At 35.4% G+C, this 144179-nt stretch overlaps 1 protein-coding gene, 2 long non-coding RNA genes, 7 other non-coding genes and 2 pseudogenes across 11 annotated transcripts; all 12 read left to right on the top strand.

Annotated features, from left to right (window-relative positions):
- The first annotated feature begins 21678 nt into the window (after window positions 1-21678).
- LOC114280621 (vacuolar fusion protein CCZ1 homolog B-like) lies at window positions 21679-41134 on the top strand. 2 transcript variants are annotated; one of them, XM_082893848.1, is made up of 11 exons: window positions 21703-21872; window positions 22844-23045; window positions 23729-23822; window positions 24589-24772; window positions 24874-24912; window positions 25023-25132; window positions 26813-26908; window positions 31241-31699; window positions 34683-34838; window positions 37534-37763; window positions 40803-41134. In XM_082893848.1, the coding sequence occupies exons 2-11, from the start codon at window positions 22864-22866 to the stop codon at window positions 40831-40833; spliced, it is 1581 nt and encodes a 526-aa protein (XP_082749974.1). In that variant the 5' UTR covers window positions 21703-21872; window positions 22844-22863; the 3' UTR covers window positions 40834-41134. The 2 variants fall into 2 exon arrangements, with proteins under 2 accessions (XP_082749975.1, XP_082749974.1); XM_082893849.1 differs by lacking the exon at window positions 24874-24912 and having other exon boundaries at window positions 21679-21872.
- A 3838-nt stretch (window positions 41135-44972) lies between these two features.
- LOC114280622 (uncharacterized) lies at window positions 44973-55237 on the top strand. The gene is made up of 3 exons (XR_003635631.2): window positions 44973-45133; window positions 48741-48830; window positions 54955-55237. It is a non-coding gene; the product is annotated as an uncharacterized LOC114280622 (long non-coding RNA).
- On the top strand, window positions 45275-45361 carry LOC114280628 (small nucleolar RNA Z159/U59). The gene has a single exon (XR_003635634.1). It is a non-coding gene; the product is annotated as a small nucleolar RNA Z159/U59 (small nucleolar RNA).
- LOC145803376 (small nucleolar RNA Z159/U59) lies at window positions 46067-46149 on the top strand. Its single transcript, XR_014345475.1, has one exon. It is a non-coding gene; the product is annotated as a small nucleolar RNA Z159/U59 (small nucleolar RNA).
- Window positions 46380-46461, top strand: LOC114280632 (small nucleolar RNA Z159/U59; annotated as a pseudogene).
- A 4482-nt stretch (window positions 55238-59719) lies between the features above and the next one.
- On the top strand, window positions 59720-62313 carry LOC114280635 (uncharacterized). The gene is made up of 2 exons (XR_014343829.1): window positions 59720-59981; window positions 61952-62313. It is a non-coding gene; the product is annotated as an uncharacterized LOC114280635 (long non-coding RNA).
- On the top strand, window positions 60154-60239 carry LOC114280637 (small nucleolar RNA Z159/U59). Its single transcript, XR_003635639.1, has one exon. It is a non-coding gene; the product is annotated as a small nucleolar RNA Z159/U59 (small nucleolar RNA).
- LOC114272067 (small nucleolar RNA Z159/U59) lies at window positions 60942-61024 on the top strand. Its single transcript, XR_003632526.2, has one exon. It is a non-coding gene; the product is annotated as a small nucleolar RNA Z159/U59 (small nucleolar RNA).
- LOC145803380 (small nucleolar RNA Z159/U59) lies at window positions 61255-61336 on the top strand (annotated as a pseudogene).
- An 11082-nt stretch (window positions 62314-73395) lies between the features above and the next one.
- Window positions 73396-73482, top strand: LOC145803377 (small nucleolar RNA Z159/U59). Its single transcript, XR_014345476.1, has one exon. It is a non-coding gene; the product is annotated as a small nucleolar RNA Z159/U59 (small nucleolar RNA).
- A 686-nt stretch (window positions 73483-74168) lies between these two features.
- Window positions 74169-74251, top strand: LOC145803375 (small nucleolar RNA Z159/U59). Its single transcript, XR_014345474.1, has one exon. It is a non-coding gene; the product is annotated as a small nucleolar RNA Z159/U59 (small nucleolar RNA).
- Window positions 74252-118565: 44314 nt separating this feature from the next.
- Window positions 118566-118648, top strand: LOC114304273 (small nucleolar RNA Z159/U59). Its single transcript, XR_003644005.2, has one exon. It is a non-coding gene; the product is annotated as a small nucleolar RNA Z159/U59 (small nucleolar RNA).
- Window positions 118649-144179: the final 25531 nt, after the last annotated feature.

Genomic DNA, 144179 nt, shown 5'->3' on the forward strand with positions numbered 1-144179 from the left:
GTGAATTGGGCCCAAGGTCGTCTGAGGTATAATGTTCCAATGTATTTTCTTTATTTGATATTATTCACTGAGCTTTCGCTCACGCTTATTCATGTCTTTGTAGGTGAGCCAAAAAAGGTCCAGACCCAGCCCCAGTGAAGCCTGTATGGAACAACTAGATTTTGGAGAGTCAGCCCATGTGTCTCACGTACGAGACTCGCCTTCGTTTTTTTGTCATTTTTGTCCTATGTTGTTATGTTCGCGAAGTCTTTGTATATGTCGGTATACAGTTTTCATGGGATAACTTAGTTTTGGATGATCCTATCTGTGCAGAACTTTACGGTACTGTATATTTGTTGTGAGTTATTAATGTATGTACGTATAGTTTGTTTTGGCGTGCCATGTAAGCACAGCTCTATGGACAAAGTTTTAAAAATTGCTTCCGTTTGGCCCCCGTTAACTCTGTTAAAATACGTCTGGTTTGGTTTGAGGCCGTAGGTAGTCTCATGATTACTGGCCGGTTATGTCCTTAACCCACGGGGGCGGGTTCGGGTCATGACAAATACGATATGTTTCCAAAAATGAGATTTTGATAAGAATGAATAAGATCCCCTTTTTGATTATCAAATGTGACATCCATGAACACATGCTTGAATGTTCGGAAATCTCTGTTATGATTATGTCGATCCATAATGGTCGTTATGTCTACGTCGACCCATTATGGTTGTTTTGTCTAAGTCGATCGTTTATGGTCGTTATGTCTATGTCGATCCATTGTGATCATTCTGTATATGTCGATCCGCTGTGATCGCTCTGCCTATGTTCTCAATCCATGGTGGTCGTTTTGCTAATTATGTTCAGTACTATTGGTTATATCACGAAATATAAGTAACTTTGAATGGTTTGATGACCATATATGACAAATACTTCGTTTCGTCGTGAACGGTTCGTGTGGTATTTTGCCAAGGTTTAAAAATGCTTTTGGAACTGTACCGCGCCAAGTATCCGAAAAATACTATGATCATGTTAAGAACATTGTTTGATTTTCTAAGTTATGGATCTTGTTCATTTAATCTCTTTACATTGAGATTATTCACTGGGTTCTAGCTCATAGATTATATATGTATGTAGGTGATCAAGCACAAGACAGGACTTAGTAGCGTCAATCTGAACCCTATTTTATCAAGCCAGCTTCCATGCCTCATTGTGAGGTTTCAAACTGTCAAGCGTCTAGGCTTTTGGGTGATATCGAATTCACCCTTTTGCAATTGTGATCTAATGTCATGAAGTCTCAGTTTAAGATCTTTTGTTTTGTTTAATTTTGTTAATGGGATTTAATTCCCGATGGTATGTAAATGTTTTGTTGTGAATATTTGTATTTAGTATAGAAAGTTTTTTGTCCCATGTAAGTCCAACAGCTCATTGGACGTTATTATTTTATTATTATTGGCTTTCGCTAGCCCCATTACTGTTTACTGTTAGGAAGGCCTTTGGTAATCCTAGACTATTAGTCTGTTACAATGCTAAACCTACAGAGGCGTGTTTGAGTCGTGACAAATTTGAATAAGTAAAAGAAAATTAACAAATAGATATAAATTTGAACAGATAGTCAATGAAAAGTCAACAGATAAATTAAGGGATAAAATTGAAAACAAAATGTCTTTCAAAACAATAAAAGGATTTTTAACCAAACTATTTCACAAAATGTAGACCATTCACCAACAAAAAATATGCACTGCACATAATGCCTTATACTCTCCTTACCTTAGACTTTTCAACAATTTTCTCTTTTTTTATGGTTCGGTAATTTTTTTAAAAAGTTATCAGTGGGTTCTAACCATGCTTGGTTTGAGTTTTTAGAAAACTCTTTTCAGAAAATTCTACTTTCTTATTTTTCATATTTTTTTGTTTTACTGAATTTTTTTAATATTTTAAGTAATTTTTTTACTTTTTAGACACACCTAACATAAATACACCTAAAAAATAAAAAATTTGTAAAAAAAACTTTTAAAAATTCACTAAATACCAAAAATACAAAAAAAAAATACAAGAATTTAGTACATTTTTTTATATTTTTATGTATTTATTATTTTTTTTAAAATATTTTTTCACAAATTTTTTACTTTTTAGATACATGTAACTAAGGCGCATCTAAAAAAGTAAAAAAAAATGTTTAAAATTTAAAAAATATTCACTAAAAACAAAAGAATACGAAAACCAAAAAACTCAATTTTCAAAAAACTTAATTCAGAAAACTCAAACCAAACACACTGAATATTTTTCTAAGTAATTCTTAGTCATCAGGTATTGTTTAAGTAAGAATGACAACGACGTGAGTTGTGTTAGGATGGCTTCTCTACGTGTCATTGTTGTTTATATTTTTATATTTTATTTTATGAGTTTTATTCTAGGTTCATAATAATGATTTGAACTGTTCATCTCATAAATCTTTATAGTGAAAATTGATTATGAAAAAATTAATTTCATTAGATATCGATGAATAAATGAACAAATCACATTTTATTTTGTAAAATAGATAATTTAAGTTTAAATGTATATTTGCCATCCATTTTTAAAAAATATTATTAGATTTACGAGATAGACTGTTTGGATCATCATTGTAGACTCGAGATGAGACTTACAAAATAAAGTATGAACAAATATGAAGGATAGTAACATGGAGAGGATTCATTCCCAAATGGCGTGGAGTGTGTTTGTATTCCTCCGTTGTAATGCCCGAAATAATTGATCACAATGACAATGAATGATTATCTTTTATTGATTGACAATTAAGCTTTACAAATGAGTGACATAATAAAGAGACAGGATGAAAGTTAAGCAAATAAGAAATGCCATAAAGGCTTACATCTTTCCAAGACTATACTTGGTTACAACAAAAGCGGACTTAAGTCCAATACAATTAAAGCCCTCGGCTTGTACAAAAATAAATAAGTCAATACACAAAAGAAGCTCTCGCTCCAAGTCCTTCCAAGCTATTGCCTTGGCGGAGGCATATCATCAGCACCTAAAATATTTTTCCCACACAGGGTGAGCCAAAATCCTGTAGAAATAATCCAACACAGTGTATGAATATTAACAAAGCTATAAGGTGAATGCATATGCAATGCTCGTGCCAAAATATTTTACATCTTTTTCCAAAATCATACAATGCCAAGTTAATATCATGGTTCAAAAATCATTTCCTTTACAATAAAAAATAGGGCAATGAATCACACTCTAGGAATCTTAGAAACAATACAACCTTTCACGGAAATTTCGTCCGCGGGAAACTATAAACCGGCACTCATGTAAACGTAGGCTATACAAGCACTACTATTGCCATTTTACGAATATTTTGTCCGCGAGATCGACACCCATGTATATACGCGGTTTTTAGGACTTTCACCATAAACACTCAGGCTAACTTATTTCAACAAGACAATACATGTTTCCCAGATGCACCCGTTTTCTCAAACACAATAACATTTCCAATGTATAAATGTGAGACAATGCTCAATGTAAATGAATGAGAAAATAGTTTTAATTCTCCTATTTCTCATGTAATTTCTACAACAATCGTAACTATTCTCCACCGATAGCCCAAAACAAATATTTCTAAACAGATACACAATTCTCAATAAAGATAAACTTTCCAAATTTGAAGAGGCAGATGATAATACATATCCAACTCCATCATTCTCATCAATATCAATCCAATTTCACAATTTCAACATCAATTTTATTATTTATACAAAATCAATATTTGAGGCATTTAGGGCAATTGATTTTTCTTTCAAAAATCAACCCCAAGTATCAAAATCAACCATTTCTTGCCAACTTAACATTATTTCCAACATCACAGTCATTTTCAAAGATCCATCTGAAAAACCCCTTTTTTTATTTTTACCGAAAACCTTAGGTTTGTTCTAAAATTTTCAAAATAGCAATATCGATTAGAAATGACAAATAGCTAAGTTAAAACTCATAAAAAGAGTGGAGATATCCCTACCTCAAGCTTAGGAGACGAGAGAGAGACTGTACGAAACGTAAAGACGCCAAGAATCAACTTTGCTCCGATTAGAACGAAGCACTCACCAAGCTCTATCCTTTTAACAAAGGGACAAGGGTGAAAAGATCAACGGATCTAGGTGAATTTGAGTGAAAATAAAGAGTTTTAGAGAGAGAGTGAGAGAAAATAGGGTTTTGAAATGTATAGAGAGAGAGATATGAAAAATGACTCAAAAAAATAACTTTACGAACTGATATATGTGCAGCTCGCTCAAGCGCAAGATATGTTGCTCGAGCAACCAGACACATTAAGTTTTATCGCTCAAACAATACAAACTTTAAGTAGTTTTACAGATATTAGACCGTTGCTTGAGCGAAGAATACAAAATCCCAGTATTTTTGCAAACCTATAAAAGTACTGGAGGTTCACAAAGACTGCACAAGCGAAGGAACAAAATTTTAAAGTTTGAAAAACAAGCTACCAACCTGTTCCAAACGCAATCAACACATCCCAAGAGCCAAACTCAAAGAGAGATAAAGGGAAACAAGACATAAATAACTTATATGAAAATGAAACTGGGATCCAAAACATCAAATGGGTCGGGTCCAAACCAGAATCGCTATATCTATCTTGTCCCCTATTTAATTAGGATGAAGAAAATCGAGGAGATGACGAGAGCGAAAAATTTTATGAGTAATTTGCCATTTTTAAGTATGGATATTAACGAGAAATAGATGATACTTCGTTATATTTCATTTTTTATCTTTTAATTTTTATTATTTATTAATATATGTTGATATGTATAAATGAATATTGATTGATGTTATACCATATGCAAGTCATGATATTTGTAAGTTTGATTACTACAAATGTCATAACTCAATCCCACAAGAGTAATAACTAAAAAAAAAAATAGTTATAATCAAATACCTTATAAGATATAATCAAAGAGCTCTTGGATTATAATCAAAATAATAGCATAACCAACAGTCACAACTAACACCACAATAGGTAATAACCAAAGATAACAAATGTTGTAACTAGGGTGCATATAGAATTTCCCATGAATGTTTAGGTGTTTTATACTTATTATATAAAACTTATTATATTTAACAAATTAAATTCTATATATATATACATATAAAAGTTATGGGAATCGCTTCTTTCCATATTCCATACTTCATTTTGTGAGTCTTGATTTAGGCCCACAATGATAACTGAACCGTTCATCTCATAAATTTCGTAATGAAGATCATCTATGAAAAAAGTTAGCTTTATCAAATATCGATATATAGATGAACAAATTAAATTTTATTTTATACAATGGACAGTTTAAGTTTAAATTTATAATTGGTGACCATTTAAAAAAAATAATATGTAATTTGTTTTATGTCTGTAGTGATATCCAATTAAACCGACTGTTCACATAACTTTATTTTTAGCATTAAGTCTATGAGGTGAATGGTTTGGTTTATGGAGATTTTTTTTTATATATATAAAAATTAAATTATTTATGTAAATAATTAAATTTTCAAACTATTTATCAAACTAACTCACTTTTTAAAATCGCAGGTTCAAAATACGATTTTGTGGTGATATCGCATCTGAAACGTGTAATTTCATATTGATATGGCCCACATCTATACATCAATAAATCAAGTCAATATGAAATTGCATTTTCAAGATGTGATTTCATAATGAACTCGCATTTTGAACTTACGTTTTTAAAAAAGTAGATTAGTTTGATAAATAGTTAGAAAAATTGGTTACTTTGATAAATAGTTTGATTTCTTAGAATATTTATAAATAATAAAAAAAAAAAAACTCTTGGTTTATGGTTGTAAGTTCGAGATAAGGCCTACAAAATAAAATATGGAGAGGCATAGTGTATAGTATAGTGAAAAGTCATTCATAAAAGGTTTTATTTAATATAATCGGGACAAGAACGAAAAAAGAGGATAGGGGAGGCAAATGGGAAATTCTATTTCAACACACGTAATTACCTCAATGCACATATTCTCTCAGTACACACACTTATTAATTTGATTATTAATTAATTTTCTCAATCCACACACTGAAACTTACAATTGTACACATTCACTCATAATCATTGTAAACACACCACTCAACTCTCATTTTCACACACTTGTTGAGTAACCCTGCGTCCAGATTTGTAGACCCACATGAAAACCATTCAAAACCACAGTGTGAAGTGAAGACAAAGTCCTCCATTGAAGATCTCCATTAAAAACCCTATTGAACCTCCATTAAAAACACCATTGAAAACTCTCCAAAATATTGTTGAAGATGAGGCTTCTTTCCATTTTGTTATTGCATTTATCATTTCCAAATCTTTGTCCTCTCCATTGCCATAAAACCATCATTTTTTTTTTAAAAAAAAAAAAATTGCTTTTTGGTTTGGGGATTTCAGCACTGGTTTTCCAAAATTATACATTTAATTCGAAACTTAACTTCCGAATAAAAGTGATTAGTTCAAAAAATTTGTTCCGAAAAAAATAAAAAAAAAACTTTCGGCAGTTGATATCCGAATATAATGAAAAAATTTGCCAGTTGATGTCCGAATATAATGAAATAATTTTGCATTGGTTATCCGACTGAAAACCGCGAAAGGAAAAAAAAAAAGTTCTGCACAAAAAATTATCTTTTTCATCACTCATAGAGTATAAATTTAGAGATTAAAGCAATATGAGAGTTGTTATGAGAGTATTGATTTGCAAGCAATAGAGAAGTATAAAATGTGTAACAAGCAAAGTGACAAAAAAGGAAAAACTAAGGTTTAGTTTTTTTTACTCAAAAGGTGTATATTGAGATTTTTTTTGTACAATAAATACAATAATACGACACAAGCAGGATAGATAACCAACACAAGCAGAGTTAATATACATATATAACTAGAGTTTGGAAAGAGTACCCATAAGTATAATAATACAACACAAGCAGGGTAGATAACCAAAACATCTTAATATACATATATAACCAGAGTTAATATCACAAATAATTTGTTTGTGTTCCATTACAGGATTACAAAACATTGCCAAACTAAAAGTCAAAAGAAAAAAAAGACCAACTAGTCTAAGTCTTCAAATGAATCACGACTCTAACACTTCATCTTGTTTTCCTTCGAAATAACCTTCACCATTGTAAACTACTTCATCACCTGGCATAACACGACATGAGCTTGAAATGCCCAGTAAAAATGCACACACCATCCTGCCTTCTATCAACCAATCAACTATATACAAAACAAATCGAGTATCGCATAATACAATACTACAATAAGGTTCTCTAAATTAGTAGTTAGACTAGACATATCGAATCCCCCAAAGAGATCCTTCCTTCCAACCACAAGGATTGGACACCGGACTATTTAGAACTCTCTCTTTTACTGCTTTGCAAACCTTACAACCTATGCCCACACCGATTATATACTAAGTATGGATACCGATGGACCTTAAAAGGGACGACCAAACAAATGGGCTCACTTACACCCAAATCATACCTAGGGCTCGCTTACACCCTACACATACCATACCCAAGGGTTCACTTACACCTTGAAACCACCGCATAGAGTCTAAATACATCTGTGCCATCCTAGGGGTTCACTTAGACCGTTTGCGCAAGACTTAACTCGTTTAGTATTAATTCCATCACAATTCATCTCATTCATATGTATATTACATAAATCATTCCGAAACACTAGTGTAAACGTCACCTCTTACCAACCCCTTTTCATTTCCCATTTATTAGATATTTTTATAAGCGAGTTAGTCACATTCGGTAATATAAACGAGCATGAGGCAAACATAAGAGAGGAAATATAGCTCATGATAATCATACATAAGTATGGTAAGGCACGCAAACAACATTAGGCATGCTTTGAAAAACTTAGAAACAAATAACCCAATAAGGCACAATTTTCAGCACTTTTCAGAACTACAGAATTAAAAAGAATGCTTTGGTAAAGATACTTCCAGGTCATATTAGGGCCTAACATTGCATAGAAACAATAAACAACATGTCTATTTTCAGTTCCAATTTTCAAAATTTGCACAACACATCTACAAGCTATGCTCAAAAACTTGTCCAGATTTGTCACCTTTTGGGAAAACTAGTCTTCTTCTCAATCTACCTGATGATTTTCACCCAAATAAATTACGTTGGAAAGAGGACTCAAAATTCTAAATTTTGACAGAAGAACCAACATGAGATGATTTTTTTGAAATTTTATAAATTGCAAGAAGTGGACTATTTTCAGAGACTCAGGACCAGATTTTTTAAACAAAACATCCATGCCCTAAAAACACACAATGATGGGCTAATAAAATTATCATAAGCTCTAAACACACCAAATATCCTATATTAAATTCAGATTTAATAAATAAATAAATTTGATATTTCTTTTAAACTAGAGTTGCAGTAATGCATATTTTGAACAAAATTGCAAGTAAAGTCACCAATTCATATCCACACTTGCATACACACCAAAAACCCTGTTTACCATTAATATATAACACAAGAGAGCATACTCGACAATAGGATGAGATGGGCGAAAGAATTGGAGAAGACAAGAGAGAAATGTGGTTCTTACCTTAACACAAGAAAACAACTTTTCTTTTTCTTTTTCTTTTTTTCTTTTTTTTTTCCTCTTCTTCTTCACTTTCCTCTAGTCACAATCTCCTCCTCACACCCTCTCATTGGTTGCTGAAAATGTGAGTAAGGAATTGGGGAAAAGATCTCAATTTATAGGCAAGGAGTTTGGGTTAAAAAGACAATTTTACCCTCTATCTTAATGACTAAGGAAAGTAGAAGACTAGTAAAACTCTAGATATTTTTCTCAAGTCTTCTAGGTGGTTCCACACCCAATTTTCCCCAAAATAATATTTATAAATTCCTATGTAAATATTCATGTTCAAATAAATAATAAATGAAAGAAAAAGGATAAAATATATGAATTAATTTAGAAATTAGGAGGTAAAATAAATAAAAACCAAGTGTTAGTGTATTTCCAATTATAAAGTGGTGTTCTAGGATTTAATTATAATAATATACGGGAAAATTATTCTTTATTGGACCATTTTGTAGACTTTTACGAAACTAGACTTAAAATGCTATTAACCTAAGGCTTAGGGTTCCGAGTGTAATTACCAAAAGTTATGGTCTTTACAACCTATCCCCCTTAAATAAATTTCGTCCTCGAAATTAAATCATACCTCACGTCTCAAATAGTTGTGGATAATTTTTCCACATCACATCATCATGTTCCCAGGTGGACTCTGCAATGCCATGGTGACGCTAGAGTATTTTAAGAAGTTGAATTGTCTTTTCTCACAAGTTCTTTTCTTGTATGTCTATAATTACGACTAGTCCCTCCTCAAAGGTAGTGTTTTCGTTGAGTTAGATTTCTTCCCAGTTGACGATGTAAGAAGGGTGCATTATGTACTTCTGCAACATCAATGCGTGGAAAAACATCATGTACTCCAGCCAATTGCAGGGGTAAAGCCAATTTGTACGCAACCTCTCCAATTTTCTAAAGTATCTTGAAGGGTTTGATATATCGAAGTGATAATTTTCCTTTCTTTCCAAAGCGAATGATAGCTCGGCAGGGCCGAATTTTCAAGAAAACATGATCACCGACGGTGAAAGTTAGAGGTTTTCTTCTTTTATTTGCATAACTCTTCTGATGATCTTGACTTGCCACTAATCTTTGTCGAATAAGTTTCACATTTTCTGTAGTTTCTTGCACCAATCTCTTGTTTGAGATTTTATATGGCAAAAAGTGCGCAGTTTTCGTCAAACGATCGACTATGACCCATATAGCATTGTGTCCCCTAGGTGGCCTGAGTAATCCAGTGACAAAGTCCATTATTACATGCTCCCATTTCCATTCTGATATCGGCAAAGGCTGAAGCATCCCTCCAGGTTGATGGTGTTCTATCTTTACTTGCTAACACGTAAAGCATTTGGCTACGAATTGAGCCACATCTTTCTTTATTTTGTTCCACCAATATTGGCGTTTTAAGTCTTGATACATTTTCGCCACTCCTAGGTGTATTGCGAACACCGAATGATGGAACTCTTTCAGAACTTTTTCTCTAAGCGACTCATCTTATGGCACAAACACTCTGCACTGATGTCTCAAACTTCCATCCAAGTGAATCATCCAATCAAGTATAGGATCACCAGATGTTATTTGCGATTTTATGAACGCCATCTCCTAATCATTCTTCTGTGACTCCATTACCTCGTTCAGTAATTTGGACGAGCGGCTTTAACACTAGAGTATACCTTCTCGTCCTAAGCTTTCATCTATACTCTGAACTCATTAAGTGTTCCGACCATGTTCTATTCCTTGAGTGCCAATGTAGCAATAATTCCCTAGTTCTCGCGACTTAAGGCATTTGCTACCACATTAGCTTTGCCAGGATGATAAGATAGAGTAAAATGGTAATCTTCAAGATATTCCAGCCACTGTCTTTGTCTCATATTCAAGTCTTTCTATGTGAACAAATACTTCAAGCTTTTATGGTCTATGAAAATCTCAAATTTTTCACCATACAAGTAATGAAGTCATTGCTTTAGCGCAAAAACCATCGCTGCCAGGTCCAGATCATATGTCAGATAATTCCTTTCATGTGGTTTTAGTTGCCTAGAGCAGCAAGCCACCACCTTCCCATTTTGTATTAATACACAACCTAGCCCATCCTTAGACACGTCGCAATGCACTGTATATTCTATGTCTCGCTCCGGAATGATGAGTATTGGGGCACTAGTCAATCTCCTCTTGAGTTCTTGAAAGAGTTGTTTACATGCTTCATCCTAATCATATTTTACCATTTTTTGCGTTAGACGAGTCATCGGCTTGGCTAGTTTGGAAAAGTCTTGAATAAACCGTCAATAATAACCGACCAACCCTAAGAAACTACGAAGTTCTAATACTACTTCTACCTTGGTCGGGTCCACTGTGATCTCGTGCTCAAATACAATGTGTCCCAAAAATTTGACTTTCTTTTAACCAGAACTCGTATTTACTTGCTTTTGCATACAGCTGGTTGTCTCTTAAAACCAGGAGAACCACTCTCAAGTGTTGCTTATATTCTTCTTCAGAATAGACTAGAACGTCATCGATAAAAACCACCACGAACTGGTCCAAGTACGGAGTAAAAATCTTATTCATTAAGCTCATGAACATGGCCGGTGCATTGGTTAATCCAAAGGGCATTACCATAAATTCATATTGGCCATATCAGGTTCGAAAAACAGTCTTTGGTATATCAACATCTGTGACCCACAATTGGTGATAGCCAGATCTAAGATCAATCTTTGAATAACACTTTGAACCTCGAAGCTAGTTAAATAGGTCATTAATCCGTGGAAGTGGATATCGGTTCTTGATTGTCACCCGATTGAGTTGTCGATAATCTATTTACAATCTTAGTGTTCCGTTCTTTTTCTTTGCAAAGAGAACTGGTGCTCCCCATGGCGAGGTACTTGGTTGGATAAATCTTTTTTCTAGCAATTCTTACAGTTGTGTCTTCAATTCCCAAAGTTTGGCAACAGCCATCCGGTGGGCCATCATGGATAGTGGGGCAGTACTTGCTTGTAACTTGATACTAAAATCTACATCACAATGTGGCAATAATCCTGGCAATTCCTTGAGAAAAACATCAGTGTATTCACAAACTACATACGAAAGATATAATTCTGATCGGGCTTCTTCGTCAAAGATCAAACTTGCTAACCACCCAGCAAATTGATTATGCCACTGCACCTTACAATTTGTCGTGCACAGAGACTCCTCTCCATCCCTCTTAATTGGAAACACCTCCAATGTGTAAGTCATCACCCTCTTCTGGTAGCAATCAATCACCGCTCGATTAGTCGATAACCAATCCATACCCAAGATTATGTTAAAATCGGACATGTCCATGACCCGAAGGTCGAAAATCAAGTGTAAACCCAACACTTCTAATTCGCACCCTTGATAGATTAATCCTACCTTGAAATTTCCTCCTAAGGGTGATGTGATACTTAAAGTAGTTTCTATAGGTTCACATTCAAAACCTAACGATTTAACATATGATGTTGATATTAAAAAAAAAATGTGGTGCGCCAGAATCGAATAGAACGTGAACCTAAGAATTATAGAGTACAATGTTACCTTTAATTACTAACGGGTCTTCGTCCTCTTCCTCTGATTGTAGAGTCTAGCCCCCATTGGAACTTTCTTGCATTTTCTCTCTCAATTGACCCAATTGTTCCAGAATCTAGTTCCCAATGTGGCTCAAGATTTCGGCCACGGGTATTGGTCCATTCTCAGGGTTTTGATTACATGGTACTTCATTTTTATTGCGTTATTGCTCGCGAGCTCATATGTTATCGCTTGTCTCGATGTAGCCATCGGCTTGAGTGTGGTTCACTATTTTTTTCTCTCTGTTCATAGTACGAGGTGAGGCATAAGTTGGAGTCTATTTATGAAGGCAATTTTTCAAGGATAATCAACTAATCGTAAAGTTATGGTTTAATTATCCTACGGTGTTTAAAGCAATAAGATCAAGTAGTAAATAACAAATATAGGGAAGCACACAACACAACTTTACATATATATATATAGGTAAAATAATAACTACAAGACCTTTAAAACTGGATTAATAAAAGGAATATGAAGTGGAGATGGAAGAATATGAAGCGGTTATAGTAATTGCATCAATTAACACAAGGATCATCTGAAATACGAATGGACAATATAATGGAATCGATGACATTATGGTTTCAGACTTTTATGTGGTCAACGTTATAGAGGTAGTGACTAAGTTAGGTATTTAACTTGAAACTGTGTCGACCATCCGTGTTTCAAACTGAATATCCAAGATTCGTCACAGAGTAAAGAAATTGCAAATTTTAGAAAAATTCTCGTACAAAATGTAATAATCAAGGCTCAAGGTTGCCAATCTAGCAAATGGTAGAATTGAAAAATATAAAGTAAGACCAGATGATAACGACTTAATCTTGAAGGTAAATGACATCAAACAAAGGTTACAAATATGAGATGAGGGTATGACGATCAATAGAAGACTCGCGGAAATAACAGTACCCCTACTTCTATATTGTATCTAATACGCAACACGTTGCCCTATTCAAAGTTAAAACCACTTTCCTTCATAGGTGATCGTCAAATTGTTTGAAATTAAAACACACGATGATTTAAATAGGAAACATGTTCTCAGGAGTCAATGTTGTTATGTCCGGAACCTGAAGCAAAGTCCTAGGATAGCTCAAGAAAATTTCATTTTTTGATGTCTTTCAATTCATAATATAGATAGTGCTATCATAATATAATAAGGTTGCCTCTAACCGCATGCCGAAATGCGCGGGTAAGGGTTGAACCTAGTCTTTGATTCTAAGTTGTGATGCCCCAAAATCCGAGACCATCAAATAAGTACAATAATACAATACAAGCAGGATAGATAACCAAAACATCGTAATATACATATAACAAGAGTTAATATCACAAATAATTCGTCTGTGTTCCATTATAGGATTACAAAACATTGCCAAACCAAAAGTCAAAAGAAAAAAAAAGACCAACTAGTCTAAGTCTTCAAATGAACCACGGCTCCAACACTTCATCTTGTTTGCCTTCGAAATAACCTTTACTATTGTAAACTGCTTCATCACCTGGCATGACACACTATGAGCTTGGAATGCCTAGTAAAAACGCACACACCCTCCTACCTTCTATCAACCAATTAACCATATATAGAACAAATCGGGTAACACATAATACAATACTACAATAAAGTTCTCTAAATTAGTAGTTAGACTAGACATCTAGCATCCCCCAAAAAGATCCTTCATTCCAACCACAAGGATTGGACACTGGACTATTCTGAACTCTCCCTTTTACTGCTTTGCAGACCGTACCACCTATGCCCACATCGGTCATATACTGAGTAGGGATACCGGTGGACCTCAAAAGGGACAACCAAACAAGTGGGCTCGCTTACACCCAAATCGTGCCTAAGGCTTGCTTACATCCTGCACATACCATATCATATCGTGCCTAGGGCTCGCTTACACCTTGCATATACAAATACTAAAGGACTTGCTTACACCCTGAAACCACCACATAGAGTTTGAATACATCCGTACTATTCTAGGGGTTCGCTTAGACCGTTTGCACAAGACTTAACTCATTTGGTATTAATTCCATCACAATTCATCTCATTCATATGTATATTACATAAATCATTCTGAAACACTAGTGTGAACATCACCACTTACCAACCCCTTTTCATTTCCCATTTATTAGGACCTTGTTTGGTTTAACTCTCAAAACACAATTTTTGAAAAAAAATTCAAAATTTAGTTTGGTTGGAAATTTTTTGAAATTTTTTTTCAAAATCACTTTCCCTCTCCTACACATCAATCAATCACTTTTTATATCTCCTCTCTCATTCTCAATCACTTTTTCTCTCACACACATCTACTCAACTACAACAAAATATCAAATCATTCCAAACTCCCATACTCCAAAACTATTTCCAAAATATACAACCAAACAAACCAAAAAAATTTCTAAACTCTCTCTCCAAATTTTTTTTTTGAAAATTTATCTTCCAAAATCAAACCAAACACACCCTAGATATTTTGATAAGCGAGTTAGTCACATTCGATAATATAAACGAGCATGAGGCAAACATAAAAGAGGAAATATTGCTCATGATAATCATACATAAGTATGGTAAGGCAAACAAACAACATTAAGCATGCTTCAAAATACTTAGAAACAAATAATCCAATAAGGCACAATTTTCAGCACTTTTCAGAACTACAGAGTTAAAAAGAATGCTTTGGTAAAGATACTTCCAGGTCATATTAGGGGCTGACATTGCACAAAAACAATAAACAACATGTCTATTTTCAGTTTCGATTTTCAGAATTTGCACAGCACATCCAAAAATTCATCTACAAGCTATGTTCAAAAACCTGTCCAAATTTGTTACCTTTTGAGAAAACTAGCTTTCCTCTCAATCTACTTGATGATTTTCACCCAAATAAAGAATTCTAAATTTTGACAGAAGAACCAACATGAGATGATTTTTTTGAAATTTTATAAAATTCGAAGAAGTGGACTGTTTTCAGAGACTCAGGACCAGCTTTTTTAAACAAAGCATCCATGCCCTAAAAACACACAATGATGGGCTAATAAAATTATCATAAGTGCTAAACACACCAAATATCCTATATTAAATTCATATTTGATAAATAAATAAATTTGATATTATTTTTTAAAATAGAGAAGTTGCAGCAATGCATATTTTGAACAAAATTGCAAGACAAAGTCACCAATTCATACCCACACTTGCATACATACCAAAAACCCTATTTACCATTAATATATAACACAAGAGAGCATACTCGACAATAAGATGAGATGGGTGAAAGAATTTGAGAAGACAAGAGAGAGATATGGTTCTTACCTTAACACAAGAAAGCAACTTTTCTTCATTTCTTTTTTTTTTTTTTATCCTCTTCTTCTCCACTTCCCTGTAGTCATAATCTCCTCTTCTCACCCTCTCATTGGCTATTGAAAATGTGAGTAAGGAATTGGGGAAAAGGTCTCAATTTATAGGTAAGGAGTTTGGATTGAAAAGACAATTTTACCCTCTATCTTTATGATCAAGGAAAGTAGAAGACTAGTAAAAATCTAGATATTTTTCTCAAGTTTTCTAGGTGGTTCCACACCCAATTTTCCTCAAAATAATATTTATAAATACCTATGTAAATATTCATGTTCAAATAAATCATAAATGAAAGAAAAAGGATAAAATGTATGAATTAATTTAGAAACTATGAGGTAAAATAAATAAAAACCAAGTGTTAGGGTATTTCCAATTATAAAGTGGTGTTTTAGGATTTAATTATAATAATATACGGGAAAATTATTTTTTATCGGACCATTTTGTAGACTTTTACGAAATTGGGGGCTAAAATGCTATTAGCCTAAGGCTCAGGGTTTCAAGTGTAATTACCAAAAGTTAGGGTCTTTATAGCCTCAATGTGGTTTTAGACTGAAGTGCAATCGTTAATTTTTCTATCCAAACTAATCGAAGATGTATTACACACACTACTTTTTAATATGAGTTTTGTCTTTTTAAAAATTAGAATGAATTAATACAATAGAAAGACAATTTTATCCTAATTTACTCCAAACCTAAAATTAGATTAATATGGTAATTAAATTAAAATATAATAAAGAATTAATTTAAAATAGAATTAAATAAAATATAAAATAAACAATAATTAAGAATTGATCTAAAATCTAATTAAATTAAAATTAGATTAACATGTTTGAAATTATAATAAATAATTAAGAATTTAAGATTAATTATGATTTAATTTAATTAACATTAAACATTATAAATTATGTGTATGAGAGATAAGAAAGAAAGAAAATAACAAACGATATAGAATATCTATAGTTAACGGTGTTAACGGTTTGCATTTTAGTTCAAAACCACATGAGAGACATGACTATTTTTAAAAGACAGTGGGTAAAGTGTTATCAAGCCATACTATAAGGAGGTAAAATGGATTTTGCCCTAGTTTAAATTTTATTTCATTGAGAGTGCCTTCAGGTACGGCATATTCGCTAGTTATTATATATGTCACAAAGACCACGTGACTGTTTTGGGAAGATGGTTAAAAGTTGACTTTTTGATTTTTTTTGATTTTTTTTAATAAACGTGTACAAAATGTGAAAGATGATATGATTCAAAATGGGTTAAAAGCTGGAAAATGACTTTTACAATCTTCCCAAAATAACCCTATATTATGGGTATCCTCTTATTTCTCTATTATTTTTTTTGTTCGTTGAGCCATGTATTCTTTAGGTCCTTGTTATTGATTAGACACATCATCAGTATGAAATTTCCAAAACACATGATAATTACTCGAAACAAGCATTATAAGCTAGCTTTTTTTTTTTACTTATATGAAAAGACGTGTACAAAAAAATAGACAGGTGATGTAATCCAAATAAGCTAATAAATTAATAAGTTGACCTTTTTAGATGTTGTCAAAAGAGGCCCAAGTCACTTCACTCACGCTTTTTGTAAGTAATGTGAGCGAGGGTTTTATACCATAGTTTCTTAGAGCATCCACACCAAACTCTTTAATTTTTTAGTTAAATTAAAGCTATTTCATTATTTTAGCTACTCATCTTTTAACACCTAATCCATCAAACTCTTTATTCTAACTTATTCTTATTAAATATTATTTTCTTATTGTGTTTGTTAGTCTTTCTTTTTTTATTAAATTGATAAGTTACCAGCCAAACAATTTTTAAAAAAAGTAAAAAAATAAAAATAAAAATTTTTTGTTGACCGATTGACCGGCCAGACGTTCGGCTGGACTTCCGGGCAAACATCCAGTAACACACAAATATCGATGAATAGTGTCTTGCTTGTTATAACGAGTTACTGTACTGATCGCAAATTTTAACGAGCTGCACGCAAGTTTGATGCAAATGATTTTTTGAAGTTTTTAGCTAAAAAATAAAGTTTGAAAAGCTTGATGAGGATACTCTTAGGTTTGACTTTTATATGTTAAAATCTAAATTTGACTGCTATGTATAGATAGATTCGTATGACTTATTATAGGTCTTGTTTTGATAATTTGAAACATTAATTTTATAGGGTTCTTGCGTATATGATTCATGAAAAAAAATAAAATCCATTCGATAATTGTAATATTTTATTTTATTTTATCGAATTTATCTTTTAAAAAATAAATAACAAATATATATATTTTTAAAAAAATTGATTATTTTATCACATTTATTTCTAATTTTGAATCTACCATATACTTTATAAATTTATGATTCTGTTTATTTTTTGATTAAATAAATATCATTAATTTAGTTTTTCAAGAATAATTTTAATATAGTTAAGTTATATCTTTTATATAAATGTTCGTACTGTTTTTCTAATAATATGCACCGTTTTATATTAAGGGCTTGTGGATTGAGTTGAACGGGGTAATCTCATATCTGCTATTTGTCTGAACTTAGACAAATTATAAAAAATCAATTCACATCTCGCTTAGTTAGCGAATGTGAATTGAGTAAACCATTCGAGTTGGCAAATGGATGAGTATCGGCTTGACGGTTGAGTTTTATTGTTTTGGATTTTTTTTCCAAACTATTTTTCGATAATATTTTTATAATTTTTGACCTTATTTGAGCCAAAAAATTTAATTCTTTATTTTTTATAATAAAAATAAATGCCAAACTTTCATAATTGATAAATAGTAAATATAACTATTAAATAAAAAGTCATTTTTTTAATACATAATATATAAAACATAAAAGTATAATATCATTTTCTTAAAAGGTATTGGCCGATCGAGTTGGATTGGGTAATGTCCCATTTGCCAACCGTCTAAACTTAAACAAATTAGAAAAATATATCTGTATTTATCTGCTCTGACCATTAAAGGCCTATTTGGGAAAGGAAAAAAGCCAACTCTTAAAAAAAAAATTTGGACTTTTTAAAAAAAATATATAAAAAAGTAGAGAGGTAATATAACCTAAATAAGTAAATAAATTGATTTTTTTCCTAATTGCCAAAATAAGCCAAAACCGTACATTTTTATACCAGATTGATTTGGATCATTCAATTTTGATGGATCGAATAGATGCTTGTCAGTTTCACATTTATATATTGTTGTTGTTTTGAATAGGAGTATGTGTGGTGCGATTTGGACGGTTTAAGAGAAAAATTATAAATCGAATGATAGATTAGTGAATTGGCAAATTGCAGTTTAAGCGGTTTTGGGCGGATTGAAGAATATTCTAATCAATTATCAAACATTTACATAATATATGACACTAATTTACATAATATTTTTCATATATAACACAAACTAATTTTACATAATATTTCTCATATATATAACACAGACTAATTTTACATAATATTTTTCATATATATAACTACTAATTTATAATAAATTTCACATATTAAATATTTTTCACACTCATTTTTACCTTGATATTTTATTATAAATTAAAAAATATATTATTAACTATAATAGAGCGGAGCAATTTCAAAGACGGATTATAAATTTTAGGGGCATTTACATACAAGTCCCATTTTGTGAACTTATAATTCATTAGGGGGTGCCTCTATTTACACACCAGTAATTTACTCATCCCACACCATTTTTTTAATTACTATTCTGTCCATAAAGAGAATTATCAAAATATCCTCTTCTTCTCTATCTCTCTTTTCTCTCTCCTCCGAAGTCCTAACCAGCAGCTCCTTCTTCCGCCGCTGCCAGTGACTTCCCCATCTCCTGCCGCTGTCAACCTCTCTTCCGCATCCTCCTGCAGCCGCCAGCGTCTCTCTCGCCTTCTTCATCCGTCGCAAGCACTCCTCCACAACTTAGATTTCGCGATCTTCTCTTCCGGTAAATCGCACATCTCTCGCTCGCTCTCTCTCTCTCTCTCTCTCATGCTTTTGTGGAAGGGGGTTTTGGTGGCGATGGGGAGGGGGTGGAAGATCTATGGTGCCACTGCAAACCCTAGCCGATGCCAGTGATGACGCCGTCACTCCACTAGCTTCGTGCCATCCTCTCCACCCCTCTGCGCCACCCTTGCAGTACCTCTCCCGTCAGCTTCCCTTTCCAGCCCCCCTCCGATACCATTTTCCCACTATTCTTTCCCTTCTTCTTCTTCTTCATTTTCCCTTCGCCTCTGAAACCTTAGATCCGAAGTGGGGGAGGTTGAAGGGCAGATCGCAATGGTGGCTTGAAGAAGAGAGGGCAAGAGGGAGGGGCTAACACCAGCGCCGGCGACAGAGCTGGGTTGCAGGTGGTGGCGGTGGCGGGGTGTGTAATTAAGGGTAAAAATGGAACATTGTGTGTGTACTGAACAAATTTATTATTTATTAAATTACTGAAGGTGTGAATTAAGTATTGGTGTGTCTTGAGATGATATGTGGTGTGTAAATAGAGACACTCTCCATTAGGTCCTAGATAAAATTATTTACTCCTTCAAGTCCCATTAATTTTTAATAGACCAATTTACCCTTCCAAACTTGAATTTGGGAATCAGATGGTCGTCTTCCAACCATCGCTACACTAGCACTGGAATTCCATCATTTATATTTCTTCCGGTAACACCAATGATGTCTGTAACTCTCTCTCTCTCTCTCTTTTTCTCTGTGAATTTGGATGTAGATCTTGTTTGATCAATAGGAGGAGTCTAGGGTTTAATTACATACATGTTTGTGATTGGGTGTGTGTTTTCAATTCAGGATGGTGATAGATGTTGGACCACCGAGCCCTTTTCGCTACATAATCGGAGCAGCGATCATGATGATCGTCGTTATATTACTTATCATTCTCTTCTCCACAGACCCAATCTTTGGTCTCATCCGTACGGCTCTTCATTTGCCTCAATCCCTTTCCTCTCACCTCCGATCGCTTCCCCTTCGTCCAGTGCGTCGTCGGCTCCAGATTTAGATTCTAAAATCATAACGCAAAGCAAGCCACGACCCTCAATTGCAAACTCTTTGTTAAACTCAAGTCATTGTGTAGCTGAGTCTCTTTTTTGAAATTGAGAATATTCTCAGTTTACAACATTCTCAATTTTAATCATGAAAAAAAACTCAATTCAGCAATCTAATGTGTTAGGTTTGCAGAATTATCTTTATTTTCAATCCCATACTTTTCTCAGAAGCCAAACAAAAATTTATTAGCTTTGATAATTATATACTGAAATCATTCTTTGTTTTGAAAATTGAGAACATTCTCAGTTTTGAAACGACCCCGCTACGTAGCTCGAAATTCTTTGGCGCGAATTTGGCTCGATACCAAAACGACGTCGTTTTGGTGTCGTTTTTTTTTTTTTTTCCCTGTGTTGTTTGCAGAGAAAGAGAACGGAGAAGAAGAAGAAAAGGAAGAAGAAAAAGAAAGGAGAAGAAGAAGGGTGGAGAAGAAGATCGGGAGGAGGAGGAAGGAGGGAGGGGAGGGGGCCATAAAAATCGGGCTAGAGGAGGAGGCGGGGCTGCGCTAGGCTAGCTGCTGCGACGAACTGGACAGGAGGGGGTTGCGACTGTGACTGTGACTGCGACTGCGACGATCGGCGAGGCGGTGGTGCGACGATCAGCGATGAGGTGAGGAGGTGGTGATGCGATGACGGCGGCGAGGCGACTGCGACGGCGGTGGTGCTGTCTCCTCCTCTTTCTCTTCTCCTCTCTTCTTCCTCTCTTCTCTCCCTCTTTCTCCTCTCCTCTTCCCTCTGTTTGTGCAGAGCTCCTTTGCTTGAAAAAGGAAAAAAAAATTCAAGCCGTTTCGAGCCGTAGAGTTTCGAGCTCTGGATCATTTTTGGTTTTGAAAATTGAGAACATTCTTAGTTTTGGGATTAAAGGGCAAAACATCTTTTTACCTATAAATCAGACTTATTGGTTCAAAAACTTTTTGACAGGACCTAAGTTACCACCAAATATATGTAGACAGGACTTTTTGATAATTAATTCTAAATTTTAAAATTTAAATGGCAGTTAATAGATAGAGTGGTATGATTGATGCGAATCAATATAATTTTAGCAGATTGGAGGGTATTTTGCATAGTCATCGAGTACCGATTCGATATGGCAGGGTGAAAAAATATATTTTGAAAAATTGAAGGGTAGCAGAGCAATTAGGTTTAACATATTACAGACAGAGATCAGATCACACTCAGTTCCTCTCTCCGCTTCCTCCTTCTTATCCTACTCCGATTTTCATCGTCTTTTTTGTTTCTTTTTTTTCGCAGCCACCATTCGCAGCCGTTCGACGAGTCCGACACCTGATTCAGGTAAGATTCTTCATCATTTCCTCTTCTCTCTCTCTCTCTCTCTCTCTCTCTCTCTCTTCTTGCTTCGATTCTCCCCTCTTTTCGATATGTTTTTTTTTTCAAAGAAACAATTCATTTGCTTCCTGTTATTATACGCAATCAAAATTACATGAAATAAAAACTAATAAATTTAAAATCTAAGAAAAAGAAAAAGAAAGAAACAATTAGATTTTATCTTAGAGTTCATATGCTGATGTATAATTTGTTGTTACTTTCAGACTGTTTGATGTTTTTTTTGAGTTGTTATTTGATTGTTACAAATCATACTTTGTTTTGTAATTCTTCTATTTCTTTTGTAGTTTGGATCCTTTAACTATAAATTATAAAAATAAAAAAAATTATCGGCCTAGCCGTATCCATATTGTAGTTTTTTTTTTAAGGCTTTTCCACAATACCCCTCATGTTTCATAGCCCACAGGGCAATGAAGCAAAAGATGGTTTTCCGAATCAGCATATCGGTTTTTAATGCAAGAAAAATCAAGAATAAACCGGCTCCTAATAATTTATCAAAGATCAAGATTTCATCAAGCACCTTCCACACAAACAATGCCACCTTGGAGTCGACTATGGAACGGGACACCGTTTGCCAAGTTAAACTAGAGTTCCTCCCGCCCGTCCTATAATAGGAGTAGGCTGCAGGCTTCACACTTTCCACTATTAGACGCCTCCTACCGGACCGAAGTAGAGGATTACTTTCGTGTAAGTAGGGAGAAATGAGTATGAATAAAGCAGCAGCCAGCATTACAACCATCCACCTAAATGCTTTTTGTTAGTTAAGGCCTTTCATTTTGGTTTACTCTGACATTACAATTGGATGATATAGGATCTATGGGTTATTTTATTTTATTTTTATTTTTCCCTTTTGAATATCATCTCACTATGTACTATTATCTGTTTGTTATATTATTTTCTATCTTATTTTTGGCATCAAGGTGTATGATTGGAAAGTACAATGGGGTTGTCATCTGTTGCAACTGTCAATGAAATGATAAAGTTTAGCATATTTGATTTGAGAAGAGGACAACATGAAGGGCAGGAGCTGGACAAGATTTTGTTTTTCTTTCCTGCTGATTTGCCCTTTGCAACACAACTTTCTGTGATTGGACTCAGTGAAGGACTTATCACTTTTACAAGGTGAGTAGCTACATGGTTACTTGTCGTACATATTTCTATAGAAGTGATAAAATCAGACAAAGGATTGTCTTTGTAGTGATGATGATGGCAAAGGAGGCTTTAAATGATACACCGAATTGCTTATTTTTTTCTTGTCGAAGATTATATAGCTGGGATAGTGAGATTTCATTTCTTTTGTTTCTTTTTGGTAATCATGGCTCTTAAATTCCATATACGTACAACACACTTGCAGATATTTGTATGTACTTCTGAAACTTCTTGTTGAAATGTTTAGGAATCATATGCACCATGGACCAAGTCCTATTGCATCTAAAGAGGTAGTAGAAGTTTTCAAGGTGCATGCATATTGAAAATTCGAAAAATAATTGTGTATTTGAGGTACTGACAAAAGAAATAATTATTAAAAGACAATCTGAATAAACTTTTGAATTAGAGAAATATGAAAAAACTGTTCTAGCTGCTGAAATTCTGTTTGTGAAGGTTTCTTGGTAGGCTGAAGTGGTAATTTTGTTTGTTCTTTTTGTAATGGCATGATTCCATAGGTTATAATTCTTTCCTTAAAATGCCGGGGAAAACGAAATGGATTGTTTCAGTTTGTATTTAGCATTAAAGAAAATTATTGTAAAATTGTTTGCACTTTCTATTATTGTTATTGTCAAAAACATAATGTTATCTTCCTACAGAATTTTCTCTCCAGAGGCTGCTTGTGAGGTCATAGAAGCAGAGGGGCATTCTCATGTTTTTTACGAGCCAGAGCCAGATATCTGGATGGTGATGGTGCGGTATCTGTTCATTTTAAACAATATGGCTAATGAATAATGACCTTGGCTAGTATGATTAAATATTTATTTAATATTGTCATTGGTATATGCTTGTCAACAGTAATTGTGTAGCTGACCTATCTTGCTGTATTAAATCTCCTAGTTTTCTACATCAAGAGCTGGTCCTTGTACTAGCATAATCATTCATATTCTTCAAGTATTCACCCAATGCACTCAGTTTCTTTATCTTCTTACTAGTTAATCTTGCTCACTCAATAAATACCCAACACTTGCCCAATGCTTGTCAATATAACTGTGTACAAAGACTTGCAAATGCCACGGTATCAGAGTCCACAATTTTTTGTTTTTTTTTTTTAAACTTTATTTTCAAATAATTAATGTAGTATGTCTACCAGTTATTGTAACTTGCAAGGATCCAAAGGAACATAGTCCTGGTTATCAAATGCTTAAACCATCATGCTTCCCCAAGAAGGTTCTTTGCTGCATGTACGAGGGTATACAGTTTTCCTTCTGTCCATCTATGTGCTATAACCACTTGAAAGATTCTCTTGTAGCTGTGGACCTTTGAAGTTGTTGACTGGTCTCTCTGGAAAATGTCTTTGTTAATTCCCCCTGGAAGATGTAACATGTGAATTTCTTATATATGTTTTTCTCATATGGTTTGATCCTCACATTTTTTTAATAGGAAAATGTATATGAATGTTGTTGCTTCATACTCTTCTTCATCCTTAGTAGTTTAATTAGTTTCTGAACTGTTTTAGATAGTGGAGAAAAGTAAGGAGTCAGAAGCCATATGGCGGGTTGATGCATTGCGTAGGGTTCTTAAGGAAGTACACTCCCTGTTCGTGATGTTTCATGGAGCTATAAGAGCGTTGCTTGATAAAGAGCCTGGTGGCGGTCTTATCCGTTCTCATTTGTATTCTTTCATCATGGATTATTTAGGTGGTAAGGCATTAATTTATGCTATTTAAGATTCTAGAAATCTATTATTCTGTATTCTGTATTCTGTAGTTCAAAATATTTTACTGTTAGTCACTAATTGTCAGCATTTCAAAAGCGGTCTCCATTGGATTTCTGCTGCTGGGGTAATGCTGAAGTTGCTGTATCAGATGATTTCCATTGGATTTATGCTACTGGAGCAATGCTGAAATTGATGTTTCTCATTCCTTACATATGATTCTTCTCTTTGAGGCAGATTTTCTTATTGGGAAGAAACTTCAGTTACCTAATTTTCGTGACTCTTTAAAGGAACGTGGAACTGTACAGATGTTGACTGTTGGACGTGAAGCTGCAATTGAAGTTCAGGTTTGTATTTAGGAGTTTTCATTTATTTCTGTACCAAAGTGTGTAAATGCCTTCGCCTCTCCGAATTTGCCATGGGATACATACACCTGAATAAATACATACACCTGAATAAAACTTACAAAGCTGCTTAGGTTTGCTAGTGATTGAGATGCTTTTTTGCTTGGATTTCAATGGAAAGCTTACACTGGTCATTTTCCAGGGTAGAATTCCATCAATGCATCCCACTGTCTTTTATGTTTACACATGGCGTTTATAGAGGACTGTGTGCTGATGTACCTTATGACAATTATTGGTTCTCTGGTCAATTTAGATTTTTGTTCATTTGTGTGGATGCTATTATGTTCCTTTGAGCACAGGGGCACTGAACAGGTTCATTTATGTGTATAGGTTTGGTTTTTTTCGGTCACTGCCACTAACCCCACAGATTCTCAACTATTGTGAACCATCCCATCAGTTCATTTCATCTAGGGTGAGGTGATATATAAAACTAAGTGTTAATGTTTAGTTTAGCATAAGAGAAAGTTTAGCATGTCCACCACCACCGCCGCCGCCGCCGCCACTAATGAGGTGTCCAGACTCCAGGTGCCTTTGGCTCACCTGAATTGTCCTCAAGCACAAGTTCCCTGTCCCACAAGCACCAGACAATTCATATTGCTACTTTTTCCCCAATAAATTAATATTAAAACAGTAAGTCATAAGGGGGTGAACCCTGTTCAAATAAAAGCCCAAATAAAAAGCTAAATATTTATGGGCATGGCCAAATCTCAATAAATTGGACAGAAGACAACACATAAAATGGACCATAGTTGCATGAAGTGGGGGTGGGGGCAAGGGCGAGAGGACGGGGGTGCGAGGGCCTTATAGAAGAGTTTAAGATTGGGAGCAAGAGTGGGGGTAGGAGCAAGGCTTGGGATCAAGGAGCAAGGCCCCTGCTGCTACTAAGAGATGGACAGTCCTCTCTTACCCAAAGAAATAGAGAAAGTAGCATAGATCCTATCAAATCTGAAACTTGGTAACTCAATACCCTCAAAGGTCCTTCAGTTCATTTGTAGCCACTATATAATTATCGCTGGTTAATTCTGAAGCTATAGAGCTTCAAATGCTTTGTAAGAATCAAAGTGCCGTACTATTGTTTGCAATTTTACTTATTCCTTATGAGATTTTGTAGCCACTATTTAATTATTGCGGGTTTGTTCTGAAGCTATAAGGCTTCAAATGCTTTGTAAGAATCAAAGTGCCATACTATCGTTTGCAATTTTACTTATTTCTTATGAGATTTAAATTTGCTTTGTGTTTGGCTTTTACGGAAGAGCACAAGAAAAAATTCAGTAATAATATCTCCATCTTTTGATGTGGTTTCTTGCTTTTATGACAATCAAATGCAGTTTTTACTGTAAAACTTTATTCAAATAATGATGCCACTATAAACTGAATACTTTTGTTTTGACTAATTCAAAAGATCATTTGGTGCAGTGGAAATGATTCTTCTTGTGTGTCAAGTAAAAGATATTCCATTGACACTACCATATTCTTTTTAATCACATGCTTTGTCTGATTGGAACTCACACAAGTACTAAAAAAAGTAAAAATAGCGGGAATATATAATTTGTTCGGGTACTCCAAAATTTGGTCAAAATGTTCTTCATGCATATTTTGATTGATTATGTCTGCTTTTGGCAGTCACTGGTCAGAGTATTGGAATCATGTGCTGGGAATACACCGTGCTACTCACTGATCTTGTTTCAGGACCTGCTAGTGTCCACAACTCTTTCCCCTGTATGGTTTCATCTCGATTGCCTCTTTCTTTCATTTTTGTGTGTGTGTGTGTGTGTGTGTGTGTGTAATATTATATCTTTACTACCAGGCCATCTTGAGCCAGCTGATTTTCCTTAAAGCTGAGAAAATGGCTAGCTATGAAGCATGAACACTTCTAAGGTGTTGTGTCCTTGTTAGACACCGCCTTTCATTGGACACTTTTATGTACATGTTGGACACATGTGCAAACCTATTATATCAGTTTTTATATTTTTATAGAACTGAACACACTTTGGGCAGTTGAAAACATGTATGTCCATCGCTTAGATGTACTTGAAAAACATCACAAATTTCAAGAATAAAAATTGGAGGCAAATGATTAAAATATCTGTAAAAATTGATGTATTATTGATTGATATATATTGTATATATTACAATGATTCCTATATATAGAAGAGAGTATGTGGGAAGAGAATAGGTGAGTGTGTAGTAGGTATGGAGTAGGTGAGGAGTAGGTGGAGAGTAGGTGAAGTAGGTGAGTGTGTAGTAGGTGGTAGTGGTAGGTGTGTAGTAGGTGAGGAGTAGGTGGTAGTGGTAGGTGTGTAGTAGGTGAATTTTAACAGCCCCCGCCAAACTCAAGGAGGATAGGAACTAACCAACTTGAGTTTGGAGAGAGTAACAAAACAAGAAAATACATAAAAATAAAAAAGGATAGGAGACACTGTATGGTCGTGTCAGACCATTGGTGAAGACACTGGATGGTGGTGTCATAACGTTGTAGAGGACACTGGATGGCGGTGTCAGACCGATGTAGAAGACAGTTTATGGGGTCATGTCGGACCGTTGTAGCAGACAATGTTGTGACAGTTGTTGTGACAGTTTACGGAGTCTTGCTGGACCCTTGTAGAAACTAACCGGAATCAATGTCGGGACAGTTTACAGAGTCTTGTCGGACCCCTAAAAAGTCGCACCCTCAAAAGGTGTTATGACAGTTGTTGTGACAGTTTACGGAGTCTTGCTGGACCCTTGTAGAAACTAACCGGAATCAATGTCGGGACAGTTTACAGAGTCTTGTCGGACCCCTAAAAAGTCACACCCTCAAAAGGTGTGCCCAATCTTTCAAAAGGCGTGCCATCAAAAGGCGTGCCCAATCCATAAAAAGGCGTGCCATCAAAAGTTGCGCCCTCAAAAGGCGCGCCCACTTCATCAAAAGTCGTGCCCGACAGAAAGCGTCATCAAAAGGTGAGCCGGAGACGCGGCGAGGCACGTGAGCGACAGAGCGGCGTGTCGGCCGCGTCGTCAGTGTCAATATAAACCAATGCAGAGGCGGTGGAAACCAAACCAGACTGAAACCTCTGAACTTGTCATTCTGAAACAATCTGTAAATACTCTGTATCCAACCCTTCTCGGAAACACTCTGCAACCCAAAAAACATGGCCTCTTCTTCCCGTTCAGCTACCCAGAACATGGCCTCATCTTCCCGTGGTCTGCTCACTCTCTTTCCCGACCTCAACGAGTCAACAGGAGAGATAACTGGTGCGGTGGCCCGTGAACCTCAACCAAACACCTCTGGTTTTGCTCCGTTGAACTTTCCGATGCGGTCGGTGGAGCAAAAAATGGCAGTGCAAACGGATATTGAAGCCAATCAGTATACTTTGAAGTCATGTGTGGAAACCATGACTGCGGTCACAAACTTGTCGCATCGGCTGCAGAGTAGGACAAATGAGGTGCAGCATTTAAACGCCCAACTGGCTCTGCTCCAGCGCATGTATAAGGATGCGCGAGCAGAGATAAGTGTGCTAAAGGCGGAAAATAAGGAGCTGAAGCGGAAGGCCACCGTTATGTTCCGATTTGGAGGTCCGCCATATGCTGCAGTGGAGGAGCAGGGAGTAGTGATCGTGCCCAGTGGAGTGGGAAACACGGAGGCAACAACGTCAAGGGCCGCTCAGGATGGAGGCAAAAAGAAGAGACCTGCAGTAGAGTAGAGAAGGGTAAAGAAAAATCCCTCCTGGGGAGGGAGGGTGTTGTGTGTGTGGTTGTTGTTGGTTTTGTTGTTGTTGTTGTTGTTGTTGTTTTTTTTTTTTTTTTTTTTTTTTTTTTTTTTTTTTTGTGTAAAATTGGGATTGGGGTTGATCCCGGCAAGAAGAAATGACAAGTTTGTGGGAAGGAAAACGAGTGGGGTGTGAATGGATTGTTGGTGTTTTTTTTTTTTTTTTTTTTTTTGGTGGAATGAAATAAAAGAAAATGGTGAAAAATCAAAAGTGGTTGGAATGGACATAGATATAGATAGAGATAGAAAAGAAAAGAAAAAAAATATATATAATAATAATAATAATAATAATAATAATAATAATAAAATAAAAATAAAAATAAATAAATAAATAAAAAGAAAAGAAAAAGAAAGAAAAGAAGAGATGATGGATATTTACGTGAAAGATGTTTTGGTGGAAGAGATGATTATAGTTTCAAAAAAGGAGATAAAAAAAATAAATAAATAAATAAAAGGAAAAAGAAAAGAAGATTGTTGTCTGGGCAGCAAAAGTGGAGCATCTCTGTGCGTCTTTGAAACTATATGCTGGTTTTGAGCAAAACCGTGGGCCAAATTACCACCCACGTGAGTCCACTTCCCCATGTACCAACATCAAACTTGTTTCGTTGAACCAGCAGAGGAGGGAAGGTTTCGTTGAACCCATTGTTGGAGAGGTTCAGGTTGAGGAGGCCGGAGATGAGAGAGAGAGAGAGATTGAGAGATCTGTAATGGGTGCTTTGGTTAAGCTTGTAGACCCAATACTCTTCCTCGTATTCACTGTGATCGCTCTTGCTGCGCCACTCATTGACGGACAGACTTGCCTTTCTGTAGATCTCTTCCCTAAGGTTCTCGTCGATCTCAAGCTCTGGTACACCAGCGAATATGGCGATTACTTGTTCACCGATAAGCCCAATTTTTTTTTTTTTTGTGGGTCTTGTTTGGCTCGAGCTGCTTTTCCAGTGGCCCCTCTGTCTCGCCAATCTTTACGCCATTTTGGCTGGCAAGTCTTGGTTTCCCACCACTTGCTTGATCTATGGCGCCTCCGCTTTTACTTCCATGGCTGCGATATTATCAGAATTGATGAGGTCCAACAAGGCATCAGATAAGCTGCTGGTGATGTACTCCCCTTTCATGGGTTTTGCTGTTTTAGCAATTTTGCAAGAGCTCCACCCTCACTCCTCCATCTATAAACAGATTGCGAATGCTGTGAACCAAGGGAAGCTTGTTCCAGAAGATATAATTTTTTGGTCTGTGGTCAAAGAGGTTGGAAGAAGGTTACTCCAGGGCAAGAAATTCTCATGGGCAAGTCCGGCGGCAGCGGAGGAGCACTGAATTTTCAGTCCTCACCTAAAAAGCGGCGACCCGGGACACCATCGATGAATTCAGAAGAATCTGTGACGACTACTTGTGTCCAAAGCGGTGGTTTTCGAGACGCTTTTGCACAACGAGGAGGAGGGAGACGAGATCGCTGATGATGTGGAGGACGGTGTAGCTGGTGGCGGAAGGAGGAGCATCGGTGTAGAAAAAATTGAAAGTGGTGGACTCGAAGAAATTTCAAGGTATGTGTAGACAATTTTAGCGGACTAGGTTGAGTCCCGGCGGGCGGCTAAGGTGAGGTTGCCGCCCGCCGGGGAAGCGAAAATATTAGGTTCTAAACCTGCTCTGATACCATGTAAAAATTGATGTATTATTGATTGATATATATTGTATATATTACAATGATTCCTATATATAGAAGAGAGTATGTGGGAAGAGAATAGGTGAGTGTGTAGTAGGTATGGAGTAGGTGAGGAGTAGGTGAAGTAGGTGAGTGTGTAGTAGGTGGTAGTGGTAGGTGTGTAGTAGGTGAATTTTAACAATATCTAAACAATTTGGATTTATCCCTATTATTCCCCCATTATTTATTTTTATTTTTTATTGTAGGATTTCTGAGGCCTAAAACTTTCAATTTATTTATGAGTAGATCTTTCTACAATAGATATTAGGATTTTTAGTTCACACTTGTTTTTCAAAATATAGAATGTGAAAACTGTTTTGATATAATAAAATAAAGATGTATTTGTAACATAAAATAAGAAGTTCTTATTATTTTCATTATATATAAAATATATTTATTTATTATCATGTCCCTGCCATATCCTGTCCTAATTATTTTTTTCTTTTAAATTGCCATGTCAATATGCCTGTATAGCATGGCATCTGTTTGTATATGTGCTTCTTAGGTGGTTAGGGATTATATAATATTCTTGTTTCAGAGTTCTGATAGGGTCCAATGCAGGGTACTTTCATTGTGATTGCTAATCATCATCACAAATTTTTGTCAGGAGGACACTATAAACGTATTTACATATGCTGTCCTAAGGTTGACGCCACGTGCTCTATCCTCTGGGGTGAGTTCTTGGTCCTATTTACGCAAAGGAAGTGTCTCATCTCATGCCGCCCCTGGATCTATCTCAGCAAACACTGGTGCAGTTTTGGAGCAATTTTATCATTCACCTGATACCTCCTCTGGTGGAGATCGCAATTATCGTGTTGCAAGGCCCTTGCAGCATGACAAGTGGACCAAAGGGAATGATGGTTTTCTTGTCACTGATATTTGGAATGCAGAGGCTGGTAGTGTGGTTCCTACCACTCCAACAATTTGGCTTCAGCAAACGGAGGAGAGAATGTATCTCTGTGCTTTTCAGCATAGAAACCTTACCTTGATCCTTCTAATTCCTACCACTTCCATTCTTAACAGGGAGCAAGGCATCTCCATGGTGAAGCAGCAAGTTCTTGAAAATGTGAGTCTCCTATTTTGTAGCTATTAAAATGTCTGGTATTGAACTCTTCGACAGTGGTATATCTTGCCATGTCATATCAATTTTAAGAATTATACTAGTCTTTCTACAATTCATCTGCAATTAGGTCACATTTTTTTAGTAAGTCTAGTGAATGCATAATTAAGTTTTCTTACTAAGTCATATCCTTTTAAAACCTTTCTTTTGCCATCTAAAAGATTTAAGCCTCTAGGTTTTTTTTGTCTACAGTGTTTCTCTGTGGATCTATATATTACTCTGGATAAAAAAAAAAGTTATATGCACACATTTCATACCACACATAGCATCTTATTGACATTTTCTTCATCTCTTGAGATTGTTTATTTACTTGTCACTTGCCAGAGAAATTCTGTTCATTATTATTGCTGAATATATGGTTACTATGCATTCTTTGGGTTGCAATCTTTGTTATTTGGTTTTCATTCATTGCATGGATGCTGTCATTTCTACTCATTCAAAGAACAAAAAAGAAAAAAAAAGAGGAAAAATGCATTCATTTCTATTAGCAATGTAATCAGGAATGATGCCACATTCATTTTAGGTTGTGTTTGAACGTTGGATTTATAGAGAGATTTGTGAAGGGAAAAGAAATGAGAAAGGATTTGTGAATTTTTTTTTTACCTTCTATTTCATTCACAATTCCCTTCCCATTCATTTTTATGGTTGTATACATTTGAAGCAACTTGGGTGAACAAGCTCACATTTGGAAATTAAATACTTGGAGGTCAAATGGATTATATTCCTTCAAGTTCTAGAGGCTATAATGTGCAAGAGACCTGTCCAGATATGATCTGGACCTTAGTAGCAGGAATCGTGGAAGGGACTCACGCTTCTGAGGAAGAAGCGCGATTTTGCGCTTCCAAGGAAGAATCGCACAAGAATCGCGCTTCTAATGCGAAAGAATCGCGATTAGGGCTGAGACCTCTCACGGTCGATCTCGACTGTCTTTGTCGCTCTCTCTTCTCTCAGTCTCGATCTCCTCTTCGTCTCTCTTCGCCTTTGTTTGCTTCGTCTCTCTTCGCCTTTGTTTGCTTCGTCTCTCTCTTCGTCTCCCTCTCTCGTCTCTGTTTGCTTCGTCTCTCTGTTCGTCTCCCTCTCTCGTCTCTGTTCTCCCTCTCTCTCTCTCTCGATCTCTATTCTCCCTCCCTCTCCCTCTCCGTTTTATATTATATAACATAAATATAATTTATCATATATATATAATATAATATAATTTATTATATTTAATATATATAATATTTATCATATATAATATAATTTGTCATAGATAATATAATTCTTCTGTCTAAAATAAAAAACTATTTATTAAAATTTATTATTCCTAACTTTTTAACATAAAATAAATAAAATAAATCATCTAATTATTTAAAAGAAATCTATTTAAATCATATATAATAAAAAAAAAAGTTAAAAAATTTATAAAATAAAAGATCTAATTTTTATTTTTTATTTATTTGAACATAATTTATTATTCATTATTTATTATAATAAATAAAATATAATTAATAAAAATAATATATAAGCGCTCCTAATTTACGACTCCTCTAAATGGCTACGTTTCCCCGCTCCCGCCCCCGCTCCCGCCCCCGCTCCCGCTCCCGCTTCGTGCAACTAAGATCTGGACACATAAGTAAAGAATTGGAAAAAGTAAAGGCACAGTTAGGTGTGAAAATCTGTAAGAGGCATGTCAATTAAAAGCACACATGAAGTCCATTAAAACACACTTTTATTAGTTAAAAAAGAAAGGAAGACAGAGGAGTTAGAAGAATTTTGGCCTTTCATGGTCAACTCTTTTTAAATGCTTCTTCTTCCATTTTTCCTTCTTTTTTTTTTTTTTTGCCAAACTGTCTTCAAGTAAAAATTGGTCAAAGCCCAGATGGCCCCATGTGGACAGTAGCCGCTCAACCCCTCAACCATGGCTAGTCTACTCATGTTGTCTGGGAATTGGCCTTTCTAGTGGTTTTTTACAAAAAGATGTGCAGAAAAGTAGAGAGAGTGATTTGACAACTTGTAGTGGCTTTTTGGCTAAAAAACTAAGTTTCTAAACGGGGCCATAGTCTAGTATGCATACTTTTGATACGTTTGAAATTATTTTTGACATTACTATTGGATAGCCTGATATACAATGTTGGATCCATTTCTTAATAGTTTAAGCTTTTGAGACTAGTAGTGATCTAACATGGCATCAAAGTTTAGGTTGGGTGAGGTTTTGAGTTCAAGTCTTTACGCTTGCATTTGTTCTCGATTTGCATTATGGTTCAACTTAAGCTTTTAGTACTAGTGGTGATCTAACAATTATGAATGTCAATCTAATATAATCAGATGACAACTGAAATCAATGCAATCAAAAGCTATATCACAGTTACTTAGGGTTGACTCGAAATTTGTTGCCATATGCTATAAATATTTGATTCTTTAGCATTATGCACTTATTTGAACTTCATCATTTTTATGCAGCATGCCAATTTACAACAAATCCCTTTTTGGTTTTTCTCATTGAAATCTCTCTCTCTCTCTCTCTCTCTCTCTCTCTCTCTCTCTCCATATATCTATATCTATATTTATATATCATTTGATAAATGCAACCATAAATGGTTGTTTTGAAAGCTTGTCTGATTGAACTCTTTTATGCTTCAGCAAATTCGCCGGCTTCTAGTTTTTGATCCAATAGAGTAATATGATTATATGACAATGAAAGGGAAGCGACAGGAAAAGAAAAGTTAAATGAAAGAGGCTATATTTCTTATTTTGTTTGGTTGTGTTGACAAAGTGAGATGAAAATGAGTAGGCATTTTCCAAAAGAATTATTATTTTGTTTAGCTAGTCATAGAAAATTAAGTAATTTCATTTCCCTTTCTTTGGCAAATCATAGATTTTATAACATAGTGTTTAACGATTAGCATTTCTTTGTGCTAATATTTTTTTCTTTAATTTCTAAATCTGGCAGGCATCACTAAAGATTTTCAAAGTTGAGGAAAAATTATCAAAAGGATGGGGTGGGGAGAATGCGTATCATGTGAGTGGGTACCGTTATTTACTAGTGGATGGTGACAGAAATGTAACTAGGGCTTCTCCACCTGCAAAAGTGACAACACTAACGAAGGTCAGCAATTGTCGTCTGCTAGCTCAGTAATATCATTTTTGTGTGGTTTAACATGCCTTTGCAGAAGTTGGTCCATGCTTCCATGTATTACTGCAACTGTAAACTAGTTAATGCCCGAAACTTATGGTAGTTGGGCACAGGAATTTGGTTCAATTCCAATGAGTTACTATTCTTGTTGGGCCATGAAAGTTCTGTGTCTATTTAGAGCAGGTAGGTTTAAGCATTAGAGATCTTCAAGTTTAAACAACTCCTTCCTTTCTTCTCACATCATGAAAAGAGATTGCTGTTTTTACATTCATAGTGGATGTGTTTTGGACATGTTGCTATTTACTGTTCCAAGAGGCAGCTAGACTGAATTGCATAGGTGCCAATTTTCCATTCTGAGCTGTAGTCTACGTTTGATACATTGTAAATGTAGTAATCACATTTGCAAGGTATAAGAAGTGCTAGGCTGAAGGGCTGGTGAAGTAATTCCAGATGCCCTCAGCTCTTGAAGTAGATAAAGAGAAATTGATAGTGTACAGTGAAAAAAAAGTATTAATTAAGTGAATATAGCTTTACGTAAATGATTGAAATGCCACAACCTGTAGGCTTGCGCTTTGCTTAAAATCCAATTTATATTAGGGGAAATAGCATTTCAGTGGTAATTTTAAAAAATATTATCACTTCATGGAAAAGTTTATACATTTATTTTTTAATGATGCAAAGTTCATCATTAATTTGAAAATATTTTTCTTAGTTTCCACTTTAATGATATTTGTCAGAAGGCCTGTGGCTTCTGCAGTGGCTGACAAGCAACCAGCTTATTCCCACCTTTCATTTGTGTTCCAAAGCTGTTCTTTTGTTGACCCTGTTGGGATGGGTTATGAGTTAAGAGAAATAAACCTATGCGAGATCAGCAAATTGGTTGTTGCATAGGCATCATTCTGGCGTCTTGCTTGTCGTGTGAACTTCTCTAGTGTGAATTCTGTTACTTACACTGTCTACTCGGTATTGGCTGCAAAGATGCATTTACTATATATCACACTGTTATCTGTTGCAATTGTATCAGTTATTTGCAGGACTTAATTGTATATAGGGTAGTCATGAATTAAAGAGTGGTTTTCATTTTATTGATTGAATATAATATGTACTTTTCACATCTACACTGGAAGAAATTGAGGAGCCAGATAGAACTAGTGGAGTGGATACAGGAATTTTGAATTTTGAACTTATCAATTCTTAGAAATATATCACTTTACGCTGTGTTTGGTTGGAGGATTTGAAGAGGGATTTGGAAAGGGAAAAGGAAAAGTGAGGTGAAATGTGAATAAAATGTACCTACATTTCACCTAGTTTCACACACCTTTTCCCTTTCTCTTTCCAAATCCCTCCCCAAATCTCCCAACCAAACACAGCATTAAATTTTTGTTTTTTCTATGCTGCTTAACCTGTATCCTTGCCAAAGCCATTATGGTAATTAGCACAGTGGTTTTGGAATGGCACGGAATTGAAATGAAAACACCATTTGGGCTTACAAACATGAGCTTGTAGTGGCTATAACTTATTTGTATAATGGTTATTTATCATGTGGCTTTGGATTTTTGGCATCATCTCTTTCATTTGATTGATGCCCAATGGATGACTCCGGTTCTGGGGCTTGGAGGTAAGGACAAAGCAAAAGTGTTGTGGCATTGTGTTGTCTTCTCAATCTTTTGGGTTATTTGGTTGGAAAGGAATGCAAGAATCTTTGAGGACAAGTTTGATGACATGGCATTGTTGTGGGAAAGAGTATGCCATTTGGCATCATTTTGGGCTTCTATTTCGATTCCGTTTAAAGGGATTCTGTTGTTTTTGGTTTCTGGAGATTGGATAGCAATTTGTGATCTGTAAATTGTCTCTTTATTTTGATTGGTGATGTCCTTTCTTCTTTTGTAGAGGACTTCTTGTCCGCTTGTTGTAATCTTTCTTACTTAAATAAATTTTTCTTCCGTTGCCAATAAAAAAAAAATTAGTCTTACTTAAAAGATAGAAATTAATTTTTGCACATATTTGTCTATATCTACTTTAAACTGTTTGTCACATGGTGGACTTTGTCCTTAAGCTTTTTTTACTCTCTCATGCACACCTGCCTGCAATAGTCTTTCATGGTTTCACTGACATAATTGAGTTGAGCCTGGCTTGTCAGCTTGTGAAACAATTATGAGCCAAGTGTGCAATGTGTGGCTGGGTTTGTCATGATTGGGAACCGAGCCTAGGCCCTTGAGGGACTGAACTGAGCTTGAACACACTGTCTGGCTTGGCTCGGCTCGGCTCGGCTCGGCTCATTTGCACCCCCAACTGTGATTACTTAGAAGCATTTTTCACGTAAAAAAATTAAGAATGAGCGCTCTGGTGTAGAGATATTAACTGTGTAACTGTATGAGAATTTGATGAAGTGTTTTTGATGTATAATTAGTGGGTTCTTTCTTGGGGTTGTCTCTGCTATAATATTCAGGCTCTGGAAAGCTTCAATTATTTTGCTTAGTCATTGATTTCTACCCTTGGTTACTTGGTTACATCCTTGGAAAATTAAAAAAGAACACCCTATTGTAGTTTAATGTTGAGCATGCTAATAAGAAAATAAGCAAATTGGGAATTTCTTGTTTTCATTTTTTCGATGGAAAATGAGCAAATTGCGATGTAGGGTATGCTAACAAGAAAGTAAATGTTGCAGGAATCTTTGGTTGCCTTAAGTAAGCTTCGAGAGGAGGTTGATTTGGAAAAGAGTCGGGCAAAATTGGATGGCCCAAACTGTGAGAAGGATTTGGAAATATGCATAAGGGCAAAAAACAATGCTTGGGTGATTGCTCGGGTTACAAGAGGGAAGGAACTTTATATGGTTTTAGAGAAAGCGAACGAGACACTTCTCTATGCCTCTGATGCTATTGAGAAGTTTAGTGACAGGTAAATCTTTCTTCTTATGCTTCAACAAAGTAGTACTTTCTTCCTAAGTTGCACAAACATTGACATGACAAAGGACACATTGACATGGAAAATTTCAAAAATTGTGGGACATGACATGTTGACATGCAAAATATCTTGTTTTATATATTTTTTATATGTCATATATAAGGATAAACAAATATTATGTGTCATATATATGAATATTTAATTTAAAGATAATAACAAAATGTAATGTAACACTAAAATTAAAGTCTAAAGGAGGAGAATAGATGAAGCAAAGTACAAGAGGCTCAAGAAAGAGTAAATTCAAAGAAGAAGCTCAAGAAAGAGTAAATTCAAAGAATAAGCTCAAAAAAGAGTAAATTCAGAGAAGTAGCGATATTTGGAAATTTGCATGATTTCAAAGAAAAACTAATAGGAACAAAATCATGTTTCTAATATTATTAGAGTCTTATTTTATGATTACTTTATATTTTATAGGATTTTTAGGTTAGGAGTATTTTGGTAATTTTCATATTTGGTAACATAGGCTATATGGGTCGTCCATGGGTAAATTGATTTTGGAAGTATTGTATTAGTTTCCTTCTTTTGTTCTGGTTTGTTTAGGAAGTCTTCTAATTCTATATAAAGTTATGTAATGTTTATAATTTAATATAGTTGATATTTTAGAGAATTTTCAGAACTTTTAAAGCTTCTTTATAGATTGTGATGAATCGAACCCTAGGTGTGATACGTAAGGGATTCTAGGAGTGATTCTTAGACATATCTTCTTCTTTTTGTTCTTCTTTGCCCACATACCCTAGTTACTATTCTCAAGTTATTATTCACAACCCTCTAAGAGTGCACTTTTCAACCTTAAAACTTTATCCAATCACCCTCAAATCAACCCTAATCCCTTTCCCTACCTATTAGCCTTCAATTTAACCATTAAAACCTTCAAAATACTCACTGTTTAGGCCATCAAAGAACCTTTGTTTTCAAAATCCAGCCCTATCCTACATCAATAGATATACATGTACAATGTTTTTCTTTTATCATTGGATTATTCAAATTTGTAATTTTTTTTTAAAAATTTTTGTCTAGCAATGATAGACACATATTCCTCAAATGTTTGAAGTGCGTCCGACTTTAGATTTTTTGTTGTCGTCGTCATGGTGTCCGCAACATCACGCCACGCCACCCCACCTTGTCCATGCTGCTTAGCTTTCTTATGGCTTGGTGATATAATTTCTCTGCTATGCTTTTTGACATCCACAACTTTTGGTTCTCTTTTGAAGTTAAAGGGAGCATCCTTCAGCTTGTTAAAATGCCGAAGCAATTGTTATGATTTGATTGCATCGCAGAAGTGGAAAACTATGAAATGCCAAAACAGATCCTAGACTGTTTGACTTGTTTATTATGACTCTCATTAGTGGAACAGAATTAAGCAATTTGTCTAAAACTAGCTTAACAACCTTTGTTATGTTGAGTCACTGACTTTGTACTAAGGCTTAAGAGTTTTTTGTTTCAACCTGAGCTTATGCAAAGATGCACACCACACAAGGAATAGGGGAAAAACAGGAAAAGAAACAACTAACAGTAAATCTTAATTTAATTAAATCACTTCCACAATGATAAAAAAAGAGTTGGTTGTGCATTAGTTCCAGGTGTTGAGGTAAAAAAAATCTTCTTGTAAACTGGAATAAAGTGATAACTGTTCAACCAGTTCTGCTTATCAAGTAAACCTTATATTGGAGTGCTGAAAAAGTTTAATATATATCTGCATTTAGTCATATGCATATACTAATACTGACCTATTATCTGAAGTAACCACTTTAGCCTTTTTGTTTCTGTTTTTGTTTCGTGAGTTTGTTTTTTTTTGGAAACTGCCGATGTTCTTAATGAGAAATAATTATTGTCGAAGGAAGAAATCTGAAAAACTGTACCACTCATTTAAAAAAAGAAAAGAAAAGAAAAGAAAGAAAAGAAGTGAGAAATGTATGAAGATTGTTGAATTTTTTTTTATACCATGATTATTTTAAAATTTTGACTTTTTTTGAACATATTTCATTTTAACAATTAGACTGGCGACTGGTTGATAGTGTGATAGAATGAAGTGGCCACAGAAGCACTGTTATGTGAGTATTGAAGACACCAATTTTCTTGCTTGGACAGTATGTATGATCAGATCAACTGGAGGAAAACTGTGTTGGTTTAGTATCTTATTATTGACACAGAATAAAAGATAGCAATCAACCTAATTGATTGGATGGCACACCAAAAAAGTTACAATGAATGATTGCTGCTTCCATTTTACCATGATTAAAATAATTGGAGAATGCTAATTGCCTTTAATAATATACAAGCAGAGTTGTTGGTTTGATATAATTATGGGTAGATGGTAAAACATGTGACCTTTGTCATGGCGTGGATAGAGTGTAAATGGTAAAACATTAAAACCAAGCATGATGGAAGCAGGAGGATATGTCTTTGTATGTGTGTAGAGATAGAGATTGCATGTGGACTCAAAACACAGTAGGGTATACATCGCACTTGTCAATGAAGAAACATTAACAGAAGCAAAGATCATGGAGTTGGAAAGATGCCTGATAGGTTTTATTACCAAGAACAAAAGAAAAACTAGTGGCTAGTGTTTCGTCCATATGGGAAAAGATAGTAGTGTTGAACCAAATGCTTTTCCATTCTAGGAAGCAATTACTGGAATTCCTAGCTTTTCTTCACTGAGTGAATGTGTTCAGATTCTTTTAAAATTGGATTGCACTGGATACTAGCTATATTCTTTTTTGGTTATAGTATTAGAGGGTTCTTGAATTATTTATTGAATTCCCTATTATTGCTGAAAATTTGAATTAAACACGTCTCTCTCTCTCTCTCTCTCTCTCTCTCTCTCTCTCATGTTCTGCGACTTGTTCTTGATTGCCATCAGCAGTTTATTCCCAAAATTTGAATTTGTTGTTTCCTTCATGGTTCTGGATGTACTTTGGAGTTACACACATCCTGATAAAGCATATTTGTCAACTTGTTTTGTTGCTTATTCAGGTATTGCAATGGAGCTTTTTCGTTGGATTAGGAAAAAATGGTAAGCTTCGAATACTTGCACTCGGTGGGATAATAGAAAAGGTTTTGTGTTTATACACTCGACACATGTTTTTGATTTCATGTCCTTGATTGCAATCATTATTGGCACACTGTATTTGTCACACTAAAAGCCAAAACACATGCAGTCAATGTTGTGCCAACTTGTATCGATATTTTTATTTCCTCTTATGATTTTGCTCTGCACATATTTTAGTATGAAAAGGAAACTGTGTATTTGAAAAGCCAACTCCCTTTTAACATTTCTCACAGTTAACCCATTGAGATCGGTTAAATGTCTGTCTTCTTGAAGTTTATGGTAAGAATGTATCACAAGTTGAATTGCATTTTTTTTTTACTGAATCTCGATGAATTTGGCCATTGAATTGGAGGGACTTGCAAGGAATTGTTTTAAATTGATCTTTTTCAAGTTTAGCAAATATTGAAGGAAAATGTTATACAAACGGGACAATTTTTTACACTTTATTATTACTAAAGTGTCATGTAATGATTGAAATTTTGAAACTTCAACAATAGTCGCTTGAATAATATGATAGGTTAGGTATCATATCAATAAGGAAAGTTTGCACAACATGTAATTACTCAATATTGAATATTTAAGAAAGATGATTTCTACAAATTCGGTATGGTATTTTGAGTGAATAGAAGTTACATACCTGTTGGTAGCATAGACCTGGAGCTTGATTATAGCAAAGATTTTATGCCAGTGAAGTTTTTTTATTGTAAGCAAAACTTTGCCAGCGTGGTTTTGGACCTTTTTTTTTTGAAAAAAAAAAGAGAAAATTACTGGCTTTGGGCTATTTATGGTACAATATTAGAACATGCCCAGGCACAATAATGTTGCACCATTAAAATGTAATACAAAGGAAATATTTGCTTGAGCAGACACAGCATATGTTTTTTGAACAGTATTTGAAACACTATTGTTTCTATCCTTTTTTTAGTGATCAAAAAATAATAATTCAAATGCTCTCACAAATTTGAAATGTAACAAGAGGGAATTTTTTTGATTCATCAGGCAAGTTTTTTGTGCTGTTTTAAAGTAAGGAATGTTTGGTGGAAGGTTCCCTCAGTATTTGTTCTTTTCTTGCAAAAAGAACAAATTAAAAGGTTTTCATTCATTTAGGACAAATATAATTAACACATGACAAAAATACTTCAAGTTTTACTAGCCTTTTCTCCCACTATCTCAGACTACCACCACCTTGCACCACTAGCTACTGGCCACTATCTCCGTCTGTCACCGGTCATTTTTGATGATTGCTTTCTAACCATCGATCATTGATAAATATTTTTTTAACGAACACTTTTTGACATGAATCTCTAGCTTTCAATGACAACTACTACCACTACCACACTATCACCACCATTTGGGAAAAAAAGATCTATTCAAAATTTACTATTTTATAGGTAGTAAAAGTTTAATATATGTATGATAGTAAAATTTTACTCTATCAATTTAATATTTAAACAATAAATTTTCACAATATCAACCACTACCACACTTGCAATAAATTTTCACAATATTAACAACTACCACACTTACTGTGATTTTACCATTACTATTAGAAATATTAAACAAAAAAATTATCAAAACATTAAATAAACAATATTGCTAGAGTAGAATTTACTTTGTTGACAGTAAAATTTTCTTGTTCGCTACAGAGACTGAATGGACATACTCTGGTGGCCATTTGTAACAGATCTGAAGCCATCAGTCTTAGATCTGAGTTTGTCAATATTGGATCTAAGATGGTAGAGGTTGACGATGAGGATTGTGGTCACTAGTGGTAGATTTGAGACAGCGACTGATAGTGGAGACGATGTGTGGTGTTGACGAATGATGAAGATGGTATTCGCTAGCGGTAGATCTTAGATGGTAATGAATGGTGGTGACAATGAGTGATGCCGACAAACAGTGGAGGTAATGAGATACAATCGATGAGTGAAGGAGATGGTGAAGTTTTGAGCAAGCAAGCAAGAGAGAGGGAGAAAGAGTTGTAGAATATAGTGAGACACAGATACAGATGATAGTTTAATTGGTTCTTTAATGAAGGACAAAGTTGTCCATTATTTTAATTTACAATATTTTTGTATCCTTTAAATTAAAAAAAAAATTAAATCATGGACTTTTTTCATTAAAATTAGTTGTCATTTTTCCTGATACAAGTGAGTAGTGAGAGTTTTGACAAAAAAAACTGTAAAATGACACCACAAATTGGAAGGTAATAATAATGAAAACATCTGACCCGAAGCTCTATATTTTGTTTTATTTATTATTATTATTAATTATTTTTTTAATTAGGTGAAATTTTTTTGGAGCAATTACGGGTAGATCTTGTGCATAAGACTTACTTATTAAAACGTTTTTTTTTTTTTTTTTTTGATTCAACAAAATGGATATGTAGATAGGCTACTCCAACATATCCGTCAGGGAGTATTGCCCCTTAGTACCTACAGCATATCTGTAGGGAACCCTACCGCACCTATGTCGAGGCCGAAGCTTAGGCCCCCGCGTGCTCCAAGCGCTAAGGAGTATGTTTAACCCCAACAAGGGGCTATGGAGACTCGAACTCAAGCCTTGAGCGAGGGATTCGAAGGTCTTATCCACTGAACCAACTCCCTGTTGGTTACTAAAAAGTTTTACTCTAAGGTTCTGTCTTTTTGACCTAAAATAGTTTTGCCAAAAATATTTTACTCATTTTTTGTTATTTGGTTGATCAAAAAAACAAGTAAAATAATTTTTAAGAAAAATATTTTTAGTAATAAATTTATCCCTATAATTTTTTATATAAAAAAAAATACATTTCAATTACTTATACTCTCCCCATCATATTTCGATAAAATAAAATAAAAAACACAAATAAACTAAAAATAAATCAATCATAAAACAAAAACTAAAATGTCTCAAAATAAATTTCCCGTAGCATTATCAAATAATCTTTCCACAAACACAAAACACATCTAAAGTCTCAAAAAATTTCATTATCAAAACAATGAACAAGTATATATATATATATATAATTAAAAAAAAAAAAAATTAGTTCAAGACATTTATAAGTAAATGTGTCTGAATACACCTAGTGCTGAAGTAGCTCACTTGTGCCATCCTCCTCTTTATTGAGTCAAACTTAGCATGGATGGTTCAGTTCAAGGTCCTGGAAACAATGCTGGTACTGGGGGTATCATTCGAACAGATGTTGGTGAGTGGGTACTAGATTTCCAACCCTTCATTGGTTGTGCCACTATTGTTGTGGTAGAATTGTGGGCCTTATGGATTGGCCTCCAACTAGCATGGGATGAAGGTTTCCGAAAAGTTATAGTAGAAACGGACTCTTTGGAAGCTATCAAAGGTATTGGGGTAATGGATAAATTGGATCCCAATTTTAATATTTGTCAAAAACATTAGGGATCTCATGTCAAGGGATTGGCAGTGCCATCTTCAAGTTAGTGTATGAATTCTTTGACCAAAAATGCCATACATCAGGCTGCCTCAAGGCATGTTCGGCAGAATCCTCCATCTTTCGTCTAGTCTCTGTTAGCTAAGGTTGTTTAGGGCACTAGCTCCCCTCGCCTTTTTTCTTTGTAGTTTTTTAGGGTTTTGACACCTCCTGTGATTAAAAAAAAAAGAATAACTTACAAATACACCTATGAGATTTGATTAAAATATGAATCGTTCTCTGTAATTTTGGAAATTACATTACACCCTTGAGATTTTTAATTTCAAAACAAATCGCCCATTTCATTAATAAATCATGAAGTCAATTAATAGCTTTTTAATGATATTAGAAATATGTTTCAATTAATAGCTTTTTAATGATATTAGAAATATGTTTCAATTAATAATTTAGGTAATTTTATTATTGTATAGGAGAACAATTACGAATTTTATTTTTATAATTAATTCTATTAAATAAAAAATTCTAACAATGAGATATTTAAAATTTTTCAAACTATAAAGATAATATATTTATAATTTACACACACAAAACAAAAAAATTTGCCGGTAATTTTCTCAATTTCGTTTTCTCATACCTGTTTTCGGCATAATGGGCCTAGAGGAACGACGACCATATTCAATGAAAAAATGGATAAAAATCCTACCTTGAACATGGCCCAACCCAATCCAACTTTGAAATACTGAGGCTAGCCCTAATTACCCAACCCATGCATACAAAAAGCCCTAGTTAACTATGGCTAGGGTTTTGAAACGAGAAGCGAAGAAGACTCTATAAATTACTAGCAATCTTCGTTTCATTCGTCTCCTGCACAAGGTTTGAATTATCTTTTTCTGCTTCTTTTCTTTTATTTTGTTGTTGTTTGTTCCGTCTTCAACTAGTTTTGGGATTTTTGGTTTTTTAACTTTGTTATTTTGATTGAATCGGTTTTATTGAATATATGTTTGGTCAATCTTTGTCTCTTATGATGATCAATTGAAAAACTTTCGTTCTTCTGAGAAAAATTCCATGCGGAAATATTATGGAGACCTGAACTGAAGAGACAGTTTTCTATATATAAATGCTAAATATATTTTATATTTATTTATTTTTTTTCTATGGTAAGGTTATTGTTAATGTTACCATCGCATATTTAAACATATAGTGATTCATGATTTGATTTTATTTATGTGGATATGTATTGTATGCCTTTAAGTTTTAATTTGATAACAGAAATTTGAAATTTGGATCTCATTCTTGGTGTTGTTATAAAATAAACTGCTTGCAAAATGATTACTTGCTAGTGCATTAAGAACTGTGTCCTGGGCACAATTGTTCATGAATTTGTAATTAGTTTATTCTTTTTTCATTTTATTTGGAAATCTCCTTTTGACATTTATACTATGTTTGGTTCATTGGAATGAAAGTGCAATGCTCATTTCTTAGTATCCTGTGAAATGATCAATGATAATTTGATTTATAATGTATTTTTCATGATATTTTAGTTAACCAAATGTGAGAACTGATATTTTGGTGGAATGATCATTTTATTTCACTTCTAATGAACCAAACACTACTTCAAAGCTTGATTTTGGTTTAATTCCTTACAAATTTTTAGCAATAAGATTTGTTGAAGTTGTTGATGGATTTTCATTGGTTATTTAAATTTTAGCTGACAATTTTTGTGAATATTTTTGTTTAATGTTGAGAATCTAATTGCATGACTTTTTTGTTTTTTAATGCTTTTTGGTCTGTTGATTAATTGCTTGTGCTTCTGATGATGATGAAAAGAAACTTTCGTTCTGCTGAGAAATTTCATGCTGAAAATTTATGGAGACCTGAACTGAAGAGGCTTGAGAAAGATCTTTTAATGCATCATTTTGATTGTTTTAAAATTTTCGAACTAACCCTCTGCTTGTTTGCTAATAAGTTTTAGTAAAGTTAAGAAATTGAAAAATTTCCTCATTGAATCTTCATGGTTTTATTAAAGTTTATCAATATGTTTTCATATGATTTTGGGTTTTTGGATACGATAGACTTTGGTTGTTCTCTTTATTATTAAGTAGACTTTCAAGATCTTGGTATCTCTTATGATGATCACTACAAACATTTGTTTTCCTGAGAACAATCATGCTGATATACATGGAGACCTGAGCTGAAGAGTATTTCATAAGATCTTTGTACAAACTACCTTCAATAAGTCTGTAATGTTACTGTTGAATTAAGTTTCTTCATTGTGCTTTCTCTCCCATTTTCATGCAAATTCATTTTTACTTGATTAGGGTTTCAGAATAAGGATAATGTTTTTGTCTCAGCAGTACTTGATTAGGGTTTGGTTAGTTTTATTTTTTAAAATTTGTTATTTGGCTGTTATTTAGTGTTATTTGATTTTCAATAAACTTGTTTTTAATGTTTTAATTTTTGTTCTTCACATTTTAGAGATTCAATTAGATGTATTGGTAAAGAAAAAAAATTGATTAAAATATGTTAATAGTTCGCTAAAGATAACTGGTGTATGGTGGTCACTCTTTTCATCTGCTGATCCTCTGCCCTTGTTCTGCCCTGTCTGGGATTTGAAACGGGTCTATGAGGGTTAAACTGTCCAGCGCTTGTACATATACTAGTCATAGGTGCAGACATTGACTAGGGCTTTTTGTATGCATTGGTTGGGTAATTAGGGCTATCCTCACCACTTCAAAGTTGGATTGGGTTGGGCCAAGTTCAAGGTTGGACTTTTACCCATCTTTTAATTGAAATATGAGGGTTGCTGTTGTTCCTTTAGGCCTAACATGCTTTAAAAGGTATGAGAAAACAAATTTGAGATAATTACCGGGAGATTCTATTTGCACCCAATAAATTATTCAGTACGTTTAACTTCTTAGTACTCTCTATCAAATTATTTAGAATCATAGTTTGCTTTCAATACACAATATTTTTTTCACAAATTAACTCAAGATAAAATTAAAATTTGTCAATGATAGGAAAAAAAATAATAAATGAAGGTTTAATGTTATGAATTTCATCAAGTCTTCCATGGAAGGCAAATGGAAGAGGCCAAACTGAACCGAACGAATCTATTTTAAATGGGACAAATTTTCTGCAAAATCTTTGTAATGGTGGATGGTTCAGAACAGGTTAAAACTGCGACATTGAATTGTTGATTCGTCAATAATTATTTTAATATGTAGTTGTAATAACAGCTTAAACTTTGTGGTTTTCGGTTCTTTTTAAGCAGTTTATACACTATTCAAAATTTATTTATTTGGATAAACAAATGTATTATCTTTAAGTACTGTCTCAAAGTTTGTGCTTTCCAGGATGATTCAGTCCTTGAGGAGTGATAATGGTGAAATTTGATGAGGTGGATTAAAGTTTTTGAATGAGAAAGAAGATGAAAACAAATAATTGAAATTTGGATAAGAAGATGAAAAGATTTGAATATGAAAAATAGACATAAGTGATTAGGGTGTATTACAAGAAAAAAATAATATTTTATTTTAGAATTTAATGTGTCTTGTTTACCTGAGTCGTATTTACCACTTCATTGTCTAAATTTTGAATTCATGAAGAAAATGAACATTTGAACCGGACATTGCATGTATTTTCAAAAGAAACGGAAAACTTTGATATTTGAACATGGCATGACATTGCATTCACATATATGAGACTGCTTAAAATATATATATACTTCGGTAAGATATCTTTGTTAGGCTTTGTGCTCGCTCCTATTGGATTTGTGCAGGAAAGGATATGATGATCCCGCCTAGTTGAAGGTGTGGATTGTTTTGAAAAGGGCAAGAGGCTCTTCTTTTGTGTATCTTTGGCAAGCAAGTGCTTATTACGTTTGGTTTTGCCAACTTTTTGTGTAACCGAGCTTAAGCTTTGGAAGTTGTAGCCTTTGGACATATGTTTTGCAGTTATTTCTTTACTTGTTATTGTTGCACATGGTATAGATACACCCTTTTAGGAGATTAAATATATATTGCATGTGAACACTTTTGTATATCTTTCATCTATACTATTATATAAAGTGAGCCTTTAACGTAGTTTTTTGAAACTTTTGCCATGTGGCATTTAGATAGGGACTCAATAAACCAATTATAATCAATCACTTCCACATTCTACTTTCCCACCTTTGTCTCTTAAACTGCTGTACAATTTCAAAAAATAAAAGTGATGGGTCTTCAACTTTTTAGAGAGCGAAAATGGGTCTGACATTGGTTGGTAGAGCATTTAAAAATAAAAAAATTCAAGCATTGATTTTTTTGAGTGAGCAAATTAAAGGCGCAGTTTTGAATTTTGAAACTCAAACTTATAGGTTCACTCTCCTTTTATTGTTTCACAAACTTCTTATTTTGTGTATTGGTGGAAGTGAAATTTCTGTTTGTGTATGTGGGAGTAAAATTTTTGTTTGTAAAGATTTGCTGGGAATGTTTCTATGCAGTGTTTGAAGATGAGATCCACAGTGCAATTGTGGATAATAAGCTTTTCAAACATGGTGAACGCATTGCCATTGGCGCTTCTGGTGGCAAAGGTTATTGTTTCTTCTTCCTATTCCATCTTTAATCTTTTAATATTAATAAATATTCTAATATGATGGTACTGATTCTAGATTTCCAAGTATTTCATGTATTTGAATTGCAATTTCTTTTATATATAATATAGTCTATTATTTTTAATTTCAATTTTTTTTATTTTACTTTTTTATTTTATTTCTTTATTATGATATATATATATATATATATCAATTGTGATGAATCAATTCTCCTTCTCTAAACTCTTTATTTATTTGTTTCGAACTGGTGGATTAATGTAGAGTTATTTAATTGAAGCTATTTTATTTTTATTTTTTAAATTTTCTAACCTAGGGTTAATTACTATTTCTTTTCACCAATTTTAAAATTAATAATGGAAAAGAGATAGAATACCTATAAGATTATGTATGAGTAATAGAAAATTTTTAATTTGTTTGTTATAGCTGATAAAGTTCAATTTATTTGTTTATTTTTTATATTTATTGATTAGCAGTTTATTTGTAGATAATAAAAAGATTCCAAAAATATTTAAATAAAAAGAATGAAAGATATAGGACATCTTGAGAAATTATGTACGAATATAATTTTAAATTTGGTTAAGCAAATAAAAAATTAAAAAAATTATAGGTAATAAGGAGGATACCAAAATATATTAAAATTAAAAATAAACATTTAATTTTTTTCATGATCATTATAACAAAACTATTTGGATTGTTCCTAAAAAAAAAAAAAATTAAAAAATGAAACTTAGAAAAATAATTGAAGATAAATCAAAATTTTAAATTTATTTGTTATAGCTGATAAGGTTCAATTTATTTGTTTATTTTTTATATTTATTGATTAGTAGTTTATTGTTTGTAGATAATAATAAGATTGGAAAAAAATATTAAATTAAAAAAATAAATAAAGAGATAGGATACCTTGAAAAATTATGTACGAATATAATTTTAAATTTAGTTAAACAAATAAAAAAATAAAAAATATTGATAGATAATAAAGAGGATACCAAAAGATATTAAAATTAAAAACAATTATTTAATTTTTTTTATAATACAATATTATTCGGATTGAATAATTAAAGAGAAACCATTATTCTTATATTATAATTTTTTTTGAATTGCACACCCATTATAGCTAGTACGAAATGAAATGCTATTTGAGGGAAACTAATAAGTGGAAATCGAGTATTGGTTGGAAATCATCATGTTTAATTTATGTCTTTTATTTAGGGCGTTACATTTTCAGCCATTTAAGTGTTTGATTTGTCTCTATCTGTTGAAAACGTCGATCTTAATAATCTTCATCAAAATTGTTCACTCACTCAAAGAGCAATCTGAGGAAAAAAAATTACAAATCCCCATTTTCAGCACCAAGCAGCAAATTTTAAAATAATAGACATCTGAAAGTAATAAATATATGAAACAAAAAATTAACAGATTGAAAAGACTGAATCAAACCTAAGTGAGTGAGAAAACAGAGGAGAAAGATCGATGAGTGAGAAACCAATCTTCCACGTGATGATGATGAACAGAACCAGAGACCGCACCGAAGTCCTCATGGAGGTGAGAATCTTCATCTTTGATCCTCAAGATCTGGCTATGCACGTAAACAACATTCTTCGAAGTCTATTGCCCAAACTTCGCCACTGACCTTGGCGATTCAATCTCGTTCGATGATCCAACACTCTGTTGATCCGTCTCGATCTCCATACCGCACACATTCGGCTTCAGTTTTGCATACAGACTCCGATCAAATTCTCGACTCCGATGATGGTTAGCAGCGGCGAAATCGATGTTTAAGATCTAATATGAGATCTAATCGTCATTCAAGAAGCCTCCTTTCAGGTTTTGAAATCGTTACCTCAAGAGAGATAAAACAAGTGAAAAGAAAGAGACCCTAGTATTGACACACCACGCGACTACTGCGTCGACGATCTCTCCTATCGATCTAGAGAAAAGATGAAGAAAGAGAGAAAAGGAGAGAGAGGGAGAGGACGGTGGTGTCAGAGGTGTTTCGTTAGTGGTGATATAAGAGAGAGAAGATGAGGAGAAAAAGAGGAAAAAGAGGAAAAAGGGGGGAGAGAGAGAGGAGGAGGATGACAGGCGTTAAGATCCTCTAGACTGATCCTCTAGTGATCCTACAGTGAATTTATGAGGGCGCGACACTTGTCCCATTAATGGAATCAAGGGTTGAGATCAATCCCTCACCAAAACGACGTCGTTTTAATGGGAGAAATTAAAAAAAAAAAAAAGTGTGAAAAGAGAAACGAAGAGAGACAGAAAACACCAGCCATCGAAGTTCTTCTCCATATCTGCCGCACTCTCCTTCCTCCCGGCGACCCCACCCCACCCCTCTCCTTCTCCTCCTACTATGTTGGAGTTCTTCTCCTCTCTCGCTTCTTCTCTCATCTACATTCTTTCTAGGTAAAAACCTGTTGAACCAAATAAATCGCTGGCAATAAATGGCGAAAAAGGTTGAAGGTGTTTCAATCTGGACTATGAGAATTTCTTTAAGACCAAAATCAACAAAAAAAAATAAAAAATAAAAAATAAATTCAAGATTGTGCCTTCAATAAAAGAATTTTGGCTTTGGGGATTTTACCTTGCTGCTTTCACTTTATCTCCTTGATTGTATAATTTATATGTATATATATATATATATATATATTTGTATATATGTGCAAATATTGATTTGTTGCAGTAGCAGAAAAAGTGAAACCAGATTTGCATATTAGAGAAGAGATAATGGAATAGAAAAAAAGAGCAGAGAGGCGTTAACGGAAGAGAGTTACTGAGTTTTTTTTTTTTTTTTTTTTTTTTAAAATAATAGACGCATGGAAAAATTAGAGTTATAGGGAGAGAGAGAAATATATGTTGTATATGCAATGCGAAGAAAATGAAATCAATGAACGGAGAGATTGTCGACGCAGTAGCGCTGTAAGGATGGCGGCGCGTGGTGTGTCAGTGCCAAGGTCTTTTTATTTTCTCTCGTTTTCTCTCTCTTGAGGTAATGATTTCAGAACCTGGAAAGAGGGCTTCTTAAATGACAATTAGATCTCAAACATTGATCTCGCTGTCGCCACCATCATTGAAGTCGAGAATTTGATCGAAGACTGTATGCAAAATCGAAGCCGAAGGTATGTGGTATGGAGATTAAGACGGATCAACAAAGTGTTGGATCATCGGACGAGATTGAATCGCCAAGGTCGGTAGCGAAGTTTGGGCAGTGGACTCCGAAGAATGTTGTTTACGTGCATAGCCAAATCTTGAGGATCAAAGATGAAGATTCTCACCTCAGTGAGGACTTCAGTGAAGTCTCTGGTTTTCTTCATCATCATCATGATCACCAGGAAGATTGGTTTCTCACTCATTAATCTTTCTTCTCTGTTTTCTCACTCACTCAGGTTTCAGTTTTTTCAATCTGTTAATTTTTCGTTTCATATATTTTTTACTTTCAGATGTCTATTATTTTACAATTTGCTACTTGGTGCTGAAAATGGGAATCTGTTTTCTCACTCACTCATGTTTCTAATATTATTAGAGTCTTATTTTATGATTAATTTATATTTTATAGGATTTTTAGGTTAGGAGTATTTTGGTAATTTTCATATTTGCTGACATAGGCTATATGGGTTGCCCATGGGTAAATTGATTTTGGAAGTCAAAGATATTGTATTAATTTCCCTATTTTGTTCTGATTGGTTTAGAAAGTCTTCTAATTCTATATAAAGCTATGTAATGTTTATAACTTAATATAATTGATATTTTAGAGAATTTTTTGAGCTTTTGAAGCTTCTTTATAAATTGTGATGAATCGAATCCTAGGTGTGATGCGTGAGGGATTCTAGGAGTAATTCTTAGACATATCTTCTTCTTTTTGTTCTTCTTTGCCCTCATACCCTAGTTACTATTCTCGAGTTACTATTCACAACCCTCTAAGAGTGCACTTTTCAACCTTAAAACTTTATCCAATCACCCTCAAATCAACTCTAATCCCTTTCTCTACCTATTAGCCTTCAATTTAACCATTAAAACCTTAAAATACTCACTGTTTAGGCTGTCAAATAACCTTTGTTTTCAAAATCCAGCCCTGTCCTACATCAATAGATATACATGTACAATGTTTTGCTTTTATCATTGGATTATTCAAATTTGTAAAATTTTTTTTTTTTTTTTTTTTTTTTTTTTTTTTTTTTTTGTGTCTAGCAATGATAGACACATATTCCTCATATGTTTGAAGTGTGTCCGACTTTAGATTTTTTTTTGTCATCGTCATGGTGTCCGCAACGCAACACCACGCCACCTTGTCCATGCTTCTTAGCTTTCTTATGGCTTGGTGATTTAATTTCTCTGTTATGCTTTTTGACATCCACAACTTTTGGTTCTCTTTTGAAGTTAAAGGGAGCATCCTTCAGCTTGTTAAAATGCCGAAGCAATTGTTATGATTTGATTGCATCGCAGAAGTGGAAAACTATGAAATGCCAAAACAGATCCTAGACTGTTTGACTTGTTTATTATGAATCTCATTAGTGGAACAGAATTAAGCAATTTGTCTAAAACTAGCTTAACAACCTTTGTTATGTTGAGTCACTGACTTTGTACTAAGGCTTAAGAGTTTTTTGTTTCAACCTGAGTTTATGCAAAGATGCACACCACACAAGGAATAGGGGAAAAACAGGAAAAGAAACAACTAACAGTAAATCTTAATTTAATTAAATCACTTCCACAATGATAAAAAAAAGAGTTGGTTGTGCATTAGTTCCAGGTGTTGAGGGAAAAAAAAAAATCTTCTTGTAAACAGGAAAAAATTGATAAATGTTTGACCAGTTCTTATCAAGTAAACCTTATGTTGGAGTGCTGAAAAAATTTATTATATATCTGCGTTTAGTCATATGCATATACTAATACTGACCTATTTTCTGAAGTAACCACTTCAGCCTTTTTGTTCCGTGTTTTTGTTTTTTTTTGGAAACTGCCGATGTTCTTAATGAGAAATAATTATTGTCGAAGGAAGAAATCTGAAAAACTGAACCACTCATTTAAAAAAAGAAAAGAAAAGAAAGAAAAGAAGTGAGAAATGCATGAAGATTGTTGAATTTTTTTTTATACCATTATAATTTTAAAAGTTTTTTTTGAACATATTTCATTTTAACAATTAGACTGGCGACTGGTTGATAGTGACAGAATGAAGTGGCCACAGAAGCACTGTTATGTGAGTATTGAAGACACCGATTTTCTTGCTTGGACAGTATGGATGATCAGATCAACTGGAGGAAAACTGTGTTGGTTTAGTATCTTCTTATTGACACAGAATAAAAGATAGCAATCAACCTAATTGATTGGATGGCACACCAAAAAAGTTACAATGAATGATTGCTGCTTCCATTTTACCATGATTAAAATAATTGGAGAATGCTAATTGCCTTTAATAATATACAAGCAGAGTTGTTGGTTTGATATAATTATGGGTAGATGGTAAAACATGTGACCTTTGTCATGGCGTGGATAGAGTGTAAATGGTAAAACATTAAAACCAAGCATGATGGAAGCAGGAGGATATGTCTTTGTATGTGTGTAGAGATAGAGATTGCATGTGGACTTGAAACACAGTAGGGTATACATCGCACTTGTCAATGAAGAAACATTAACAGAGGCAAAGATCATGGAGTTGGAAAGATGCCTGGTAGGTTTTATTACCAAGAACAAAAGAAAAACTAGTGGCTAGTGTTTCGGACATAGAATGGGAAAAGATAGTAGTGTTGAAGCAAAGGGCTTTTCCATTCTAGGAAGCAATTACTGGAATTCCTAGCTTTTCTTCACTGAGTGAATGTGTTCAGATTCTTTTAAAATTGGATTGCACTGGATACTAGCCATATTCTTTTTTGGTTGTAGTATTAGAGGGTTCTTGAATTATTTATTGAATTCCCTATTATTGCTGAAAATTTGAATTAAACACATCTCTCTCTCTCTCTCTCTCTCATGTTCTGCGACTTGTTCTTGATTGCCATCAGCAGTTTATTCCCAAAATTTGAATTTGTCGTTTCCTTCATGGTTCTGGATGTACTTTGGAGTTACACACATCCTGATAAAGCATATTTGTCAACTTGTTTTGTTACTTATTCAGGTATTGCAATGGAGCTTTTTCGTTGGATTAGGAAAAAATGGTAAGCTTCGAATACTTGCACTCGGTGGGATAATACAAAAGGTTTTGTGTTTATACACTCGACACATGTTTTTGGTTTCATGTCCTTGATTGCAATCATTATTGGCACACTGTATTTGTCACACCAAAAGCCAAAACACATGCAGTCAATGTCGTCATGCCAACTTGTATCGGAATTTGTATTTCCTCTATGATTTTGCTCTGCACATATTTTAGTATGAAAAGGAAACTGTGTATTTGAAAAGCCAACTCCCTTTTAACATTTCTCACAGTTAACCCATTGAGATCGGTTAAATGTCTGTCTTCTTGAAGTTTATGGTAAGAATGTATCACAAGTTGAATTGCATTTTTTTTTTTTTTACTGAATCTCGATGAATTTGGCCATTGAATTGGAGGGACTTGCAAGGAATTGTTTTAAATTGATCTTTTTCAAGTTTAGCAAATATTGAAGGAAAATGTTATACAAATGGGACAATTTTTTACACTTTATTATTACTGAAGTGTCATGTAATGATTGAGATTTTGAAACTTCAACAATAGTCGCTTGAATAATATGATAGGTTAGGTATCATATCAATAAGGAAAGTTTGCACAACGTGTAATTACTCAATATTGAATATTTATGAAAGATGATTTCTACAAATTCGGTATGGTATTTTGAGTGAATAGAAGTTGTATACCTGTTGGTAGCATAGACCTGGAGCTTGATTATAGCAAAGATTTTATGCCAGTGAAGTTTTTTGATTGTAAGCAGAACTTTGCCAGCATGGTTTTGGACCTTTTTTTTTTGAAAAAAAAAGAGGAAGTTACTGGCTTTGGGCTATTTATGGTACAATATCAGAACATGCCTAGGCACAATAATGTTGCACCATTAAAATGTAATACAAGGGAAATATTTGCTTGAGCAGACACAGCATATGTTTTTTGAACATTATTTGAAACACTATTGTTTCTATCCTTTCTTTAGTGATCAAAAAATAATAATTCAAATGCTCTCACAAATTTGAAATGTAACAAGAGGGAATTTTTTTGATTCATCAGGCAAGTTTTTTGTGCTGTTTTAAAATAAGGAATGTTTGGTGGAAGGTTCCCTCAGTCTTTGTTCTTTTCTTGCAAAAAGAACAAATTAAAAGGTTTTCATTCATTAAGGACAAATATAATTAACACATGACAAAAATACTTCAAGTTTTACTAGCCTTTTCTCCCACTATCTCAGACTACCACCACCTTGCCCCACTAGCTACTGGCCACTATCTCCGTCTGTCGCCGGTCATTTTTGATGATTGCTTTCTAACCATCGATCTTTCATTTTCGATGATTGCTTTCTAACCTTCGATCATTGATAAATATTTTTTTAACGAACACTTTGTGACATGAATCTCTAGCTTTCAATGACAATTACCACCACTACCATACTATCACCACCATTTGGGAAAAAAAGATCTATTCAAAATTTATTATTTTATGGGTAGTAAAATTTTACTCTATGTATGATAGTAAAATTTTACTGTCTCAATTTAATATTTAAACAATAAATTTTCACAATATCAACAACTACCACACTTACTATAAATTTTCACAATATTAACAACTACCACACTTACTGTGATTTTACCATTACTATTAGAAATATTACACAAAAAAATTATCAAAACATTAAGTAAACAATATTGCTAGAGTAAAATTTACTCTGTTGACAATAAAATTTTCTTGTTCACTACAGCGACTGAATGGACAAACTCTGGTGGCCATTTGTAACAAATCTGAAGTCATCAGTCTTAGATTTGAGTTCGTCAATATTGGATCTAAGATGGTGGAGGTTGAAGATGAGGATTGTGGTCACTGGTGGTAGATTTGAGACAACGATTGATAGTGGAGGCGATCTGTGGTGTTGGCAAATGATGAAGACGGTATTCACTAGCGGTAGATCTAAGATGGTGATGAATGGTGGTGACAATGAGCGAAGCCGACAAACAGTGGAGGCAATGAGATATGATTGATGAGTGAAAGAGATGGTGAAGTTTTGAGCAAGCAAGAGAGAGGGAGAAAGAGTTGTAGAATATAGTGAGACACGGATACAGATAATAGTTAAATTGGTTCTTTAATGAAGGACAAAGTTGTCCGTTAATTTAATTTATAATATTTTTGTATCCTTTAAATTGACAAAAAAATTAAATCACGGACTTTTTTCATTAAAATTACTTGTCATTTTTCCTAATACAAGTGAGTAGTGAGAGTTTTGACAAAAAAAGCTGTTAAAATGACACCACAAATTGGAAGGTAATATTAATGAAAACATCTGATCCGAAGCTCCATATTTTGTTTTATTTATTATGATTATTATTAATTATTTTTTTAATTAAGTGAAATTCTTTTGGAGCAATTACGAGCAGATCTTGTGGATCGGAGTTACTTACTAAAAAGTTTTTCTCTAAGGTTCTGTTTGTTTTGAAGTAAAATAGTTTTGTCAAAAATATTTTACTCATTTTTCGTTGTTTGGTTGAACAAAAAAACAAGTAAAATAATTTTTAAGAAAAATATTTTTGCATTATTTTTTCAAAAATGACTTACCTTTAAAAATTTCCTAAGTTAATTTTTACAAAATTGATTCTCACCCACTACATTTTCAATACATTTAGTTTTTTCAAATAAATATCTTAGCTTACTAAAAAAATCATAAATGATAGTTTATTGAATCAAAATTTATCTTTTAAGTAATAAAATGTTTTTGTTTCAAGAATCAACCGACCGTCGAAAAATAAAAACAAAAACATTTTTTTTTGTGTAAAATCAATTGATAAGAAAAATATTTTTTTAGTAAAATATTTTACGTCGAAACAAATAGAATCTAACTTTTAGTAATAAATTTATCCCTATAATTTTTTATTAAAAAAAAAATACATTTCAATTACTTGTACTTTCCCCATCATATTTCAATTAAAAAAAAACAAAAAACTAACACAAATAAACTAAAAATAAATCAATCATAAAACAAAAACTAAAATGTCTCAAAATAAATTTCCCCTAGCATTATCAAATAATCTTTCCACAAACACAAAACACATCTAAAAGTCTGAAAAAAATTTCAATAGCATAACAATAAACAACTATATATATATAATTAAAAAAAAGGACAAATTACACAAATAGTTCTTATAGTTTGAGACTTGTGTCACTTTGATCCCTGACTTTTCAATTGTGACACATTTGATCCTGAATTTTGAATCTTGTACCAAATAAAGACAATTAAAGATACCATTGTTTAATTTCAAGGGCAAAATAGTCAATTTAATAAAATATAAACTAATTTGACAAAAATAAATGTCAAAAAAATATTTTTAATCTTTTAAAAAATATTTTTATCCACCAATGATAAAATTATGTAAAATTGATAAAAATTAATAAAAATTACATGATTAATTTTTTAAAATTAATTTTACATGATCATCATCCAAACACATAATAAAAATTAATTTGGTAAAAAAAAAATAAATGTCTAAAAGATTTATCAATTTTACATAATTTTATTTTTAGTGGGTAGAAATAATTTTTAAAAATTCAAAAATATTTGTTTGACATTTATTTTTGTCAAATTAGTTTATATTTTATCAAATTGATGATTTTACCCTTGAAAAATCTAATGATATCTTTAATTGTCCTTATTTGGAACAAGATTCAAAATTCAAAATTAAATATGTCACAATTAAAAAGTTAGGGACTAAAGTGATACAAATTCTAAACTATAGATATTATTAGTGTAATTCATCCTTCAAAAAAAACTTAGTTCAAGACATATAAGTAAATAAGTCCACGGGTAAAGAAAGAATGGTGGCCTGAATACACAGGTAGCTCACTTGTGCCATCCTCCTCTTTATTGAGTCAAACTTAATATGGATGGTTCATTCAGTTCGAGGCCATGGAAACATTGCTGGTACTGGGGGTATCGTTCGAACAGATGTTGGTGAGTGGGTACTAGGCTTCAAACACTTCATTGCTTGTGCCACTATTGTTGTGGTTGAATTGTGGGCCTTATGGATTGGCCTCGAAAAGTTATAGACTTCTAGTAGAAACGGACTCATTGGAAGCTATCAAAGCTATTGGGGTAATGGATAAATTGGATCCCAATTTTAATATTTGTCAAAAACATTAGGGATCTCATGTCAAGGGACTGGCAGTGCCATCAAAAATGCTATACATCAGGCTGCCTCAAGGCTTGTTCTGTAAGACCTTCCATCTTTCATCCAGCCTCTGTTAGCCAAGGATGTTTAGGGGATTAGCTCCTCTCCTTTTTTTTTCTTTGTAGTTCTTGGGGGCTTTAACATCCCCTGTAACAAAAAAAAAAAGAAAAGAAAAAAAAAGGAGTAAATTACAAATACACTCTTAAGGTTTTATTAAAATACAAATCGCTCTCTGTGGTTTTAAAAATTATATTTTACCCCTTAAGGTTTATAATTTAATAACAAATCACCAATTTTATTAATAAATTATCAAGTCAATTAACAATTTTTAATGATATTAGAAATATGTTTCAATTAATAATTCGGGTAATTTATTATCGTATGGGAGGGCAATTATGAATTTTATTTTTTTAATTAATTCTATAAAATAAAAAATTCTAACAAGGGGTATTTGTAATGTTTCAAACCACAGGGAGTAATATGTACCTTAAACAAATCTCAAGGGTGTATTTGTAATTTACCAAAAAAAAAAAATATGCTGGTAATTATCTCAATTTTGTTTCCTCATACCTCTTTTAGGCATAATGGGCCTGCAGAAACAACAGCCATATTCAATTAAAAAATGGGTAAAAATCAAGCCTTGAACTTGGCCCCAACCCAATCTAACTTTGAAGTACCGAGGCTAGCCCTAATTACCCAACACATGCACATAAACTGCCCTAGTTAACTACGACTAGGGTTTTGAAACGAGAAGCGAAGAGTCCTCTATAAATCACCAGCAATCTTCCATTCAATTGTCGCTTGCACAAGGTTCGTACCTACCTTTGATATTATCTTTTGCTGCTTCTCTTATTTTATTGCTATATATGTTTGTTCTATCTTCAACTGTGTGCAAAGTTTTGGGATTTTTTTTGTTTGTTTTTTGATTTGTTAAGTATTTTGATTCAATTGGTTTTATTGAATATATGTTTGGTCAATCTTTGTCTTTGATGATGATCAATTGAAAAACTTTCGTTCTTCCGAGAAAATTCCATGCGGAAATATTATGGAGACCTGAACTGAAGAGACAGTTTTCTATATATAAATGCTAAATATATTTTATATTTATTTATTTATTTCTATGGTAAGGTTATTATTTATGTTACCCTGGCATATTCAAACATATAATAATTCATGATTTGATTTTATTTATGTGGATATGTATTGCATGCTTTTAAGTTTTAATTTGATAACAAGAAATTTGAAATTTGGATCTCATTCTTGGGGTTGTTATAAAATAAAAAGCTTGCAAAATGAGTACTTTTGTGCATTAAGAACTGTGTCCTGGGCACAATTGTTCATGAATTTGTAATTAGTTTATTCTTTTTTCATTTTATTTGGAAATCTCCTTTTGACGTTTATACTATGTTTGGTTCATTGGAATAAAAGTGCAATGCTCATTTCTTAGTATCCTGTGAAATGATCAATGATAATTTCATTTATAATGTATTTTTCATGATATTTTAGTTAACCAAATGGGAGAACTGATATTTTGGTGGAATGATCGTTTTATTTCACTTCTAATGAACCAAACACTACTTCAAACCTTGATTTTGGTTTAATTCCTTACAAATCTTTAGCAATAAGACTTGTTGAAGTTGTTGATGGATTTTCATTGGTTATTTAAATTTTAGCTGACAATTTTTGTGAATATTTTTGTTTAATGTTGAGAATCTAATTGCGGGACTTTTTTTTTTTTAATGTTTTTTGGTCTGTTAATTAATTGCTTGTGCCTCTGATGATGATGAAAAGAAACTTTCGTTCTGCTGAGAAATTTCATGCTGAAAATTTATGGAGACCTGAACTGAAGAGGCTTGAGAAAGATCTTTTAATGCATCATTTTGATTGTTTTAAAATTTTCGAACTAACCCTCTGCTTGTTTGCTAATAAGTTTTGGTAAAGTTAAGAAATTCAAAAATTTCCTCATTGAATCTTCATGGTTTTATTAAAGTTTATCAATATGTTTTCATATGATTTTGGGTTTTTGGATACGATAGACTTTAGTTGTTCTCTTTATTATTAAGTAGACTTTCAAGATCTTGGTATCTCTTATGATGATCACTACAAACATTTGTTTTCCTGAGAACAATCTTGCTGATATACATGGAGACCTGAGCTGAAGAGTATTTCATAAGATCTTTGTGCAAACTACCTTCAATAAGTCAGTAATGTTACTGTTGAATTAAGTTTCTTCATGTTGCTTTCTCTACCGTTTTCATGTAAATTTATTTTTACTTGATTCGGGTTTCAGAATAAGGATAATGTTTTTGTCTCAGTAGTACTTGATTAGGGTTTGTTTAGTTTGATTTTTAAAAATTTGTTATTTGGCTGTTATTTTAGCGTTATTTGATTTTCAATGAACTTTTTCTAATTTTTTAATTTTTGTTCTTCACATTTTAGAGATTCAATTAGATGTATTGATAAAGTAAAAAAATTGATTAAAATGTGTTAATAGTTCGCTAAAGATAACTGGTGCATGGTGGTCACTCTTTTCATCTGCCGATCCTCTGCCCTTGTTCTGCCTTGTGTGAGATTTGAAACGGGTCTGTGAGGGTTAAACTGTCCAGCTTTTGTACATATACTAGTCATAGGTGCAAACATTAAGCTGGCTCATACAATTACATTTTCTATACCTTTTGATTTACCCTCTTCTTCTTTTTCTTGTTTTATGTTTATTCATTGTTAAATATCTATCCCTTTTAATCTAACTTCTTTGTGGTCAATATTGTTATTGACATAAGGTGAAAGCCAATGAGGATTATTATCGTTTTAAGTTGGAATTACCGACTGAATCACTTCTGTGTTGACACATCAATTATCTGAGGCTTAGACCCATTATGCATTGTAATATTTTAAATATTTTATGGATTTTTGCTAATATTTAAAAGCTGTATCAACACACCCTAAAATGTTATGAATCATAATAAAATGCTTGCGTTGATGTAATTGTTTTCTATACTGTGCTTTTCATCAGCATGGGATTCCGGGCAATTAGTAATTTCCATTCCATTAGAACTCTCACATTGATGTTTTAGAGTTTGGATTCTCGTATGCTCCATTTGGTTCATTGGAATATAATTGAATGGTGATTTCTTGGGATTTATTAGGGAATAATAATTCTCTTAACATAGTGAAAAATGATTTTATTTATATTTTTAGTTTAACCAAATTTAGGAATAGATATTTTGATGGAATAATTATTTGATTTAAGTTAATTTCAATGAACCAAACAACCAAACATTTCCTTAGAGCCTTCCACGGGATTGATCGTAACCTGGGAGCAGACTTCTAAGATTAGGCCTGTAGGAGGACTTCTAAAATTGGCGACCTTTTATATTCACATACAAAACAAAAATTGAATGAAATGTTGAATATTCATAATTTTGTTTTATTTGTTTGTACTTTTCTGGCTGATATAATTATTATGAAAATTATATATTAAAATTTACTTAAATTAAAATATGAATAAATTTATCACAAGAACTATAAAGAAAAAAATTGGTCACAAAATTTAAAATTTTAATATCAAAGACTGAATTAAATAAAAATTTATTGAAATTAATTCACGAAGTTTTAAATAAATTTTCTTTACTGGTGGCACATTATTGGCCTTGTGCTATATACGAAGTTACCAAAGAGAAAGCGAATAGAAAGGAATTTAGGGTGCTGCTGTGCAGCGAAATGGGTCCATTTCGGAGTCCATTTCAATAATTCGAGCTGTTTATATTTTAAAATATAAACGGATATTGTAAAACATCAAGTTAAGCGGATATTGTTTATCTATTCATCAATTCACATTTGTATTCATTTTAAATTTTAAATCACAATTATTATTTATTTTTGTGGATATAAATGTGAGTGGATAAATTCGATTAATTTGATTTTTGACCGACATGTTTTACATTTGTTTTCATTTTAAATTTTAAATCACAATTATTATTTATTGTTGTGGATGTAAATGTGAGTGGTTGAATCGGTAAATCATATCCGATTAATTTGATTTTTTACAGACATGTTCTACTTGATGTATATGAACAGTTCAGATTATGAATCGGTAAATCATATCCGATTAATTCGCTTTTTTCTCTCTCTCTCTTCCATCACTATTGTGGAAACCCCTCCGGCGCCACTGTTGAAATCCTTTAGGTAGTGTTTGGTAGAGTTTTCTAAATATGATTTGAGAATAAGAGTCAATTTGCTTGGTTTCACTTTTTCAAAAATATTTTTCAGAAAATTCTATTTTCTTATTTTTCGTATTTTTTTTTTGTTTTTATTGAATTTTTTAAATATTTTAAGCAATTTTTTTATTTTTATTTTTAAGACATACTTAACATAAACATACCTAAAAAAGTAAAAAAATTGTGAATTTTTTTTTAAAATTCACTAAATATAAAAAAAAGAAAAACAAGAATTCAGTACATTTTTTTATATTTTTATGTATTTATTAATTTTTTAAAATATTTTTTCACAAATTTTTTATTTTTTGGATACATCTAAGTAAGGTGCATCTAAAAAAGTAAAAAAATAAATGTTTAAAATTTTTAAAATATTTACTAAAAACAAAAAAATATGAAAACTAAAATTCAGTTTTCAAAAAATTTAATCCAAAAAACTTAAACCAAACACACCTGAGTTGTATTTTGAGTTTGTGAGTTTTAGAATTATGATTTGAGTGTGGAAAATTTGTTTGGTGAATGAGTTTTCAAAAGAGTTTGAATTAAGTGGGGAATTTTTAATGTGACACATATTTGATAAAAAAATTTACAACTTATAATCAAACACACAACTCAAAATTCTATTAAAATTTATAAAAAAATTTGAAAAATTCGAAAAATATTTTTTATTGAATATATAAAAATTAACGTGTGTCAATTACAAAAAAATAAATAAAAAATTACACTATTTCGGTTAACTGACTGGACAACTGGACGTCTGGTGAGACAACCGGTTTGTTCAAATTTTCTCGCCTTCAACCGCGTTTTCAAAAGTAACTGAAATTAAATTTTAAAAATCGTAAACAAACATTATGTTCAAATCAAACTCTGAAACTAAGGCCTCATTTGGGAATAGGTTATTTTAGTAATTTTTTGATTTTTTGGCTAAAATATGAGGTAAAAAAATCTAGTATATTTGAGATTTTTGGCTTTTTATGAAAAGATGTGCAAAAGATAGAGAGAAAAGAGAATCTTTGACTTTTTGATATATGTTATAAATTTTTTGATTTTTTTAGTAGCTTTTTAATTTTTAAGCTAAAACAACTATTTGCCAAACGAGGCCTAACTCTTCTAGAGCTCCACCATTAGTTACCACTGCCATCCTCTCTCTTTCTCTCTCTCCCTCTCTCCTTTTCCTCTTTCTCCTTTCACTTCTCTCTCTCTCTCTCTCTTATATCACTACTGATGAAACACCTCTGACACCATCGTCCTCTCTCTCTCTCTTTCTTTCTCTCCCCCATTCTCTCTTTCTTCATCTTTTCTCTAGATCGATAGGAGAGATCGTCAACGCAGTAGTCGCGTAGTGTGTCAGTGTCGGGGTCTCTTTCTTTTCTCTCGTTTGGTCTCTCTTGAGGTAACAATTTTAGAACCTGGAAGGGGGGCTTCTTGAACGACGATTAGATCTCAAATTAGAGTTGAAACATCGATCTCACTGCTGACACCATCATCGGAGTTGAGAATTTGATTACAGATTGTATGCAAAACCGAAGCCGAAGGTTAGTGGTATAGAGATCGAGACAGATCAACCGAGTGTTGGATCATGGAACGAGATTGAATCGCCAAGGTCAGTGGCGAAGTTTGGGCAGTAGACTTCGAAGAATGTTGTTTACGTGCATAGCCAGATATTGAGGATCAAAGATGAAGATTCTCACCTCCGTGAGGACTTTAGTGAGGTCTCTGGCTCTGTTCATCATCATCGTCGTCATCACCTGAAAGATTGGTTTCTTACTCATCAATCTTTCTCCTTTGTTTTCTCACTTACTCAGGTTTGATTCAATCTTTTTAATCTATTAATTTTTTGTTTCATATATTTATTACTTTCAGATGTCTATTATTTTACAATTTGCTGCTTGGTGCTAAAAATGGGGATCTGTAATTTTTTCTTCTTAGATTGGTCTTTGAATGAGTGAACAATTTTGATGAATATTAAAGTTCGAAGTTTTCAACAGATAGAGACAAATCAAACACTTAAATGGCTGAAAATGTAACACCTCAAATAAAGGACATAAATTAAATATGATGATTTTCAACCGATACTCGATTTCCACTAAATCAGTTTTTTCAAATAGCATTTCATTTCGTACTAGCGGAAGCGGTAATACGTGTGCAATTCAAAAAGAATTATAATATAAGAATAATGGTTTATCTTTAATTATTGAATCCGAATAATATTGTAATAAAGATTATAAAAAAATAAAAAAATAATTTTTAATTTTAATATCTTTTGGTATCCTCCTTATTATCTATATTTTTTTTATTTTTTATTTGTTTAACTAAATTTAAAATTATATTCGTACATAATTTTTCAAGGTATCCTATCTCTTTTTTATTATTATTATTTATTTTTAAGTTAATATTTTTTGAGAATCTTATTATTATCTACAAATAATAAACTACTAATCAATAAATACAAAAAATAAACAAATAAATTGAACCTTATCAGTTATAACAAATAAATTAAAATTTTTGATTTATCTTCAATTATTTTTCTAAGTTTCATTTTTTTAATTTTTTTTTTAAGGAACAATCCAAATAGTTTTGATATAATGATCATGAAAAAACTTAAATATTTATTTTTAATTTTAATATATTTTGGTGTCCTCCTTATTATCTATAATTTTTTATATTTTTTTATTTGCTTAAACAAATTTAAAATTATATTCGTACATAATTTCTGAAGATATCTTATATCTTCTTTTTATTTTTTAATTTAAATATTTTTGTAATCTTTTTATTATCTACAAATAAACAGCTAATTGATAAATATAAAAAATAAACAAATAAATTGAACATTTTCAGCTATAACAAACAAATTTAAATTTTTCTGTTACTCATACATAATCTTATAGGTATCCTATCTTTGTTCTCTTGTTAATTTTAAAATGGATGAAAAGAAATAGTAACTAACCCTAGGTTAGAAAATTTTAAAAATAAAAATAAAATAGCTTCAATTAAATAACTCTACATTAATCCACCAGTTGGAAACAAATAAATAAAGAGTTTAGAGAAGGAGAATTGATTCATCACAATTGATATATATATCATAATAAAGAAATAAAATAAAAAAGTAAAATAAAAAGAAATTGAAATGAAAAATAATAGACTATATATATATATAAAAGAAATTGCAATTCAAATACATGAAATACTTGGAAATCAAGAATCAGTACCAAAGTATTAGAATATTTATTAATATGAAAAGATCAAAGATGGAATACGAAGAAGAAGCAATAACCTTTGCCACCAGAAGCACCAATAGCAATGTGTTCACCATGTTTGAAAAGCTTATTATCCACAATTGCACTGTGGATCTCATCCTCAAATACCACGTAGAAACATTCCCAGCAAATCTTTACAAACAAAAATTTCACTTCCACAATTACACAAAATAAGAAGTTTGTGAAACAATAAAAAGAAAAGTGAACTTGTAAGTTTGAGTTTCAAAATTTGAAATTGCGCCTCTAATTTGCTTCCTCAAAAAAATCAGTGCTTGAATTTATTTATTTTTAAATGCTCTACCAACCAATGTCAAGACCCATTTTCTCTCTCTAAAAAGTTGAAGACCTATCACTTTTATTTTTTGAAACTGTACATTAGTTTGGTAGACAAACGTGAGAAAGTGGAATGTTGAAGTGATTGGTTATAATTGGTTTTCCCCATCTAAATGCCACATGGCAAAAGCTTCAAGAAACTAAGTTAAAGGCTCGCTTTATATAATAGTATAGATGAAAGATATACAAAAGTGTTCACATGCAATCTATATTCAATCCCCTAAAAGGGTGAATCTATATCATTTGCAACAATAATAAGTAAAGAAATAACTACAAAACATATGCCTAAGGGTTACAACTTCCAAGGCTTAAACTCGGTTATACAAAAGGTTGTTAAACCCAAACATATTAAGCTCTTAGCTTGCCAAAGATACACAAAAAAAGAGCCCTTTGCCCTTTTCAAAACACTCCACACCTTTAACTAGGTGGGATCACCATCTCATTTCCTACACAAATCCACTAGGGGCAAACACAAAGCCCAATAGAGATATCTTAACAAAGTATATATGTTTTAAGCAGTCTCATGTACGTGAATGCAATGGCATGCCATGTTCAAATATCAAAGTTTTCTATTTCTTTTGAAAATACATGCGATGTCTCATTCAAATGTTCATTTTCTTCATGAATTCAAAATTTAGACAATGGGGTGGTAAATACGACTTAAGTAAATAATACACATTAAATTCTAAAATAAAATATTATTTTTTTCTTATAATATACCCTTATCAGTTATACCTATTCTTCATATTCAAATCTTTTCATCTTCTTCCCCAAGTTTCAATTATTTGTTTTCATTTTCTTCCTCATTCCAAAACCCTAATCCACCCCATCAAAATTCACCATTATCACTTCTTAAAGACTGAATCATCCTGGAAAGCACAAACTTTGAGACAGTACTTAAAGAAACTAGATTTGTGTGTCCAAATAAATAAATTTTGAATAGTGTATAAACTGCTTAAAAGGAACCAAAAACCACAAAGTTTAAGCTGTTACTAAGACTAGATATTAAAATAATTATTGATGAATCAACAATTCAATTTCGCAGTTTTGACCTGTTCCGAGCCACCCACCATTACAAAGATTTTGCAGAAAATTTGTCCCATTTAAAACAGATTGGTTCAATTCAGTTTGGCCTATTCCATATGCCTTCCATGAAAGACTGATTCATAACATTAAACCATCATTTATTTTTTTTTTTTCTATCATTGACAAATTTTAATTTTGTCTTGAAAGGTATGTTGTGAAAAAATAGAGTGTATTGAGAGCAAATTATAACTCTAAATAATTTGATAGAGAGTACTAAGAAATTGGACATACTTAATAATTTATTGTGTGCAAATAGAATCCCCCGGTAATTATTTCAAATTTGTTTTCTCATACCTTTTTAAAGCATAATGGGCCTGAAGGAACAACATCAAGCCTCATATTTCAATTAAAAGATGGGTAAAAGTCCAACCTTGAACTTGGCCCAACCCAATCCAACTTCGAAGTGCTGAGGCTAGCCCTAATTACCCAACCCATGCATACAGAAAGCCCTAGTTAACTATGGCTAGGGTTTTGAAACGAGAAGCGAAGAAAACTATAAATCACTAGCAATCTTCGATTCATTCGTCTCTGTAGACACCCCATTTTTGACCGACCTTAAGACTCAGACGTCACCAATTGGGCGCTTGGTGATGTTGCATAATGTGCTCGTTCAGAAGTCTCAGAGTCGCAGCCGTGAGCCCTGTCTCCGAATTTCCGAACCCTCTTCTGTGCCTTGCCTTGTTTTGCGAACCAGACTCGGTTTTCTTTGTTTCTTTTCCTAAGGGGAGGGAGAGGTCCCGTAGACCATCTCTCAGTGGCCGTGGGCTACATTTTGTGGCTATAGGCCATTTTGCCCATTTCGGAGTCCGGTTTTCGGTTTTTCGGGACCGTTGGCCGTGTGCCTCGGTTCGGGACCGCTTAACCATCTTCGTTTGCTCTGATTTTTGGCATACTTCCTTTTTATTCCCTTTTGAGGGACACTGAGGTCTGAGAGACTCACTTCATGGTCGAACACCACTCCCGGTGCCTAACAGCCAGTTTTCGGGGCCTCGGGCTGCGCGTTTTGGCCCCCGAACCTTCATTTTGCATCGATTTGGGCTCATTTTTGGTGGAGACCTTATTTTCACTGTTAGAAAGCTTGTAGGAGGGTGGGAGGCCAGAAATTTTGCTGAAAAGCCAACTTCTTTTTGGTCAAAAGTGGTTCAGCATGAATCCGGGAAGGAGAAAAATTTGCGCGGCTTCACCGAAACGGGCGTAACTCTTTGCACAAGAGGAATTAAGATATGAGGCCACCACCATTGGAAATCTTACTTCCGGGGCTTCATTTTGCACTTAAGAATCTCCCAAGTCCAAGTCCGGGGGGGGGGGGAGATGTGGTTGGTTGAAGTCTGGTTGGACCGAATCTGCGCGACTTCACGGAAAAGGGCATAACTTTTTTTGCAGGAGGAATTTTAATGCAAGGTTTGCGCCATTGGAAAGCTAACTTCTGGGGCTTCATCCTAGGGGGTGGACGGTCACTTTTTTCCCTTTGACCTAGCCGGCCGGCTAGGGGAAGTGGCCGGCCGGCCACCTGCAGCCAAAATGTCAGGCCGGCCTGCTTTTTCAGGTTGAGTACATTCCAGCTGTGCCTTGGTTTTCCCCCGAAAATATCTATATCCGGGGGACCCTTTTGGAGGGAAAGGAGGCCTCATTTCCCTCCACTTTTGCCTAGACCCTTCTCTCCCTCTCTTGCCTATATAGTTGGCCTCCCAACTCAAGAGAAAGGGTTACAAGAATTGGCTTGAGGATATACATACATATCACTGCATTTCCTTCAAGTTTTGGCTCCATTTTCTTCATCATCTTCAAGCTCTACCATCACCACTCCATTCCAGCAGCAAAGGAAGGGATTCCAGCAGCTTAGAGTCATCAAATCTGGTCTAAGAAGCAACAAAAGTGTTGGTCTTCAAGGGTAAGTAGACTTTCCCTCTTTTCTAGCTCATTTTTGCACCATTTCTTAGCCATATATGCCTACTGTTTTGAGCTCCGGCCCTAATTGAAAGTGGCCTTCTTTTGAGCTCTTTTTCACTTTTGCTTAAGGGCTCAACACTGTTTGAGGCCCCCATATTGCACTTGCTTCAATATCTCCTTGTATGTCAATATTCTTGCATGCTTCACTAGCCTATCATTTTTCTATTTTTGGACCATGATCAGAACTGAAAGTGGCCTTATTTTGACCTTATTAACATGTTTTATTAAGGGTCTTTGCTCGTTTGGTGAATTCTTTGTATACCTCATGTTATAGCCACTTTTGAGCCTCATTTTGCATTGCATTTCTAGCATGTTTGTGTACTGATTTTGGGGATTCCATAAACTGTAAATGTGCATATTTTTGGTCCCTCTTCAGTGTTGTAGAAGGGCATTTTTCAGTTTGGGCTTTGCATATACCACTTGCTCCTTTGTCCATTTTTCGGCCCAATTCTTGCATAAGAGCTTAGCCATACCTATGTTTGTTTTTGGGGTTTTTACAGTTCTGTAAAGTGGCTTATTTTGGGCCCCTCTTCAATGTTGTTGAAGGGCCCTAACCTGTTTGAGGTCAGCAGCTGTGAGTTGCTTCATAACCTCACATTTAGGGCCATTTTTGCATGCTAGTTTTGCCCTGTTTCGGTTAGCTGTTTGGCCATGCTTTGAACTGTAAAAATGCTTATTTTGAGGCTGCCTTGCTTCTGTCTTTTCATTCCATGTATCAATTATGCATTCTTTGTATAGCTGTAAGCCATTTCACGTACTTAATCTTGCATTTCGGGAGAAATTCCATGCATTGGGTGTACTTTCGCCTCGTTTCGGGGCTGTTTTACCCCTCATTTTGCTACTGAGAATTTCATGTTTGCATATCATTTTCCATGTCTTTGCCATGTCTCATTAGAGTGGCATTTCGGTGCCTGAGGGTCGGTCCTCGGTTTGCGTGCACGCGTGCACGCATTTCGAGTTGTCTTATTTTCATCTGATGGCCTCCTATGTGAGTGTGGCTGAGGCTCTCTCATGTTGGTGTAAGCCCATTATTGCATTGCATATGCCATTGCCTCGATTTGCGTGCCCGTGTGCACGCGTTTCGAGGCACTTCATTTTCATCCATCGGCCTCTTATGTGAGTGTGGTTGAGGCTCTCTCATGTTAGTGTAAGTCCATGTTGCATTCTATATGCCATTTTAGCCCATTATTGCATTGCATATGCCATTGCCTCAATTTGCGTGCCCGTGTGCACGCGTTTCGAGGCACTTTATTTTCATCAATCGGCCTCTTATGTGAGTGTGGCTGAGGCTCTCTCATGTTAGTGTAAGCCCATATCATATTTCCATGTCATTTGCATTGCGTATGTTATTTCCTCGGTTTATGTGCCCGTGTGCACGCATTTCGAGGCATCTCATTTTCACAGCATAGTGCATACTAGGTTGTATCTTAGATCGCATTTATGCATTTCCTCAATTTGCGTGCCCGTGTGCACGCATTTCGAGACATCTCATTTTCATAGCATTGTGCATACTAGGCTGTATCTTAGTTGCATTCATGCATATCATGCATATTGCATCGTGTTCGGGATAGGAGTTAGCCCGGGCATGGGAAACGAGGTGCGTTTCGTACTCCGAGTGACGGAACGTGTCTCCATCCCCAGTCACCGACACTCCGGATTATCCGTGATGGAGTTAGGTTCTTGTTGTGTTTACACGTGCATTCATTCTATATTAAGTTGCACATTTCGACTCCTCTGCCATCATGCATCGATATGCGTGATTGGTGGCACGAGGATCGAGGCATGCATATATCTGTGAAAATACATTGCCATGCCCCTTTCCTGCTCTCTGTTGCAGCAAAATGAAGAATCAGCAACTTTTTGGAGTTTGGCGCGCATTTCAAGAAAAGGTGTAAACAGAGGCTAATTGGGGCATCCCAGTGGATTTCCGCGCAAGGCAGCCCAAACATACATCATTCATCAGAAGCAAGGCAGTCCCTGGCTTGCACGCCAGTTTTACAGCTTTCTTAGTTAATTTGATTAATTAATTAGGAATTTGTACATTATTTGGACTGTAACATTTGGACTGTAATATTCTTTTATTCGGGACTGTATATTTATTCGGACCCTCTGCGCGAGGGCACAACTGTAATAAGTGTGTGTGAGTATGATGTATGTTTTCCAACCCCACGTCTTTCTCCCTTTTATTTATCCGCTTATGATGGTTAGATTAGGGCATATTTCAATTAGCATACAGTATGACAGCATGTTTGCATCATTCATCTGTTTTGCATGCACCGGGCTCGGCGCATCATACTAACTGCATTGTACTTTCAATTCCAAATTGAATACATGATAGTTGTAGCATTTCACATGCCATGTTTAGAATAGCCGAGCCTGCTATAGTTGCATTTTGCATGTGCTGCATTAGGCATTTCTGTATACTTAGGATCATGCATGATTTCTAATGTGGTTTCCATTTTGGCTTGGAGTACTCAGTGAGTTTTATGCTTTAGCATCCTTGCATGCGTGTGAGTGACTGCCATGAATAGCATGCTTACCATGAGGCTATATGCTTATGTGATATAATTGCCTGAATGCCTGTGGGTGAAGGTTGGGTCACTTAGATTGGAATAAATCATCAATTGTTTGTTTTAAGCCCACTAGATAGTGGCAAAACCATTGTTTTCTAAGCTCACCTGCGGGTGGCAAAATCTGCATTTTAAGCCTACTTGCGAGTAGCAAACCATCTTTCAAATAAACAAACATGAAATGTTTTGTTCCAATTCGGGCGACCCAGTCTATACTTATATGCTGTGTGCATCACATAGTAACCTAGGCTAATAACCGGAATAAGGACATACAAAGTTTTCAAAAATAGATATCATGGTTAGTAGAGGCCGATCTTTGATCGGGCGAGCGGGGGTGCTCACGAAGTGACCTTCCCCAATCGTACCCAAGTTCCCGAGCCGAGGCAACTTTGGTGATGACGGACACGTGGCCTTTGGTACCGAGTCAGGGTTTCCTAAATTTTCCATTAAAAAATATTTAGGTGGCGACTCTGTATCTGGCAAAACAGTCCATGTTTGGCACTTCTTTCAAAAATCAGTTTTCTCAAAACGATTTGCTGGATTTGGACTCTTTGGTTCAGACTTAGAACTGTGACAAATTTGAGAGTCCTGAGCTGCAGTGACCCCAAAATGAACAGAACGGGAGCTCGTTCCTCCCGGGGCGTTCGGGGACGTCTACAGTCTCCTGCACAAGGTTTGAATGATCTTTTTCTGTTTCTCTTCTTTTATTTTGTTGTTGTTTGTTCTGTCTTCAACTAGTTTTGGGATTTTTGGTTTTTCAACTTTGTTATTTTGATTGAATCGGGTTTATTGAATATATGTTTGGTCAATCTTTGTCTCTTATGATGATCAGTTGAAAAACTTTGGTTCTTCTGAGAAAAATTCCATGTGGAAATATTATGGAGACCTAAACTGAAGAGACAGTTTTCCATATATAAATGCTAAATATATTTTTTATTTATTTATGTTTTTCTATGGTAAGGTTATTATTAATGTTACCATCGCATATTCAAACACATAGTAATTCATGATTTGATTTTATTTATTTGGATATGTATTGTATGCTTTTAAGTTTTAATTTGATAACATAAATTTGAAATTTGGATCTCATTCTTAGGGTTGTTATAAAATAAACAGCTTGCAAAATGATTACTTGCTAGTGCATTAAGAACTGTGTCCTGGGCACAATTGTTCTTGAATTTGTAATTAGTTTATTCTTTTTTCATTTTATTTGGAAATTCTCTTTTATACAATGTTTGGTTCAAGAGAAATGCTCATTTCTTAGTATCCTGTGAAATGATCAATGATAATTTCATTTATAATGTATTTTTCATGATATTTTAGTTAACCAAATGTGAGAACTGATATTTTGGTGGAATGATCATTTTATTTCACTTCTAATGAACCAAACACTACTTCAAAGCTTGATTTTGGTTTAATTCATTACAAATTTTTAACAATAAGATTTGTTGAAGTTGTTGATGGATTTTCATTGGTTTTTTAAATTTTAGTTGACAATTTTTGTGAATATTTTTGTTTAATTTTGAGAATCTAATTGCACGACTTTTTTTTTTTTAATGCCTTTTGGTCTGTTAATTAATTGCTTGTGCCTCTGATGATGATGAAAAGAAACTTTCATTCTGCTGAGAAATTCCATGCTGAAAATTTATGGAGACTTGAACTGAAGAGGCTTGAGAAAGATCTTTTAATGCATCATTTTGATTGTTTTAAAATTTTCGAACTAACCCTCTGCTTGTTTGCTAATAAGTTTTAGTAAAGTTAAGAAATTCAAAAATTTCCTCATTGAATCTTCATGGTTTTATTAAAGTTTATCAATATGTTTTCATATGATTTTGGGTTTTTGGATACGATAGACTTTGGTTGTTCTTTTTATTATTAAGTAGACTTTCGAGATCTTGATATCTCTTATGATGATCACTACAAACATTTGTTTTCCTAAGAACAATCATGCCGATATACACGGAGACCTGAGCTGAAGAGTATTTCATAAGATCTTTGTAGAAGCTACATTCAATAAGTCAGTAATGTTATTGTTGAATTAAGTTTCTTCATTGTGCTTTCTCTACCATTTTCATGCAAATTCATTTTTACTTGATTAGGGTTTCAGAATAAGGGTAATGTTTTTGTCTCGGCAGTACTTGAATAGGGTTTGTTTAGTTTTATTTTTTAAAATTTGTTATTTGGCTGTTATTCAGTGTTATTTGATTTTCAATAAACTTGTTTTTAATGTTTTAATTTTTGTTCTTCACATTTTAGAGATTCAATTAGATGTATTGATAAAGTAAAAAAATTGATTAAAATATGTTAATAGTTCGCTAAAGATAACTGGTGCATGGTGGTCACTCTTTTCATCTGCTGATCCTCTGCCCTTGTTTTGCCCTGTCTGGGATTTGAAACGGGTCTATGAGGGTTAAACTGTCAGCGGTTGTACATATACTTGTCATAGGTGCAGACATTAACTAGGGCTTTTTGTATGCATGGGTTGGGTGATTAGGGCTAGCCTCAACACTTCAAAGTTGGATTGGGTTGGGCCAAGTTCAAGGTTGAACTTTTTCCCATCTTTTAATTGAAATATGAGGGTTGCTGTTGTTCCTTTAGGCCCAGTATGCTTCAAAAGGTATGAGAAAACAAATTTGACATAATTACCGGGGGATTTTATTTGCACCCAATAAATTATTCAGTACGTTCAATTTCTTAGTACTCTCTATCAAATTATTTAGAGTCATAGTTTGCTTTCAATACACACTATTTTTTTTCACAAATTACCTTTCAAGATAAAATTATAATTTGTCAATGATAGGAAAAAAAATAAATAAATGAAGGTTTAATGTTACGAATTTCATCAAGTCTTCCATGGAAGGCATATGGAAGAGGCCAAACTGAACTGAACGAATCTATTTTAAATGGGACAAATTTTCTGCAAAATCTTTGTAATGGTGGATGGTTCGGAACAGGTCAAAACTGCGACATTGAATTGTTAATTCGTCAATAATTATTTTAATATGTAGTCGTAATAACAGCTTAAACTTTGTGATTTTTGGTTCTTTTTAAGCAGTTTATACACTATTCAAAATTTATTTATTTGGATAAACAAATCTAGTATCTTTAAGTATTGTCTCAAAGTTTGTGCTTTCCAGGATGATTCAGTCTTTGAGGAGTGATAATGGTGAATTTTGATGAGGTGGGTTAGAGTTTTTGAATGAGAAAGAAGATGAAAACAAATAATTGAAATTTGGAGAAGAAGATGAAAAGATTTGAATATTGAAAATAGACATAAGTGATTAGGGTGTATTACAAGAAAAAAATAATATTTTATTTTAGAATTTAATGTGTCTTGTTTACCTGAGTTGTATTTACCACTCCATTGTTTAAATTTTGAATTCATGAAGAAAATGAACATTTGAACCGGACATTGCATGTATTTTCAAAAGAAACGGAAAACTTTGATATTTGAACATGGCATGGCATTGCATTCACATATATGAGACTGTTTAAAATATATATACTTTGTTAAGATATCTCTGCTAGGCTTTGTGCTCGCCCCTAGGAAATGATGTGGTGATCCGACCTAGTTGAAGGTGTGGATTGTTTTGAAAAGGGCAAGAGGCTCTTCTTTTGTGTATCTTTGGCAAGCAAGAGCTTATTATGTTTGGTTTTGACAACTTTTTGTGTAACCGAGCTTCAGCTTTGGAAGTTGTAGCCTTTGAGCATATGTTTTGTAGTTATTTCTTTACTTGTTATTGTTGCACATGGTATAGATACACCCTTTTAGGAGATTAAATATATATTGCATGTGAACACTTTTGTATATCTTTTATCTATACTATTATATAAAGTGAGCCTTTAACTTAGTTTCTTGAAACTTTTGCCATGTGGCATTTAGATAGGGACTCAACAAACCAATTATAATCAATCACTTCCACATTCTACTTTCCCACGTTTGTCTCTTAAACTGCTGTACAATTTCAAAAAATGAAAGTGATGGGTCTTCAACTTTTTAGAGAGAGAAAATGGGTCTAACATTGGTTGGTAGAGCATTTAAAAATAAAAAAATTCAAGCATTGATTTTTTTGAGGAAGCAAATTAAAGGCGCAGTTTTAAATTTTGAAACTCAAACGTATAGGTTCACTCTCCTTTTATTGTTTCACAAACTTCTTATTTTGTGTATTGATGGAAGTGAAATTTCTATTTGTGTATGTGGGAGTAAAATTTTTGTTTGTAAAGATTTGCTGGGAATGTTTCTCGGCAGTGTTTGAGGATGAGATCCACAGTGCAATTGTGGATAATAAGCTTTTCAAACATGGTGAACGCATTGCTATTGGTGCTTCTGGTGGCAAAGGTTATTGTTTCTTCTTCCTATTCCATCGTTGATCTTTTAATATTAATAAATATTCTAATATGATGGTACTGATTCTAGTTTTCCAAGTATTCCATGTATTTGAATTGCAATTTCTTTTATATATATATATAATCTATTATTTTTAATTTCAATTTTTTATTGTATTTTACTTTTTTATTTTATTTCTTTATTATGATATATATATATATATATATATCAATTGTGATGAATCAATTCTCCTTCTCTAAACTCTTTATTTATTTGTTTCCAACTGGTGGATTAATGTAGAGTTATTTAATTGAAGCTATTTTATTTTTATTTTTTTAAAATTTCTAACCTAGGGTTAATTACTATTTCTTTTCACCCATTTTAAAATTAATAATGGAAAAGAGATAGAATACCTATAAGATTATGTATGAGTAATAGAAAATTTTTAATTTGTTTGTTATAATTGATAAGGTTCAATTTATTTGTTTATTTTTTTATATTTATCGATTAGCAGTTTATTTGTAGATAATAAAAAGATTCCAAAAATATTTAAATAAAAAGAAAGAAAGATATAGGATATCTTGAGAAATTATGTACGAATATAATTTTAAATTTGGTTAAGCAAATAAAAAATAAAAAAAAATTATATATAATAAGGAGGACACCAAAATATATTAAAATTAAAAATAAACATTTAATTTTTTTCATGATCATTATAACAAAACTAATTGGATTGTTCCCGAAAAAAAAAATTAAAAAATGAAACTTAGAAAAATAATTGAAGATAAATCAAAATTTTAAATTTATTTGTTATAGCTGATAAGGTTCAATTTATTTGTTTGTTTTTTATATTTATTGATTAGTAGTTTATTATTTATAGATAATAATAAGATTGGAAAAAAATATTAAATTAAAAAAAAAAAGATATAGGATACCTTGAAAAATTATGTACGAATATAATTTTAAATTTAGTTAAACAAATAAAAAAATAAAAAATATTGATAGATAATAAAGAGGATACCAAAAGATATTAAAATTAAAAACAATTATTTAATTTTTTTTATAATGTTTATCACAATATTATTTGGATTGAATAATTAAAGAGAAACAATTATTCTTATATTATAATTTTTTTTGAATTGCACATCCATTATAGCTAGTACGAAATGAAATGCTATTTGAGGGAAACTGATAAGTGGAAATTGAGTATCGGTCGGAAATCATCATGTTTAATTTATGTCTTTTATTTAGGGCGTTACATTTTTAGCCATTTAAGTGTTTGATTTGTCTCTATCTGTTGAAAACTTCGATCTTAATAATCTTCATCAAAATTGTTCACTCATTCAAAGACCAATCTGAGGAAAAAAAATTACAGGTCCCCATTTTTAGCACCAAGCAGTAAATTTTAAAATAATAGACATCTGAAAGTAATAAATATATGAAACAAAAATTAACAGATTGAAAAGACTGAATCAAACCTAAGTGAGTGAGAAAACAAAGGAGAAAGATTGATGAGTGAGAAACCAATCTTCCACGTGATGATGATGAACAGAGCCAGAGACCTCACCGAAGTCCTCACGGAGGTAAGAATCTTCATCTTTGATCCTCAAGATCTGGTTATGCACGTAAACAACATTCTTCGAAGTCTACTGCCCAAACTTCGCCACCGACCTTGGCGATTCAATCTCGTCCGATGATCCAACACTCTGTTGATCTGTCTCGATCTCCATACCGCACACCTTCGGCTTCAGTTTTGCATACAGACTCTGATCAAATTCTTGACTTCGATGATGGTAGAGGCGGCGAAATCGATGTTTAAGATCTAATATGAGATCTAATTGTCATTCAAGAAGCCTCCTTCCAGGTTCTGAAATCGTTACCTCAAGAGAGATAAAATGAGAGAAAAGAAAGAGACCCTAGTATTGACGCACCCCGCGACGACAATCTCTCCTATCGATCTAGAGAAAAGATGGAGAAAAAGAGAAGGAGAGAGAGAGAGAGAGAGAGGACGGTGGTGTCAGAGGTGTTTCGTTAGTGGTGATATAAGAAAGAGAAGAGGATGACAAAAAGAGGAAGAAGAGGGGAGAGAGAGAGAGGGAGGATGACAGGCGTTAAGATCCTCTAGAGTGATCCTCTAGTGATCCTACAGTGAATTTATGAGGGCACGACACCTGTCTCATTAATGGAATCAAGGGTTGAGATCAATCCCTCACCAAAACGACGTCGTTTTAATGGGAGAAATTAAAAAAAAAAAAAAAAGAGTGTGAAAAGAGAAACGAAGAGAGACAGAAGACACTAGCCATCGAAGTTCTTCTCCATCTTCGGCGCACTCTCCTTCCTCTTGGCGACCCCACTCCACCCCACCCCTCTTCGTCTCCTCTCTTCTTCTTCTCCTTCTATGCTGGAGTTCTTCTCCTCTCTCGCTTCTCTTATCTACATTCTTTCTAGTAAAAACCTGTTGAACCAAATAAATCGCTGGCAATAAACGGCGAAAAAGGTTGAAGGTGTTTCAATCTGGACTATGAGAATTTCTTTAAGACCAAAATCAACCAAAATAAATAAATAAAAAATAAAAAATAAATTTAAGATTGTGCCTTCAATAAAAGAATTTTGGCTTTGGGGATTTTACCTTGCTGCTTTCACTTTGTCTCCTTGATTGTATAATTTATATGTATATATATATATATATATATATTTGTATATATGTGCAAATGATTTGTTGCAGTAGTAGAAAAAGTGAAACCAGATTTGCATATTGGAGAAGAGATAATGGAATAGAAAAAGAGAGCAGAGAGGCGTTAACGGAGGAGAGTTACCGAGATTTTTTTTTAAAAATAATAGACGCATGGAAAAATCAGAGTTATTGGGAGAGAGAGAAATATATGTTGTATATACAGTGCGAAGAAAATGAAATCAATGAACGGAGAGATCGTCGACGCAGTAGAGCCATATGGATGGCGGAGCGTGGTGTGTCAGTGCCAAGGTCTTTTTATTTTCTCTCGTTTTCTCTCTCTTGAGGTAATGATTTCAGAACCTGGAAAGAGGGCTTCTTAAATGACGATTAGATCTCAAACATCAATCTCGCTGCCTCCACCATCATTGGAGTCGAGAATTTGATCGAAGACTGTATGCAAAATCGAAGCCGAAGGTATGTGGTATGGAGATTAAGACGGATCAACAAAGTGTTGGATCATAAAATGAGATTGAATCACCAAGGTCGGTAGCGAAGTTTGGGCAGTGGACTCCGAAGAATGTTGTTTACGTGCATAGCCAAATCTTGAGAATCAAAGATGAAGATTCTACCTCTGTGAGGTCTTCAGTGAAGTCTCTGGTTTTCTTCATCATCATCATGATCCCCAGGAAGATTGGTTTCTCACTCATTGATCTTTCTTCTCTGTTTTCTCACTCACTCAGGTTTCAGTCTTTTCAATCTGTTAATTTTTTGTTTCATATATTTTTTACTTTCAGATGTCTATTATTTTACAATTTGCTACTTGGTGCTGAAAATGGGAATCTGTATTTTTTTTCCTCTCAGATTGGTCTTTGAATGATTGAACAATTTTGATGAAGATTATTAAGATTGAAGTTTTCAGTTCGAAGTTTTCAACAGATAGAGACAAATTAAACACTTAAATGGCTGAAAATGTAATGCCCCAAAATAAAAGACATAGATTAAACATGATGATTTCCAACCGATACTCGATTTCCACCTTGATTAATCAGTTTCCCTCAAATAGCATTTCATTTCGTATGCGTGATATACAAAAGTGTTCACATGCAATATATATTCAATTTCCTAAAAGGGTGAATCTATAGCATGTGCAACAATAGCAAGTAAAGAAATAACTATAAGACATATGCCCACAACTTCCAAGACTTAAACCTGGTTACACAAAAAGTTGTCAAACCCAAACATATTAAGCTCTTGGTTTGCCAAAGATACACAAAAGAAAAGCCTCTTGCCCTTTTCAAAACATTTCACACCTGTAGATGCGCCCGCGTGGGCCCCGCTACAGTTCGGACTCGATTTGATGTCACAGTTCTTAATCTGAACCAAAGAGTCCAAATCTGGCAAATCATTTTGAGAAAACAGATTTTTATAAAAGAAGTGCCAAACATGGACTGCTTTGCCAGATACAGAGTCGCCACCTAAATATTTTAAAATGGGGGAATTTAGGAAACCCTGACTCGGTGCCAAAGGCCACGTGTCCGTCATCACCAAAGTTGCCTCGGCTCGGGAGCTAGGGTACGATTGGGGAAGGTCAGCTATGAGCACCCCCTCTCGGCCGATCCGAAGATCGGCCTTTACTAACCGTGATATCCGTTTTTGAAAACGTTATGTGTTCTTATCCTGATTATTAGCCTAGAATTACTATGTTATGCGCACAGCAAACAAGTATAGACTAGATTGCCTAATTTGGGAATAAGCATTGTATATCCATTTGTTTTGGAAAAATATTTTGGAACTTGCTACTCGCAAGTAGGCTAAATACATGGATTTCAATGAGCTATTCCAACTCAGGCAACCCAACCTTCACCCACAGGCATTCAAACAGTTTATCACATAAGCATCTAGCCGCATGGTAATCATGCTATCATGGCAACACTCACACGCATGCAAGGATGCTAAAGCATAAATACTTACATCGTACGCCGTGCCAAAACAAAGAACTCGTTAGCAATCAATGCATGATCCAAGTCCATGTTTTAATGTCTAATGCGACGCATACGGAATGTCACTAGAGTAGGCTCGGCTATTCTATGACTGACATGTGAAAATGCACAAGTAGCATGTATTCAAGTTAGATTTGAAATACTAATGCAGTTAGCATGATGCGCCGAGCCCGGTGCATGTAATACTGATGAATGATGCACGCATGCATAGCATAAGGTATGCTAAATTAAACATGTCCTATTACTAACCATCAAAGCAGGTAAATAAAAGGGAAGAAAGACGTGGGGTTGGAAGACATACACACACTCACGTACACTTATTACATAATTGCCCTCACTCGGAGGGTCCAAATAAATATTACAGTCCGAATAATAAACGCATAAATTATTACAGAATTTCTAATTAATTAACAGAAGGAATGCAAAAAGAAAAGGTGGCCACAGCCCCCGCCTTGGGATGCGCGAATGATGCATGCTCGGACCTGTCTCGCCCGAAAAGTCCGTACCATACCACTGCCGCCTCTGTTTACACTGCTCTGCTTCTCTGAAAATTGCCAAAGTTCTGGGACAGGTCCCCTGAACACTGTGGAACACCATCGGCTGAAGGAAATGTCCACCGGCCATTGAAAAATACCCATCGGCTGTTTATGAAGCTATCGGCCCGGGAAGGATTGCCGGTCGGCACTAAACACTGCCGGTCGGCAGAAACTTCCTGCAGAAGACAGTTTTGACAGCAACAGAGGACAGACAGTATATGGCATGAGATTTCAGGCACATGTGAGCATGGTCATGTTCCTCATCATGTATTGAACTTAGGGAAGCATGGCCCTCGATCCTCGAGCCATCAATTGCGCATGATAGCCTAAGAAATCAAGCTTGCCATTTGATGTAAAAATGCATGCAACACACAAATGAGGATCAAGACCCTATCATGTCGAAGTCAAGGGCCCCGGTGACCAAGAGTTAAGACGCGTTACATCACTTATAGTATGAACGCTCCTTAACTCTCACACTTGGTTTGACACCCCAAACCAAGTAATGCAATGCATGTTATGCAAACATGACTCAAAGATGCAACGCGAGATTTAAGATGCAAGGCATGCCGAATGCCATGCAACTATCATGGCAAGTATGCAATGCTAGGCATGCAAAATGCAAATGCAATGCAAACATGGACGATTTAAGCAATAGGATCATCATGTTACAAAACCTAATGAAGCAATCATGCAACAAACATGAGACAAGCATGTAATGGTGGACTTAAACCATAAAGGGGCAGACCTCAATCCACCCCAAAACAGTGGCCAAAAGTGCCCAAAATGGTGGACAAACACTCATGCCAACACACAAGCCAATGGACCTAAAGCTAAGGCACAAAAAGGGGACACTTTACTTCCACTAACATGACCATTCATGGCATGAATTAGACAAACAAAACAGAATCTTAGCATGCAAAAATGGACTCCAAAACCCACTGATATGGCAACTTAAGTGGCTCCAATGAGATGCATGCACCAAAACTCATTTCTAGGCATAAAAGGGCACATCCTCAAAGCATGAAAGAGGTCACATATGCGAACATACAAACATGATTTATGGACTGAAATACGATCTTAAATGATGCCAAATCATGAGGATGGTCTAAGCTACGCATGCTAGAGGCCAATATACTCAAGGCTTACAAGCCAAAACACAAAAAGATCACACCAAACATGGCAAGCATGACTGAAACAGATGGCCAACAGGCTTTAAACATGGTAAAGTAATGCCAATACCTTCATGAAATTAGGCTAACACATGCAAGAATCATGACCTAAAAACAAGATACATTTCTAGGCCAAATAGAGAAATGTAAAGCAAGTATGTTAAGCATGCAAAAAGGCACAAATCCGACCAAAGACAGAGACAACATGTGACCTAGAGACACCCAAAAACCTCTGAAAAAGGGCCAAAATCAGTCAAGCATGCATGTTGCCCTTTTAGCCAAAAAGCAAGGAAATGAGGCAATGAAGGGAGAGGGGTGTCCCTCCCCTATACAAGACTTCAAACCACCTTCCTCACCACTGAAAATCCACTGGTTTTCAGTGGTGAGAAGACTAAGACACTCAAGCAAACAAAGCCTCACAAAGGAAGCACCAAAAAGGCCAAATAAGGCCTAAGAGGGTGAGTTTGAACTCAAACCACAAAACACCCTTAATGAAAGTTCTTAAGCATGAAAATATAAGCTTTTTTTATGTTATGCACAAAGCCTAAATCAGCAAGCAAGACAGGTAAAAAACTAGTGCAAGTTTGGGAAAACTAAAGCAAAGTGATTACCCTTGAAGAAACTTTGAAGAACAGATGATCCAGCCACCTTCTACTGATCAAAATCAGTCCAAAACCTCAACAAACAACCCTCAATGCCTCTCAATCTCGGAGCAAGGTGTAATGGTGTGTGTTTTAGTGCAAAAGTAAGGCCAAAATGCACTTTTAGGCTTCCAAACACACCCTAAGGATGAGAGAGAGAGAGAGATATAGAGAGAGAGAGAGAGGGTGATATACCAGATATATAGATATAGAAGCTTTGGTTTTTTTGGTTCAAAAGCTCTAACCCTTGGCAAAGGGAGAGGGTAAGTGTTTATATAGGCAAAGGGCCAAGGCTAAAGCTTCTTAAGGAAGCTAAAGGAAAGGGGCAAAGGGTGCAAAGGAGTCTTGGCTTCTTGGAGAAGCCAAAACAGCTGGCCAAGCTTCTCCAAGAAGCTTGGCCAAAGGGTTCAAGCTTCTAGAAGGAAATGGGGTTCAAAGGCTCACACCAGCCAAAAACTGCACGGGGAGGAGTGATGGTGCATTCCAGTTGGCACAGCTGGCATGCACCATGCCTCAAGCGTGCAAAGGAGTCACACCGGCCAGCAAAAGGGGTCGCCGGCAAAATAAAGTGCCGGCCGGCCAAATACAGTGCCGACCGGCCATTGAGTTTAAGAAATCATGGCCGGTGGCACTCACAAACAGCCGGTGATGCTAGGGGAAGGCCGGTGGAATGTGGGGATGGCCAACAAGCCATTCCCCGTCCTTCAAGACAAAAACACAAGTGTTTGGTGCCAAAGCCAAACACGGAACAGTCAGGTCGAGAGATCCTGAGGCGAGGCACGCAGCCAAGACTTCCGGGAACTCAAGACGAACACAAACATGGATAATCACCGAGTGTTCAAATGGTGACGTCCAAGTCTTGAGGACGGTCAAAAATGGGGTGTCTACAGTTGCCCCTCTTTGACAGAACTCGAAAGTCATAAAGATGACGGGAGTGAGTGTCAAAGCCCAGAGACGACCCATTTTTGACAAGGCCCAAGACTTAGACAAAAGCATACAAGCTACAAATAAAGGTATGCGCCCGAGGGTAGGGGCAAAATGCTAGACAATGCACAAAGCCGAGCATAACTTATGATCATGCAAGAAACATAGGGACGTATCCCGGTGTTTCGGAAAGGTATAAGCATTGGAACGTATTCCAAATGCTCTTAACCAAAGGGGGAGAAACATAGGGACATATCCCGGTGTTTCGAAACGAATGAGAAACATAGAGACGTATCCCGGTGTTTCAGAAGGAAAGAGAAACATGGGGACGTATCCCGGAGTTTCGGAAGGAATGAGAAACATAGGGACGTATCCCGGAGTTTCGCAAGGAACGAGAAACATAGGGACGTATCCCGGTGTTTCGGAAGGAGAGAGAAACATAGGGACGTATCTCGGTGTTTCGGAAAAAGAGAAAGAAACATAGGGACGTATCCCGGAGTTTCGGAAGGAGAGAGAAACATAGGGACGTATCCCGGTGTTTCGAAAAAAGAGAAAGAAACATAGGGATGTATCCCAGAGTTTCAGAAGAAGAGAGAAACATAGGGACGTATCCCGGTGTTTCGGAAAAAGAGAAAGAAACATAGGGACGTATCCCGGTGTTTCGAAATGGTGTGAGCATTGGAACGTATTCCAAACGCTTTTAACCGAAGAGGGAGAAACAAAGGGACGTATCTCAAAGGTTAGGGACGTATCCCAAGGGTTAGGGACGTATCCCAAGGATTAGGGACGTATCCCAAAGATTAAGGACGTATCCCAAGGATTAGGGACGTATCCCAAAGATTAGGGACGTATCCCAAGGATTAGGGACGTATCCCAAGGATTACAAACAAGGAGGAGAAACATAGGGACGTATCCCGGTGTTTCGGAGAGGAGGAGAAACATAGGGACATATCCCGTTGTTTCGGAATGGAAAGAGAAACATAGGGACGTATCCCGTTGTTTCGGAATGGAAAGAGAAACATAGGGACGTATCCCAGTGTTTCGGAGAGAAGAGAGAAACATAGGGATGTATCCCGTTGTTTCGGAATGGAAGAAGAAACATAGGGACGCATCCCGGTGCTTCGGAAAGGTAGGAGAAACATAGGGACGTATCCCGGTGTTTCGGAAAATAAGGAGAAAGGGAAACGTAGGGACGTATCCCGGTGTTTCGAAAAAGGGATAGAAACATAGGGACGTATCCCGGGGTTTCGGAAAGAGAGCGAAACGTAGGGACGTATCCCGGGGTTTCGAAAAGAGAGCGAAACGTAGGGACGTATCCCGGGGTTTCGAAAAGAAGGAAAACGTAGGGACGTATCCCGGTGTTTCAGAAAGGTATAAGAAACAAAAGGACGTATCCCAGTGTTTCCAAACAAAGGAGCGCGCAAAACAATGTAATGCAGGTGCACAAGACAGTGCGATAAAATGCATTTTCTATGCAAGTATGGGGGCATTTTCTATGTAACATTGAAAGCATATTCTATGCAGAAACATGACGATGCGCGGCACGCATGCAACCGAAGTGTATATGAAAGCTCACATTCTATGCAATGGAAAGGCATCAAACATGTACTCTGGTGCCTCCGATTTACCTTTCGGAGGACTTGGCAACACAACTCTGCTCGAAAAAGGGACACCCTGTTTACATTGGCAAGAGATAACATCTGCTGCTGCTTTAATTGCCATTCTGACTTGAAGCAGGCTTAAGCTTGGAGTAGAGGCACACTCATTCTTCGGAGCACTGACAAGGCCTGAAGAGGTACATCCGGAGCACAATCACGGAGTTTTTCGAAGTTGAAGCACACTCAGATACCCGATATTTTCCTCTTTTGCTTTTGTTTTGTAGTCTGAAACCCATATAGCTTCAAATAGGTCCTGGTTTTACTGTTCTGACATGACTTGGGTTGAACCCTGCAGTTTTATGAAAGAACGAATCTTGTTTTGCATAAACGTGAAGAATGACACAGCACTCTAAGCACAAAGCGATTTTATTTTTGAAGTTAAGAAATGAGTTCTTAACCGGGTATTGAGCCTACGACTGAATACAACGCACTACGACTCAACAATGGAAAACAAAAGGTAAACAACCTAAACACATCGAGACACGCTCGGAACGACTCAAAGCAAGAATCGAGACAAACAAAACAAAAGACATGACACACAGACGTGCACAGGGAGCCTGTTTCACCAGGTATTGTTTCCCACCCTTTCTCATTTGTGATCCTCACATCACTCGGCCCTCAAGCTCTATTTTTCTGAAAAAGCCCTTTTCTCACTTTTTCTCTCATCGTACATCTCTCTATTCTTCAATCTCTCGTTTTTTTCAATCCCTCCCCTGGGTGGTTGATGGATAAACAGGAGGTCATGGGCCCTTGCCCGTGGTATTCTACCAGCTTTTGATTCTTGTTCACAACAGTGAATTCCTCCCACAGAGGGGTTGCGCTACAATTGGGTATGTAGCAAATCTGTAGCTGACATCAGTTGATGATGCTCTGCTGGGAAGTTCGGACATGATCAGATCTGTCCAGATGAGGGAGTGGAATATCTTGCCCCATTCCAGTTCGTGCTTCGCACTTGTCTTGATACCTCGTTGCTTGGAGGATGAGAGAGCTTTCAGCCCTTTTGCGGTCAGCTTCAGTGGTGCCCTTTTCTGGCAAGTAGAGTGCCCTTTCTGGCAAATGCATTGACAACAGGGAAAAGACAGGAAGCCTGACTCAACTGTGCCCCTAGTTCATTATTTTGACCATTTTTTGTTTTGGTTTTCTACTAAAACAATTTTGACCAACATGAGAGTTAGATTAACACACTTGTTCGATTTTTGATTTGAAATCATGCAAGTCAGGCTATGAGCATTGAAAATTTTCCTTTTTTGGGTCCAAGAAATGGTCCAGTTTTTGGAAAAGATGAAACAATTTTCGAGAAAATTAGTCAACCTCAGTAAAAATTCTCAAAGACTATTTTTGCAAACGGCCGATGCTTAACAAGCACGGAACTTACTCTTGAGACGTACAACCTTGGATCTGGACGAAAATTGCCCCCTTGCTCGAAGAGAGCTGCATGGCAATGGAAAGTTGCCCCTTGTTTGAACGGCACCGCAGTGCATTGAATGGCAACGGAAAGTTGCCCCTTGTGTGAATGGCACCGCAGCGCATTATAATCAGTCCTCGAAGCGATGATTGCAACCGAACTCTCGAATACAGAGAAGACAAAGATTATCAGAACCATTACATGGACATGATCGAATTTGAAGTGTTTTAGGGCTGGACTTTAGAATGAAGTTGCCTACGTATCCCAAGGATGGGAATCAAGGCTTACGTAGTTCGGGGTTAAGGTACACTCAGGTATTATCCTCTCCTTTTTAGGCTCTAACTTTTGCCAAGGTGCCCGTTGCGGGTTTTCGACCTTGCGAGCATTGTTCTTCTTTTCTTTTCAATTTTTTTCATTTCTTTTTCTCTTCTTTTTTTTTGCATTTTTTTTTCTTCTTTTTTTTCTTTTCTTTTGCAATTTTTTTTTTGCTTTTTTTTTGTATTTTTCTCTTGCTCTAACTTTTGCCTGGGTCGCCCTTCCGGGTTTTCGGCCCAGCGAGCCTCTCAAAGGGTAAAAGTGTGACAAGTCCATGCCAAATGGTTTTAGGGTTTTGAAGCCATCCGTATCCAGGAGAGTGGCTGTTGTATTGATTTACTGAAGGATCCATCTTCGGCTCTTCGAGTATATCTGACATTTTTGCCCCTAGTTTGAGGGGGGGCGGGCTTCTGATCTAGCTTTACAAGCTTCCTTTGATCTGATCTTCTTGATCTGACTTTGGTGCCTCTTGTTCGAGGGCTGCTTCAAAATGGCCACACAGGCCTCACGTTGTGGTTGACCGTTGAACATTCTGAACTCAGGTTCAAGGTTTGAAAACAAATGGATTGAATCTTGAGGCTGAGAGTGATCCTAGGCTGCACAATCTCAAGAGCGATTCCACACAAGTCTTCACAGAACCGCGCAAAACAGTTTTTGAAATCTTTTAAGAAAGCGACAAATCGCTCGCACTGAAGACAGTGTAGGACCAATCTGGATCAAGCCAGGATCCTTCTCAGTACTCATACTAACAAGCATGATCTTGATCATTAAGGGCTTAGCATGCCTCTCTTTCTCTCAATTGATCAAATTTTGTAAAACCCGAGGAATTCCTTCATCTTTGTTTTTATCACAATGTTTCGAAAAAAGTTTTGGAAAACTTAGGTCATTACAATGACTTCAAAGGCACAGAAAAGGCAGGTGAAGAGCACTGTCATTTCATTCAAACTTCTGGCACAACTGGCACACGGCAGAAGCAAACACAAAAGTGTGAAAATCACTGCTGTTCCATTCAAATCTGTTGGCATAACTGGCTCCAAGGCAGAAACAGACTCAAAAGAAAGCAAAAAGACAAACACAAAACAAGATAGTGATGTCCGAGGTAACACCCCTGGAATCACCCGACTCCTACACAACAGGACTGACTCGATACGACAAGACAGACCTCGAAACAAAAGGACTGACTCAAAATAGACTCAAAACAACACAACAAGACTGACCCAATACCCAAGTCAGAATGTACAAAACTAGCATTCACAAATGCTCAAAATAGAGCGTGCCATACACCACATCTGGAGTAAACTGAGTGCCGCCCGTAGGTAGTTCATCCCTCGATCACATCACATTATCCCCCACAAGTTCACCGATCAAGTGCCGATAGACTTTGCAGGACCTGGTACGGGGATGACCTTGTTGTCAATCAAATTTTGTATCTCGTGGCGGAGATGGACGCAACTGTCGGTGTCATGACCGGTTTGTTGATGAAAAGCACAGTACTTAGTCAGGTCATGCTTTGGAGGGAGAGGATCGGGTAGAGGCCGTTGTTCCAACGGTTTCAGATGTCCTTTCCTGAGTAGGACCCCCAGGGCTTTAGACAAAGGCATAAAGAGTGGGGTGAAAACCCTCTTGCCTCAGGGTAGATAGTCCGAAGTTCGGGGGTTTGGATTGGATGCACCAACAAAAGGGGTGGCTGTTCTTAGTGTGGTGGTGGCGACCATGCCCACTTCAGAAGATCTTGCAGCTACGTCACCGTTGGTGGTCGTATTCGAACTGCGGGTAAACGCCCTCCTGGGTTGCTCCTTCTCCTGATTAATAAGGCCTTGCTTCATAGCATCCTCGATCTATGCCCCCATCTCATGCAGATCCGAAAAGGTAGGGAAGGGGAGCACGATCATTTTCTACATTAGTTTGGGTTGGAGGTTGCGCACAACCATCCTTATCTGGTCTTTGTCGGAAGGCCTTGTAGCCATCATCGAGGCCTTTGCTCTCCACCTCGCCACAAACTCTGAAAAACCCTCCTTTGGATTTTGGCGGGTGACTTCAAGATCACGAGTTGTGACCTCAATCTGTGTGTTGTAGGAGTATTGATCACTGAAGGCCTCAGCCATCTCTTCCCAATTCTGTTTCACAGAGTTCTCCAATTTCGCATACCAGATTGCGGCTATCCCAGACAGGGTCCGGCCAAACAATGATAGCTTCTGTAATCTGGTGAGGCCCATCGGCCTTAGAATGTCTGATACAGTCGCAAGTGCACCATAGGATCCCCGGACCCATCGAAACGGTCAATATGTGGCATCTTGAATCTGTCTGGCAGCGTCACAGTTGCATCGGTATACCCATCCTCGATGTCCGGGACAGATTTCATGCCTTGAGCCTTCTTGAACAACCTTTCAAGCTTGCTTATCTTTAGCGCCGTTGGATCCGTTTCTAACTCAAAAGGGGAGTCCGGTAGGTTGGTGGGTGTCTTGGATAGCTGGGGTAGAACCGGGAGCGGAGCTGGCCCAACTGGAATGTCCGTATCATCCTGGACGTGGGTTGCCTCTCCGAGAATGGGAACTCTTGGTGGGGGAGGAGCCTGGTGCGAAGTAGATACTCCAGTTTGCTGCTCCAATCTGGCAATTGTCTCTGCCTGTTGGGCTATGACCACAGCCTGTTGCTCGGCGAATTCTGCTTGACGGACAGTGTCTTGCTGCATGGCTTTCATACTATCCTGGAGTTGGCGCACCATCTCTTCCAGACTCGACATACTGTTCTAATCTAATTGAGCAACCGGTATATCTGTGTCGGCAATAGGCTCGGAAATCTCAGCCCGACTGCTCAAAGATCACTGATCTGGTAGCTGTTGTACTGGTGGTTTGTGCCTGACTAGCCTTCTCTGGCCCTGATTACCCTTGAACTGAGTCTATGACCTGACAAAGTCTATCAGTACAAGTCCAATGAACCTCGGGAGATATTGGAGCCTTCTGAAGCTATGGTTCCAGGACTACCTAGCAAAAGAGAAAACAGGCAGCATCTCAGCCCAATTTCATCAGAACGGGCATAGGCATAACTGAATAACTGTATTCTACTACTGATCACTGTTCCCCAAAATCACTGCCCAAATCTGAATCTGATATCCGCAGATATAACTGATTCTCAAAACACTGATGCCCGCAGGCCTGATACCCAGACTTACAAACTGATATATGCATTCCTGTAGAGGCCAACTCCAAAAAGCACATAGCAAGTAAATGAGAGCCAAAACACCCCTATGTTGGGGTAGGGCTTCCCTGTCCTATTTTGTCAGGAGCTAGGGTTTCACTAAGCACGCAGCAGTTTCAAACAACCTATAAACAGGTAAGCAACCTGTCCTAGTTTGGAATGGTCACTATGGATTCCGAATATGCACTAGGTCGAATGGTCAAAAAGGGTGCCCCGGTAAAACCGGGGTTTGTGTTCCCATACTGTCAGAGCCCATAACCGGTTAGCCTTATGGTCATGCCTTGACAAGACAAGCCTCCGGCAAACTTTTCAGGAATGGCAGATGGCAAACACGGTGTCCTAGGCGCACCAATGCAAATGCAATGCAAAGAGACGCATAAATGAAATCAAAACAGGATATCACGAGTTCGAGTCAAGCTCTCTAACTCCCCAGCAGAGTCGCCAAAAACTGTAGATGCGCTCGCGTGGGGCCCCGCTACAGTTCGGACTCGATTTGATGTCACGGTTCTTAATCTGAACCAAAGAGTCCAAATTTGGCAAATCGTTTTGAGAAAACAGATTTTTATAAAAGAAGTGCCAAACATGGACTGCTTTGCCAGATACAGAGTCGCCACCTAAATATTTTAAAATGGGGGAATTTAGGAAACCCTGACTCTGTGCCAAAGGCCACGTGTCCGTCATCACCAAAGTTGCCTCGGCTCGGGAGCTAGGGTACGATTGGGGAAGGTCAGCTATGAGCACTCCCTCTCGCCCGATCCGAAGATCGGCCTCTACTAACCGTGATATCCGTTTTTAAAAACGTTATGTGTTATTATCCTGATTATTAGCCTAGAATTACTATGTTATGCGCACAGCAAACAAGTATAGACTAGATTGCCTAATTTGGGAAAAAGCATTGCATATCCATTTGTTTTGGAAAAATGTTTTGGAACTTGCTACTCGCAAGTAGGCTAAATACATGGATTTCAATGAGCTATTCCAACTCAAGCAACCCAACCTTCACCTACAGGTATTCAAACAGTTTATCACATAAGCATCTAGCCACATGGTAATCATGCTATCATGGCAACACTCACACGCATGCAAGGATGCTAAAGCATAAATACTTACATCGTACTCCGTGCCAAAACAAAGAACTCGTTAGCAATCAATGCATGACCCAAGTCCATGTTTTAATGTCTAATGCGACGCATACGGAATGTCACTAGAGTAGGCTCGGCTATTCTATGAATGACATGTGAAAATGCACAAGTAGCATGTATTCAAGTTAGATTTGAAATACTAATGCAGTTAGCATGATGCGCCGAGCCTGGTGCATGTGATACTGATGAATGATGCACGCATGCATAGCATAAGGTATGCTAAATTAAACATGTCCTATTACTAACCATCAAAGCAGGTAAATAAAAGGGAAGAAAGACGTGGGGTTGGAAGACATACACACACTCACGCACACTTATTACATAATTGCCCTCACTCGGAGGGTCCAAATAAATATTACAGTCCGAATAATAAACGCATAAATTATTACAGAATTTCTAATTAATTAACAGAAGGAATGCAAAAAGAAAAGGTGGCCACAGCCCCCGCCTTGGGATGCGCGAATGATGCATGCTCGGACCCGTCTCGCCCGGAAAGTCCGTACCATACCACTGCCGCCTCTGTTTACACTGCCCTGCTTCTCTGAAAATTGCCAAAGTTCTGGGACAGGTCCCTTGAACATTGTGGAACACCATCGGCTGAAGGAAATGTCCACCGGCCATTGAAAAATACCCATCGGCTGTTTATGAAGCTATCGGCCCGGGAAGGATTGCCGGTCGGCACTAAACACTGCCGGTCGGCAGAAACTTCCTGCAGAAGACAGTTTTGACAGCAACAGAGGACAGACAGTATATGGCATGAGATTTCAGGCATATGTGAGCATGGTCATGTTCCTCATCATGTATTGAACTTAGGGAAGCATGGCCCTCGATCCTCGAGCCATCAATTGCGCATGATAGCCTAAGAGATCAAGCTTGCCATTTGATGTAAAAATGCATGCAACACACAAATGAGGACCAAGACCCTGTCATGTCGAAGTCAAGGGCCCCGGTGACCAAGAGTTAAGACGCGTTACATCACTTATAGTATGAACGCTCCTTAACTCTCACTCTTGGTTTGACACCCCAAACCAAGTAATGCAATGCATGTTATGCAAACATGACTCAAAGATGCAACGTGAGATTTAAGATGCAAGGCATGCCGAATGCCATGCAACTATCATGGCAAGTATGCAATGCTAGGCATGCAAGATGCAAATGCAATGCAAACATGGACGATTTAAGCAATAGGATCATCATGTTACAAAACCTAATGAAGCAATCATGCAACAAACATGAGACAAGCTTGTAATGGTGGACTTAAACCATAAAGGGGCAGACCTCAATCCACCCCAAAATAGTGGCCAAAAGTGCCCAAAATGGTGGACAAACACTCATGCCAACACACAAGCCAATGGACCTAAAGCTAAGGCACAAAAAGGGGACACTTTACTTCCACTAACATGACCATTCATGGCATGAATTAGACAAACAAAACAGAATCTTAGCATGCAAAAATGGACTCCAAAACCCACTGATATGGCAACTTAAGTGGCTCCAATGAGATGCATGCACCAAAACTCATTTCTAGGCATAAAAGGGCACATCCTCAAAGCATGAAAGAGGTCACATATGCGAACATACAAACATGATTTATGGACTGAAATACGATCTTAAATGATGCCAAATCATGAGGATGGTCTAAGCTACGCATGCTAGAGGCCAATATACTCAAGGCTTACAAGCCAAAACACAAAAAGATGACACCAAACATGGCAAACATGACTAAAACAGATGGCCAACAGGCTTTAAACATGGTAAAGTAATGCCAATACCTTCATGAAATTAGGCTAACACATGCAAGAATCATGACCTAAACACAAGATACATATCTAGGCCAAATAGAGGAATGTAAAGCAAGTATGTTAAGCATGCAAAAAGGCACAAATCCGACCAAAGACAGAGACAACATGTGACCTAGAGACACCCAAAAACCTCTGAAAAAGGGCCAAAATCAGTCAAGCATGCATGTTGCCCTTTTAGCCAAAAGGCAAGGAAATGAGGCAATGAAGGGAGAGGGGTGTCCCTCCCCTATACAAGACTTCAAACCACCTTCCTCACCACTGAAAATCCACTGGTTTTTAGTGGTGAGAAGACTAAGACACTCAAGCAAACAAAGCCTCACAAAGGAAGCACCAAAAAGGCCAAATAAGGCCTAAGAGGGTGAGCTTGAACTCAAACCACAAAACACCCTTAATGAAAGTTCTTAAGCATGAAAATATAAGCTTTTTTTATGTTATGCACAAAGCCTAAATCAGCAAGCAAGACAGGTAAAAAACTAGTGCAAGTTTGGGGAAACTAAAGCAAAGTGATTACCCTTGAAGAAACTTTGAAGAACAGATGATCCAGCCACCTTCTACTGATCAAAATCAGTCCAAAACCTCAATAAACAACCCTCAATGCCTCTCAATCTCGGAGCAAGGTGTAATGGTGTGTGTTTTAGTGCAAAAGTAAGGCCAAAATGCACTTTTAGGCTTCCAAACACACCCTAAGGATGAGAGAGAGAGATATATATATAGAGAGATATATAGAGAGAGAGGGTGATATACCAGATATATAGATATAAAAGCTCTGGTTTTTTTGGTTCAAAAGCTCTAACCCTTGGCAAAGGGAGAGGGTAAGTGTTTATATAGGCAAAGGGCCAAGGTTAAAGCTTCTTAAGGAAGCTAAAGGAAAGGGGCAAAGGGTGCAAAGGAGTCTTGGCTTCTTGGAAAGCCAAAACAGCTGGCCAAGCTTCGCCAAAGGGTTCAAGCTTCTAGAAGGAAATGGGGTTCAAAGGCTCACACCAGCCAAAAACTGCACGGGAAGGAGTGATAGTGCATTCCAGCTGGCACAGCTGGCATGCACCATGCCTCAAGGGTGCAAAGGAGTCACATCGGCCAGCAAAAGGGGTCGCCGGCAAAATAAAGTGCCGGCCGGCCAAATACAGTGCCGACCGGCCATTGAGTTTAAGAAATCATGGCCGGTGGCACTCACAAACAGCCGGTGATGCTAGGGGAAGGCCGGTGGAATGTGGGGATGGCCAACAAGCCATTCCCCGCCCTTCAAGACAAAAACACAAGTGTTTGGTGCCAAAGCCAAACACGGAACAGTCAGGTCGAGAGATCCTGAGGCGAGGCACGCAGCCAAGACTTCCGGGAACTCAAGACGAACACAAGCATGGATAATCACCGAGTGTTCAAACGGTGACATCCAAGTCTTGAGGACGGTCAAAAATGGGGTGTCTACAACACCTTCAACTAGGCGAGATCACCACCTTATTTTCTGCACAAATCCACTAGGGGTGAGCATAAAGCCCAATAGAGATATCTTAACAAAGTATATATATTTTAAGCAGTCTGATATACGTGAATGCAATGCCATGCCATGTTCAAATATCAAAGTTTTCCGTTTCTTTTGAAAATACATGTAATGTCCCGTTCAAATGTTCCTTTTCTGCACAAATTCACGAGATGATCATAAAGCCCAATAGAGATATCTTAACAAAGTATATATATTTTAAGCAGCCTGATATTCATGAATGCAATGCCATGTCATGTTCAAATATCAAAGTTTTTCGTTTCTTTTGAAAATACATGTAATGTCCCGTTCAAATGTTCATTTTCTTCATCAATTCAAAATTTAGACAATGGGGTGGTAAATACGTCTCAGGTAATCCGTAGACTGGTGTCTGTAAGTAGGCATAAAAAGCATTATCAATCCCTCACTTCACCAGCTCCGAACTGGAAGACACGTGGTATCTTTTCCTTGCGTGTTTTCGATCTTTCAGCCTGAACATTCAGGCCAACTTAAACAATACTAATTACACCCCCTATCCGGCCAAAACGTTTCCATAACAATAATTGTTTTCTCAAAACAATGAATTTGTTTCCAAGGCATAACCATAATTGAACAATATTCAAAATGATGCAAATGCATGAAATGAGAGGTGATTATTCATGAGTATCTCATTTGTATAATATCTCCATAAATCTCCACATTTATTCAAAGTAAACTTTCCATTGTTCAATGATTCTCAAAAACCATAACAAAATATAATCCATGAGACATTTATACCTTTTTATGTTCACAATCACTATTCCATTCATATTCCAACGTATACCATTTCAAGGCCAATAACATTTTCCAATGACAACAATTATTCAACACATGAATATCTCAATTACACAATCAATATAAGGAATTTCTATTGATTTCAAGAGAAATTTAACACTAATTTCATAGATATTTTATAAAATCCACTTTTCTCCAATTTCTTCAAAACCAGGGTTTGAACCAAAAGGTTTTTTTTTTTCCCCCTTTTATTCTTTCATAGATTCCTTTCACAAAATGTTCTCAAAAGTTTCATAAAACATTTCTAATTTGGACATCTTCACAAGGAAAGTCATTTTCATCAACATTTACAACCCACATTACAAAATCCACACCACACTTCCAAGATCATAAAAGGCGGAAATAGACATGCTAAAATCATATATATTACTCAAAGAACTCCCTACGTCAAGACTTTGAAAAGAAAAGATAGAAAGCTACGAAATCAACGGCGTTAAAATCTGATTTCCATTGCATACAACATAGCCTTTGATGAGCTCTCCAAGATTAAAGAAGGCACTATGGTCAAAATCTCAATGGATAATGAGAGATCAATGAAGTAAATGAAGTGGGTGAAGGGTTTCTAGAGAGAGATGAGAGAAAGAAAAGTAAAAAGTAAAGGAAAAGTGTGTAAGGCTAAACTTTTGAGTGATTGGACACATTTTTCGGAGCAAACTGAGAATAGACCACTTGAGTGACCAATCCTGCACTCGAGCGAACAATTCAAATTTGAGGACTGCTCGAGCAAATAAATTATGAACTCAAGTAAAGAATACCAACTCTCAAAATCTCCCTACCCCCTGTAAAAGACCACTCAAGCGATAAAAAACTTTGCTCAAGTGAAGAATACATGCTTCTAGAAGTTCAGACTGCAAAACGAGATATTGGAAGATTGATGTCACCGCTCAAGTGACCAAATGATTGCTCGAGCGATCTTAACCTGAAAGTAAGATAGAACAACCTCAAAACATTCCCATATTCCCGGTTTCATTCCAACTCTCAAAAGTACAAGATGACATCTCAGAACACACTAAAATATATATGCAAGAATGATCACATAGAAGAATAAATAACCACACAAAACTCAAAAGGCTCAACTGTGATGAAGACAATTAAAGGAGATAAAAATACAAGTGAACACACTTAATTTGCTTTAAACGGACTCGGGACATCACAAAAAAAGTTATTTGTTACTTTCAGTGTGCATGGGGAATTTTGAAATGGCCGTTTGTTTAATGCAGGAATATTGGCAACTGTTCAATATTGATTTTGGATCTGAGATCTAGTTTTTTTATTTTGATTATGCGGAAAGAGAGATAGAGAGAGAAACAAAAATTGTTTGAAGAAACAGAAATTGTTTGAACAAATTACAAACACAGATCTATTTGAAGTGAATAGATAGGGTTCAAATCTTTTTCTTTGGTTAGACATATAAAGCACTAGACAGATAAATGGAGAGAAGAATGGAGAAAAACTAGATCTGGGAGTAAAAATTAAATAGATAGAGGATTTTATCTATTCAATTTAATGAATATAATGTGAAATTTTATTGTTGACTGATTCAATCTAGGTTCATATTCAACAGATACGAAAAAGATTATAGAATTTCATGAAATAATTTGTACAAATTGAATTTTTAAATAGATAAATTTCAGCAGATAGATTTTATTTGGATATATATTTGAACAGATAAGGGAAACAAATTGAACAGATAAAAAAATATTTGAACAAATAGTCAAAAAATTAAATAGATAGGTAAAAAAATTGAACAGATAGGAAAAAATTAACAGATAGGGAGAAAAATTTGAACAGATAGAGATTTTTTGAATAGATAATGAATTTTTTTGAACAGATAGTCAACGAAAGTCGACAAATAAAATAAGTAATAAAATTGGAAGTAAAATGTTTTTTAAAACAAATAAAAGGATTTCTTACCAAATTATTTCACAAATGGTAGACCTCTCACTAAAAAAAAAAAAAAATCTACTGGATCTAATGCCTTATACCCTCCTTAGCTTAGACTTTTCAACAATTATCTCTTTGATTTAATGAATACAATCAAAATTTGTCAAATAATGAATACAAAATTTCACTATGTTTACATTATCTAGAGAGTGAAATTTTATTGAAAAGTTGGTGAAATTTCACTTTCTTCAAAAATTGTGTAAAATTAGTGAAATTTCCAATTTTAAAGGTAAATTTAGAAAATAGTGTCAATTGTATTTGTAGCTAATTTGAAATTTTGGACAAAATTTCAAATTTAGTGCTTCGAAAATTAAAAAGAATCACACTCCAATTTGAAGAGCAAACTATTAAATTTCAAGAAGCGGAAGAGTATACCAGAGTTCTTAGAAACTGCAAAAAACTTGTGAATATTGACATCACCAATGACAAAATTCATATGAAAAAGCTTTCAAATCTACAAGTTTAAGCTATTTAATTTATGGCTAGATAGTTCCGAAAACCAACATAAGACTTTGAATATCAAAAAAACACTATGAGTATAAAACCATTTGAATAAGCCAATGAATGAGGTAAGAAAGCTTTTGTATGCATCCCTTTTCTATATCATTTGGAGAAGAAATATCCTTCATATACTATTTTGTGCTCTTTTGAGAAGTTGTTAAAAAGCCAGCTTCCAGCTTTTTACCAATTTTGGGTCACATCACCTTTCACATAACTTACTCACAAATAGACAAAATAAGTTTAAAAAGCTAAAAAATCAACTTTTTACCAACTTCTCAAGGGTCGCCGTCCTCCATTGGTGTTGTTAGATCTTGATTTGTCGAACTCAATTTTGTTTTGGTAGTGAGATTTTGATCTTATAAGTGCAAAATAGACGTAAAATACTAAAAAAATAAAAATGAAAGAGGATTGACTTGGAAGATTTAAAAACTTAAAAGAACCTTAAGAAGCACTTTTACCTAGTATTCCAACTCATATAGAGTTATACTCAAGAATGTATTTGTTAATTGTCTCAAAAAATTTTAAGACCTAGTTGAAAAGATTTAAGAGTAAACATTTTAATAAAAAGAAAGTTCAAAAAATAAAAAAATTACCAAACAGAGAATAATTCCAAAACAATATGAAAAATTCTCCACACTCCGTATGCAATTCTATTATAAAATTACATAAGTTTTCACAAATTTACATGAGGAAAATGACTTGGACCCCCACAATGGGGCACCCTCACAACCTCCTCTCTCTCTGATTTGCCAGTTTTTTTTTTTTTTTCTCTCCAATCACAGCCCCCACTATGGGGGTGGTGGGAGTGGTGATTAGAGAGGGTCTCAATCACTTCCTTTTGCATAAATGATCTCATAAAAATATGTAAGTTGAATATAAATTTACATAAGTCTTAAGTTTTTACAAATTGATGCGAATTTGTATTTAATTTATCCGTTTTTGTGACATCATTACATAATTTTATAATAGGGTTGTATATGTTGTGTATTACACACTGAAATATTTCCTAGAGAGTATATATAAAATGTTGATCAAAGTCCACAAGTAGATTTGTGTATAAAATAAAGAATGATGTTAAAAATCTACACATTTATACTCATAAATTTACACATAAAATTAAGTATGTAACAAATTAAAAATTAACGCATATCCTATTATATTATTATAAGTAAAATTATGAGTACTTTTTGAATACTTTAAATATTTTTTTAAAAATAAAATCCATGTCCTTACAGGACTAAAAGTGACTTTGAGGAATATCAAAAAAAGGTAAAAGCAAAATCTAAATTAGACCAACCCCAACTCCAACTCTAACATGACTTTTGTGTGTTATTCATTGTTGACAAGAGGTGGACAGGACCGACCACGCGTGCCAGACACACTCCCTCTGTTCTTTCTTCATTCTGCCCACATTTTTTAAAGTTAGAAAAAAATGATGTCAAATGCTCAAGCATCCAAGTCCCCGCAATTTTCAGCCAGCCTCTTCTTGGGTTTTTTTTTTTTTTTTTTTTTATTTATGATTACTTGTTTGGGTAAATTTACGTATATTTTGATTAATTTTAAAATTTCAGTAAAGTGTCTCTTTTATATAGATCGAATAATATCAGACACAATTTATAAACGTGGTCTCAAAAAATTAATAATACCTAATGAGAGTTGAACTTGAGATTCAGAGACATCACACCCTTATGCCCTAAATTGTACTCATTAAGCCAATCCCTTGGAATTCACCCAACTACTTCTTGTATCTAGCGCGGTTAAATAAACCAAATTACTTGAGTTGAATTCGTATTCGATTTATTAAAATTTTGTTTAAGATTAAGTTATTATATAAATATCTTAGACTTGAATATAATTTTAAACTCGTTAAGTTTTTAAACTTTATTTAAACAACTTGCTACTTAATTTAATAAGCTTATATGTACTATAAAAATTCAAGTTACTCGAGCTCAACTCGTGTTTGACTAGTTAAAAACTTGTCCAAGATCAACTCGTTACGTAACAAGTCAAGTTCGAACACATTTTGAAACTCGTTAAATTTTTAAATCAAATTTAAACAGCTTTCTACTTAACTCAACTTGACTCATTTATAATTCCACATGTGTCTTTGATAATCCAATACATCACACTTCTATTAACTTTGATTATGGTTTTGTTTTTAAAAATAGTTAGAACAATTTGAATCATTTTGATTTGTAATTATAGGGTTTCAGTTTACAATGAACCAAATTGAATCCTAATATATTTGTTTGTTATTTTTTAGGAAAATCTTTTGGTACACAACCTTTACACACATTTGTTACATATTTTTTTAGTACATGTTACGTATTTTTGTGACATGTTATATAATTTTTTTGGTAGAATTACAATAATTTAAATTCAAAAATGAAATTACATATTTTTATGATAAAATTACACATTTTGTGATTTAAAAATATGTGAAATGATCACAACATAGGTAAATTTTATTTTTGAAACACAAATTATCGTAACACTATTAGAAGATTCACATAATATTGGCTACAATTTAAACACAAATTATTCTAATTTTATTAAAAAATTTACATAATATTTGTCATAAAAATTAATAATAAGATGCATATTAGTTCTTAGCTTTTACAACTCCAAGAGGTAGATAAATGGTTTTGGGCTTTTCTTTCTAAGCAGTAGGTCCTGGGGCTTCATCATCCACTACTCTTTATGACTATCCACCCATCTAGGACTTGTGTCCTGATAATTGTCCTGTGTCTTTGTTCGGACCGACAGACATGCGTTTAGAAATAGATTAATAATTTAATAAAATATATAATCATTGGAAAATTCTATGATATATACCCCACGATGTTTGTGATTTTTGGATATGATTTATTGTGATATTAATTATGATTTAGTTATAATTTGATTATACATATTGTGATATTATTTATGATTTATTGTGATGTTGATTATGACATTATTTTAGTTATGATTTAAAATGTCTTTAGTTATACTCCATCCGTTCCAAAATAATGGTTCCTTTTAGGGAATTTAACTTTTTTTGGTAGTACAATTATTGCACTTTAAAAAAGTTGATTTTCCAAAATTACTCTTTTGATAGTACATTTTTTGAGAATATCAATGTCATAATTGTACTTTTTATATTGTTTATTAATTTAAAAGAAGGGCAAAATAGGAAATTTATATTATTTTTGTACTTGATTTTTGAAGAGGGACTAATATTTTGGGACAATGAAAAATAGAATAAGGGACTAATATTTTGGGACGGAGGGAGTATCTTTTATAGGATTTGGTTATGATTTGGGATTTATTAGGGAATAATAATTCCCTTAACATAGTGAAAGATGATTTTATTTATATTTTTAGTTTAACCAAATTTAGGAATACATATTTTGAAGGAATAATTATTTGGTTTAAGTTAATTTCAATGAACCAAACAACCAAACATTTCCTTAGACCCTTCCACATAGAGCCGTCCACGGGATTGATCGTAACCTGGGAGCAGACTTCTAAGATTGGGCCTGTAGGAGGACTTCTAAAATTGGTGACCTTTTATATTCACATACAAAACAAAAATTGAATGAAATGTTGAATATTCATAATTTTGTTTTATTTGTTTGTGCTTTTCTGGCTGATATAATTATTATGAAAATTATATATTAAAATTTACTTAAATTAAAATATGAATAAATTTATCACAAGAACTATAAAGAAAAAAATTGGTCACAAAATTTAAAATTTTAATATCAAAGACTATGAATTAAATAAAAATTAGCAATTTTATACTGAAATAGTTAAATTAAAAATCAAAAAAATTATTGAAATTAATTCAAATTAATTCACGAAGTTTTAAATAAATTTTCTTTACTGGTGGCACATTATCGGCCTTGTGCTTTATACGAAGTTACCAAATGGAAAGGGAATAGAAAGGAATTTAGGGTGCTGGTTAATTTCGGAGCCCATTTCGATAATTCGTGCCGTTTACATTTTAGAATATATCAATTAGAATATGATTGTAAAATATCAAGTTAAGCAGATATCGTTTATTTATTCATCCACTCACATTTGTATTCATTTTAAACTTTAAATCACAATTATTATTTATTTTTGTAGATATAAATGTGAGTGGATAAATAGGTAATTAATTTGATTTTTTACAGACATGTTTTACATTTGTATTTATTTTAAACTTTAAATCACAATTATTATTTATTTTTGTGGATATAAATATGAGTGGATGAATGGGTAAACGATATTCGATTAATTTGATTTTTTACAGACATGTTCTATTTGATGTACATGAACAGTTCATATTATCGAAATGTGTTTATTTTATTGCACAATAGTGACTGCTGTGCCGGCAGCAGCCAACCCAAATCCAAAAAGGAAGTAGGGCAAAAATCAAAAGCTAAAATTAAGGTAAGAAACTATTATACTATTAGGGGCTGGAATATTTGTTTGCGTCCTTTAATTTCACTTTTGGTCTTGGGGTCTTTATCTTTGGGCTTGAATTATACTATAAGGTCTGTAACATTTGGGCGCCCAAGTAAGAGGCTATGCTGGCCTTTGCTCAGGGCCAGGCCTGATTGTAACTCGCATTTTTGTGGATTTTGGTTAGAGGGCTTTTATTATAAGTTTATAATAGTATTAGGGCACAAAAAATGCTTGTTATGATATTAGGCAGATCAAATTTTGATCAAAACAATTTAGAATATTCAACCCTTTTTATTTTTTTTTTAAATTTTTAAATTTTAAAAATTCAATAATTTTTGATTTAGGATGCTTGGGCAAAAAAGTCACTCTTGCATTTTTTTTTGCCTGCATTAAAACATTATGCCCCATAAAGAAATGTTTGTCCAAAATAACTGATGTAGCGTTTGGTTTAATTTTTAAAACTCATTTTTTTTTTTAAATCATGATTTGAATTAAAATTTATAATTAAATAAATTTTTAAAATATAATTTAAAATTACTTTTAAAACATTTTTTTTCTCTTTTTTTTATTTATTATTAATCAATCCATTAATCATTTTCTCTCTCTCATCTCGCCTCTCTTCTCACATTTTCTCATATTTTATATATCAATAAATAAAAAAAATTATAAACTATTTCAAAATTATTTTCAAAATTCATAATTAAATAAATTCTCTCTTTTTAAATATGATTCAAAAATTCAAAACTTAAAATACAATTCAATACTTAAATTATAATTCTAAATTATTAAATCAAGCGGATTCGAAATTATTAAATCATACGGACTTTAAATTATCTATCTACATATTTACATATATAGGTAATTGTCTGTGATTTCAAAACCCTTTTGCCCAAACCATCGCTTTTCTCTCTCTCTCTCTCTCTCTCTCTCTCTCTTCCATCACTACTGTCGAAACCCCTCCGGCGCAACTGCCGAAATCCTTTAGGTAGTGTTTGGTAGAGTTTTATAAATATGATTTGAGAATAAGAGTCAATTTGCTTGGTTACACTTTTCTAAAAATATTTTTCAGAAAATTCTATTTTCTTATTTTTCATTTTTTTTGGTTTTTATTGAATTTTTTAAATATTTTAAGCAATTTTTTATTTTTATTTTTTAGACATACCTAACATAAACATACCTAAAAAGTAAAAAAATTGTAAAATTTTTTTTTAAAAAATTCACTAAATACAAAAAAAAAAAAAAAAAAAAAACGAGAATTCAGTACATTTTTTTAATATTTTTATGTATTTATTAATTTTCTAAAATATTTTTTCACAATTTTTTTAGTTTTTAGATATATCTAAGTAAGGTGCAGCTAAAAAAGTAAAAAACAAATGTTTAAAAATTTAAAAATATTTACTAAAAACAAAAAAACATGAAAACTAAAAAATTCAGTTTTCAAAAAATTTAATCAAAAAAACTTAAACCAAACACACTGAGTTGTATTTTGAGTTTGTGAGTTTTAGAATTATGATTTGAGTGTGGAAAATTTGTTTTGGTGAATGACTTTTCAAAAGAGTTTTGAATTGAATGGAGAATTTTTGATGTGACATATGATATTTGATTAAAAAATTTACAACTGATAATCAAACACATAACTCAAACTTCTATTAAAATTCATAAAAAAATTTTAAAAATTCGAAAAATATTTTTTATTGAATATATAAAAATTAACATGTGTTAATTACAAAAAAATAAATAAAAAATTATACTATTCCGGTTAACTGACTGGATGACCGGACGTCCGGTGAGACAATCGGTTAGTCCAAATTTTCTCGCCTTCAATCGCGTTTTCAAAAGTAACTGAAATTAAATTTTAAAAATCGTAAACAAACTTTATGTTTAAATCAAACTCTGAAACTAAGGCCTCATTTGGAAACATGCTATTTTAGTAACTTTTTGACTTTTTTGCTAAAATATGAGATAAAAAAAACTAGTACGTTTGGGGTGACTTTTTGGCTTTTTACGAGAAGATGTGCAAAAGGTAGAGAGAAAAGAGAATCTTTGACTTTTTGGTATATGTTATAGATTTTTTGATTTTTTTAGTAACTTTTTGACTTTTAAACTAAAACAACTATTTGCCAAATGAGGCCTAACTCTTCTAGAGCTCCACCATTAGTTACCACTGCCATCCTCTCTCTCTCTCTCTCTCTCTCTCTCTCTCTCTCTCATTTTCCTCTTTCTCCTTTCACTTCTCTCTTTTTCTTATATCACTACTAACGAAACATCTCGACACCACTGTCCTCTCTCTCTCTCTCTCTCTCCTTCTCTCTTTCTTCATCTTTTCTCTACATCGATAGGAGAGATCGTTGACACAGTAGCCGCGTGGTGTGTCAGTGTCAGGGTCTCTTTCTTTTCTCTCGTTTGGTCTCTCTTGAGGTAACGATTTTAGAACCTGGAAGGAGGGCTTTTTGAACGACGATTAGATCTCAAATTAGATCTGAAACATCGATCTCGTCGCTGCCACCATTATCGGAGTCGAGAATTTGATTGCAGATTGTATGCAAAACCGAAGCCGAAGGTGAGTGGTATAGAGATCGAGACGGATCAACCGAGTATTAGATCATCGGACGAGATTGAATCGTCAAGGTCAGTGGTGAAGTTCGGGCAGTGGACTTCGAAGAATGTTGTTTACGTACATAGCCAGATCTTGAGAATCAAAGATGAAGATTCTTACCTCCGTGAGGGCTTTAGTGAGGTCTCTAGCTCTGTTCATCATCGTTGTCGTCATCACTTGGAAGATTGGTTTCTCACTTATCAATCTTTCTCTTCTGTTTTCTCACTCACTCACGTTTGATTCAGTCTTCTTAATCTATTAATTTTTTGTTTCGTATATTTATTACTTTCAGATGTCTATTATTTTACAATTTGTTGCTTGGTCCTAAAAATGGGGATCTATAATTTTTTCTTCTCAGACTGGTCTTTGAATAAGTGAACAATTTTGATGAAGATTATTAAAGATCGAAGTTTTTAGATCAACGTTTTCAACAGATAGAGACAAATCAAACACTTAAATGGCTAAAAATGTAACGCCTCAAATAAAAGACGTAAATTAAACATGATGATTTCCAACCGATACTCGATTTCCACTAAATCAGTTTCTTTCAAATAGCATTTCATTTCGTACTAGCGGTAACGGTAATGCGTGTGCAATTCAAAAAAAATTATAATATAAGAATAATGGTTTTTCTTTAATTATTCAATCAGAATAATATTGTAATAAAGATTATAAAAAAATAAAAAAATAATTTTTAATTTTAATATCTTTTGGTATCCTCCTTATTATCTATAATTTTTTTATTTTTTATTTGCTTAACTAAATTTAAAATTATATTCATGCATAATTTTTCAAGGTATCCTATCTCTTTTTATTATTATTATTATTATTATTATTATTTATTTTTAATTTAATATTTTTTTTAGAATCTTATTATTATCTATAAATAATAAACTACTAATCAATAAATATAAAAAATAAACAAATAAATTGAACCTTATCAGCTATAACAAATAAATTAAAATTTTTGATTTATCTTCAATTATTTTTCTAAGTTTCATTTTTTTAATTTTTTTTTAGGAACAATCCAAATAGTTTTGTTATAATGATCACGAAAAAACTTAAATATTTATTTTTAATTTTAATATATTCTGGTGTCCTCCTTATTATCTATAATTTTTTATATTTTTTATTTGCTTAACCAAATTTAAAATTATATTCGTACATAATTTTTGAAGATATCCTATATCTTCTTTTTATTTATTTATTTTTTAATTTAAATATTTTTGTAATCTTTTTATTATCTACAAATAAACAACTAATCGATAAATATAAAAAATAAACAAATAAATTGAACATTTTCAGCTATAACAAACAAATTTAAATTTTTCTGTTACTCATACATAATCTTATAGGTATCCTAGCTTTGTTCTGTTGTTAATTTTAAAATGGGTGAAAAGAAATAGTAATTAACCCTAGGTTAGAAAATTTAAAAAATAAAAATAAAATAGCTTCAATTAAATAACTCTACATTAATCCACTAGTTGGAAACAAATAAATAAAGAGTTTAGAGAAGGAGAATTGATTAATCACAATTGATATATATATATATATATATATATATATATATCATAATAAAGAAATAAAATAAAAAAGTAAAATAAAAAGAAATTGAAAATAAAAATAATAGACTATATATATATATATAAGAAATTGCAATTCAAATACATGGAATACTTGGAAATCCAGAATCAGTGCCAAAGTATTAGAATATTTATTAATATGAAAAGATCAAAGATGGAATAGGAAGAAGAAGTAATAACCTTTGCCACCAGAAGCACCAATAGCAATGTGTTTACCATGTTTGAAAAGCTTATTATCCACAATTGCATTGTGGATCTCATCCTCAAATACCACGTAGAAACATTCCCAGCAAATCTTTACAAACAAAAATTTCACTCCCACATACACAAGCAAAAATTTCACTTCCACAATTACACAAAATAAGAAGTTTGTGAAACAATAAAAGGAAAGTGAACCTGTAAGTTTATGTTTCAAAATTTGAAATTGCGCCTTTAATTTGCTTCCTCAAAAAAATCAATGCTTGAATTTATTTATTTTTAAATGCTCTACCAACCAATGTCAAGACCCATTTTCTCTCTCTAAAAAGTTGAAGACCCATCACTTTTATTTTTTGAAACTGTACAGTAGTTTGGGAGACAAACGTGAGAAAATGGAACGTGAAAGTGATTGGTTATAATTGGTTTATTGAGTCCCTATCTAAATGCCACATGGCAAAAGCTTCAAGAAACTAAATTAAAGGCTCACTTTATATAATAGTATAGATGAAAGATATACAAAAGTGTTCACATGCAACATATATTCAATCTCCTAAAAGGGTGAATCTATATCATTTGCAACAATAACAAGTAAAGAAATAACTACGAACCATATGTCCAAGGGTTACAACTTCCAAGGCTTAAACTCGGTTACACAAAAGGTTGTCAAACCCAAACATATTAAGCTCTTAGCTTGCCAAAGATGCACAAAAGAAGAGCCCTTTGCCCTTTTTAAAACACTCCACACCTTTAACTAGGTGGGATCACCATCTCATTTCCTACACAAATCCACTAGGGGCAAACACAAAGCCCAATAGAGATATCTTAACAAAGTATATATGTTTTAAGCAGTCTCATGTACGTGAATGCAATGGCATGCCATGTTCAAATATAAAAGTTTTTTATTTCTTTTGAAAATACATGCGATGTCCCATTCAAATGTTCATTTTCTTCATGAATTCAAAATTTAGACAATGGGGTGGTAAATACGACTTAGGTAAATAATACACATTAAATTATAAAATAAAATATTATTATTTTTTTAAAATATACCCTAATCACTTATACTGTGGAGATATATTTTTGAGTACCGACACGTGGCAAGGTGACGCCGACGTGTCAGCCGAGGTGCCACGTGTCCAGGTCATGACGTCGAGGTAATCTCGGTTAAGCCGAGGTTACCTCCGAAGATATCGGAGTTCGAGAAAAGCGGATAAAGGACAAGAGTCCTAGAATGAGGGAAGACTTCAAGATGGATAAGGATAATATTCTTAGGGAATCTATCCAAATCTTTTGAGGAGTCCAAAGTATATACTGAACAGGAGTCCATAGAGGTCAGGCTTTTATTGGGACTAGAATTGAGCTAGCTATAAAAGAGAGGCACCCCCGTGGGTCTAAGGTATGCAATTTATATTCTGTCTAGTGAGTTAAGCACTATTGATTATCTTTGAGAAATATACTGACTTGATCGTCGGAGTGCCCCCGGGTGGACGAACCACTGCCGGAATCTTCTATTTCTGTTACAGGTTAGCCAGGTGTCATTTATTCTGCCAGTGTTCTCCAGCTGAATACTGAATCGGGCAGTGTGATCAAAAAATCACTCACACAATACCTATTATTCATATTCAAATCTTTTCATCTTCTTCCCCAAGTATCAATTATTTGTTTTCATCTTCTTCCTCATTCCAAAACTCTAATCCACCCAATCAAAATTCACCATTATCACTCCTTAAAGACTGAATCATCCTCGAAAGCACAAACTTTGAGACAGTACTTAAAGAAACTAGATTTGTGTATCCAAATAAATAAATTTTGAATAGTGTATAAACTGCTTAAAAGGAACAAAAAATCACAAAGTTTAAGCTGTTATTAAGGCTAGATATTAAAATAATTATTGATGAATCGACAATTCAATGTCGCAGTTTTGACCTGTTTCGAGCCACCCACCATTACAAAGATTTTGCAGAAAATTTGTCCCATTTAAAACAGATTAGTTCAGTTCAGTTTGGCCTATTCCATATGCCTTCCATGAAAGACTTGATGAGATTCATAACATTAAACCATCATTTATTTATTTATTTTTATCATTGACAAATTTTAATTTTATCTTGAAAGGTATGTTGTGAAAAATAGAGTGTATTGAGAGCAAATTATAACTCTAAATAATTTGATAGAGAGTACTAAGAAATTGGACTTACTGAATAATTTATTGTGTGCAAATAGAATCCCCCGGTAATTATTTCAAATTTGTTTTCTCATACCTTTTTAAAGCATAATGGGCCTGAAGGAACAACAGCAAGCCCCATGTTTCAATTAAAAGATGGGTAAAAGTCCAACCTTGAACTTGGCCCAACCCAATCCAACTTCGAAGTGCTGAGGCTAGCCCTAATTACCCAACCCATGCATACAAAAAGCCCTAGTTAACTATGGCTAGGGTTTTGAAACGAGAAGCGGAGAAAACTATTGTGTGCAAATAGAATCCCCCGGTAATTATTTCAAATTTGTTTTCTCATACCTTTTTAAAGCATAATAGGCCTGAAGGAACAACAGCAAGCCTCATATTTCAATTAAAAGACGGGTAAAAGTCCAACCTTGAACTTGGCCCAACCCAATCCAACATCGAAGTGCTGAGGCTAGCCCTAATTACCCAACCTATGCATACAAAAAGCCCTAGTTAACTATGGCTAGGGTTTTGAAACGAGAAGCGAAGAAAACTATAAATCACTAGCAATCTTCGATTCATTCGTCTCCTGCACAAGGTTTGAATGATCTTTTTCTGCTTCTCTTCTTTTATTTTGTTGTTGTTTGTTCTGTCTTCAACTAGTTTTGGGATTTTTGGTTTTTTAACTTTGTTATTTTGATTGAATCGGTTTTATTGAATATATGTTTGGTCAATCTTTGTCTCTTATGATGATCAATTGAAAAACTTTCATTCTTCCGAGAAAATTGTTAGAAAAAATGGTTTTTTGATGACCTTAATTAAATATTAAAGTGGGTCCCAACCATCTATTGTGTTTGGTCCAAGTGGGTCTAGATACTTTGCAATGAAATCTTTACACCACAAATAGTATAGCCAAAACTATTGAAAATTGAATGAGAAATTGCCCCATGAAGTTAACTTCATGAAAGAGTTAATGGGGTTTGTAACTTCTGCCTTTATTGCAGAGTTTAATAGTGCATTAATGGGGTTTGTAACTCCTGCCTTTATTGCAGAGTTTAATAGTGCATTAATGGGGTTTGTAACTCCTGCCTTTATTGCAGAGGTTAATGGTGCATTAGTGACCAGCCATAAAGGCTGAAGGCTTCTCCTCTCTCCTCTATACATGTATAAATTGAGACCCTCCTATCAAGTCTCCAACACAGAAATTGTTTCTTCCATTCTTTAGTCAGTTTGCCAGAAAGTTCCTACTGTGAGAGAGTGCTGCCACTATTTTTGTTCGCTAGGCTAGACAAAGAGTGCTTTTGCCGTAGCTGGTTTTTGACCGTCGTATCCTAGGAGACAGACGCCACGATTCCTCAAGCACTCAACCCGTGAGGCGGCGAAATCTGTTTTAAGGAAGCTGCTACCGTGCAGGCTTCGGTTTGGTTTCTTTATCATTTTATTGTTTTGTGTATTTCTGTTGAAATTTAGTTGTAATTATCAGTATATGTTTTGGTATATAATTTTGATTTCTTCATAAATCTATTTAATTAATTTCACAATTTGAACAACAAGCTTAAAACAGATTTCTATATATATATATATATATATTTTTCCTATGAAATTGATCGAATAGATTTATAGACACTTATATAATGTTACTAGGAACTGTTGCGGAATTGCTCCCTATTTCAATGATTGTAAATTATGCAATGTGATTCTCTAATTGCTTAGTTTAATTAGAATGCTCTATCATAATTTGTACACTTAATTATATTAATCTGATCTTATTTTATGCGTATGGTTCATCATTCCCCTTCTATGATTTGCATGAATTTTAAGGTTATAAAATATAATTAATGGATTTTGCAATTTTGACATGCTAATTCTATTTTAGGTTTTAATTTGTTACATGCTTATTATTTTCTAAACTAGATTACATGATTTAATCTTTAGAATTTTTTGCATGTTAATTGTTAAATGGTTATATACTTGAAGTGCTTGGTTATTAGTTTATTACATATAAACAATTCAAATTATTTACATAAACTGCATGCTACTTATTTGGTTTCATCCTATTTGACTAATGTTGCATATGTATATTTTGGTTTTGCATGCTTCTAGCTTTACTATCTAATTTGCATGTGAAATTGCTTCTAGTTTTCTAGAGTTATACACATAATTTATTTCCATGTTTATTATTTAATAATTCTTATATAATTTTTAAGGTTTGTAATGTGTGGTTTTATTTCCATGAATAGTGTGTGATTTAATTGGATGAATTAAAGTTTGAATTAAATGTAGTTCTTTGGAGTTATAAAATTTGTGTAACTTGCCTATATTTATTTACATGGTTATTGTGAATTAAATTCTTATATAATTTATGGCAATTAATTTTTAATTTAATGTAGAAGTTATAAGGTTTTGTAACTTGTATAGTATCTTAATTCCTTAGTTATTTTGCTATTCTATGATTTGCTAAAAGGTTAAATAATATTTGATTGTATGTACAATTGCTTTAGATTAGTTGTTTTATATTATGTTGTCGTTTGCTACTAACTCTCTTTGTAGGCATACCTAAGCATGGAAAGACTTTTGGACTAAATAGAATCCTTATGGATTGACTATTTTATTTAAATGTTTGAAGCATGTTTGCTTGAGATGTAGTTGGTTTGTTTACCAATTTGTAGTAGCAAGTTTTATTTGCTTATATTGTTGTAGCAATTATTTTACATTGCTTGTAAAAGTTTTGGACCTTGGTTTGTTTTAATCTAGTTCATCCCTAAGAAAATTTAATTCTTAAAATTGTTTATCACGGACTAGGAGTCAACATGCTCTTAAAAGTTTTGTCAAAAGGTTAACTGGGTTTTAAGTGGGACCGATGTGACCCATCCAGTTCCTGGGAACTTTCTTGACCATGTTCGATTCTAGGTTTTTGTGGTGAGACTAATTTTGAATTAACTTTTCATCTAAGGGATTTTCTAAGGGTTAAGTTTAATTTCTGGAACACAGAAGTGATATTCTGGTGTAATTTTCCGAAATGGCAACTATCACTGATGCTGCTGCTACTGCTAATGTTGATGGGGATCTGACCCCGGGGCAACTAGGTTGCCAACCCCTACTATTGCGACCTCTGTGGTCAACCATGGCGTTACTCCGGCTGTTCCGGGAGGACCGCTTAGTCACCATGAGCGCCCAGAAAAGTTTACTGGGGAAAACTTTAAGAGATGGCAGCAGAAGATGCTGTTTTACTTGACCACGCTAAACCTTGCAAAGGTTCTGAGCGAAGATCCTCCAGCCGTGGCAGAGAATGAGCCTGACAGGCAGAAAATCATAGCGCTTGACACATGGAAGCAGACAAACTATCTTTGCCGGAACTATGTGTTTAATAGCTTGGCAGACTCACTCTATAGTGTGTTTTGTTCCAAGAGCTCAGCAAAAGAGTTATGTGAATCTCTGGACAAAAAGTACAAGACTGAGGATGCCGGGGCAAAGAAATTTGTGGTTGGCCGGTTCCTTGATTTTAAAATGATAGATTCAAAAACTGTGATCCAGGAGTTTCAAGTGATCTTGCATGAAATTCATGCTGAGGGGATGCCTTTGAACGAGTCATTCCAAGTTGCTGTGATCATTGAGAAACTTCCCAATGGTTGGAAGGATTTCAGGAACTACTTGAAGCACAAGTGCAAGGAAATGTCAGTTGAAGAGCTAGTTGTCCGACTCCGGATTGAGGAGGATAATAGAAAGAAAGGAGGGAGTACCTCCTCAGTAAAAGCCAATGTCATTGAGCATGGCAAATCTTCTGAGATAAGAAAGAAGCCCCTTGTGAACAAGGGCTCTAAGTTGGGGCCTAGAGGTGGTGTTGCAAAGAAGCCGGCTTACAAGCCACCGGAACCAAGTTATTGGTTCTTTGGAAAGTGTTATAACTGTGGTAGCGAGGGGCATCGGGCTAGTGACTACCGCAAGCAGAAGAAGCCACACAAGACTAAACCTCGTGCTCATATGGCAGATTTACAAGAGCACTCCCATGAGGAGGATGATATGCACTTGTCTGCTGTTGTCTCTGAGGTGAATCTGGTGGGTTCAAACCCAAGAGAATGGTGGATTGATATTGGGGCTACACGCCACATCTGCTCCGAGAAGGAGCTATTTACAACTTTCGAACCGGTTACAAATGGTAAGAAGTTGTTTATGGGAAACTCTACTACCTCATTTGTTGAGGGAAAGGTGGTCCTGAAGTTAACCTCAAGAAAAGAGCTAACCTTGAACGAAGTCTTGTATGTTTCAGACTTTCGTAAGAATCTTGTCTCTGGGTCTCTTCTTAGTAAACATGTTTTTGCATGGTTTTTGAGTCTGACAAGGTCGTTCTGATGAAACACAAGTGTGAAACTTGTGTTGAAGCGAAGTGGACAAGACCCCATGTGAGTTATGGAAAGGTGTTAAGCCTTCGTATAAATTCTTACGAATGTGAGGGTGTCTTGGAAAAGTGGCAATTCCTACACCCAAACGGGTTAGGATAGGCCCGAAATCTGTGGATTGTATATTCATTGGTTATGCACATAATAATAGTGCATATTGGTTTCTTGCACATAAGTCCGAAATTCCAGACATACACAGGAATACCATCATGGAGTCGAGGAATGCATGTTTCTTTGAAGACATTTTTCCTTGCTGAACCCATGAAAGGGTTCCAAGGTCTTTGGAGCAATTTGATGAGCTTGCTAGTGATGATGATCATGTTGATGATCAAGGTGATGATCAAATTGAGGTTTTAGATGAGCCTAGAAGGAGGAAAAGGGCTAGAATATCCAAATCTTTTGGTCCAGACTTCTTGACTTATATGGTTGAGAACGAACCTCAAACTTTTCACGAAGCTGTGACTTCTCCTGAGTGTCCTTTATGGAAAGAAGCAATCAAAAGTGAGATTGACTCTATCTTACAGAACCACACTTGGGAGTTGGTAGTTTTACCTCCAGGTTGCAAGCTTTTAGGCTGCAAATGGATTTTTAAAAGAAAGATAAAGGCCGATGGGTCAATTGACAAGTATAAGGCAAGGCTCATTATCAAAGAGTACAGGCAATGAGAAAGCCTGGATTACTTTGATACATACTCACCTGTAACTAGGATAACATCCATTCACATGGTGATTGCGATAGTAGCATTGCGTAATCTAGAAATACACTAGATGGATGTAAAGACAGCTTTCTTAAATGGGGATTTGAATGAAGAAATCTACATGGAGCAACCTGAAGGGTTTTCAGCTCCAGGGAAAAGCAAGAAAGTCTGTAAACTTGTCAAATCTTTGTATGGTTTGAAGCAAGCGCCTAAACAATGGCATGAGAAGTTTGACAACGTAATGTTGTCAAATGGGTTTAGAATCAACTAATGTGACAAGTGTATTTATGTCAAAGACACTGACAGAGGTTATGTCATTTTGTGTCTATATGTTGATGATATGCTCATTATAAGTAGTAACGATGAAATGATCAAAACTACCAAGAAGTTGTTAAACTCTAAGTTTGACATGAAGGATATGGGCATTGCAGATGTTATTCTAGGAATTAAGATTACCAGAATCTCTGGCGGTATTGTACTATCTCAGTCTCATTATGTTGATAAGATACTTGAGAAGTTTAGTGGATCAGATACGAGTGTGTCATCGACACCTGTAGACTTAAGTCTACATTTTACCAAGAATAATAAAGAAAGTGTCTCTCAGTTAGAATATTCTCGGGTAATTGGAAGTTTAATGTATCTGATGAGTTGTACTAGGCCAGATATAGCTTACTCAGTTAGCAGGCTTAGTAGATACACAAGTAATCCCGATGCTTCTCATTAGAAGGGTATTGTGCGGGTTTTAAGGTATTTACGCTACACTCGGGATTATGGGCTGCATTATACTCGATATCCAGCGGTGCTTGAAGGCTATAGTGATGCAAATTGGATATCAGATATAAAGGACTCAAAGTCTACTAGTGGATATGTGTTCACTCTTGGTGGGGCAGCCGTGTCTTGGAAATCTTCCAAGCAAACGTGTATATCTAGATCAATGATGGAATCAGAGTTTATTGCTTTTGACAAAGCAACAGAAGAAGCTGAATGGCTACGCCATTTCTTTGAAGATATTCCACGTTGGTCTAAACCTGTGCCAGCTATTTGTATTCATTGTGATAGTCAATCTGCAATTGGTAGGACACAGAGTAATATGTATAATGGAAAGTCTAGACATATCCGTTGTAGACATAATTCCATACGACAACTACTCTCGAATGGAGTTGTCTCTATAGACTATGTAAAGTCTAAGGATAACATTGCGGATCCGCTAACCAAAGGGTTAAATCGAGTGTTAGTCGAAACGTCGTCAAAAGGAATGGGGTTAAGGCCTTTCGAAGTTACCAGAATGGAAACCTAACCTAATTGACTGGAGATCCCAAGATCTAGGTTCAATGGGACAACCTAATTGCGTGTAATGGTGGTATGTCACTGAGGAGGTTAAACCTCCAGCCATTCCTTCTATCAGTGATACCTGCAAGTGTAGAGGTTAAGCTGAGCTTTTAATGACTCTAGTGTGTTAAGCTGTTGAGCTGAGTATAGCAGGATACTCAAGTAGAGTTACCTATGTGAGTTTGAAGTGGGGCCGCTTCTAGAAGAATTGGGTAGGCCAAGATTCTTTGAAATCACTCGCTGAACCAGGCTAGTGCCCAGGGCCATACAGGGCACACCAGTGAGAACAGAATGGTGGTAGGAGTAATTCCCGTGTGAGATCTATTGTCTCAGTTTACATAAACGGCAGAGCAGTTCAAGATGTCTTATTCACTGATCAGCTAGTAAACTCGATAGGTTTTCACTGGGAGAGGTTCAAAGCCAAAAGCTACCTTCTCTGATGTCGGGGTTAGTTCGTTGCACTCTCTCTTCGAGTCATTATTGTTGAACGACGTCCGTTTGTTGAGTCTTTCGGTCAATTTTTATTCATGTGGGGGATTGTTGGAAAAAATGATTTTTTGGTGACTTTAATTAAATATTAAAGTGGGTCCCAACCATCTATTGTGTTTGGTCCAAGTGGGTCTAGATACTTTACAATGAGATCTTTACACCACAAATAGTATAGCCAAAACCATTGAAAATTGAATGAGAAATTGCCCCATGAAGCTAGCTTCATGAAAGAGTTAATGGGGTTTGTAACTTCTGCCTTTATTGCAGAGTTTAATAGTGCATTAATGGGGTTTGTAACTCCTGCCTTTATTGCAGAGTTTAATAGTGCATTAATGGGGTTTGTAACTCCTGCCTTTATTGCAGAGGTTAATGGTGCATTAGTGACCAGCCATAAAGGCTGGAGGCTTCTCCTCTCTCCCCTATACATATATAAATTGAGACCCTCCTATCAAGTCTCCAACACAGAAATTGTTTCTTCCATTCTTTAGTCAGTTTGCCAGAAAGTTCCTACTGTGAGAGAGTGCTGCCACTATTTTTGTTCGCTAAGCTAGACAGAGAGTGCTTCTGCCGTAGCTGGTTTTTGACCGTCGTATCCTGGGAGACAGACGCCGGGATTCCTCAAGCACTCGACCCGTGAGGCGGCGAAATCTGTTTTAAGGAAACTGCTACCGTGCAGGCTTCGGTTTTGTTTCTTTATCATTTTATTGTTTTGTGTATTTCTGTTGAAATTTAGTTGTAATTATCAGTATATGTTTTGGTATATAATTTTGATTTCTTCATAAATCTATTTAATTAATTTCACAATTTGAACAACAAGAAATTCCATACGAATATATTATGGAGACTTGAACTGAAAAGACAATTTTCTATATATAAATGCTAAATATATTTTATAGTTATTTATTTTTTTATATGGTAAGGTTGTTATTAATGTTACCATTGCATATGCAAACATATACGAAGTCTTGATTTTATTTTATTTATGTGGATATGTATTGTATGCTTTTAAGTTTTAATTTGATAACAGAAATTTGAAATTTGGATCTCTTTCTTGGGGTTGTTATAAAATGAAAAGCTTGCAAAATGATTATTTGCTAGTGCATTAAGAACTGTGCCCTGGGCACAATTGTTCATAAATTTGTAATTAGTTTATTCTTTTTTCATTTTATTTGGAAATTCTCCTTTTGACATTTATACTATGTGTGGTTCATTGGAATGAAGTGCAATGCTCATTTCTTAGTGTCCTGTGAAATGATCAATGATAGTTTCATTTATAATGTATTTTTCATGATATTTTAGCTAACCAAATGTGATAATTGATATTTTGGTGGAATGATCATTTTATTTCACTTCTAATGAACCAAACACTACTTCAAAGCTTGATTTTGGTTTAATTCCTTACAAATTTTTAGCAATAAGACTTGTTGGAGTTGTTGATGGATTTTCATTGGTTTTTTAAATTTTAGCTGACAATTTTTGTGAATATTTTTGTTTAATGTTGAGAATCTAATTGCATGACTTTTTTTTTTTAATGCTTTTTGGTCTGTTAATTAATTGCTTGTGCCTCTGATGATGATGAAAATAAACTTTTGTTCTGCTGAGAAATTCCATGCTGAAAATTTATGGAGACCTGAACTGAAGAGGCTTGAGAAAGATCTTTTAATGCATCATTTTGATTGTTTTAAAATTTTTGAACTAACCCTCTGCTTGTTTGCTAATAAGTTTTAGTAAAGTTAAGAAATTCAAAAATTTCCTCACTGAATCTTCATGGTTTTATTAAAGTTTATCAATATGTTTTCAAATGATTTTGGGTTTTTGGATATGATAGACTTTGGTTGTTCTCTTTATTATTAAGTAGACTTTCAAGATCTTGATATCTCTTATGATGATCACTACAAACATTTGTTTTCTTGAGAACAATCATGCTGATATACATGGAGACCTGAGATGAAGAGTATTTCATAAGATCTTTGTACAAACTACCTTCAATAAGTCAGTAATGTTACTGTTGAATTAAGTTTCTTCATTGCGCTTTCTCTACCATTTTCATGCAAATTTATTTCTACTTGATTAGGGTTTCAGAATAAGGATAATGTTTTTGTCTCGGCAGTACTTGATTAGGGTTTGTTTAGCTTTATTTTTAAAATTTTGTTATTTGGCTGTTATTTAGTGTTATTTGATTTCCAATAAACTTTTTTTTAATGTTTTAATTTTTGTTCTTCACATTTTAGAGATTCAATTAGATGTATTGATAAAGTAAAAAATTTGATTAAAATATGTTAATAGTTCCCTAAAGATAACTGGTGCATGGTGGTCACTCTTTTCATCTGCTGATCCACTACCCTTCTTCTGCCCTGTCTGGGATTTGAAACGGGTCTATGAGGGTTAAACTGTCCAGCGTTTGTACATATACTAGTCATAGGTGCAGACATTAACTAGGGCTTTTTGTATGCATGATTTGGGTAATTAGGGCTAGCCTCAGCACTTCAAAGTTGGATTGGGTTGGGCCAAGTTCAAGGTTGGACTTTTACCCATCTTTTAATTGAAATATGAGGGTTGCTGTGGTTCCTTTAGGCCCAATATGCTTTAAAAGGTATGAGAAAACAAATTTGAGATAATTATAGGGGGATTCTATTTGCACCCAATAAATTATTTAGTATATCCAATTTCTTAGTACTCTACTCTCTATCAAATTATTTAGAATCATAGTTTGCTTTCAATGCACACTATTTTTTTCACAAATTACCTTTCAAGATAAAATTATAATTTGTCAATGATAGGAAAAAAAAATTAATAAATGAAGGTTTAATGTTATGAATTTCATCAAGTCCTCCATGGAAGGCATATGGAAGAGGCCAAACTGAACCGAATGAATCTATTTTAAATGGGACAAATTTTCTGCAAAATCTTTGTAATGGTGGATGGTTCGGAATAGGTCAAAACTGCGACACTGAATTGTTGATTCGTCAATAATTATTTTAATATGTAGTCGTAATAACAGCTTAAACTTTGTGGTTTTTGGTTCTTTTTAAGTAGTTTATACACTATTCAAAATTTATTTATTTGGATAAACAAATCTAGTATCTTTAAGTACTATCTCAAAGTTTGTGCTTTCCAGGATGATTCAGTCTTTGAGGAGTGATAATGGTGAATTTTGATGGGGTGGATTAGAGTTTTTGAATGAGAAAGAAGATGAAAACAAATAATTGAAATTTGGTGAAGAAGATGAAAAGATTTGAATATGAAAAATAGACATAAGGGATTAGGGCGTATTACAAGAAAAAAATAATATTTTATTTTAGAATTTAATGTGTCATGTTTACTTGAGTCGCATTTACCACTCCATTGTCTAAATTTTGAATTCATGAAGAAAATGAACATTTGAACCGGACATTGGATGTATTTTCAAAAGAAACGGAAAACTTTGATATTTGAACATGGCATGGCATTGCATTCACATATATGAGACTGCTTAAAATATATGTACTTTGTTAAGATATCTCTGCTAGGTTTTGTGTTCGCCCCTAGTGGATTTGTGCAGGAAATGATGTAGTGATCCTGCCTAGTTGAAGGTGCGGATTGTTTTGAAAAGGGCAAGAGGCTCTTCTTTTGTGTATCTTTGGCAAGCAAGAGCTTATTATGTTTGGTTTTGACAACTTTTTGTGTAACCGAACTTAAGTTTTGGAAGTTGTAGCCTTTGGGCATATGTTTTGCAGTTATTTCTTTACTTGTTATTGTTGCACATACACCCTTTTAGGAGATTAAATATATATTGCATGTGAACACTTTTGTATATCTTTCATCTATATTATTATATAAAGTGAGCCTTTAACTTAGTTTCTTGAAACTTTTGCCATGTGGCATTTAGATAGGGACTCAATAAACCAATTATAATCAATCACTTCCACATTCTACTTTCCCATGTTTGTCTCTTAAATTGCTGTACAATTTCAAAAAATAAAAGTGATGGGTCTTCAACTTTTTAGAGAGAGAAAATGGGTCTGACATTGGTTGGTAGAGCATTTAAAAATAAAAAAATTCAAGCATTGATTTTTTTGAGGAAGCAAATTAAAGGCGCAGTTTTGAATTTTGAAACTCAAACTTATAGGTTCACTCTCCTTTTATTGTTTCACAAACTTCTTATTTTGTGTATTGGTGGAAGTGAAATTTCTGTTTGTGTATGTGGGAGTAAAATTTTTGTTTGTAAAGATTTGCTGGGAATGTTTCTATGCGGTGTTTGAAGATGAGATCCACAATGCAATTGTGGATAATAAGCTTTTCAAACATGGTGAACGCATTGCTATTGGCGCTTCTGGTGGCAAAGGTTATTGTTTCTTCTTCCTATTCCATCTTTAATCTTTTAATATTAATAAATATTCTAATATGATGGTACCGATTCGAGATTTTCAAGTATTCCATGTATTTGAATTGCAATTTCTTTTATATATATATATATATATAGTCTATTATTTTTAATTTCATTATTTATTTTTAATTTCATTATTTTTATTTTACTTTTTTATTTTATTTCTTTATTATGATATATATATATATATATCAATTGTGATGAATCAATTCTCCTTCTCTAAACTCTTTATTTATTTGTTTCCAACTGGTGGATTAATGTAGAGTTATTTAATTGAAGCTATTTTATTTTTATTTTTTAAATTTTCTAACCTAGGGTTAATTACTATTTCTTTTCACCCATTTTAAAATTAATAATGGAAAAGAGATAGAATACCTATAAGATTATGTATGAGTAATAGAAAAATTTTAATTTGTTTGTTATAGCTGATAAGGTTAAATTTATTTGTTTATTTTTATATTTATCGATTAGCAGTTTATTTGTAGATAATAAAAAGATTCCAAAAAATATTTAAATAAAAAGAAAGAAAGATATAGGATATCATGAGAAATTATGTACGAATATAATTTTAAATTTGGTTAAGCAAATAAAAAATTAAAAAAACTATAGGTAATAAGGAGGACACCAAAATATATTAAAATTAAAAATAAACATTTAATTTTTTTTTATGATCTTTATAACAAAACTATTTGGATTGTTCCTAAAAAAAAAAAATTAAAAAATGAAACTTAGAAAAATAATTGAAGATAAATCAAAATTTTAAATTTATTTGTTATAGCTGATAAGGTTCAATTTATTTGTTTATTTTTTATATTTATTGATTAGTAGTTTATTATTTGTAGATAACAATAAGATTGGAAAAAAATATTAAATAAAAATAAAATGAAGAGATAGGATACCTTGAAAAATTATGTATGAATATAATTTTAAATTTAGTTAAACAAATAAAAATTTAAAAATATTGATAGATAATAAAGAGGATACCAAAAGATATTAAAATTTAAAACAATTATTTAATTTTTTTAAAATTTTTATCACAATATTATTCGGATTGAATAATTAAAGAGAAGCAATTATTCTTATATTATAATTATTTTTTTTGAATTGCACACCCATTATAGCTAGTACGAAATGAAATGCTATTTGAGGGAAACTGATAAGTGGAAATTGAGTATCGGTTGGAAATCATCATGTTTAATTTGTGTCTTTTATTTAGGTCGTTACATTTTCATCCATTTAAGTGTTTGATTTGTCTCTATCTGTTGAAAACTTCGATCTTAATAATCTTCATCAAAATTGTTCACTCATTCAAAGACCAATCTGAGGAAAAAAAATTATAGATCCCCATTTTCAGCACCAAGCAGCAAATTTTAAAATAATAGACATCTGAAAGTAATAAATATATGAAACAAAAAATTAACAGATTGAAAAGACTGAATCAAACCTAAGTGAGTGAGAAAACAAAGGAGAAAGATCGATGAGTGAGAAACTAATCTTCCACGTGATGATGATGAACAGAGCCAGAGACCTCACCGAAGTCCTCACGGAGGTGAGAATCTTCATCTTTGATCCTCAAGATCTGGCTATGCACGTAAACAACATTCTTCGGAGTCTACTGCCCAAACTTCGCCACCGACCTTGGCGATTCAATCTCGTCCGATGATCCAACACTCTGTTGATCCGTCTCGATCTCCACACCGCACACCTTCGGCTTCAGTTTTGCATACAGACTCCGATCAAATTCTTGACGCCGATGATGGTAGCGGCGGCGAAATCGATGTTTAAGATCTAATATGAGATCTAATCGTCATTCAAGAAGCCTCCTTCCAGGTTCTGAAATCGTTACCTCAAGAGAGATAAAATGAGAGAAAAGAAAGAGACCCTAGTATTGACACACCACGCGACTACTGCATCGACGATCTCTCCTATCAATCTAGAGAAAAGATGAAGAAAGAGAGAAGGAGAGAGAGAGAGAGAGAGAGGATGGTGGTGTTAGAGGTGTTTTGTTAGTGGTGATATAAGAAAGAGAAGAGGTGGAGAAAAAGAGGAAAAAGAGAGGAGAGAGAGAGAGAGGGAGGATGACAGGCGTTAAGATCCTCTAGAGTGATCCTACAGTGAATTTATGAGGGTGCGACACCTGTCCCATTAATGGAATCAAGAGTTGAGATCAATCCCTCACCAAAACGACGTCGTTTTAATGGGAGAAATTAAAAATAATAAAAAAAAGAGCGTGAAAAGAGAAACGAAGAGAGACAGAAGACACTAGCCATCGAAGTTCTTCTCCATCTTCGGCGCACTCTCTTTCCTCTCGGCGAACCCACTCTACCCCACCCCTCTCCTTCTCCTCTTTTCTTCTTCTCCTTCTATGCTGGAGTTCTTCTCCTCTCTCGCTTCTTTTCTCATCTACATTCTTTTGAGTAAAAACCTGTTGAACCAAATAAATCGCTGGCAATAAACGGCGAAAAAGTTTGAAGGTGTTTCAATCTGGACTATGAGAATTTCTTTAAGACCAAAATCAACAAAAAGAAAAATAAAAAATAAAAATAAAATTCAAGATTGTGCCTTCAATAAAAGAATTTTGGCTTTGGGGATTTTACCTTGCTGCTCTCACTTTATCTCCTTGATTGTATAATTTATATGTATATATACATATATATATATATATATATATTTGTATATATGTGCAAATGATTTGTTGCAGTAGTAGAAAAAGTGAAACCAGATTTGCATATTAGAGAAGAGATAATGGAATAGAAAAAGAGAGCAGAGAGGCGTTAACGGAGGAGAGTTACTAAGATTTTTTTTTTTAAAAATAATAGACGCATGGAAAAATCAGAGTTATAGGGAGAGAGAGAAATATATGTTGTATATACAGTGCGAATAAAATGAAATCAATGAATGGAGAGATCGTCGACGCAGTAGAGCCATATGGATGGCGGAGCGTGGTGTGTCAGTGCCAAGGCCTTTTTATTTTCTCTCGTTTTGTCTCTCTTGAGGTAATGATTTCAGAACCTGGAAAGAGGGCTTCTTAAACGACGATTAGATCTCAAACATCAATGTCGCTGCCTCCACCATCATTGGAGTCGAGAATTTGATCGAAGACTATATACAAAATCGAAGCCGAAGGTATGTGGTATGGAGATTAAGACGGATCAACAAAGTGTTGGATCATCGGATGAGATTGAATCACCAAGGTCGGTAGCGAAGTTTGGGCAGTGGACTCTGAAGAATGTTGTTTACGTGCATAGCCAAATCTTGAGGATCAAAGATGAAGATTCTCACCTCTGTGAGGACTTTAGTGAAGTCTCTGGTTTTTTTCATCATCATCATGATCACCAGGAAGATTGGTTTCTCACTCATTGATCTTTCTTCTCTGTTTTCTCACTCACTCAGGTTTCAGTCTTTTCAATCTGTTAATTTTTCGTTTTATATATTTTTTACTTTCAGATGTCTATTATTTTACAATTTGCTACTTGGTGCTGAAAATGGGAATCTGTATTTTTTTTTCCTCTCAGATTGGTCTTTGAATGATTGAACAATTTTGATGAAGATTATTAAGATTGAAGTTTTCAGTTCGAAGTTTTCAACAGATAGAGACAAATTAAACACTTAAATGGCTGAAAATGTAATGTCCCCAAATAAAAGACATAGATTAAACATGATGATTTCCAACTGATACTCGATTTCGACCTTGATTAATCAGTTTCCCTCAAATAGCATTTCATTTCGTATGTGAGATATACAAAAGTGTTCACATGCAATATATATTCAATTTCCTAAAAGGGTGAATTTGTAGCATGTGTAACAATAACAAGTAAAGAAATAACTACAAGACATATGCCCACAACTTCCAAGACTTAAACCTGGTTACACAAAAAGTTGTCAAACCCAAACATATTAAGCTCTTGGTTTGCCAAAGATACACAAAAGAAAAGCCTCTGGCCCTTTTCAAAACACTTCACACCTTCAACTAGGCGGGATCACCACCTCATTTTCGGCACAAATCCACTAGGGGTGAGCATAAAGCCCAATAGAGATATCTTAACAAAGTATATATATTTTAAGCAGTCTGATATACGTGAATGCAATGCCATGCCGTGTTCAAATATCAAAGTTTTCTGTTTCTTTTGAAAATACATGCAATGTCCCGTTCAAATGTTCATTTTCTGCACAAATTCACGAGGTGAGCATAAAGCCCAATAGAGATATCTTAACAAAGTATATATATTTTAAGCAGTCTGATATTCATGAATGCAATGCCATGCCATGTTCAAATATCAAAGTTTTTCGTTTCTTTTGAAAATACATGTAATGTCCCGTTCAAATGTTCATTTTCTTCATCAATTCAAAATTTAGACAATGGGGTGGTAAATACGTCTTAGGTAATCCCTAGACTGGTGTCTGTAAGTAGGCATAAAAAACACTATCAATCCCTCACTTCACCAGCTCCTAACTGGAAGACACATGGTATTTTTTCCTTGCGTGTTTTCGATCTTTTAGCTTGAACATTCAGGCCAACTTAAACAATACTAATTACACCCCCTATCCGGCCAAAACGTTTCCATAACAATAATTGTTTTCTCAAAACAATGAATTTGTTTCCAAGGCATAACCATAATTGAACAATATTCAAAATGATGCAAATGCATGAAATGAAAGGTGATTATTCATGAGTTATCTCATTTGTATAATATCTCCATAAATCTCCACATTTATTCAAAGTAAACTTTCCATTGTTCAATGATTCTCAAAAACCATAACAAAATATAATCCATGTGACATTTATACCTTTTTATGTTCACAATCACTATTCCATTCATATTCCAACGTATACCATTTCAAGGCCAATAACATTTTCCAATGACAACAATTATTCATCACATGAATGTCTCAATTACACAATCAATATAAGGAATTTCTATTGATTTCATGAGAAATTTAACACTAATTTCATAGATATTTTATAAAATCCACTTTTCTCCAATTTCTTCAAAACCAGGGTTTGAACCAAAAGGATTTTTTTTTCCCTTTTATTCTTTCATAGATTCCTTTCACAAAATGCTCTCAAAAGTTTCATAAAACATTTCTAATTTGGACATCTTCACAAGGAAAGTCATTTTCATTAACATTTACAACCCACATTACAAAATCCACACCACACTTCCAATATCATAAAAGGCGGAAATAGACATGCTAAAATCATATATATTACTCAAAGAACTCCCTACCTCAAGACTTTGAAAAGAAAAGATGGAAAGCTACGAAATCAACGGCGTTAAAATCTGATTTCCATTGCATACAACATAGCCTTTGATGAGCTCTCCAAAATTAAAGAAGGCACTATGGTCAAAATCTCAATGGATAAGGAGAGATCAATGAAGTAAATGAAGTGGGTGCAGGGTTTCTAGAGAGAGATGAGAGAAAGAAAAGTAAAAAGTAAAGGAAAAGTGTGTAAGGCTAAACTTTTGAGTGATTGGACACATTTTTCGGAGCAAACTGAGAATAGACTACTTGAGTGACCAATCCTGCACTCGAGCAAACAATTCAAATTTGAGGACCGCTCGAGCGAATAAATTATGAACTCAAGCGAAGAATACCAACTCCCAAAATCTCCCTACCCCCTGTAAAAGACCACTCAAGCGATAAAAAACTTTGCTCAAGTGAGGAATACATGCTCCTAGAAGTTTAGACTGCAAAACGAGATACTGGAAGATTGATGTCACCGCTCAAGTGACCAAATGATTGCTCGAGCGATCTCAACTTGAAAGTAAGATAGAACAACCTCAAAACATTCCCACATTCCCGGTTTCATTCCAACTCTCAAAAGTACAAGATGACATCTCAGAACACACTAAAATATATATGCAAGAATGATCACATAGAAGAATAAATAACCACACAAAACTCAAAAGGCTCAACTGTTATGAAGACAATTAAAGGAGATAAAAATACAAGTGAACACATTTAATTTGCTTTAAAAGGACTCAGGACATCACAAAAAAAGTTATTTATTACTTTCAGTGTGCATGGGGAATTTTGAAATGGCCGTTTGTTTAATGCAGGAATATTGGCAACTGTTCAATATTGATTTTGGATCTGAGATCTAGTTTTTTTATTTTGATTATGCGGAAAGAAAGATAGAGAGAGAAACATAAATTGTTTAAAGAAACAGAGAGAAACAGAAATTGTTTGAACAAATTACAAACACAGATCTATTTGAAGTGAATATATAGGGTTCAAATCTTTTTCTTTGGTTGGACATTTAAAGCACTGGACAGATAAATGGAGAGAAGAATGGAGAAAAACTAGATCTGGGAGTAAAAATTAAATAGATAGAGGATTTTATCTATTAAATTTTATGAATATAATGTGAAATTTTATTGTTGACTGATTCAATCTGGGTTCATATTCAACAGATACGAAAAAGATTATAGAATTTCAAGAAATAATTTGTACAAATTGAATTTTTAAACAGATAAATTTCAACAGATAGATTTTATTTGGATATATATTTGAACAGATAATGGAAACAAATTGAACAGATAAAAAAATATTGGAACAAATAGTCAAAAAATTAAATAGATATGTAAAAAAATTGAACAAATAGGAAAAAATTAACAGATAGGGAGAAAAATTTGAATAGATAGATAAATTTTGAATAGATAGTGAAATTTTTTTGAACAAATAGTGAACGAAAGTCGACAAATAAATTAAGGAATAAAATTGGAAGTAAAATGTCTTTTAAAACAAATAAAAGGATTTCTCACCATATTATTTCACAAATGGTAGACCTCTCACTAAAAAAAAAATCAACTGGATCTAATGCCTTATACCCTTCTTAGCGTGGACTTTACAACAATTATCTCTTTGATTTAATGAATACAATCAAAATTTGTCAAATAATGAATACAAAATTTCACTATGTTTACATTTTCTAGAGAGTGAGATTTTATTGAAAAGTTGGTGAAATTTCACTTTCTTCAAAAATTGTGTAAAATTAGTGAAATTTCCAATTTTAAAGGTAAATTTAGAAAATAGTGTCAATTGTATTTGTAGCTAATTTCAAATTTTGGACAAAATTTGAAATTCAGTGCTTCGAAAATTAAAAAGAATCACACTCCACTTTGAAGAGCAAACTATTAAATTTCAAGAAGCGGAAGAGTATACCAGAGTTCTTAGAAACTACAAAGAAACTTGTGAATATTGACATCACCAATGACAAAATTCATATGAAAAAGCTTTCAAATCTACAAGTTTAAGCTATTTAATTTATGGCTAGATAGTTCCGAAAACCAACATAAGACTTTGAATATCAAAAACACACTATGAGTATAAAACCATTTGAATAAGCCAATGAATAAGGTAAGAAAGCTTTTGTATGCATCCCTTTTCTATATCATTTGGAGAAGGAATATCCTTCATATACTATTCTATGCTCTTTTGGGAAGTTGGTAAAAAGCCAACTTCCAACTTTTTACCAATTTTGGGTCACATCACTGTAGACACCCTATTTTTGGCCGCCCTCAAGTCTTGGGCGTTATTGATGGTTTACTTGGTGGAGAAAGGTGTGCAGGGCAAAGGTTCAGTTTCTTCGACAAGGAGAGAGACAAATCTCAACTTCACACCCCATTTTGGACCAAAGTTATTTTGGATGGTTTTTAGACCTTAGAACCCTCTCTTTCAAAACATTTTTTGAAATAAAGTTTCTACAATGTTCCGAGGCTCACATTTTGTCAAATGATGTGCTTTTCGATAAACCGAGCAAGGACAAAGTGGAAATGAATGAAAGAGAGATGAAATATTTGAAAAATCTTTCAAAACACCTTGTTTAAGGGTTTAGAGTTGAAGAAAAGAGGAGAAGAGAGAAGAAACCTAGCTGGGGAAGAAGTTGGGTATGAATCGCTAAGAGAGAGTCGAGTGGTCCTCGCTAAATCAGGCTTATCTGTCTATGCACTTGGATTTAAGCTATGAGGCCACTACTGTTGGAAATAAGACTTCCGGGGCTTCGTTTTGCACTCAAGAATCTCCTAAAGCCGAGTCCGGATGGGGGAGATATGATTGGTTGAAGTTGGGCATCATCCCGGTTGGACCGAAGCTGAGCAACCTTTACCAAAAAAAGAATAGCTTTTTTCACAGTTGTAATTTTGATTCAAGGCTGGTTCCATTGAAAATATTACTTCTGGGGCTTCAATTTGGACACAAGAATGACCTGAAAAGGAGTTCACATGAAGGAGTTATGCCCGTTTGAAGTTGGACCTGCAGAGCAGATTTTTCCTGCCGACCGACCAGAACAGATGGCCGACCGACCAGAACATATGGCTGACCGAGCAAATAGATGGCCGACCGACCAGTTAAAGTAGTCGGCCGACCAATTTTGCTAGCCGACGACCTTCCGGAGCATTCTACAGATTGAATGGATGCCAGCTGTGCCAGCTGGAGGGCACAGACTAGATCCTCCATACACGTGTATGGAGGATCTTTGCTCTTGGTTTGAAGCTTTTAAGGGAAGATTTATTCTCTTGGCTCTATAAAGGAAGGCTCCCTTCTCCATATACCAGGTTCAAAACTTGGTTAGGGCATTGTAGACGCGCCTGCGGAGGGGGGCCTTATGCTACTACAGTTCGGACTCGCGATTTTATTGTCGCGGTTCTTAATCTGAACCAAAGAGTCCAAATCTGGCAAATCATTTTGAGAAACAGATTTTTGAAAAAGTAGTGCCAAACATGGACTGCTTTGCCAGATACAGAGTCGCCACCTAAATATTTTTAAAATGGGGAAATTTAGGAAACCCTGACTCGGTGCCGAAGGCCACATGTCCGTCATCACCGGAGTTGTCTCGACTCGGGAGCTTAGGTACGATCGGGGAAGGTCAGCTATGAGCACCCCCTCTTGCCCGGTCCGAAGACCGGCCTCTACTAACCGTGATATCCGTTTTTGAAAACGTTATGTGTTCTTATACCAATTGTTAGCCTATAATTACTATGTTATGCGCACAGCAAACAAGTATAGATTAGATTGCCTAATTTGGAAATAAGCATTGCATATCCGTTTGTTTTGAAAAGCGCTTTGAAAATTTGCTACTCACAAGTAGACTAAAACACGGATTTCAACGAGTTCTTCCAACTCAAACAATCCAACCTTCACCCACAGGCATTAAAAAACATTTTAACACATAAGCACTTAGCCGCATGGCAGGCATACTGTCATGGCAACACTCACACACATGCGGGATGCTAAAGCATAAATACTTACATCGTACTCCGTGCCAAAATAGTAAACTAGTCAGCAAACATGCATGTCCTAGTTCATGTTAAAAATGGCTAATGCATCACATGCAAAAATGCAATCTAGGCAGGCTCGGCTAACCCTAAACATGGCATGTGAAATGCGATCAACTACCACATATTCAATTTGTGAATTGAAGTACAGATGCAGTTAGCGTGATGTACCGAGCCTAATGTATGTAATACAAATGTATGGATGCACGCATGCATAGCATGAGGTATGCTAATTTTAAAGATGCCCTAATCTACCATCATAAGCAGGTAAATAAAATGGAAGAAATAAGTGGGGATTGGAAGACATACACACCATCCACACACACTTATTACAGGTTTGCCCTCGCTCGGAGGGACCAAATAAATATTACAAATTAATTAACTACGCAAGCTAATTGAATATTACAAATTGCCTAATCAACTAAGCAAATTTAATTAAACTAAGAAAACAGTAAATCGCCTCGGGAAATGCGCCGCCATGCGTGAGCTGCCTCTGTTTTCCTTCCTTCACTCCTCTGGAGGTTGCCAAAACCTCAGGACTGCTTCCTTGGGCAATGGGGATCACCACCGGCTGAATGGAATTGCCACCGGCAGTGTGATATGGCCACCGGCACAAAATGAAGCTGTCGGCAGATAAATTATTGCCGGTCGGCACTTTACACTGCCAGTCGGCAAATAAAGCCTACAGAACCTGCAACTCACAGCAACAGAGGGCAAGGCAAAGCATGGCAGCACAATTCAAAGCATGTATGCACCACTCATGCCCCTTATCACGTTTGTGACTCAAAAGGACATGTGCCTCGATTCTCGGACCACCAATCACGCATTTCCATGCATGATGGCCCAAGGAATCAAGTATGCAATTTTCATGTCAAATGAAATGCAAACCAATCAACCAAACAAGGCCCAATTCCTATCACTAAGTCAAGGAACAAGGCATGCATGCAAGATGCAATGCAACCTAGGCATGCAAGCTAAGGATGCAACATGGCATGGCAACAAACTTATGCAAGCATACAAGCAAACATAGGGGCATGCAAACCAATAAAAAGGTGGACTTAGGCATGGTTTAGGCAGCTCCAATAAGGCCTAAAACAAGGGCCAAAGTGTTATAATGAGGGACCAAATGCACATACACACATACATGTGTTGAAAGGCCGACACTTAGGCACAAATTGAACAACTTTCAAACACACTTGAAAGGAGGAATCAAGGACTAATTAGCATGCAACATAAGCATTGAAAATCATGTCATAAAATGATGCCAAATCATGTTAAACAAGACAAGCAAATGCATGCAAGCATGGTCCAAGTACTTGAGGCAAGTCATGAAGCTTTGAAGCACATTTATCACAACAAACATGGCATGCATTAAGCAACTAAAAACAGGTTTTTAGCATGTTAAAACAAAGCTAAAGGACTACTTAGATGGCATCTAAGTGGCTCAAATTTAGAGGCATGCACGATGGTCAAAACATGGAGCATGCAACACATGCTTCCAAAGCATTAAAGAGGCATGCAAGGCAGTCACGCAAGCATGAAAATGGGACTGAAATAACATGTAAGGTGACCCCAAATCACCAAATCAATGTAAAGATGTCATGCTATGCATGCACATACCTAAGGCCAACAAGCCAAAATGCAAAGAGGCTATATGATGCATGCCAAAATCAACCCAAACACTTATGGACAGACCTAAAACATGTCAAGATAAGCACAAAATCTTCACAAATGTAAGCCTAAAACATGCTAGAAACAAAGGCACACGACCTAAGACATGTTAAGGAATCACAAGGCATTACATGGCAACTATGCTAAGCATGCATGGAGTACCAAAACCAATTTAAAATCATGTTATATTATGGAAATATAAGCATGAAAAACAGCCTATACATGCTCAACACACACTCAAACATAGGCTCCCTTTAAAGGCCAAAACATGCCCCTTTCAAGGACAACAAGGAGAGGGGGTGGCCCTCTCCCTTTAGAGACTTCAAGGCACCATCTCCACCACTGAAATCCCTCAAGATTTCAGTGGTGAAGAGGCCCAAACACCAAAGTCCCGAAACTAGCACAAAATAGCACAAAATAAGGCCTTTCAAGGCCTAAGAGGGGTCAAATACCCTCAAATCACAAAACACCCCTAATAAACAATCAAGAGGGTCTAAAAACAGAACTTTTTTGTATTATACACCAAGCTCAAAAATGAATTTAAGACAGGTAGAAATAAGGTGCAAAAATGGGGAATAAAGGGGTGAGATTCTTACCCTTGAAGCCTTCTTCAACAATGATGCTCCAATGGCCTTCCTTGACTTGAATCCAACACCAAAGTACTAAAATCAGTCCCTTAGAACCTCAATAGCTAGACAAAGGTGAAACACTAGGTGTTTGTGTGCAATAGTAAGACACAAAACACCTAGAGCACAAAAGAGAGGGAAAGAGAGATAGGATGTGTATCTAACCCTAACCCTAGAACTCAAACCCTAACAATGGCTGTCTAAGCTCTCAAAATATCTCAAGTGTCTAACCTCTCAAGCCAAGACACCAACTCCTCCCTTTATGGAACTTCTTGTCTTGTAAAGCTTACAAGACAAGCTTCATAAGAGGGAGATCCCTCCATACACGTGTATGGAGGGGAGCAAAAAGCAAGACAGCTGTCTTAAAATATCTGCAAAAGCAGATGCACAGTAGTCGGCCGGCCAAAAATGCCATTTTGGCAAAAAAGAGTGCCGGCCGGCACTAAATAGTGCTGACCGGCAACAAATAGTGCCGGCCGGCAATATACATTGCCGGTGGCAGCAAAAACCAGCCGGTGGCCTCTAGCCACTGCCGGTGGTGGGTGGGGATGGTCTACAAGCCCTACCCTGCCTCTCAAAGGCAAGATGTCAGTGTTTGGTGCAAAACCAGACACTAAACGGTCAGGTTCGGAGATCCTGAGGCAAGGCGCGCGAGCCGAGGCCTCCGGGAACTCCAAACGAACACAAACATGGATAATCACCGAGTGTTCAAACGGTGACGTCCAAGTCTTGAGGACGGTCAAAAATGGGATGTCTACAGGCATATACACATATATTCCTCTTTGTCCCTCTATATCTCCTCCATTTTAGTTTCAAAGTGTAAGGTTCTTGGCTCCATTACCCCACACCTCATAACCTAACCTCTCCATCATCTATCCAAGCATCTTGGAGCTTGTTTTTAGAGGCTAAGGGACTGGTTTTTGGGACCAAAGGCTGCTGGAGTTCTTGGCTACAAGGGTAACACACTCATCTCCCTTTTTAAGGCTTATCTTGCTTCATAGCTTAGCCATACTTGCAAGCATTTTCGAGCTTTGTAATAAACCAGAAAAGGTCTTATTTTGAGCTCCTCTTAAATTTTGTCTAAGGACATTTTTCTGTTAGAGGTCATCTACACCCTTGTATGCTTCATCCCCCTTTTAAGGCTTTATTTTGATCCATATCTTAGCCATACTTGCAAGCTGATTTAAACTTAGCTATAAACTGAAAAAAGTTTCATATTTTCATGCTTAATATGTTTCATTAAGATCATTTTGGTGTTGGGGGTTGTCCACCCCCTCTTAGGCCTTGTTTGGCCTCATTTTGAGCCTTCTTTGTTAAGCCTTGGAACTTTTGTGTATTGGCCTTCTCACCACTGAAATCCAGGGGATTTTTAGTGGTGGTGAAGGGGTTTTGGGGTCTTGCATAGGGGAGGAACACCCCTCTCCCTTTGTGTCTCTTTAGCTTGTGTTTAAGGCTTATAAAGGTAGCATGCATGCCTAGCTTTGTTTGGCTTTATTTCAGAGGTTATTTAGTGTTTATTTAGCATGTTTTACCTCTGTCCCATGTTGGTTTTTTGACCCCTTTCATGCATAATACACTTGCCTTGTATTCCTCTATTTTGCTTAGAAATGCATATTGCCTTTGGACCATCATGCTTGCATGTTTTGGCTCAGCTTTGTGAAGCTTTAGGTCATGTTTTGCCATGCTTAAGGACTGTTTGGTACTGATTTGGTCATATTTGCCATGTTTGATATAGCCACCATGCATTTTGGCTTGAGAGCCTTGGGTGTGTGGGTCACTAGCATGTTTTACTTGGCTTATTCCCATAATTTGACATCATTTGAGATCATATTTTAGTCCATGTAATGTGGTCTTACACTTGCATTTGGCTCTCTTTCAATGCTTTGAAGTGTTGTAGTTTTGTGCCTCAAGAGTTGGTCATTGTGTTTGCCACCATGTTTAGACATTTGGGATGCCATCTAAGTGGGTTTTGGGGCTCATTCTAACATGCCATAGCTCTTATTTTGTTGGTCTAATGTCCATGTTTGTCTTCTTTTATGTGCGCTTAAAAGTTGACTTTTATGCCTTAGTCTTAGGCCCATTGGTTTGCACGCTTGTTTTGCATGTTGGCACCATCATTTTAGTACCTTTGGCCACTTTTTTGGGGTGTGGCTGAGGTTCCTCCATCCTAGTGTAAGTCCATGCATTTGTGTCTTGTAGTATGATCATCACATTGCATGATTGTTGCATCCTTGTAGTTAATGCATTATTACATGATTATCATTTTGCCTAGTTGTCTATCTAGGTAGCATTGTAGCATTGCATGCTTAGCACATTGCATATTTGCATGTTTGGTTGGTGTTTACATTTGACATGCTTTGCTAGCTTGAGTCATTTTGCATACTCGAGCCATATTTCATACATGCATTACATTTGCTTGGTTTGGGGTGTCAAACCAAGCACGAGGGATGAGGTGCGTTCGTACTCAAAGTGACGTGATGCGCCTCGATCCTCGGTCGCCGACGCCCTTGATACGTACATGATAGGGCGTGAAGCTTTCATTTGTTTGTTGCATGTATTGACATTGATTTGCTAACTTGGCCTCTTAGGCCATCACGCATCGAAATGTGCAATTGATGACCCGAGGGTCGAGGGCCATGCTCCCTTGAGTCCATTGCATGATAAGGAGTGTGGCCATGCTCACATTTGCTTGAAAATTTCATGCCATACACTGCTTGCCCTCTGCTGCTGTCAACTGCAGGATTCTGCAAGAAACAATGGCCGGCCGGCCACCTACAGTGTCGACCGACCATCGGTGGCTGGCCAGTGGTACAACAGTTAGCCGATAAGCCCATCCCTATTGCTGGTGGTGCTTTGAATTGGCCGGTGATATTCTAGAGTGATCAGGAATCAGTTCAGAGGTGCCCCAAGAATTTTCACAGTCCTCAGAGGAGCATGGCAGTGTTAACAGCGGCAACAATGCTATGGCAGCGAGTTTCCAAACGGGGCGGGTCGAGCATGCATCATTCACGCATCCCGAGGCGGGACTGTGGCCACCTTCTTTCTGCATTCATTTTTTTTTATTAATTAGAAAATTTGTAATAATTAATTTAATATTATTTATTCAGACTGTAATATTTATTCGGACCCTCCGAGTGAGGGCAATTGTGTAATAAGTGTACGTGAGTGTGTGTATGTCTCCCAACCCCACGTCTTTCTTCTCTTTTATTTACTAGCTTTCGATGGTTAGTCTAGGGCATGTTTCAATTAGCATACAGTATGATAGCACGTTTGCATCCTTTCATTCGTTTTGCATGCACCGGGCTCGGCGCATCATTCTAACTGCATTTGTATTCCAATTCCAAATTGAATATGTGTTAGTTGTAGCATTTCACATGTCATTGTAGATTAGCCGAGCCCATCTTAGTTGCATTTTGCATGTGTTGCATTAGCCATCTTAACATGAACTAGGATCATGCATATGATTACTAACTAGTTTCTGTTTTGGCTCGGAGTACTCGGTAAGTTCTCATGCTTTAGCATCCTTGCATGTGTGTGAGTGTTGCCGTGACAGCATACTTACCATGAGGCTAGCTGCTTATGTGATATAACTGCTTGAGTGCCTGTGGATGGAGGTTGAATTACCTAAATTGGAATAATGCACTAAAACTGTAAGTTTTAAGCCCACTAGATAGTGGCAAAACCATCTTTTCTAAAGCCCACTTGAGGGTGGCAAAATCTACATTTTAGCCTACTTGCGAGTAGCAAACCATTTTCAAAACAAACATGAAATGTTTTGTTCCAATTTAGGCAATTTGGTCTATACTTGTTTGCTGTACGCATAACATAGTAATTCTAGGCTAATAACCGGAATAAGAGCATATAATGTTTTCAAAACAAGATATCATGGTTAGTAGAGGCCGATCTTTGATCGGGCGAGTGGGGGTGCTCATAGTTGACCTTCCCCAATCGTACCTAAGTTCCCAAGCCGAGGCAAATTTGGTGATGACGGACACGTGGCCTTTGGCACCGAGTCAGGATTTCCTAAATTCCCCCAAAATAAAATATTTAGGTGGTGACTCTGTATCTGGCAAAGCAGTCCATGTTTGGCACTTCTTTTCTAAAAATCTGTTTTCTCAAAACGATTTGCCGGATTTGGACTCTTTGGTTCATATTAAAAACTGTGACAATTTGAGTCCGAACTGTAGCATGGGGCCCACGGGCGCGTCTACAGTTTTTGGTGACTCTGTTGGAGATAATTGAGAACTTGACTCGAACTCATGATATCTTGTTTTGACTGCACTTATGTGTTTTTTTGCATTGCATGTGCATTGGTGCGCCTAGGACACCGCGTTTGCCATCTGCCATTCTTGAACGGTTTGTCGGAGGCTTGTCTTGTCAAGGCATGACCATAAGGTTGACCGGTTATGGGCTCTGACAGTGTGGGAACACAAACCCCAGTTTTTACCGGGGCACCCTTTTTGACCATTCGACCTAGTTCATATTCGGAAACCATAGTGACCATTCCAAGCTAGGACAGGTTGCTTACCTGATTATAGGTTGTTTGAAACCGCTGCATGCGTAGTGAAACCCTAGCTCCTGACAAAATAGGACAGGGAAACCCTACCCCAACATAGGGGTGTTTTGGCTCTCTTTGCTTGCTATGTGCTTTTAGAGTGCGTCTCTACAGGGAATGCATGTATCAGTTTGCAAGTTTGAGTATCAGGCCTGTGGGCATCAGGATCAGTATTTGGGGAATCAGTTTTACCTGAGGGTATCAGTTTACAGGCAGAATTTTGGGGCAGAATTCAGTAGGAGGCACAGTCATCCTAGTATGCTCATATCTGTTTTGGTGAAATCGGGCTGAGATGCTGTCTGTTTTCTATTTTGCTAGGTAGTCTGGGAACCATAGCTTCAAAAGGCTTCGATATCCCCCGGGTACATTGGACTAGTGCTGATAGACTTTGTTAGGTCAGAAATTCAATTCAAGGGCAACCAGTGTTCTTTCGCTAAGGCAAGGCAGAGAAATGCCAGTTAGGGCTCACCGGTCCATCTGATCCGTCAGTCGCCAGTCACATCACCTTTGTTCAGACTCAGCAGACCATGATGGCACAGGGTTCGGAAGAATTTGTGGCCGTGATAGCAGCGTTAAATCAGGGAACTGCCATGCAGGCTGGTACCAGTATTGAAATGCAGCGTCCATCTGGGGCATCTGCCTCACATCCAGCTTTGGGACCCCAGCCAAACTTTGACCCACTTCCACCAGTTGAAGATTTACAGTGTCCGAATCCTCGAGAAAGGTTGACTCAAGCTCAGGTGCTCAGACCCCTGGTACAACCTAATGAGAGGCTTTATTCCTTGATGTTAATGAGCTCAATCTGACTTCAATGAAGGTTGCGAACCTTAAAAAGTAATTCAAAAAGGCATAAGGCCTTAACTCCATTCCCGACATTGAGGATGGGCACACCGAGGCTGCCGTTCGGCTCCCAGACAGATTCAAAATGCCATATATTGACCGTTTCGACGGGTCTGGAGATCCAATGGTACATATCCGACTTTTCTTGGATGTCCTGAAGTCGATGGGTCTGACTAAGCCACAGAAACTCTCTCTGTATGGAAGAACCCTCTCGGGTGTAGTAACCACTTGGTACGCTAAGTTGGAAGATAAAGTGAAGCAAGACTAGGAAGAATTGGCTGAGGCCTTTGTCTATCAGTATTCCTACAATACCCAAGTTGAAATGACCATGCAAGAGCTTGAAATAACCCGCCAGAACCCAACAGAGCCTTTTGTGGAATTTGTTGCAAGATGGAGAGCAAAGGCAGCACAGATGACAGATCGACCTTCCGAGAGGGATCAAGTGTAGATGATGGTGCGAAACCTCGAGCATGATATGTTGCAAAAGTTGATAGTCGCTCCACTATTCACTTTCAAAAGTTTGCATGAACTGAGGGTTCAGGTTAAGAATGCGTTCAACAGCAGGATCATTCCCAGAACAAGTGAACCGACAAGGAGGGCGATTGCAGGAAGCACCAATGCTGGTAGTAGCACTATTCCCAAACCCACCGAAATCAATACAGTCGCCACAGCCGACCCTTTTGCCAATCCAAGCCTACAAACCGCCGGCCCAGCCTGAGCTCAAGGCAGAACTTTCACCCCCCTCTATATGAGCCTGACTAGCGCACTAAAAGTCTTGATGGAAAGAGGGCATCTCAAACCCCTTGATCCTCAACCTCTTCTTGATCCACTCCCAGCCAGACATAACCCCTCCAAGTACTGTGTGTACCATCAGCACGTGGTCATGGCACCGACCGTTGCTACCGCCTTCGTCATGAGGTCCAAAATCTCATTGACAACCGGACGATAGCTCTACCTTCAGTCCCCAATGACCAAGTACCTCATCCATATCTCAACCTAATCCATACACTGGCCGTCCCTTATGACCCCAACGCATACATCACCCCAGTCCATCTACCCAAGCCTGAGGTGCTTATCCCGGAAAGCATGGACTTGTGCATGATGGGTGCATCTGAACCCCAATCATCCCAAACCCATGAACCCATTACTTCTGAGCTGATGAGGATGATCGAAGATCTTCAGAGAACAGTGGCGGATCTGGCCTTTGGATTTTTGGCTCCGTCGTCAACCGCATCACACACCAGGGAGTTCATATCAAAGGGCTCCCTAACCTTGGGACGGGCTGCATTGGGAGAAGGCCAATCTCTTAGCAAAGTGGAGGCAAGTGGTAAGAACAAGGTAGGGACAGGCATTGGTCCCTATGAACACCTTCAGTGGGATATTGAGGCTTTGAAAGCCGAAGGGTTGAACAAACAGCAAGTACTCGCAGTTGTTGCAAAAACTGTGGATGACACTTTCGCCACTCAGAATGAGAGCAGTTCAAATCAAGGGGCAAGTCGGGAGAAGGGTCGTTGCACCAGGAATGTCCCTTTCAGCTCTAATCCCGTGCTTGGAAGAGATCAGCAAACCCAGTTAGCGCCTACCAATCCCTTTGCTGGTGCATCCAGCAAAACTCTACAAACCTCAAAACACCCACCTCAAGGCCAGAGGGTGTTCGCACCACTATACATGTCCCTATTAGCGGCCTTGAGGGTCCTGATTAGAGAGGGGGATCTGAAACCCCTGGAGCCGCGACCACTGCCCGATAAACTTTCTCCCTCCCATGATCCGGCCAAGTACTGTGCCTTTCATCAGCAAGTCGGCCATGTCACTGATAGTTGTTTCCGTCTTTGCCACGAAATACAAGATTTGATTGACAATAAGGTCATCGTCGCACCAACTCAGCAAAGTCTATCGTCATTGGATCAGTGAACCTGGGGGATAATATGGTGCGATCGGGGGATGAATCACCTGCGGACGACGTTCAGTTTACTTCAGATGTGGCGTATGGCACGCACAGTTTTGAGCAATGTGCGAACACTAGTTTTTGTACTTTCTGACTTGGGTATTGGGTCAGTTTTGTTGTTTTGTATATGGTTAGTCTTTTTGTACTGATTCGGTCAGGTCTGTCTTGTTGTATCGAGTCAGTCTTGTTGCGTTGGAGTTGGGTGATTCCGGGGGTGTTACCTCGGACATCACTATCTTGTTTTGTGTTTGTCTTTTTGCTTTCTTTTGAGTCTGTTTCTTCCATGGAGCCAGTTACACCAACAATTATGAATGAAACAGCAGTGGTTTTTCATGCTTTTGTGCTTGCTTCTGCCTTATGCCAGTTGTGCCAGAAAGTCGAATGGAACGACAGTGCATTTCATCTGCTTTTCTGTGCTTTTAAGTCATTGCGTTGACCTAAGTTTTTCAAAGCTATTTTTGAACATTGTGATGAAAACGAAGAGGAAGGAATTCCTCGGGATTTGCAAAAACTTGATCAATTGAGAGAAAGAAAGGCATGCTAAGCCCTTAATGATCGAGATCATGTTTGTTAATATGAGTACTGAGAAGGATCTTGACCTGATCCAGATTGGTTCTACACTGTCTTTCAGCGCGAGCGACTAGTTGCTTTCTTAAAAGATTTCAAAAAAATGTTTTGCGCGATCCTGCGAAGATCTGTGTGGAATCGCTCTTGAGATTGTGCAGCCTAGGATCGCTCTCAGCCTCGAGACTCGACCCCTCATTTTCAAACCTTGGACTTAAATTTAGAATGGTCAATGGTCAACCATCAAAGGAGGCCTGTGTGGCCATATTTGAAGCAGCCCTCGAACTAGGGGCAAGAAAAGTCAGATCAAGGAGATCAGATGTCGCCAAAAGAAGCTTGCAAAGCTAGATCAGAAGTATCCTTGGAACTAGGGGCAAAAATGCCAGATGTGCTCGAAGAGCCGAAGATGAATCATCTTGCAAATCAATGAAGACTGGCAAGAATGCCAAACCCTAGAAGAGAAGAAAGAAGAAAGTATTATTGAAGAACAACTGAGTTCCTATCCACAATACTAGGGGCAAATCCAGCCCCCATGGGATGGACTCCTGCATTGTCAGCGAACAACAGTCACTCTTCTAGATTCAGACGGATTCGAGATCTCAGAACCATTTGACATGGACCAAGCTACACTTTTACCCTTGAGAGGCTCGCTGGGCCGAAAACCCGAAAGGGTGACCTAGGCAAAAGTTAGAGCAAAAAAAAAAAAAAGAAAAGAACAAAAGAGAAAAATGCAAAAAAAATGAAGAAAATGCAAAAAATGAAAAAAAAAAAGACGAAAAAGATGAAAAAAAGAAGAAGAAAAAGATGAAAAAAAGAAGAAGAAAAGAAATGAAAAAGAATTGAAGAACATAGCTCGTAAGGTTGAAAACCCGCAAAGGGCGACCTTGGCAAAAGTTAGAGCACAAAAGGAGAGGTTAAATACCCGAGTGTACCTTAACCCCGAACTACGTAAGGCTTGATTCCTATCTTTGGGATATGTAGGCAACTTCATTCCGAAGTCCAGCCGTAAAACACTTCAAAATCAACTGTGTCCATGTAATGGTTTTGATCATCTTTGCCTTCTCTGTATCCGAGAGTTCGGTTGTCATCGTCACTCTGAGGACAGATTACAATGCGCTGCGATGCTATCCAAACAAGGGGCAACTTTCTGTTGCCATACAGTGTGCCGTGGTGCCATTCAAACAAGGGGCAATTTTCCGTTTCCGTACAGCTCTCTTTAAGCAAGGGGCAATTTTCCTTCGGATCTGAGGTTGCGCATCTCAAGAGTAGGTTCCGTGCTTGTTGAGCATTGGCTGTTTGCAAAAATAGTTTTTGAGAATTTTTACAGAGGTTGACTGATTTTCTCGAAAAGTATTCCATTTTTCAAAACTGGACCATTTCTTGGATCCAAAAAAGGAAAATTTTCAGTGCTCATAGCCAGACTTGCATGATTTTAAATCAGAAAATTGAACAAGCATGTTAATCTAACTCTCATATTGGTCAAAATTGTTTTAGTAGAAAGCCAAAACAAAAAATGGTCAAAATGATAAACTAGGGGCACAATTGAGTCAGGTGTTCTGTCTTTTCCTCATTGTTAACATGCTTGCCAAGAAAGGCACCATACCTGCCGGAAAAAGGCACCACTAAAGCTAACCGCAAAAGGGCAGAAAGCTCTCACATCCTCCAAGCAACGAGGTATTAAGCCATGTGCGAAGCACGAACCGGAATGGGACAAGATATCCCATTCCCTCATCTGGGCAAATCTGATCACGTCCAAACTCCCCAGAGCATCGTCAACCGATGTTAGTTGCAGATTTGCTACACACCCAATTGTAGCGCAGCCCCTCTGTGGAAGAAACTCACTGTTGTGAACAAGAAGAAGAATCTAGCGGAATGCTAGGGGCAAGACCCCGCAACTTTCTATTATCCACCAACCACCCAGGGGAGGGATAAAAAATGAGAGATTGAAGAATAGAGAGATGTGCGCTGAGAGAAAAAGTGAGAAAATGGCTTTTTTCAGAAAAACAAAGATTGAGTGCCAGAGTGATGTGAGAATCACAAATGAGAAAAGGGTGGGAAACACTAACCGGAGAAACTGGCTCCTCGCGAATTGAGAGGTCTCTTGTCTTTGTAACACGTCTATGTATCGTGTCTTTTGTTTTGTTTACCTCAACTTTTGTTTTGAGTCTTTTTCGAGTGTTACTCGATGTGTTTAGGTCGTGTACCTTTTGTTGAGTCATAGTATGCTGTGTTCAGTTGTAGGCTCAATACCCAGTTGAGAACCCTTTTCTCATTTTCAAAAAAATCGTTTTGTGCTCAGAGTGTTGTGCCATTCTACACATTTATGCAAAACAAGATTATTTCTTTCATAAACCGCAAGGTTCAACCCAGGTCATGTGAGAACAGTAGAACAAGGACCTATCTGAAGCTATATAGATTCCGGACTGCAAAGCAAAAGAAAATAGGGAAAATTTGGAGCATCTTAGTCTGTTTCAACTTCGGCAAATTCCAAGACTGCACTCCAGGTGCACCTTCTCAGGCCTCACCATTTCTCTGGAGTATGAGTGTATCTCGACCCCAAGTGTAAGCCTGCTTCAAGTCAGAATGGCAGTCCAAGCAGCACCCGAGGGTTTCACATGCAGATGTTATCTCTCGCCAATATAAACAGGGTGTCCCCTTTTGAGTTGAGCGTATTGCCAAGTCCTCCGAAACGTAAATCGGAGGCACCGGAGTACATGTTTGATGCCCTTCCATTGCATAGAATGTGCACTTTCATATACACTTCTGTTATATGCGTGCCGCGCATCGTTATGATTCATGCATAGAATATGCTTGCTTTCGATTCTGCATAGAATATGCTTTCAATATTGCATAGAATATGCTCCTGTTTCTTGCATAGAAAATGCTCATATCTTTTGCATAGAAAATGCACTCTTCCATACTTGCATAGAAAATGCACCTCATTTGCATAGAACATGCATTCACTCGCACTGTTTTGTGCACTTACACTTTGTATCTCACTAGCCCTGTCTTGTGCATCTTGTGGTTGTATCTCACTCGCACTATTTTGTGCATTGCATATCAATCGCGCTGTTTAGCGTATCACACTTTCTTGTGCATTTCAAATCACTCGCGCTGTTTAGCGTATCGCACTTTCTTGTGCATTTCAAATCACTCGCGCTGTTTAGCGTATCGCACTGTCTTGAGCATTTCAAAATCAATCGCGCTGTTTAGCGTATCGCACTTTCTTGTGCATTTCAAATCACTCACGCTGTTTAGCGTATTACACTGTCTTGTGCATTTCAAAATCAATCGCGCTGTTTAGCGTATCACACTGTCTTGTGCATTTCAA

This window comes from Camellia sinensis, chromosome 11, assembly GCF_055761805.1.
Source record: "Camellia sinensis isolate YWXY chromosome 11, ASM5576180v1, whole genome shotgun sequence".
Lineage (NCBI taxonomy): Eukaryota > Viridiplantae > Streptophyta > Magnoliopsida > Ericales > Theaceae > Camellia > Camellia sinensis.

Bases quoted from the DNA above. Each gene is read 5' to 3' on its own strand.
- LOC114280621 (XM_082893848.1), top strand. From the start codon at position 22,864: ATGGGGTTGTCATCTGTTGCAACTGTCAATGAAATGATAAAGTTTAGC. The intron at 23,046-23,728 runs GTGAGTAGCTAC...ATCTTCCTACAG, and splicing joins GGACTTATCACTTTTACAAG to AATTTTCTCTCCAGAGGCTG. The intron at 25,133-26,812 runs GTTTGTATTTAG...TGCTTTTGGCAG, and splicing joins AAGCTGCAATTGAAGTTCAG to TCACTGGTCAGAGTATTGGA.